This window comes from Bombus affinis, chromosome 5 (assembly GCF_024516045.1).
Source record: "Bombus affinis isolate iyBomAffi1 chromosome 5, iyBomAffi1.2, whole genome shotgun sequence".
In the NCBI taxonomy this organism is placed as follows: Eukaryota; Metazoa; Arthropoda; class Insecta; order Hymenoptera; family Apidae; genus Bombus; species Bombus affinis.
The window spans coordinates 5,371,996-5,506,787 of record NC_066348.1 but is presented as its reverse complement, the minus strand read 5'-3'; the positions used below and the strand labels follow the sequence as shown (position 1 = coordinate 5,506,787).

Below are 134,792 nucleotides of genomic sequence, written 5' to 3'. Positions count from 1 at the left end.
TGTACAATATTCTTTAAATATATTTAGTGACGAACTTTTGAATTCTTGCAGATATTTTCCAATATTTATAATACGCGACTACAGTGTATTAGTAGAATGTATATTTCGTATTCTAATAACGAAAATTCACAGTATATATTCTAATAGCGAACAGTATAATTCTTGCAAACGATTGCATTGCATTCATGGTATTCGTAAGCATTTGTTCCCTATCGAGAAATATCTCACAATTTTCAACTAATATTTTTCATATTTGTTCCAATTTCTTAATAACAATTTTTAAGTGTAAAGAAATAGCAGTATTTTCTAAATAAACGTTCAATAGGAAGGAGAAGAAAATTATCGAAACGACGTTTCGCTTCTTTTCCACCCCCCACCCCCGCCCCTAAACTGCTTCATTTTCAGGGAATATTTGTGACCGCGCGCAATGCGGTTGTAGAATCAGTGTTTGTTACGCAATAGTTTCTTTTCAATATTTTAAAATCACGATAGTTTTGATCAAATTCGATCGAATAATCACACGCGAAAATAATAAAATTTTATCAATCAAATTTGTACGCGATATTAGAGTTCTTGTTCGCCGATCATAATTTAAGCGGTCGCGGTAACGTAGTCTTTTATTTTTCTTTTTTTATATATTTATTTTTTTGAATATTCGTTTCCGGTATTAGAGTCAGTGCCTCCCTCAAGAGGATAAAGCCTCTCCAGGAGCTCAAGAATGTAAGTAGTTTTATATATAATAAAATAAGTGTTAAAGTCCTAATACCGAATTATGAAACAAATGACTAACATATTTAAGGAATCATTAGATTCGTAATTTTTAGACGTTAAACTTTCACATTAGAGTTTTAGTTTTTATGCTTATCAGATTTTATTAGAATTTCAATCTTTATTATTATTAAAGTTACTAAAGTTAATAAACCTTCACTTTTCATTATCTCTAACTTTTTAAATAATCAGCAATCACTCATCGTGTTTTGTTCTGTAACAGATTTTTCGTAACCTTCATTTCCACCACTGGACCTTACACGGTTCCTGCCTGATGTCAGTCTCCCTGATGATATTCGGTGGGGTAACGCAGCATCTATGGTACATCCTTTATTTCTCCGCTTCGAACGGTGAGTCGCATGCATTTCTGTTCCTCCGGTCACCCAATCATGTCGTAGGATGAAAGGTCCGAATCGGCACGGGTGACCGGTTGTATTACGTAGAATTCTTTTGCGAGCATAGTGACCGCGGGTATTTCTTATACCCGTGAGTAGTAACACTCATTTTTTCAAATTTATTAGTTTAGGATAGGTCTTCTTGCACATCGCGACTATAATAATTAGTTTAAACATATATACTTGAGAATATATTCGTGTTTTTTTTATAAATATGCATGTTAATATTCCGTATGAATATTTGCAAATGGCAAATATCTACACGAATATACCTATTTGACATAAATATACTTGAATTTAAGCAATGAATGGATCGGGACAATATTAAGTCACGTTCGTTTATTTCATTTCGGTTAGAATTTAAAATATAAGTCAAAATACATTTTTTCCCGTATAAGAATGTGTGAAATTTTACGTGCAAGAGGACATTTCGCGACAGGCAGATTTTTTAATCAAAGCAATAATTTTGAACATTGTTTTTGCATTTTCGAGTTGTGCTTTGATAAAGAGATCGTCTGAGATTATTTCTTTCTTAGTAATATATTTAGAGTCAATTATTTCATTTGATCGAGTCTCAGTCTTTTTCAATTAACGCTACCTTTTTTGCAATATTAAAATTTTGTTTTAATTTATTAAATTAATAAGTAGATTTAATCAGATACAAAGTAGTAAAATATAAAATCAAAGAACGTTAGTCCGTTAAATAAAAGTTACACAAACTAATCCTCTTTTTAGATCAGGATTTTCGGGTTTAACCCTTTCCGTGCCCATTGTCAGGATCTCATTCACGTGCCCAGGTGTTACTTGAATGGGAGAAAGACATTGGGCACGATGATCTAGAATTAAGTAATGTAATAATTTCTCAGCGACTGACGATGTGTTAGTGTATCGTGCACGACGTATTTTCCACATAATGTGTGTGTGTGTTGTTAGGCCGTGGAATTGCGTCGCTTTCTCTTATTCGTTAAAACTTTAAATATTAAAAATGTCGAGACACATATCGACTCAATTTAAGTCTCGATACAATTACAATTCTGATAATATCATCTACGTGATTAAGTGTAACCACGTTTTTAATATTGCCGTCAATTACAATTATAATTCCAAGTTTACTTACATTTATTTTAACGATATCATTTCCTCAGACGTGTTGTATCACGTTTCACGCAATGGTCACTAGCCTTCGTCAGTCGATTTCAGGAAAAAGGTACGTACCTTAGAGTGTGCACGTTATGTTAAGCTCGGGTGTCGGAGGCGTCCCGGGACGTCCTCTCTAGTGTAGGACCTTTGCGCCCGGGCGTTTGTGTGAGAACCGTGGAGTGGGTGTGTTGGTGTGCCTGTTTTGCCATTTTTTAAATATAGCGCTAGGTAGGATAGGTAGTATACTTTCTGGTGTGTCTGTTAATTATAAGTAGGTAGGGCCGGGCAGGTTGGCACAGTCTCAGGTCGGGTAGGCGCGTTTTCGTGTGACCAACCTGTTTCTGGAAATATATTTGAAAAATCGACGATGAAACTGGCACGAGTAGAGCATGCTCTCGTCTCTGGTTTTGCCTTTCGATTTTTCGAATTTCGCGGTCGTGGCCGCGAGTAGGCTCGAAACGAACGTTTATTGCTCGAGCATGCACATGCGAGTGGGCAACGATCACCGCTGTGATCGTTGGTCAGTCCACGTGCACTTCAATCAGTTTCCGCGATTTATATTTTTATTTTACCTTTATAAGTTTTTCTTCTGTTTGCGATTTAGAAGTCTCGAGCTTAGATTTAAGTTTCAGCGGGCATTGCGCCCGAAGAAAGAAGAGGCTATAAGCCGAAGAGGCCCGGCAAACTGCCACTCAAGAGGGCAACTACTAATGGCTCCCCATCCTCTGGGTCATCCAGAGCATGGGAAGTCATTATTGTTACTACTTTGTCACTATGCTCGCTTTTAGTATTTGTAGTAGTAGTAGTAGTAGTAGTAGTAATAGTAGTAGTAGTTTTTATTTTTTTGGCCGATGTATATATTGGTCCATCGTCCCATTGGGCAAATCGCGATTTTTTTTATTAGTGTTGCGATGAATTAATTACGGGTTGTATTAGAGTTGCGAAATAACTTCGCGGCTTTTTATTATTGTGGCGAGAGAATGATTACGGTTTGAATTAGAGTTGCGATAAAATGATAATCGCGTTTGCTTTAGAGTTGCGAATTACAATATCGCGATTGTCTTTTGCAAATTTTTTTATGAATTTTTAGAATTTCTTATAGAACTATACGTATCAGAATTTATCCTGTTTTCTATTGTTTAAAATTAGATTTTAAAAATGTTAATTTTCAATTAATTTTATAGTATTGCAAGTAGCAATACCAGAATATCTAAAGTAGCTTTTTCATATAGTATATAGCAATTTTCATAAAATTCACTTTAAGAGTTAGTATTGCGATATTGTTCCATTGCGAGTTCTACTTATTTTTCCTGTTAGCGTTGTGATAATGAATGATCGCGTTTTGTTAAGTAGAGTTGCGTTCACAAACTGCCCAAACCTTCCGACTGCATTTGTCGGACACAGCTCCTGGATCACACGTACAGCCTAAAGAGCTGTACAAGTGTGATCGTGCATCGGCAACCGCCTAAATGGTTGCACTGTGATCTCTCGCTATTAGCGTTGCGTATTTTTTAAATATGAGTGCATCGATTTATATTTATTAGCGTTGCGTATCAAATTTCGGGAATTTTCAGACATTTTTTTTTTTAATGGTAGATTAATTAATATTGCAGATATAACGAAGCACTCTTCGCGTTTGATTTTAAGTATTTTCTGCTTCATAAATATTAGTAGTAAATTAGCGTTGCGAAAGAAGAATTTTCAGTTCCACTCTCGGCGTGTTGATCGGGTTTATGTAGAGTGGAAGCCTATCGAATTTTAGTAGCCCTTCTGGCTACTGTTTTGTTTCCTTTTCAGCGCCCTTTATTAATGTGCCCCTTATTACTATGTTTATTACTGAAAATACTGCTATAAGACATTTTTCTTTGTCAGCGGTAACGTTACCATGACTGCTAAAATACAGAATTTTATTACGAATGTATAATATATATATATATATATATATATATATATATATATATATATTTACATGTATGAAATTGTGAGCGATTTCATGCACAACAAAGTATTATAACGAAATATCTTAATGTTGCTATGAAGGCTTGAAATATTTGTTAAAATTTAATTCATTGCCATTGGAATTAGTGCTGGTGATTGTTCGTTCTTAGAACCATAACTTTTAGAATTTTTTCGACCGCGATATTTTCACTTCAATCTTTTAACAGTAATGTAGAATTTTATAAATATTCGAATTTCATTTGCATGAAACAAAAGTTTCGTCACGAAACAAAGACATCGTCACGTTTGTAGCAAAAATTCTGCAAAAAATGACTTATGCACATACCTTTCGGTTTATTATGTTGCAAATCACTATGTTGTTGTAGAAAATAACAGATACTGTTAAAAGTTAAAAGATAAAGCAAGTGATTTTATAATAACCGGGGTTTCTCTCATCTTAGTTATTCCAAATGAACTTTTCAATTTTTAATTCAGTTTAAATTCAATTACTTAAAATTCTTGTTTTCAACGTAACCCTAGTTTCGATTAAAAGATACACACGATTCTCTATATTTGCTAAAATTTAATCAATAGTAATTTGATCTATAATTGACCATTATTAATAGTTTATTTTTCATAAAATGTTTCATAAAATATTCTCGTTTTAAAGATGTCTGTTTCTTCCATATACCAAATCCAGTAAATGAGTTTGTTTCAGATTTATCAATTTACAGAAAATACGTTTCAGTTACATATATGAACATTTTATAGCATATTAAATATGTATGCTAGATGCCCAAATGATTTTTCTTCCATCGTCTGATTGTTCAGGCTTCTTCCCGTTTTGCCATTTTTAAAAGAAGCATATCGCGGTCACATTGGAGTATATAACTTTCCGATATCTTCATAAGTTTAGTACAACGAGTCGTATGTCTCTTTTGCAAGACTCTAAATTGTATATACAGTGTCAGTACTTTCATTTCCTTTCTGTGGTTCCAAGTTAGACATATGTATCATCGATACCGAATGTTGCCAGTAGGGTTGCGAATTATGGTACAATGTTTGTACCGATCGATGTAATTGTTTTCGCAGATTAATCAGTTGATTAATTTTTAGAAAACGACTACATCGATAAGTACAAACATAGCACAATAATTCGATACCAAGCTCAGAATCACGCTAATACAGTCCACTTTGGATTACGAAAAGCCACGAAGAGAATTTTGGATAATCTAAACTGGACTGCAACGTGGAACGACATTGGACACCGTGGGACGCCGTTGGACACCGTGGGACGCCACTGGAAACCGTAGAACACCGTTGGTCCAGTGTAGATCACCAAAAAACGCGAAAAGAATTTTGGATGATCTAGACTGGACTGCAACGTGGGACACCGTGGGATACCATTGGTCCAGTGTGGATCTCCAAAAGCCGCGAAAAGAATTTTGGATGATCTACAGTGGACTGCAACGTGGGACACCATTGGTTCAGTGTGGATCTCCAAATGCCGCCGAAAGAATTTTGGATGATCTACACTGGACTGCAACGTGGGACACCATTGGTTCAGTGTGGATCTCCAAATGCCGCGAAAAGAATTTTGGATGATCTACACTGGACTGCAACGTGGGACACCATTGGTTCAGTGTGGATCTCCAAATGCCGCGAAAAGAATTTTGGATGATCTATACTGGACTGCAAGGCGGGCGACCGCTGGTTCAGTGTGGATCTCCAAATGCCGCGAAAAGAATTTTGGATGATCTACATTGGACTGCAACGTGGGACACCATTGGTTCAGTGTGGATCTCCAAATGCCGCGAAAAGAATTTTGGATGATCTACACTGGACTGCAACGTGCGACATCGTGGGACACCGTTGGACATCGTTGGACATCGTTGGACACCGTTGGACACCGTTGGACACCATTGGACATCGTTGGACATCGTTGGACACCGTTGGACATCGTTGGACACCGTTGGACGACGTTGGACACCGTTGGACACCGTTGGACATCGTTGGACATCGTTGGACACCGTTGGACATCGTTGGACACCGTTGGACGACGTTGGACACCGTTGGACACCGTTGGACAACGTTGGACGACGTTGGACGACGTTGGACGACGTTGGACGACGTTGGATACCTTGGAATGCGTGCGTTTTAGCCTTAATTAATCGTAAGATAGATATCTATGTTAAATGCATTGTTAGCTCATTCTGTACAACGATACTTATCCATCTTGGAACGAAAAATTGTATCCGCGATTTGTCGGTTCGCGATCGCTCAGTTGTTTCAAACTGTCGCGTGACGTACTCGCTCGTGCGTATTCCGGGTACGTGCGGGTCAACGTGCACTGGACAACTCTTCGGATTCGTAAGGCGGCCCAAGCACACCTTAGTCTTGGTGACTGTTCGACGACTGCTCGACGTTCGCACCGAATCGCGGGAGTTGTCGTCGCGCCGCTGATGCTTGCGAATCTGTTGGCGATTCAGTCGTGGATCTGCACTCCTGTCCGATTGGTACTTCGGTACTCGGGCAGGGACCTGTAATTTCACGTCCTCCGTAATCCTGTTCGGGCCCGCGGGGGTGGGCCCCACTGTTCAGTTGAAGATCATGCCTTCGTAATCCTGTTCAGCGGCCCCTCCACAGGGGTGGGCCCCACTGTTCAGTTGAGGCCTCTGCCTTCGTAATCCTGTTCAGCGGCCCCTCCCTGGGTTCCACATGTTCAGTTGGAGTGTGTTAAGTTGCCGGCCTATGTGCTGGATCCACGGCTGGATCACCAGCGGATCACTGGCTTCATCGGTCCCGGCATCGACCGCGACTCGTATAAGTTTCGAACGGCGAAACAGGAATCGAGTTATGGTCAATACTTGGGCTTTCCGCTAATCCTTCGGGTTATCCGGTGCACGGGGGTACGTCGCGTAAGTTTGTTAGTTCGTTCGTTAGCTTCATTTTCTGTCATTCGTTCCGAGTTAGATAAATGTGTCTTTGATACCGAATGCTGCCAATAGGGATGCCAATTATTGTACAATATTTGTACGGATCTATGTAATCGTTGTGTGGGAGATCGATGTCGCGTTATGTATGTTTCGTTCTACGTTTGTAATGATTCATGTAAGTGCTGCGTTGGAGATATGTGTTTCGCAATTAGGGTACGAAACAACTATTTCTTTACGCAGGCCCATGGTCAAGTAGAGTCAGAACTCAACATTCTGCCAAAGGGTTGAATGTCGAGATGGATGTATAAAGTTAAATAACCCATGGGCGGGTCTCTTGCGTAGTCACCTCCACGTGGTGAGACCTGGTAATTGGCATCGTTTTCCAAAAAATTAATCCGTTGATTAATCTTTGGAAAACGATACCAAGCTAAGAACTACGCAGCAGTCCGGTTTGTATCTCCAAATGCCGCGAACAGAATTTTGGATGATCCAGACTGGGCTGCACCGTAGGTCACCGTTGGACACCGTTGGACACCGTTGGACACCGTTGGACACCGTTGGACACCGTTGGACACCGTTGGACACCGTTGGACACCGTGGGACACCGTTGGACACCGTTGGACACCGTTGGACACCGTTGGACACCGTTGGACACCGTTGGACACCGTGGGACACCGTGGGACACCGTGGGACACCGTTGGACACCGCTGGACACCGTTGGACACCGTTGGACACCGTTGGACACCGTTGGACACCGTTGGACACCGTTGGACACCGTTGGACACCGTTGGACACCGTTGGACACCGTTGGACACCGTTGGACACCGTTGGACACCGTTGGACACCGTTGGACACCGTTGGACACCGTTGGACACCGTTGGACACCGTTGGACACCGTTGGACACCGTTGGACACCGTTGGACACCGTTGGACACCGTTGGACACCGTTGGACACCGTTGGACACCGTTGGACACCGTTGGACACCGTTGGACACCGTTGGACACCGTTGGACACCGTTGGACACCGTGGGACACCGTGGGACACCGTGGGACACCGTGGGACACCATCGGATATGTCTTGCCTATGTCGAATCGATTCCGAGCTCATTCTGTACAATGATACTTATCTGACTTGGAACGAGATATAAAAATCTATTCTTCTTTTCCACTGAATCTTGCGGTTATTTTGTGCACAGGAGTGCATTGCTAGAATCCGTTGATATTTTTGAAAGATCCCGATGTATGAAATCATTCTCTTATTTCAAACGAATTTTTAAAGAATTATCTTATTGTTTTAAATTGAGTTATAACGTCATAAACTTGCAACTTAGTAACAGTTAGATTGAAATACCTCGAAACAAGGTTCCGCGCGCATTTGTGCAGTATTCTTTAAGTATTTTTAGTGACGAACTTTTGAATTCTTGCAAATATCTTCCAATATTTATAACACGCGACTACAGTGTATTAGTGGAATGTACATTTCGTATTCTAATAACGAAAATTCACAGTATATATTCTAATTGCGAACAGTATAATTCTTGCAAACGATTGCATTCCATTCACGGTATTCGTAAGCATTTGTTTCCTATCGAGAAATATCTCATAATTTCAATAATTTTTCATATTTGTTTCAATTTCTTAATAATAATTTTTAAGTATAAATAAAATAGCAGTATTTTCTAAATAAACGTTCGATAGGGAAAAGAAGAAAATTATCGAAACGACGTTTCGCTTCTTTTTCAACCCCCCCCCCCCCCGCCCCTAAACAGCTTTATTTTCAGGGGATATTTGTGACCGCGCGCAATGCGGTTGTAGAGTCAGTGTTTGCTACGCGATAGTTTCATTTCAATACTTTAAAATCACGATATTTTTGATTAAATTCGATCGAATAATCACGCGCGAAAATTAATAAAATTTTATCAATTAAATTTGTACGCGATATTAGAGTTCTTGTTCGGTGATTATCACTTAAGCGGTCGCGGTAACGTAGTCTTTTATTTTTCTTTTTTTTTTTTTTTGAATATTCGTTTTCGGTATTAGAGTCAGTGCCTCCCTCAAGAGGATAAGGCCTCTCCAGGAGATCAAAAATGTAAGTAATTTTATGTATTGTATTTCAATTTGTTCTATTTATTACATTTTGTTTGAAATATTGTTAATTATAAAATAAAAATGATTGATAATTTAGAAAGTTGTAAATGTCCTTTTTAATTGAAAAGTCTTAACATTAAAGTACAATAAAACTGTCTGATATGTATCAAAAATCACTAAATGTTTTATTCTCAAACTTTTATATTAGAGTTTCAGTTTTTACTCTTAACAAAGTTTATTAGAATTTCAATCTTTATTATTACTAAAGTTACTGAAGTTAATAAACCGTCATTTCTCATTATCTCCAACCTTTTAAATAACCAGCAATCACTCATCATGTTTTGTTCTGTAACAGATTTTTCGCAACCTCCATTTCCACCACTGGACCTTACACGGTTCCTGCCTGATGTTAGTCTCCCTGATGATATTCCCTGGGATGGCGCAGCATCCATGGTACGTCCTCTGTTTCTCCGCTTCGAACGGTGAGTCGCATGCATTTCTGTTCCTCCGGTCACCCAATCATGTCGTAGGATGAAAGGTCCGAATCGGCACGGGTGACTGGTTGTATTACGTAGAATTTTTTGCGAGCATAGTGACCGCGGGTATTTTTTATACCCGTGAGTAGTAACAGCCTTTTTAAAATTTATTAGTTTAGGATAGGTCTTCTTGCACATCGCGATTATAATAATTGGTTTTTTAATAGTTAGGCTTAACATATACACTTGAGAATATATTCGTGTTATTCATAAATATGCATGTTAATATTCCATATGAATATTTGCAAATGGCAAATATCTACACGAATATACCTATATGACATAAATATATTTGATTTTAAGCAATGAATTGATCGTGACAATATTAAGTCACGTTAGTTTATTTCACTTCGGCTAGAATTTAAAATATGAGTAAAAATTCATTTTTCCCGTACAAGAATGTGTGAAATTTTACGTGCAAGAAGACACTTCGCGACAGGTAGATTTTTTAATCAAAGCAATAATTTTGAACACAGCTTCTGCATTTTCGAGTATGTGCTTTGATAAAGAGATCGCCTGAGATTATTTCTTTCTTAGTAATATATTTAGAGTCAATTATTCCATTTGATCGAGTCTCAGTCTTTTTCAATTAACGCTATCTTTTTTGCAATATTAAAATTTTTTTCTGATTTATTAAATTAATAAAGTAGAGTTACTTAGTTAATTAATAAAAATTAAATTAATAAAATAGATTTAATCAGATACAAAGTAGTAAAATATAAAATCAAAGAACGTTAGTCCGTTAAATAAAAATTACACAAACTAATCATCTTTTTAGATCAGGATTTTCAGGTTTAACCCTTTCCGTGCCCATTGTCAGGATCTCATTCACGTGCCCAGGTGCTACTTGAATGGGAGAAAGACATTGGGCACGATGACCTAGAGTTAAGTAATGTAATAATTTCTCAGCGACTGACCATGTGTTAGTGTATCGTGCACGACGTATTTTCCACATTACGTGTGTGTGTTGTTAGGTCGTGGAATTGCGTCGCTTTTTCTCATTCCTTAAAACTTCAAATATTAAAAATGTCGAGACATATATCGATTCAATTTACGTCTCGATAGAATTAGAATTTCTGATAATATCATCCACGTGACTAAGTGTACTCATACTCTTAATATTGCTATCAATTGCAATTATAATTCCAAGTTTACTTATATCTATTTTAAAAATATAATTTCCTCAGACGTGTTTTATCACGTATTACGCAATGGTCACTAGCCTTCGTCAGTCGATTTCAGGAAAAAGGTACGTACCTTAGAGTATGCATGTTATGTTAAGCTCGGGTGTCGGAGGCGTCCCGGGACGTCCTCTCTAGTGTAGGACCTTTGCGCCCGGGCGTTTGTGTGAGAACCGTGGAGCGAGTGTGTTGGTGTGCCTGTTTTGCCATTTTTTAAATATAGCGCTAGGTAGGATAGGTAGTATACTTTCTGGTGTGTCTGTTAATTATAAGTAGGTAGGGCCGGGCAGGTTGGCACAGTCTCAGGTCGGGTAGGCGCGTTTTCGTGTGACCAACCTGTTTCTGGAAATTTATTTGAAAAATCGACGGTGAAAGTGGCACGAGTAGGGCATGCTCTCGTCTCTGGTTTTGCCTTTCGATTTTTCGAATTTCGCGGTCGCGGTCGCGAATGGGCTCGAAACGAACGTTTATTGCTCGAGCACGCACGTGCGAGTGGGCAACGATCATTGCTGTGATCGTTGGTCAGTCCATGTGCACTTCAATCAGCTTCCGCGGTTTATATTTTTATTTTACCTTTATAAGTTTTTTTTTTGTTTGCGATTTAGAAGTCTCGAGCTTAGATTTAAGTTACAGCGGGCATTGCGCCCGAAGAAGGAAGAGGCTATAAGCCGAAGAGGCCCGACAAACTGTCACTCAAGAGGGCAACTACCAATGGCTCCCCATCCTCTGGGTCATCCGGAGCATGGGAAGTCATTATCGTTACTACTTTGTCACTATGCTCGCTTTTAGTATTTGTAGCAGTAGTAGTAGTAGTAGTAGTAGTAGTAGTCTTTGTTTTTTTGGCCGATGTATATATCGGTCCATCGTCCCATTGGGCAAATCGCGATTTTTCTTATTAGTGTTGCGACAAGTTAATTACGGGTTGTATTAGAGTTACGAAATGATTACGGTTTGAATTAGAGTTGCGATAAAATGATAATCGCGTTTGTTTTAGAGTTGCGAATTACGATATCGCGATTGTCTTTTGCAATTTTTAGAATTTTTTCTGTTTTTCTGTTTAAGTAGCAATACTAGGATATTTAAAGTAGATTTTTCAAATAGTAAATAGTAATTTTCATTAAATTCACTTTAAGAATTAGCGTTGCGACATTGTTCCATCGCGAGTTCTACTTATTTTTCCTGTTAGCGTTGCGATAATGAATGCTCGCGTTTTGTTAAGTAGAGTTGCGTTCACAAACTGCCCAAACCCTCCGACTGCATTTGTCGGACACTGCTCCTGGATCACACGTACAGCCTAAAGAGCTGTACAAGTGTGATCGTCCATCTGCAACCTCCTAAATGGTTGCACTGCGATCTCTCGCTATTAGTGTTGCGTATTGCTTAAATACGAGTGCGTAGATTTATACTTATTAGCGTTGCGTATCAGATATCGGGAATTTTCAGATTTTTCTTTCTTTTTTTAAATGGTAGATTAATTGATATTGCAGATATAACGAAGCACTCGTTGCGTTTGATTTTGAGAATTTTCTGCTTCATAAATATTAGTAGTAAATTAGCGTTGCGAAACAAGAATATTCAGTTCCACTCTCGGCGTGTTGATCGGGTTTATATAGAGTGGAAGACGATTGAATTTTAGTAGCCCTTCTGGCTACTGCTTTGTTTCTTTTTCAGCGCCCCTTATTAATGCGCCCCTTATTACTACGTTTATTACTGAAAATACTGCTATAAGACATATTCCTTTGTCAGCGGTAACGTTACCATGACTGCTAAAATACAGAACTTTATTACGAATGTATAATATATATTTACTTGTATGAAATTGTGAGCGATTTCATGCGTAACAAAGTATTATAATGAAATATCTTAACGTTCCTATGAAGGCTTGAAATATTTTTTAAAATTTAATTCATTGCTATTGGAATTAATGCTGGTGATTATTTGTTCTTAGAATCATAACTTTTAGAATTTTTTTGACTGCGATATTTTTAATTTTTTAACAGTAATGTAGAATTTTATAAATATTCGAATTTCATTTGCATGAAACAAAAGTTCATTCGATCGTCGTTCGTTTGCAACAAAAATTCTGAACAAAATGATTTATGTGCATATCTTTCGGTTCACTGTGTTATAAGTCACTATGTTGTTGTAGGAAATAACAGATACTGTTAAAAGTTAAAAGACGAAGCAAGTGATTTTATAATAATCGGGTTTTCTCTCATCTTAGTTATTTCAAATGAAATTTTAAAGTTTTAATTCAGTTTAAATTCAATTACTTAAAATTCGTGTCTTCAACGTAACCCTAGTTTCGATTAAAAAGATAAAAATGATTCTCAAATTTTGCTAAAATTTAATCAATAGTAATTTGATCTATAATTGACCATTAGTAGTAGTATATTTTTCACGAATAAAATGTTCTCGTTTTAAAGATGCCTGTTTTTTTCATATACCAAGTCCAGTAAATGAGTCTGTTTCAGATTTATCAATTTACAGAAAAAACATTTCAGTTACATATATGAACATTTCATAGCATATTAAATATGTATTCTAGATACACAAATGATTTTTCTTTCATTGTCTGATTGTTCAGGCCTCTTTCTGTTTTGCCATTTTTAAAAGAAGCATATTGCTTCACGTTGGAGTATATAACTTTTCGGTATCTTTATAAGTTTAGTACAACGAGTCGTACGTCTCTTTTGCAAGACTCTAAACTGTATATGCAGTGACAATAGCTTCATTTCCCATTTCTCGTTCCAAGTTAAACAAATGTATCTTTGATATCGAATGTTACTAGTACGGATGCGAATTATTGTACAATGTTTGTGCTGATAGATGTAATCGTTTTCAGCTTAATCAGTTGATTAATTTTTGGAAGAAGACTATATCAATCAGTACAAACATTGTACAATAATTCAATACTAAGCTAAGAACCACACTAATACAGTACAGTTTGAATTACGAAAAGCTACGAAGAGAATTTTGGATAATCTAAACTGGACTACAACGTGGGACACCCTGGGACACCGTACGACACCATGGAACACCGTGGGACACCACTCGTCCAGTGTGGATCTCCAAAATCCGCGAAAAGAATTTTGGATGATCTAGACTGGACTGCAACGGGGGAACCGTTGGACCAGTTTGGGTCTCCAAAAGCCGCGGAAAGAATTTTGGATGATCTAGATTGGACTGCAACGTGGGACATCGTGGGACACCGTGGGACTCCGTGGGACACCGTGGGACTCCGTGGGACACCGTGGGACTCCGTGGGACACCGTGGGACACCGTGGGACACCGTGGGACACCACTGGTCCAGTTTGGGTCTCCAAAAGCCGCGAAAAGAATTTTGGATGATCTAGACTGGACTGCAACGTGGGACTCCGTGGGACACCGTGGGACACCGTGGGACACCACTGGTCCAGTTTGGGTCTCCAAAAGCCGCGAAAAGAATTTTGGATGATCTAGACTGGACTGCAACGTGGGACACCGTGGGACACCGTGGGACACCGTGGGACACCGTGGGACACCGTGGGACACCGTGGGACACCGTGGGACACCGTGGGACACCGTGGGACACCGTGGGACACCGTGGGACACCGTGGGACACCGTGGGACACCGTGGGACACCGTGGGACACCGTGGGACACCGTGGGACACCGTGGGACACCGTGGGACACCGTGGGACACCGTGGGACACCGTGGGACACCGTGGGACACCGTGGGACACCGTGGGACACCGTGGGACACCGTGGGACACCGTGGGACACCGTGGGACACCGTGGGACACCGTGGGACACCGTGGGACACCGTGGGACACCGTGGGACACCGTGGGACACCGTGGGACACCGTGGGACACCGTTGTACAACGTGGAACACCACTGGTCCAGTGTGGATCTCCAAAAGCCGCGAAAAGAATTTTGGTTGATCTAGACTGGACTGCAACGTGGGCATCGTGGGACATCGTGGGACACCGTGGGATAACGTGGGACAACGTGGGACAACGTGGGACAACGTGGGACAACGTGGGACACCGTTGGAAACCGTTGGACACCGTTGAACACCGGGGGACAACGTGGGACACCGTTGGACATCGCGGGACTCCGTTTATTGCGTGCGTTTTAGGTTTAATTAATCGTAAGATAGATCCTATGTTACGTGCATTGTGAGCTCATTCTGTACAATGACACTTATCTAAGTTGGTACGAAAAATAGAGATCTCGTTTCCCTTGATTTCCTTGTTTACCATACTTGAATAATTGTACCCACGATTTATCGGTTCGCGATCGCTCAGTTCTTTCAAACTGTGGCGTGACGTACTCGCCTGCGCCTATTCCGGGTGCGTGCGGGTCAACGTGCATTAGATAACTCTTTGGATTCGTAAGACGGTCCAACGAACACCTCAGTCTTGGTGATTACTCGATGACTACTCGACGTTTGCATCGCGTCACGAGAGATGTCGTCGCGCGGTGATGTTTGCGAATCTGTTGGGGATTCATTCGCGGATCTGCTGCCTTGTCCGATTGGTACTTCGGTACTTGGTCAGGGACCTGCAATTTCACGTCCTCCGTAATCCTGTTCGGCCCCGTGGGAATGGGCCCCACTGTTCAGTTGAGGCCATGCCTTTGTAATTCTGTTCAGCGGCCCCTCCCCGGGTTCCACTTGTCAGTTGGAGTGTGTTAATTTGCCGGCCTATGTGCTTGGATCTCCAGCGGATCACTGACATCATCGGTCGGCGCCATCGACCACGACTCGTGTAAGTTTCGAACGGCGAAACGGGAATCTACTTACGGTTAATTCTTGGGCTATCCGCTGAACCTTCGGGTTATCTCGTGTACGGGGGTACGTCACGTAGGTTTGTTAGTTCTTTCGAGAGATCGCGATTTCGTTTCTTCCGGACGCACCGCGGTTTTTATTTCACCGTCGGATTGTTCGGGCTTCTTTTCGATAGTGTCAGTAACTTCATCTTTTTTCCTTCGTTCCAAGTTAGACAAATGTATCTTTGATACGGAATGTTGCCGATAGGGTTGCGAATTATTGTACGATGGTTGTACTGATCGATGTAATCGTTGTGTGTGAGATATATGTTGCGTTGTGTAGGAGATAGATATTGCGTTATGTAAGCTTTGTTTCATGTTTGTAAATATTTATGTAAGCGCTGCGTTGGAGATATATGTTTCGAAGTAAGGCTACGAAACAACTATTTCTTTACGCAGGCCCATGGTCAAGTAGAGTCGGAACCCGACCTTCTACCAATTGGTTGAATGTCGAGATCGATGTGTAATGTTAAATAACCCATGGGCGGGTCTCTTGCGTAGTCACCTCCTCGTGGTGAGACCTGGTAATTGGCATCGTTTTCTAAAAATTAATCAGTTGATTAATCTTTGGAAAACGATACCAAGCTAAGAACTACGCACCAGTCCAGTTTGGGTCACCAAAAGCCGCGAAAAGAATTTTGGATGATCTAGACGCGTCAGGCAGCAAACGCAACAAATCACAGTCATGCTACAACTGCTTACAAACATGCTAAGCAAAAAATAAAGACGGACACGTTGTAAATAGTAGCCTGGAACTCAAACGACCTACAACAACGGACCCTTGAAACTAAAACATTCCTGTACAACAATATTGACATATTACTTGTTTCAGAAACACACTTCAATCCAAAAAGCTACATGAAAATACCATACTACACCATATATGATACCAAACACCCCTCAGGAAAAGCGCACGGAGGAACTGCAGTGATAATAAGAAACGATATCAAACACCATTTACACAGCCAAGTTAATAAGGAATATATACAAGCAACCACCGTTACAGTTCAAACTAGCAGCAACTACTTCCAGTTGTCAGCAGTATATGTACCTCCGCGACACAAAATAACATCACAAATGTGGGAAGAGTACTTCCAACACTTAGGGGACAAGTACATCGGGAGACTACAACTCAAAGCACACGCTATGGGGATCAAGAATTACTACACCTCGGGGTAGAAGCCTGGAAAAATACATTAGAAGCAATAACCTCAATATATTATCCACAGGTAGACCGACATACTGGCCGACAGACCTGAACAAAAAACCTGACCTACTTGATTTTGCAGTTACAAGGGGACTAAACACAAACAAACTAAAAATAACACCCAACCTCGAGCTTAGCTCCGATCATACACCCATAATAATTGAATACAAAAACAAACCAATACTTTATAGCAATCCAAACCACCAAATGGCAAACTTTGAAAGAAATAAGAAATAATATTTGAGAGCAAAATAAACTGCAACATCCGATTGAAAACTCCCGAACACATCGAACAGGCAGTAGCAACATTGACAGGAACTATCCGAGAAGCAGCAAAGACAACCACTACACCTGAACCAACCAGCAGACAAACAAAAACAATTCCGTAAGAAATATTCGAAAAAATTAGAGAAAAAAGAAAAGCAAAAGCAAAATGGCAAAAACATAGAACACGAGAAAACAAAAAACACCTAAACAAACTTGCAAAGGAAATACAAAACAAAATAAAAGAGCACAACAATAACGAATTCACAAACTTCATAGAGACACTCTCTGCACACGAGAACTCCAACTACTCCCTATGGAAACCGACGAAAAAAAAATAAAGAAACCAATAAAACCAGTCCTAGCATCTAGAAAAGCAGATAACACATGGGCAAGAAGCAACGAAGAACAAGCTGAAGAATTCTCCAACCACCTTTGCAACACATTTATACCACACAATATCAGCAACAGCAACCTCAAATGTCATACGGATGAGGATGCACTAGTACCTCAACTGACAAGGAATACGCCATACCTAAAACAACAGCACAAGAAATTAAAAACATAATCGATAAAACAAAAAACAATAAAGCACCAGGAATCGACCTAATCAATGGCAAAATCTTGAAAAACCTTCCGCCAAAAGCGATAAAACTAATGACAATAATATTCAATGCAATACTAAGAATCCAATACTTTCCCAAACCATGGAAACAAACACAGATCAAAATGTTACCTAAACTAGCTCGAGGGCCCGTTATAAATCTTAAGATTTAGTTAACTAAAGTCCTTCAAATAGACAAACAGTCTTTGTTCCAATTACGGGAAGTTAGGGGAAATCTATTTTCTCACGAACGGCGCCTCGAAATTGACCAATTAGCAGCAACGCCAATTTCCCTCATCTTCCAAACGAAGGCTTTCCTCGACGAATCCGAGGATCTCGTGTCCTTAGACACACCATATATTTTTTCTCCTGTGGCATCATCGGGACGGAAAGTCATTCTCTTGTGCGATTTCATCAACGAAAAGAGTAACGTCTTTACGATCAGTGAATATTTCACGTTTTGTTAACAGAGAGTCAGACTTAGACTTTGTGAGAACGTACATCTATCATCCCGTTGACCGCGGATTCGTTATCGAACCTGAGGTCATTGTCATTAGTGTCGCGAGCGCCTAACCGCCGGGGTTAATTGTTAAGACTGTAACATCTTCATTATTGTAATAAACTTCACCTGTGTTGTACCGCACCAATGGCTAGTTTCCGTGAAGATTCATTTGACGCCCCTAACTCCAACCCTAATCATAACGTGAACCCGACATATATTAATATATATATACAATTTCATACACGATATATATACGCGAGCGATTTCGTGCCTAACAAAATATTATAATGAAATATCTTAATGTTGCTATGAAGGCTTGAAATATTTTTTTAAATTTAATTCATTACTATTAGAATTAATGCTGGTGATTGTTCGTTCTTAAAACCATAACTTTTAGAATTTTTTCGACCGCGATATTTTCAATCTTTTAACAGTAATGTAGAATTTTACAAATATTTGAATTTCATTTGCATGAAGCAAAAGTTCATTCACGATCATCGTCACGTTTCTAATCAAAAAATAATTTATGCGCATATCTTTTGGTTCACTATGTTGCGAATTACTATCTTGTAGGAAATAACAGATTCTGCTAAAAATTAAGAGACAAAGCAAGTGATTTTATAATAATCGGGTTTTCTCTCATCTTAATTATTTCAAATGAAATTTTCAAGTTTTAATTCAGTTTAAATTCAATTACTTAAAATTCTTGTCTTCAACGCAACACTAGTTTCGATTAAAAAGATATAAATGATTCTCTAATTTTGCTAAAATTAGATAGTAATTATGTATAATTGTATATACAATAGTAATTTGATCTATAATTGACCATTAGTAGTAGTATATTTTTCATGTATAAAATGTTCTCGTTTTAGAAATACCTGTTTCTTTTATATACAAATCCATCAGTAAATGAGTTTGTTTCAAATTTATTTTTTAAATATACTAAAACATATTTGAATATTCCATAGCATCTTAAATATGTGGTATGCTTAAGGCTCAAAAGAATGAGAGAAATAAAGGAAGCGAACAAAGGAAAGAAAGAAACTAATATTATGAAATTATTATTATATAACTAATAATATAATAATAATAACTAATTATATCCTTATATCAATCAGGGAATAATTATATATATTTTATAGAATTTTACTAACCTTTCGCAGATTGAGTTTGTTTCAGGATCTTTTGTGGTCATCTCTCATCATACTCTATTACAATATCCCTTCCCTTTTCCTTTATTACATTTAAATTATTACTTACATAGAGAGTAAGCAAATATTTAGATTTTTATGTAAATGTAATTTATGGTTAGGTAGACTGAGGTTGAGGTTGTAATCTAAGTAAATGGGTTAAGATGCAGGTAGTAAATAGGTAGAAGTATAGGTAGTAAGAAGTATGGTATGATAGTGTAAAAGCATGGCATTGTAGAATGTACATATTGTGTATTAGTTAATTATATATGGCGCATATTTCATCTTATTCTCCTGTTCTTTTCGTTTAACTCTTAAGATTTAATTTAATTTTTAGATTTCATGTTTTCATGAATCCTAGTCAGGTTTCTAGTTCTTGCGTCGGTTTTTCTTCTTAAAGCTCCTTTTGCTGTTTGTTTTGAACATTATGCAAACACACACCAAAACGAGCATTTATTTGATGATGGATTATTAAGATTTTGTTTTGCAAAAGGAGGGTGGATGGGTTGCGGATAGGGTGGGTCTCCATTCGCAGCACCTCCTCGTGGTGAGACCTGGAAATCATTATTATTTGATATATAATTACTAATTGTATCACTATACAGCAAAACAATTAGCTGTATAATTGGTATAATTATTAATTATATGGCAACTAATATGAGCTAATTGGCTCCGACTCTGACTAGGTGTCATATCAATGCATCTATGGTATATTACATTAGTGAAATATAATTCAGATATAATTGGGAAGTGTAATTAATAATAAGTACTTTTGGTATTGAGTAAAGTATAAATAAGACTGGAGTATTCTAGAATTAAATAACTTCATCCAAACCATCGTAGGTGTAGATATCAATTGAGGATTAAAATCTTAAACCTAAGGAAGATTTATCAGTGATCTGAGCAACTTTTAAGAACGATTCTGATGATTAGATTTTTAAAGAGAACTTTTAAAGAGAAGCATGTTTACACAGAATTTTAAAGCGTGATTTTAAAATATGATTTCAAAATAAAATAAGCAAATTTTCTTGCTAAATGATTCGTTATAAAATTAGAAAAAAATTAGTCTAGGTTGCTTCATTTTTCTGTTGAATTGAATTCAGATATAGAGGCACCAACATGTTTTTCAAATGTATCTACTTGACAAATTCTTTTAAAAATACTAGATCTTCTAAAATTTTTCGTTACAGTAATGAATGATTATAGTAATAAAATAAAATTTCAAGTTCTTCTTAGAATCAATCAATCTGTAGTTAGGGATTGTAACAATTCAAATGAATCGCGAAAAAACTACGATAAAATTCATTAACTCCAAACATATTCTATACATATTTATTTATTATACCCCTTTACAATTAAAAATACTCGAAGAAAAATGCTTCTACGATTTTCCATTAGGTCATAGCGATAAAACAGAAATAGAGTAAGAGTTATAAAATAGCACCCATTACACAATTTCAAATTCTTCTACACTCGCTTTGTTGTTGTTTGGCAAACCCCAAATTTTATAGTGATAGTTTTTCACCAGTGAAAGAATATCATCCTGAAAAAAGACAAAAAAGAACCGGAAGAGAAAAGTGAACGATTCAAGTGAATCGCGAAAAATTTTAACAATATACAGAATGTGTATATCTATTTTATAATTAGTTAGAACTAAAATTTTCCTTAGCATACATATGCTTCACTCTTCAAAACGTGAAGTTTCCTATCTTAAAAAAAAAAAAAAAAAAAAAAAAAGACAGATATTTACGTCCGACATAACGTTTTTGCAGCTGTTTTAACAGTTGATTAACGAACACGAGATTAAGAATATTTATATTACACATTTGCGCGTATATTCACATTCAGCTGAAAAATCGTGAGAAATGCTATAAAAGACGGATATTCGTATTACTTGTGTATAACATAAAAATGAGCACAATAAAGTTATCAGTGATATTTCTCCTCCTCGAATTTACGAATCTCTCGTTACAACACGAACAAATTCCAAAAGCCAAAACAGTTTTAGGAAGCGTCAGTGGTTATTATAAAAAGTCTCGATCTGGGAAAACCTACGAGGCTTACGAAGGTATCCCCTATGCAGAAATTCCTGTTGGAGAACTTCGGTTCGAAGTACGTACAACGATAACGTTCATATAAATTAATATCAAAATACATACTACACTTTCAACTATCACTTTATATAATATAGTATATACGTATATAGCATAATAAAATATATGTATATCATAATAGAATATTTGTCAATATTTTAAGTACTTCGTGAATTTACAGCCACCCAAACCAGTGCAGAAATGGGAACACGAATTACCTGCAAAGAAAAAGGGTTCCATTTGTATACAGCATCGTACTAAGCCTGGTGCAGACGGAGATACAGTTTCAGGCTGTGAAGATTGCTTGTACATGAACATTTATGTATCAGTTAGAAATAATAGTAAGACTTTATTGCCAGTAATGTTTTGGATTCATGGAGGAGCCTACCAATTTGGTACTGGAAATGATCTAAATGAGAGTCATTTAATGGATAAGAGTATTGTATTGGTTACGTTTAATTTTCGTGTAGGACCTTTCGGTAAGAATAGTAAATTATGAAAGATATTTTTTGCGGTTCAAATTACATTCAGTATTCCGTCCTAAGGTTTCCTTAGTACGGGAGATAATGTAGTATCTGGAAATATGGGATTAAAGGATCAAAGCATGGCACTGCGCTGGGTATCCGACAATATTGAGAACTTTGGAGGTAATCCGAAAGATGTAACTTTAATCGGTTTCAGTTCGGGAGGCATGAGCGTTCATTATCACTGTCTGTCACCTTTGAGTGCTGGTCTATTCCAAAGTAAGTTTATTAAGTATATATGTATGTATACAATATGTTCAACTTAAACGTATACAGACTATTATTTTTTGAATTATTGGCAAAAATTTTCATAAGGAGGTTGTTTGATTTGATAGAGTAACTTTAATTTGAACAGCTGAATTTTTAAATTTTTGGCGCGATAGCTCAATAAATAACAGCGCGCTATTCATTCAGACCAAAGATGCTTTATAATTGTACTAGTCTTTAATTTTCATATCACTGTATGATACTTATCTTTTCTTGCAATTTCTAGGAGGTATATCTATAAGTGGTACAGCACTTAATCCTAGGGCACAAACAAAACGAGCTCCAGAGAAAGCTAAAAAATTGGCAGCGGCAGTGGGATGCCCAACAGATAGTAGCAGTAAAATGATTGCTTGTTTAAAAAAGCGTCCATCACGACTCATATCACAAAACGTCGACAAGCTTCTGGTAAATTGTATAGTTTCAAGATTGAAATTTTATCTGTTTAACGTGTTTACGACTGAACTTTTTGTTGATACTATGTATTTATATTATACTAAGTACATGTATTATAGAAATTATTGTGATGTTCTTTCTCTGTAGTTTTTAATTTGCGTTTTGCAATCGAAATAGATTATACGTATCATAGATGTGATATTATTATCACAAAATCCGTTACATAGGTTTGGTTGAACAATCCTGCTAGTCCTTTCGGACCAGTTGTGGAGAAGCAAGGATCGAGTCCTTTCATTAGTCGTTCTCCAATTGAAATTATCACTTCAGGTGAGGTTCAAGATGTTCCCTGGATTACTGGAGTCGTTGGCGAAGATGGAATATTTCAAGCTGCAGGTCTGATTTCGTGTAACAGTAATATTATTGAAATTATTAATATTATTAAAATATTATCCAAATAAGAGTTTTACTTGCACAGATTTTGTTGAAGACGATGAATTATTGAAAGAACTAAATGATAATTGGGACGATATCGCGCCATACCTGCTTAATTATAACGATACTGTTCCGCTTTGCGAGCATAAACAACTGGCGGAAAAAATCAGAAAGTATTATTTGGGATCAAAAAAAATTGACCGTAATACAGTGACGCCACTGATACAAATGCTCAGCGACCGATCATATGGTGTTGGCATGGCGACAGCTGTTAAGTTACATGCGAAAGTTAACAAAAATCCAGTGTGGAGTTATTACTATACATACAAAATTAAAGAAGACCTTAGCTTCACGAATAAACTCGGTAATTTTGTTGCGCTATTTACTATAATTACAATAGAACTTCATTTATTGGAACACCTTTTTATATTAATAAATAGAGTATATTATTCTATGAAAACTAGCAGTAGACTTATAGTGAACAAAAATTAATAAATTAATAAAGAAGAAGTTTGTGAATAAATATCTCCGAAATGAACTCTTATTATATGAGATCTACATCTTTAATGAGTTCAAATAAGTAAAGTTCTATTATAACAGCGGAGAAAAAATGTGTGGAGTAATATATATATGTAGAATACATGAATAACAGGGGTAGGCCATGGAGATGATATTCATCTTGTGATTAATAAAGACGCTTCGAATATAACAAATTCAGAAGACCTAGCAATGCAGCAACTTTTACTTGATTTTTACACTTCTTTTGCTATTGAAGGGTATGTATGAGTTTGGAAATACAATTTATGTATGATTAATTTTTATTGTTTGAATATCACGTTGACAAAGACTTTGTAATTATATTAGAAAACCACGTGTCGGTGATGCTAAATGGCACTCATTAAAATCTGGCGAGGATAATCTTCATTACTTACACATAGCTGATGCAAAAAATGTGAAAATGGAATCTAATGGAAATTTTGCGCAAAAGAGCTTTTGGGATACAATAAATGCTCAGGAAAATTAATGGTTGCCTGAATAATTTTAGTAAAGGAAGAAGTAAAGTAAATATACATATGTATAATGTCTTATCTTTTAGTCATAAAGAACATATTTTACATTAATACATTATTAATAAATTTGATTTTATAAACAAACATGGTGATACAAATATATTTATAACTCTAAATAACGAAGTAGTCCTATAGATATTTACATTGAATCATTCAGAAAAATATGCATATTTTCATAATAACATAGATTAGTTCTTCCAATATTCATATGTATATTACCGTTTAATTTGTTAAATCTTCTTATTTATAATTTAAAAAGTCAAAGATAATTACAAGGAGAAAAAACTACATTTGACATTGGTCCGTATCAATATGAAATAAAACAAGATGTTTTGAAACTAATGGATATTTTATAGATACTTCTTCGATATTCCATGTACGTTATCTTGGATTTCTGGATATTTCCGATTACAGTAATGTGCAATTATACTAATCTTTCCTGATAATATGTTGTCTTTCAATGTTTATTCGCATTTAAATTCTAACATTTAGAGTTCGTATTTTTTAAACTTTTGCATTTGAAGATGTAAAAAGAAAAACACGCCTGTCACGTAATATCAGTTATGGAGATAGGTTGAGAAAGATATAGGTTCAATTGAAATTGAAGCTTTATTTTTATGTTGAATGCACGAATTATTCAGCTCTTACATCTATCGCTTTATCCACTTTAATTATTTGTTCGATTTTCTCCTATAGTATTACCAATCTGCAATGTAAGTAGGTTTGTCTTTTGATTTAAATTTCAGTCGAACTCGTAATGGATTTATTATAATTAATTTATACTAATAATGTTTCAGTTCTGCAACCATATATTTTTTCTCATATAAGAGAGACCTTTAGATATGTTTACGTTGTAAAGGTTTGAGAAAATAAATGGTACATAAGTTATTTATAAATGTCTGTTCAATGATTTTTCAGTGAATCTATACGCAGTACGTTGAAATCTAACAAGATTTTATTGTAAAATATTATCTACAGCAAAGATATATTTTTTTAATGCCTACTTCTTTTTAATAACCGATACAGAAAATACAGTACTGATTTGAAAAAACATTCACACATGCTTATCGAAAGTTATGGCAAAGCTAATAAAAGGTTGACCGTCGCACCGAGCGTTTTAAAACAGTTTTAAAATGGACACGATGAAACTACCGACCGTTTCACTTTTCTTAGCGTTTGTGAATTTTTCATATCAAGATGACCAGACTCCAATAGTCAATACGTCTCTGGGGAAAATTCGAGGTTGCTATAAGGAATCTCGCCATGGCAGAAAATATGAAGCTTACGAAGGCGTCCCCTATGCGCAACCTCCAGTTAAAAAGTTTAGGTTCCAGGTATGTTGAACAATGTCTGTAAGAAAATAAAATCTTATTCACTATGACGCAATAAAATAATAATAATGTACTACGAACTTTTAGCCACCTCAACCTGTAAAACCGTGGGAAGGCGAACTACCCGCTATAAAGAAAAGTTCAGTTTGCACACAGTACGTTATGGCTTTTGAATCACACGATGACAAAGTTAAGGGTTGCGAGGATTGTTTGTATATTAACATTTACGCGTCTATTAGGAATGGCAGCCGTACTTTGTTACCGGTAATGTTTTGGATTCACGGAGGCGCCTTCCAGTTTGGTAGCGGAAACGAAGCAGACGAAACACTCTTAATGGACCGTGATATTGTGTTTGTCGCGGTTAATTATCGTTTAGGACCATTCGGTACGGTGGCTAGTAATTAAAGCAATTAGCAAGTAATTAGAAAAAAATTAAAACTAATTATTGTATTTGTTTAAGGTTTCCTTAGTACAGGAGACAGTGTAGTACCTGGAAATATGGGACTAAAAGATCAGAGCCAGGCTTTGCGTTGGGTGCATGATCATATCAGTAATTTTGGTGGCGATCCTCAGAAGATAACTATCTTTGGCATGAGTGCGGGTGGTGCCAGCGTTCATTATCATTATTTATCACGCTTAAGTGCTGGTCTTTTCCAAAGTATGTAATTACCTTTCTTTGTATTATCGTCGAATTAATATGAGGGACATTTTATTTTATAATTTACATAGATGGAATATCGATAAGTGGAGTGGCACTCAGTCCTTGGCCACAAACGAAACATGCCCTGGAGAAGGCTAGAAGATTGGCAGCTCTTGTAGGATGTTCATCAAACAAAGTGAAGAAAATGATCAATTGTTTACAAAGCCGTCCTGCGCGAATTATATCGCAGGCTGTTGGCGACTTTATGGTGAATTCTTTACCATTCTTTGTTCTTGATGTCGTACAATTACTTGCAATTATATCCATTTTTTTGTATTCTTTCTTCCTATCTTGCTTTTTTATTTTTTGTATAAAGCTCGAATCTTTAATCACAGTATTGGCTGTATAATCCCTTCACGCCTTTCGGGCCAGTTGTTGACAAATATGGACTCAATCCTTTTATCACTCGTTCGCCAATCGATATTATCGTTAGTGGCGAAGTATACGATGTTCCCTGGATATCTGGAGTAGTTAGCGCAGAAGGATTATACACTACTGCAGGTCTCATTTCATTTTCATAAAAATATTAACACTATTTTGATTCATTGTATTGCATTTGTACAGAATTTATTACTAAGGACAATCTGCTGAAGCAATTAAATGATTATTGGGATGATATTGCGCCATATTTACTTGATTTCTATGACACTGTACCTATTGATCAGCAAAAACAAGTAGAAGAAAGAATTAAAAGTTATTATCTGGGGTCAAGAGCAATTAACAAAAACACAATTTGGGAAATAATAAGAATGATGGGTGATCGATTGTTCGACGTTGATTTTGAGAAAGCTGTCAGGTTGCAAGCAAATATTAACAAAAGCCCAGTGTGGACCTACTATTACAGCTACAGAGCAACACACAGTGTTAGTGAAATCTTGAGTGAAGGTTCGACAGCAAATTTCGGTAAGTTTTGTATTTTATAGTTAAATTGGCAAAGAAATGTAATATTTGAAATGGTTTAAATTAATTGAGTAGTCATTTTGTAGGAGTAAGCCATGGCGATGACATATTTCTTGTACTTGAGTCTTTTATCTCAAATGTTACTAAACCAGAAGATTTAAATATGCAGCAACTATTAGTCAACTTCTATACATCTTTTGCTGCACAAGGGTAAATAAATCTGAAATATTTCTCAAATTAATGCATACTTTTTCTTTAAAAAATCTACATTCTAACGATGAATTTTTCAACATTTCAGAATGCCACGCGTCGATCATGTTGCATGGCCACCATTAAACCCTAATAATACTAATTTTCGTTACCTACATATAGCTAGCCCAAGAAACATAAAGATGGAAAGTAGTACGGATTTTGCGCGTAAAAACTTCTGGGATTCGATTCATTTTAACGAAAACAAAATAGATTCATGAACGTAATCAAGAGGGAGTGGATGGATTAATCTGAAACTGTTTTCTTCTAATTATATCATTAATATTTAACGAAATTATTTACAATCTACTAAATGTCTGTATATTAAAATTCAAGTTTTAAGCTCTCATTATCTATTAATGTATATAAATATCATCATATTTCACTCAGAAAAAGAAATTCAAAATATTGAAAATTATTTATAATTATTGAGCTATAACATAAATAAGTTTGGCCAAATAAAGATAAATATTGAATTTAACTGAACTTACTGAAGTCACAACCCAATATTTAGTTCAAAACTTTCATAATTCGTTGATGGAGTCAATGTATTCGACGCACAGATTTATATGCAAGTATTGGCAAAATTATGCCGCTCCAATCAATCAGAAAATAGCGATGCTTGTTATTGCAGGCAATTAAAAGACAGCGATCCTAAGTTTTGACACGAAATGTCATTGTTTCGTCGTAGTGAAGTATTAGCATCTAAGCAGGTTTTATTTACGTATATTTCATTTGCGTAGTATTGCTATTTTCTTACTACTTTGTTACTATGCTCGCTTTTAGTATTTGTATTTGTAGTATTTTTTAAATATTTTTAGTATAGTAGTTTGTGTTTTAGTTAATGTACCTGTTAGCCCACCACTATATTGGGCAAATTGCGGTTTGTTATTAATGTTGTGATTGGTTAATATCGGTCTAAGTTAGAATGGCGAAAAAATGCTGACTTTGACTTGAATTAACGTTGTAAAAAGGTGCCGACTTCGGTTTGAATTAGTATTGCGATGAAATGATGATCGCGTTTGATGCAGTGTTGTGAATTATAGGATTATATAACTGTTCTTAAAATTTGTTTATTGTAAATTATTGTAAGTTCTTAAAATATTTTGTTGGAATTTATTGTATTTCTTTGTATGTAAAGTTTAATTAGAAAGAATTCAATTTTTAATTAACTTTGTAGTGTTATAATTTGTATATATCTATATCATTTTTCTGCTGTGATATTCTCTCATCGTGATTTTTTTAATTAACTGATAGTCAGATTATTCAGAAATAGTCAGTAATAGTCATACATCAGCACAGCAGTTATCAACACAATTGCACCTGATATCTTATCATTAGTGTTGTGCATTTTTAAATATGAGTGTATGTTAGTATTTATTAGTGTTACGTAAATAATTAACATACTTTATTGTGATTTGTCATTTCGGGAGTATCTATTTTTCTATATTTTATCATGTTTTTTTTTTATGAATGCTATATTAATTAATATTTATTAATTGTAAATATGACAAGTACTTTTCGCAATTTATTATGGAAATTTTTCATGTCACAGATAAAAGTAAAGTGGTGTTGCAAAATAGATGAATAGTAATTAGAAAGTTATCTAGTAAATCCAACGTGCAAAACTGTGACGATTAAATTAATAACATATTATTGAATATTATTCTATATGAAATGCAAAAAGTTTTCGTATTTACTGTTGAATATGCTACATATAAATTATTTAAATAACCTATTTTTAAATATATTAATATAAAACATATGCTTAAAGCTACCTTGAATGTACTATTGACTTTGAACGATAATATGAATCATGTACGATAATTTTTTGGCTTTCAATGCTTATTCATACTAGTATTAACATCGAAAAAAACGAATACAAAGAAAGATAACAAAAAGTAATACGTTTCCAAATTGTGAAAAATACTAATTATAGAATAACATTAGTTATGTCTGAAATTACATTTGATGCATGTTTCATGTAGGAATGAGTCAGATCTTACGATTAATGTTCGATTTTCTGCTACGATATTGTCAATCTAAATTACGTATCTGATTTAAGATCCCTCGCACAAAATAATAGATTGCAATTAGTTTATTCTAACGACGATTAAATTGTGAAGATCTGCTCTTCAACCATATCTTTTCGCATACAAAACAAATTTTTAGATATTTCGTACGAAGTCAGTTTTCAGAAAAGTGAGAAAGACTAACGTACATTTGTCATAAAAGTTTAAGTAATAGTGGGATCTCTTCATGTGTATAATCTTTAATAGTATGATGTTAATTTCTTAGTTAGAATTTAATTGCGCAGTTGTAATGGAACTATTATATGAATAACTCATTAAAAATTAGGAAGTTATCTTGAAAATATGCTATCTACAGAATGCACGCATTGAATAATGTAAATGATAATAAAACCAATCAACGCAATTTATTTAAATTAATATATATTTTCTAGCAGTGAGTAGTTGGATCATTTTCTTCATATTTCGTTTTTTTAGTGCAAGTATTTAAGATTTAAAAATGTTACGCTATTCGTGTTTTAATTTCATATATATATATGAAGTGTATATTAAGAAATTTTTTAATTTTTCTCAATAATTTCGCTATGCCTTTTTTCCAATTTTCTACTAGAATAGAATGTTCGTTTACTCAACTTCAAATACAGAGAGCGAAAATTCTTATATTTCCGATGTATTTATATCATCATCAGAATGCGAGCGCTAAATATTTACCTTGCACTAATAGCATTGTGCGGTACTTAGCCGAATTCCGGTGAAAGTTTCACATCAAAATTGCGACTTGACTCCAATGAATGCATTGCCAGCCGGAAAAATGCTGATAGTAGGAGAAAATGCTCGCTTTAGGAAAGATTATGTATCCGCGGTATTTATTTCTTGGCTTGTGCATCACGGCAGAACAATGTTTCAATCATTTATCGGTAATTGCTCAATCATTGTTCAATTTATGTATAATATATTTTGATACTATATTTTGATAAAAAATATACTATATATTAGAGATATACTACTATACTATACTATTTATATATGTATTCATGTACATGCTTTACATATTGATAAATCGATAAAAGTATATCGTTAATTTAAAAAGTGCATTTTCATATGCTTATCAGCAGTTGTGTGGAGGTTATAAAACGCTTGCTACCGACCAGATATGTACGTAATTTCAAAAGGAACACAATGGAACTATCAGTTATCGCTTTGCTCCTGCTGGGATTTGTGAACTTTTCGTGGCAGAATGAGCAGGCACCCAGAGTCAAGACGTCTCTTGGGGACATACGTGGATATTATAAGATTTCTCGACATGGTAGGAAATACGAGGCGTACGAAGGTATTCCCTATGCGCAACCGCCTGTTGGGAACCTTAGGTTCAAAGTACGTAGAACAATCGTGGAAAATTATGTCAAGAAACTAAAATTCTTTTGATTAACGAAACGTGATACTTAAATAGAATATTGTGAAATTACAGCCACCGCAGCCCGTGCAAGAATGGATAAATGAGTTACCCGCTGTGGAGAAAGGTCCTGTTTGCACCCAACATGTTGTATTATCTACCCCTCAAAATGGAGACAAAGTTACGGGATGTGAGGATTGCTTATATATGAATATTTATGTACCATTCAGGAATGGCAATGAATCCTTGTTACCAGTGATGTTTTGGATTCACGGAGGAGCTTATCAGTTTGGTAGCGGAAACAAAGTTAACGAAACGCTTGTAATGGACCGTGATGTTATCCTGGTCACGTTTAATTATCGTCTAGCATCCTTCGGTAAGGACAATAATGGAAAGGTTTTATTCCAAAAATTTAGTATTAATAGTACCAGCTGACTACTAATTTAAAAGATTTAACTAATGTAATAAATTTAAAAGCCGCTTGATTTTTCATTGATTTTGTTGGTTTACTCAAATTGGTAGAACTTTTTGATCACGAAAAGCTAAAAGTATTTACATGTTATACTTATAACAAGATCCAGAAAATATGTTTGTTTAAGGTTTCCTTAGTACCGGCGACAGTGTAGTACCTGGAAATATGGGATTGAAAGATCAGAACGTCGCTTTGCGTTGGGTGCATAATCATATTAGAAGTTTCGGTGGCGATCCGAACCAAATAACTATTTTTGGTTTGAGTGCAGGTGCAAGCAGCGTCCATTATCATTATTTGTCACGCTTAAGTGCTGGTCTTTTCCAAAGTACGTGGTTATTTTTCTTTATATTATTGTTGAGTTAATATGAGAGAAATTCTATATTTTATATTATATATTTTATATCTTATATTTTATATAGGAGGAATATCGATAAGTGGCGTGGCACTCGATCCTTGGGCACAGACAAAATATGCTCCTGAAAAGGCTAGAAGATTCGCAGCTACTTTAGGATGTCCAACACGTAATACAAAAGAAATGATCGATTGTCTCCAAACTCGCCCTGCGCGAATATTATCGCAAGCTACTGGCGAAGTGGTGAATTGTTACTATTTTTTCATCTTGATATTGTACAATTACAATTATATTTATTTTCATATAAGTTTCGAATCTTTAATCACAGCCTGATATTTATGCACCTTTTGGACCAGTTGTTGACAAATATGGACCCGATCCTTTTATCACTCGTTCGCCAATCGATATTATCGTTAGTGGCGAAGCATACGATGTTCCCTGGATTTCTGGAGTAGTTAGTGAGGAAGGATTATACATCTCTGCCGGTCTGATTTTATGCAATAGTAGTATTAATTCTATGTGTACTGCCACGTAAAATACATAGTTCTTTTCGAGTAGCATTCGTTGGTAATGATCAACTGTTGAAGCAGTTGAACGATGACTGGGATAATATTGCGCCATATTTGCTTGACTATAACGATACTCTTCCTCTTAATCAACATAAAGAGGTTGCGGAAAAAATTAGGAAGTATTATTTGGGATCTAATCCTATTGACAGTAACACATCATTGTCGGTGACACATATGATAGGTGATCGGATGTTCAGCGTTGACTTTCAGAAAGCTGCCATTTTGAAAGCGAAAATTAACAAAAGTCCGGTGTGGACTTATTACTACAGTTACAGATCTATGCATAGTTGTAGTGAAATTGTGAGTGGTGGTTCTACCAAGAACTTTGGTAAGTTACTTTATAATCTCGTGATTATGGTATTAATAAATTTTAATATTATTATTATTTCATATTATTATACTATATATTTCTGAACTTAAACCTTACTAGAATTTATTAAGTTAATATTTTTCTCTTAAATTCACCGGATGGATTAGGGGTAAGCCATGGAGATGATGCATTTCTTGTGCTTGATACTAGAATTTCAAACGTTTCGAGGCCGAATGATTTGGAAATGCAACAAATATTGCTCGATTTTTACACGTCATTTGCTATAGAGGGGTATTTTACTTTAAATTTTTACTTTTTCTTTAATTATCTCGATTTGCTGTTTAAATATATTCTTAATAAAAATTTCAAAATACAGTAAACCACGTACCGGCGATGTTCAATGGCAAACATTAGATCCCAATGAAAAAGAATTTCAATATCTTCATATAGCTAATCCGCAAAACATAAAGATGGAAACTAGTAGCGACTTCGCGAACATAAACTTCTGGAATACGATCGATTTTAATGAAAACAAAATAAGTGGGCAGGAGTAACAAAGAAGAAGTAAATGAACTTAGCTGCTATTTCCTGGCTATTTATTTTTAGCAAAACTATTAACCATGTATGTGAAATAAATCAGCAAATTTTTTAATAATTACTGCATGCAACCAATTATGTTGTATTATTTTTGAATAATGTTTTATTCAAATATTCCTTAACTCGAGCCATTAATATCCCCTTGTAAGGGAAGGTAGTGAGAATCAGAGAGTAGATCGAAATTAGACATACAAAATCGTTTATTCTATATAAAAGGACACTTTATACTAGCACGTACTGTCAAATCTAACCTACTTCCATACAGTCAGAACCACCGAGATACCCTCGGCTCGCTCGTTTCTTTATGTATCACATATTATTACACATGGCGAATAACTGATAATTATGCTGATAATAATGGGGATAACTGTCATCGTGGTTCTTCGTAATTGATTACAAAAATGAAACAAATAAAGGGTGGAGGAGGAAAACTAAATGAACGAACGAAATGAAAGAAGAGAAGACAGAAAGAAGAACTACCCGAGAAATTTATCACGAGCATTTTGAGTATATTCGCGTACTGTGCATAGTTAATATTCGTCTCGCTATTTACAGCATGATCAATTCTAATCTACAATTCGGCTTCCATTGAAAATCGATTTCTATAATTGAAGAACTATCGCGACGCGGTAAACGTTCGCGCTAGAAGACTATTGGCACCAGATAAAAATTGGTCATTCTGTGTATAAATATCATGTATTTATATTTATATATATCTATATTTATATATATAATATGTATAAAGGTGCGTGGTTCATTTGCGTTGTCAAAGAACACGTTCGTCAGCCGCGACGGATTGATCAATTGTGACACGACGGGGAAGATTTTTACCAACGCTGAGCACGCAGATGTTAATTACATGCATCCTATGTGTTCACCATAATTAATATATCTTACGTTACAGTTACACATCTATATCATATAAACGTACCGTCGTAACAACTCGATACTCGTTTTACCTTCGGTATAGTACGAGCCACGATATAACGAGATTGTAAAACTTGTTAGTAGTCGACAGTACTCATTAGTCAGTAATCATGGTGCTGAGACGAAGGAATTGATAGAAATACGACCACATAAGGACCCACTGTCATGGCCATGTATGTATATGTATGTAATACATGGGATAAAAATTTATATTTACATATATTAAAATCCCTCTTTCTGTTTTTCAATATATTAAAGTACTAATTTATATTTTTAGCTTTTTATTTAATAATATTAGATGATGATTAATAATGATCTAATTTCTAATTATTAAAAAGTCATTTAATTTTCTACTTAATAAATGAAATAGATTAGTCATAGTTCGCCATTTGTTTTTATTGTGTAATTTTGAATTTAGTATAGGGTTCTATGTGGTTCTACCTACAGTCCCAAAACATTAGTCGATAAAACTATTCGACGATTCAAATTACGACCTTGTTGCATCTTAGCCCGTATAATATACTATCGCTATGAGTGGATATTAAGATAAATACTAGGCTCGACTAATTACTAAAATCGTTAGTTTAAAAAAGAGCCGATTCGATTGCGCGTAAGTACTGAAATTATGATTGGTTCGTACGCGAGAAACGTGTTCACGTTTAATCGCAGGGGAAATTATATTTGAAGATTGTCGAGCTCTGTTAGCTTCAACGTTTTTATAGAAAGATATTGTGTTATCGTACTTTTCTAATAGACTGCATTTATGAATAGCAATAAAAACTTTCATTCCTCGAATAGATAGCGCAAGGTGGCCACCCGACCGTGTTTTAATTATAAAAAATATATCATTAATACGTTCATTGTTGATTCGATTTCCACTACCTGTAATGCCATATGCTAATGAATCATTTTCATTTGAGTCCTATTTCGGCATCATAAAACTTTACGCATGCGTTCTTCACGAGACTATCCCAAAAGCTTTTTTCCAAATTTTGAGACTTTTAACATGATTTCTTTTTTCATGTCATTATCATACACAAATAATTATTTTAGAAAATCTATTTCTATATCGTAAAATTCAAGTATTTGCTTGATATGAATTGTTAGGAAAATATCTTAAAAAACGTACAATCCCCTTATGTATATACTGTAAAGGTAGGTCAATTCAGATATGCATTGAACGTCTCAATCGACTAACCTAGATTCTAGATCACCAACCAAATCGTTCATTTTGAATGTTTAATCTCATTAGTCATGCATTGGTTCATGTACAAAGATTCTACTTTATTTTAAATGCTCCTTAAATATTGGTCTTTGGACTAAATCAACGTATAGACAGTTTAGATATAAAGAAGGTTTTCGTGAATTCTATGTATTTTAACTTTATTATCGGATGTGTTTACGTATGTAAAGATAATCTTCGAGACAGTGACAGTAATAATATGGCCATTTATATCACGATCGAGTTGCCATTGGAAGCACTATGGTTACACTACGTTCTCCTAATTCTTTCCGGCAGAAATTTTTTCCCTATTCATACTCGTGTTTTTCAGACCGCGTTTACTCGCGAATGTTTCACGTTCGATTGTTTGTCCGCGAAAATTACGAGCTAAATTAACGAACGCATATACAGAAAAGCATTCGACGGGATTCGCTTGAAGACAGAATTTTTTCAGGAAGACAGAACTTTAATACGTGTGGTCTATCGTTTGTATTATAAATTACAGGGACAGCTATCTTGCGCGGTACTTTCTGCGATAATAATAGCGTTCGTTTTATTACACCTAAACGGCCCCAAGTTCCGGAGTCTCAAAGCGTTTCTGACAATGTGTTCCACATTCGACTCCTTGTATACGTGAACGAACACTTTCCGCTTGTTCCTCGGGTGTTTTCCACGCGGTATGGCTTAGTAAAATGGGTATCAAATTCTAATTGACTGTTTACGGATAAATCGCAGGAGTGAAGTGGTGGACACGTTATATCGTAGAACCACAATCCCCGCGACACTTTGAGACTAGAGAACGAAGAACGATCATCGTATAGATATAATTAATATGCTTTCATACAAACGTATAGAACATCGTTAAGTGTTATTATTTTAGGGGGTACAGTGTGTATAAAGAATCGTATAAATGTATATATTTATATTTATATATATATTTATATATATATGTATAATGACGCCAGCTCGCCGGAGAAGCAAATTCGCGTTCGGTCCTCCGCGCGAGCCGCTGTTTGAGCTTTGAGATACGCGTACCTTTCGTCTTGTCTTTGTGGCTTTTTCTTTCTTTTCATTTTATCTTTAAAACATATAAATGTACCATGCACACAGACGCACGCACACATACAGGCGCGCGTGCTTGAATACGATCTTAGCTTATTACACGGATCTATCGCGATAAAGAAAGGAATTTACTCGTATGTGCAATTGGTGGAATCGACATATTAAACGACGACTGACGTCGCCTTGAATCTCAAACTCTAAACATTATAAAATGATATTTCAAATTTATGTATCAAAAGAATAACAAGTTATGTATGTCTGGAATCTACATTCTAAATTATATGCATATTGTAGAAACTTTTTCAAATATATCGCAAGAAATAATTTTCAGTTGACATGGTGCGTTTAAATTTTAATGCTTAGTAATTCTTATATTTTTAATACGTCTTTTCCACCAACTCTATACATTCGGTGTATTATCGCGTTCGTGATTTATAGGAAGACGAAGGATATTATAAAAATTCTATAGAGGAATGTTGTTGCGTAAAAAATAGTTGGAAGAAATTATTGACTGGGAAGTTTGTCATGGATCTGCGGCGTTGATATTTCTAGTATCTTATCGATCGCATTCGAACACGCGTGAACGTCAGCAGACGTGAGTAGATGTGGACTGATCGTTAGCGCACGACGCGTGTCAGCCATGAAACGATTTGGATCTATCGCGATCGTACGGCAGATTGCCTTGGATCATCGTTGTTCAAGTTTCTACAGTGGTATTACAAGAGCAATCTGCTACGTGGCGCTTACATTTCTTGTCGCGTGAATCAAATTCTCACGCATTCGATCGTACGCGGGAAATCAACAAGGCTTTATGCTAAGAAAAGGATCTCGTGGTTATCCCTCGTACAATCTCTGATATTGCTGTTACAATGTCACTGTATAGGAAATCGTTTCGTATGTACCAAGGTTCGTATATTTTCTTCGCTTTTTTATCTATTTATTTCTTTTTTTGGTCGCGTTCGACTGAAACGCATTTATCGTTTGTATCCCATCACCACATTTAATTCCTAACGACGATTCCTTGAGAATATTAAGCTTCAACGACGATGATCGTGGCTAAAATTAGCGCCGTGTTTGGCTGTCACGGAACGAAAGTTTAGTGCCGCTGTTGTCGGCACTGACGAAGGCACAGTCATAAGTCTCGTACGTTCAGCAACTTTTTTTTCATTAATCGCTTTTTCTCTTCCTTTATAACCATCGTTTTTACGTGTAAAAAAAAAAAGAAAAAAGATAATGGCGTAAGACATGGAACTATCACGAAATATTTCTCCACTAATATCCCTTTTCGTTCCACTGGTTTGCTTGTTTCTGTTTCACGTTTGGCACTAAAAACGAGCCTTGTTTTACATAGCTAAATTCTTCGTTTCTTTCTTTTTTGTTCCTTTAGTCCCTTCCATTACACGTGCTCATCGATCTCTCCCTCTCTCGCGCTCTCTCTCACTCTCTCTCTCGTTCTCTATTCCTATCTCTATCTCATTCTTCCTCTCTTTTTTTTCTCTTTATATAACATAATATAATATTATAATATAAACGTTTACGGTTTTGGCCACTCAGTTCGTGATCGCCGAAGCACATTACAGTCTGTGTTTCCGCGATATTTAGATAGTTTAGAATATTTTTAATTCACTTTTATACAACACTGATCCTGCTCTAGACTTCCTTGTGCGTATGTTTGTTCGACGGATCCCCGGGATCGTGTTGGTCGGCTCATCTCCTCCTCCTGGCCGTAGCTGCTGCGATCATTTGCCTCAACATCGGCTCCGGACTACACACTCGTGGATCACATTTCATGTTGCCATCACCACCGCAACTGAAATTCAAAATCGTTCGTTTCATTAATATTATTGTCGCAGGTATTGCAAAATTCCCATTATCCATGGGTTATAAAACAATTAGACTTTCATTAGGTTACTCTTCGTGATACGATTATATTGAAAATCGGGGATTGTGAATATGCTCGAGATAAACTACTGGTTTGAGGACAATTTTTTATAAGGCAATGAGTGTTTCGCTTGTGGCTATTTTACTTTTGATAGTGAGTGGTAGTTGGGCCATTTGATGCCATATATTGCTATAGTTAGAATGTAGAGTTTTCGAATGCAATTATTTTTAAATAGAAAGTATAATTTAATATCATGTCAGTATGTCACTTGATTTCTAAAGAATGGAGCCGCAAATATACGATTTAGAATATGACATAGAATTTGATTAAAATATAAAATTTTTGGGATATATATAATTCATATTGAGTATAACTTACACTCAGTAGCTTCAAATGATAATGATTACTTAAAAAGAGACTTTAAACTTACGTGCACTGAAGGCAAGGTCCTGACGCGGACCTAATAACTTCTCCAACACGATACGCTTGTCCGCGAATTTGACAGCCGCTTCGTTTCGCAGCTCCCTTATATGCATGAGCGTGGAAGTGTGGCGGCAACGTGGTTGTTGTCGTGGTCGTCGTCGTGGTGATATTAAGCGACGTGGCCATTGACACAGGACACTCGTATCTTGGACAACAGAATCCACTGATCGGTTCCTCGTGACAACCTGGGATCGGCGGTGGACAGCTTTGTTGCAGACAAATGATGTCGCTTCTGAAGCAGAAGCAGAAGTCGCATGGATCATCTCTTGGAATTTGTTGCGCCGATACATAAACTTTTCCGCCATATCGGCAAGTTCCTGGTCCGTAAATAGCTTGATCATCTTCGTCGTAATCTTCGTCGGGACTCAAGTAACTGCCACCATGTGGAGGGAAGTGTGGATTGTCTTCTCCAGTTACCGATTGATCAGGATATTCAGGAACTTGCGGAGCTAGAGTACTCGTAGGTCGTTCGTATAGACTTGGTTGTACAGGTCGTTCAGTGGTTTCAAATGTGTGATTCACTGGTGGAAGATGCTCGCCAAATCCACTTGGCAGTTGACCTTCAGATGGCTCTTCTTTCTCGGTTGTCGAAGGTGCTTCCGGCAATGCAGCTTCTTCTACCTCTTCTTCTTCTTCCTCGGCTGATTCAACCGATGGTTCTGTTGGCAGCTCGTGAGTTTCTCCTTCTTTGTGCTCTTCAGGAAGCGCTGGTTCAATTGTACTCTTTTCTTGAGGCTGTTCCGTTGATACTGAAACTGCTTGCTCTTCCTCAGGAGTCTTTTCAGTTCCTGGGTGTTCTTCTGCACCTTGTGTTGAAGTTTCGATTGCTGGTTTGGTAGAAGGTTGCGCTTCTGGAATGCCAGGCTGTGTTTCCGTTACTGCTGGTTGTGCTTCTGTTACAGCAGGCTGTGTTTCTGTTACAGCAGGCTGTGCTTCTGTTACAGCAGGCTGTGCTTCTGTTACAGCAGACTGTGCTTCTGTTACCGCAGGCTGTGCTTCTGTTACCGCAGGCTGTGCTTCCGTTACAGCAGGTTGTGCTTCCGTTACAGCAGGTTGCGCTTCCGTTACAGCAGGTTGTGCTTCTGTTACCGCAGGTTGAGCTTCTGTTACGGCAGATTGTGCTTCTGTTACCGCAGGCAGTCCTTCCGTTACGGCAGGCTGTGTTTCCTCTGAAGGTTGACTTGGTTCAGCTTCCTTTGTTGTAGCTTCCGTAGCTTCAGCTGGAGACACTGGAACTTCTCCTTCTTGAGGAGACGTTGCTTCGGCTTCAGCTACTGGTGTAGTTGATTGTGATAATTCAGGGAATTGCTCTTTGAATGAAATACTTTCAGTAGTTTGAGGAACTTCTTTTTCGGGTTCAATTGTTTGCTGTTCGGCTTCGACTGGCTTTCCTTCTTCAGGAATCTCCTCAGTTACTTCAGCGGGTTTCTTTTCTTCAAAAAGAGTCTTTTCAGTTACCTCGCCAGGCTTCTCTTCTTCAGGAAGAGCACTTCCTGTTGTCTCGGTCGGTTTCTCCTTTTCTGGAAGAACTTCTTCTGGTGCTTTGGTAGGTTGAGCTTCCTCTGGAACTTCACTAGGAAGTTCCTTCTCTATTGCCTCCGTAGTAATTGCTTCTTCTGGTGCTGCAGTTGGAATCTCTTTCTCTGGAACTTCTGGCGTTGGGATCTCTCCTGCAGGAGTTACGTTTTCGGGAGCTTCGGTTGAATGTTCTTCCTCATGTGCTTGAAGAGGAACTTGCGGACTTTCAGTAGCTTGTATTGGTCCTTCGGTAGGAAGTGCTTTCTCTGGTATCTCAGATGGTCCTTGTTCTGTTGCTTCTTCAGTCGCTATCTTCACTGGTATTTCAGTAGAACTAGCCTCGGCAGGTACCTTAGAAACAGCTTCAGTTACCTTTACGCTTTCCTCTACTGGAGTTGTTTGCTCTTCAACCGGCGTCTGTTCTTCTTCCATTGGTTTTCCCGTTGCTACTTCTTCCGCTGGTTTGCCTGTTGCTTCTTCTTCGACTGGTTTGCTTGTTGCTGCTTCTTCGACTGGTTTGCTCGTTGCTGCCTCTTCCACTGGTTTGCCTGTTGCTTCTTCTACAGATGGTACTTCAGTCTTCTGCGTCATTTCTTCTTCCGGTTTTTCTTCCGTCACAGAAGGTTGTTCTTCAGGAGTTGAACCCATTTCACTTGGCATAGTCGTAGCCTTCTCTTCTGTTACACCTTCATCCTCTGTTAAAGGTTTCTGCCTTTCCGTCGTCTGTTCTGGCGAAATTGGAATTTCTTCTGGTGCTACTGTGGAACTGATTTCCACAACTGGAGGTAGTGTTGCACTAGGTTGTTCTTTTCTGGTAGCTGTAATTCCTTCATCTATCATATCAGGCATTTTGGTCGTCTCTGCAACTGCCACACCTTCTGTTACAATTGGTTCCTCAGTTCCCTCTTCAGGTTTCTGTTCTCCCACAACAACTGGCATTGTAGTTTCCTCAGATGGTACCACAGATTCTGTCACCTGCTCTTCTTTCTTTGTTACCTCTTCTGGAATTTCAGTTGGTGCTGTAATTTCAGGCACTTTATCTTCAACGGGAGCTATATTTGTTTTCTCAGTATCCGGTTGCTCCTCTGGTTCAATAGGATGTTCCTTAATTCCTTCTGTAGCCACTTCTTCAGTAGCAGGTGCCCCAGTTTCCTTCTCCATTGAAGGTTGTTCGGTTGGTGTTTGAGGAGAAGTCAATTCAGGAGCTGTTCTCACTGTACTAATTTCAGGTGTTGCTTCTGTAATAGTTTCCTGAGATACAGGAGATGGCGTAGCTTCAGACGATGGTGTAGTTTCCTCTGCAACAGGTGAAACAGATTCTGTTGTTCCTTTCACTGTTGGTATTACTTCAGGTTGTTGCTCCTCAGGTGGTGGTGTAGTTTCCTGTTCAGGTTTCATTTTAACGATATTTAGTTGTTCTTCAGTGACCTCTTCTTTTTCTGCCGTTTCCTCCGTTTTAGTAGATGTTGAGGGTTGCTCAGTGCTTGCCTCAGCAGCTTCGGTAGAACTTGGTAACTGTTCTTCGGGTACCTTCGCAGGTTGTTCTTCGGGTGTTATCGTAGTCATCTTAACTGCGGTTTCCTTAATTCCGTCTTCTGCTAAAGTAGTAGGTATCAAAGGTTGTTCAGTTCTTTCAGGGACGGCATGTTCTTCTTCCGGAGTAGTTTCTGAAACAGTTTCTGGTTCCTTTGTAGTTTCTGCACCTATGATTGACGGCGTGGTTATTCCTACTTCTAGTGCTTCTGTGCTACTTGGTCCTTCTTTAGTCACACTATGTGCAGTCATTTCCATTTCTGCCGTTACGGGTGTTTCACCTTCAGCTGGTTTAACAGTTCCTTGTTCCACATGAGTCACCTCATGTTCTTCGCCTGCTGTTACACCTTCTTGTGAAGTAGACACTTCAACTGGTGGTATGGATGTTTTTTCAGATTCTGCTTCACCAGGTTGGACTGTCTGTAATCCACCTTCTGTAGTAGATTGTTCAGGTTGAGCAGGTTTTTCCTCTTCAGCTGGCTTAGTTTCCTTTACTCCTTCTTCTTCGGGTTGTGTTACCGATTCTGGGCCCACAGTAGAGCCTTCTTCTAGTGGTCCTTGGGTTTCAACATTCACTGAAGGTTGACCTTCCGTCACTGCAACCTCTGGCAATATGGAAGAGCTTGGAAGTTCAGGTTCCTTCGTTATACCTTCTTCTGAAACTGCAGGTGAAACAGTTATTTGTTCTTCGCCTTCTACAGATTTTTCTCCTTCTTCAGCAGATGGAATAGATGGTTGTTCAGCCGTTGGCGTTATTGTGGTAGAAGCTTCCTTTTCAATTCCAACAGAAGTTTGTTCTTCTTGGATTCCTTCTGTGGTTACAACTGTCTGTTCCCCACTCACAGCAGTACTTGAAGGTTGCTCTTCAGGAGCCTGCCCTTCGATCGGCTGTTCCGTAGATGGAATCTTGGTTACCTGTTCCTCTGGGGTTTTCATAGGAGTGCTTAATACTTCTGGTGAAGTTTCTTTCGCTTCCCCTGGAGGTATTTGACTAGAAGATTCTATCTGTGGAGATACTGGACTAAGGGTTTGTTCCTCAGGTTCTTTGGCAGCTTCTCCAACGGTAGTCGTTTGTACGTGTTCAGGTTCCGCAGATTTCGGTGTCGTTTGCTTTTCTTCGGAAAAACCAGGTGTATGTGTCTGTTCAGTCGTTTCTTCACCAGATATGTGCATTTCTGGTGCCATAGTCGAATGTTCCTTGGTAGCTTCCGTTGTGCCTTCCTTCACTGGAACTTCAACTGTTGGTGATACAGTTTTCTGTTCCTCTTCGTATTTAGGCGTTTCGTGTTCGATCATATGATTATCGGACTCCAACCCTGCTGTAGGCGTCGAGTCACAGGTGTACATCGGGCAGCAGGCATCTTTGCTAGTATAAATTGGCATGCAGTTTGATAAATGATTGGGAGGCGGTGGGCATTGAACAAGATCGCATTGAATGATGCTACTGATACAACGACATTGAAGTTGGCAAGGGTTGGCTGGAGGAATTATAGAGTTGTTGCTGTAAGATTGTCCTTCGACGAGACAATTGCCTTCTCCTGGAATTGCTGGTGGTATATAAGGAACTTCCGTGGATAGTTCTTTTTCCGGAAGTTTCTCAGCCAGAGTGGATTGTTCGGCTATTTGTTCAGTTGTGGCCTTTGGCGCTATTTCTGCATAGGGTGTGGTCTCCTGAATTTCTTCTTCTTTGGGTGTTGCAAGTGATACACCTGGAACTTTCTCTTCTGTAATAGGACCCTCTGATTCCTTCTTTAGAGAACCTTGAGTGGTTCCCTCTTCTTTCGATGGAGTTTCAGTTTGAGCTTCTTCGGGAGTAGATGCTTTTTGTTCCCCTTCTGGTAATTTCGTTTCTTCAGTTGGTGCTGCTGTTGTCTTAACAGCTCCAGGTTCAACCGCTGACACTTCAGGAGTTTCAGTCATGATACCAACCTCAGGCACTTTAGCTTCTTGCTCGGTTGTTTCACTTTGAATAGTTGCTGTTGATGCTTCAGAAGGTAATTCTGGTTTCTGAGTGCTTCCTTCTGGTAATTTTTCTTCCTCAGTAGGCTGCTCTGAAGCTTGTATAGTTGGTTCCGTAGAAGGTTCTTCGTGAATAGTGGGAGCTTTTGTTGTTTGCTCTTGTGACATACTACTCTCTGTTTGTGCTTCCTCGGTGTGCGAAACTTCTTCCGTAGCTGTGGTGATGGCAGCTTCTGAACTTTCTTCTGGAAGTTCTGTCAACACTTCAGCTACCTCTTTCGGAGCAGACGAGCTAGCAGTTTCTTCTACACTAGGAACTTCCGTAGGTGCTGTTTCAGGAGTTTCAGAAGGTTTCTCTTCGATTGGACTTTCAGTTGGAATTTCTACAGATACTGGTACAGTTTCCTGAGAAGGAGTGGCTTCACTTGGTTTGTCTTCTACGGTCTTTTCAGTTTGATTTTCCTCTGCAACAGGACCTTCAGTTGGTCTCTCTGCAACAGGTCCTTCAGATGGTTTCTCCTCTGCAACAGGTCCTTCAATTGGTTTTTCCTCTACAGCAGGTCCTTCAGTTGCTTTTTCCTCTGCAACAGGCCCTTCAGTTGCTTTTTCCTCTACAGCAGGCCCTTCGGTTGGTTTTTCCTCTGCAACAGGTCCTTCGGTTTCTTTTTCCACTACAACAGGTCCTTCAGTTGGTTTCAGTTCTGCAACAGGTTCTTCGGTTGGCTTTTCCTCTCCAATAGGCCCTTCGGTTGGTTTTTCCTTTACAACAGGTCCTTCAGTTGGTTTCTCTTCTGCAACAGGTCCTTCAGTTGGTTTCTCCTCTACACCAGGTTCTTCAGTTTGTTTCTCCTGTGCGATAGGCCCTTCGGTTGGTTTTTCCTCTGCAATAGGCACTTCGGTTGGTTTTTCTTCTGCAATAGGCCTTTCGGTAGGTTTTTCCTCTACAGCAGGCCCTTCAATTGGTTTCTCTTCTATACCAGGTCCTTCAGTTGGTTTTTCTTCTAAGACAGGTTCTTCAGTTGGTTTCTCCTCTACAACAGGTGCTTCAGTTGGTTTTTCCTCTGCAACAGGTTCTTCAGTTGGCATTTCCTCCACAACAGGTCCTTCAGTTGTTTTTTCCCCTACAACAGGTCCTTCAGTTGATTTCTGTTCTGCAACAGGTTCTTCGGTTGGCTTTTCCGCTCCAATAGGCCCTTCAGTTGGTTTCTCTTCCGCAACAGGTCCTTCAGTTGGTTTTTCCTCTCCAGCAGCTTCTTCAGTTGGTTTTACTTCTACACCAGGTCCTTCAGTTGGTTTTTCCTCTGCAACAGGTCCTTCAGTTGGTTTCTCCTCTGCAACAGGTCCTTCAGTTGGCTTTTCCTCTACACCAGGTTCTTCAGTTGGTTTCTCCTCTGTAATAGGCCCTTCGGTTGGTTTTTCCTCTGCAACAGGCCCTTCAGTTGGTTTTTCCTCTAGAGTAAGTCCTTCAGTTGGTTTCTCCTCTACAACAGGTCCTTCAGTTGGTTTCTCCTCTGCAACAGGCCGTTCAGTTGGTTTCTCCTCTGTAATAGGCCCTTCAGATGGTTTCTCCTCTGCAACAGGTCCTTCAGTTGGTTTCTCTTCTGCAGCAGGTTCTTCAGTTAGTTTCTCCTCTTCAACAGGCCCCTCGGTTGGTTTCTTCTCTGCAACAGATCCTTGAGTTGGTTCTTCCTCTGCAACAGGACCTTCGGTTGCTTTCTCTTCTGCAACAGGCCCTTCAGTTGGTTTTTCCTCCTCAGCAGATCCTTCAGTTGGTTTCTCCTCTGCTACAGGTCCTTCAGTTGGTTTTTCCTCTCCAGCAGCTGCTTCAGTTGGTTTCTCCTCTGCAACAGGTCCTTCAGTCGTTCTCTCTTCTGCAACAGGTTCCTCAGTTGGTTTTTCTTCTGCAATAGACCCTTCGGCTGGTTTTTCCTCTGCAACAGCCCCTTCAGTTGGTATTTCCTCTACAACAGGACCTTCAGTTGGTTTTTCCTCCACACCAGGTCCTTCAGTTGGTTTCTCCTCTATAACAGATCTTTCAGTTGGTTTCTCTTCTACAACAGGTCCTTCAGTTGGTTTCTCCTCTGCAACAGGTCCTTCAGTAGGTTTTTCCTCTCCAGCAGGTCCTTCAGTTGGTTTCTGTTCTGCAACAGGTTCTTCGGTTGGCTTTTCCTCTCCAATAGGACCTTCGGTTGGTTTTTCCTCTACAATAGGTCCTTCAGTTGGTTTCTCTTCTGCAACAGGTCCTTCAGTTGGTTTCTCTTCTACAACAGGTCCTTCAGTTGGTTTCTCCTCTGCAACAGGTCCTTCAGTTGGTTTTTCCTCTACAACAGGTCCTTCAGTTGGTTTCTCCTCTGCAACAGGCCCTTCAGATGGTTTCTCCTCTGCAACAGGCTCTTCAGTTGGTTTTTCTTCTGCAACAGGCTCTTCGGTTGGTTTTTCCTCTGCAACAGTCTCTTCGGTTGGTTTTTCCTCTGGAACAGGACCTTCACTTGGTTTCTCCTCAACAACAGCCCCTTCAGTTGGTATTTCCTCTGCAAGAGGACCTTCAGTTGGTTTCTCCTCGACAACAGTTCCTTCAGTTGGTTTTTCCTCTGCAACAGGGCCTTCAGTTGGTTTCTCTCCTTTAGCCGGTCCTTCAGTCGATTTTTCCTCTGAAATAGGACCTTCGGTTGGTTTCTCTTCTGCAACAGGCTCTTCAGTTGGTTTTTTCTCTACAGCAGGTTCTTCAGTTGGTTTCTCCTCCTCAATAGGACTTTCTGTTGGTTTCTCTTCTTCCACTGTCTTTCCTTCTTCCTCTGGTTTTTCACTTTCCTTCTCTTCTTCTTCAGGTTTTTGTTCAACAGATTCTTCAGTTGGTTTCTCTTCTTCCGCAGGTTGTTCTCCTTCGGCGGGTCCCTCGATTGGTTGTTTATCAACAGGTTTATGATCTTCAAGGGGTTTTCCAGTTATTTGAGCTTCTCCTGGCATGGCAGTTTCTTCTTCTTCTACAGGCTTTTCAGTTGGCTTCTCTTCTTCAAGAGATGGCTTCTGAACGCCTTTTTCCACCTCAGGCAGCTTTTCTGCACCCAATTCATCTTCTTTACGTTCACTAATAGGAGGTTTAGTTGGCTGATATGCCTCTATAGGAATTTGTGTTCCTTCTTTTACTAATCCTTCAGTCATTGATTCCTCTGTCGATGGAGATGGAGTCACTGGTCCTTCAGTTTGGCCCTCTTCCTTCGTTGGCTCCTCCGTTTTTTGTTCTTCTTGCACTACTTCTTCAGACGATGTTTCTTTGGTTATCGGTGCTTCAGTTTGTTCAAGAGCTGGCTGTTCACTAGCCTCTGAAACTTCTGGTTTCTGTTCTTCTGGCTCCATTGTTGGGTGACCTGTAACTGTTGGAGTACCTTCCGTTGGTTCCTCAGCCTCCGTCGTTTCTTGTGTTACTGGTGAACCTCCGAGTTCTGAAATCGTTGTTTCTTTTGCCATTTCTTCAACGACAGGTTTCTCACTTGCTTCAGGACGCTCACCTTCGCCGGGGGGTATTTGTGTTATACTTATTGTTTCGTCCTCAGCTTCTTTAGTGACTGGAGCTTCCTCTTCAGTAATTGGTTTCTCAGTAGCCTGTTCTTCAGGAGCTTCCGAAATTATACCAGGCTTTTCGCTTGGCAAAGCTTCTTCCGGCGCAACAGTACCTTGTTCTCCTTGTTCTGTAGCAGGTTTCTCCTCCGGAACTGCGTTGATTTCTGTAGGTGTTATTGGCGCACCTTCTGTACTTATTTTCACAGTTTCTTCGGTTTGCTCTTCGATGGCTGGTTGCTCAGTTGGATATTCTTCTGTTATAGGTACCCTAGTTGGAATTGGAACCGATACTTGTTCGTGTTCTTGAGGTGTCCTTTCGGCTTCTTCAGCCGGTTTCACTTTGGAAGCAGTAATTTCTTCGCTTGAATCGTTCACTTCTTCGGAAGAGGTTTCTCCAGATTCTTCGATAGTAAGTCCCTTTGTCGGTAACTCTTGTTCTTCAGAAGACTCTTTTGTCGGGGAAACTTCGGAAGACAATGTCTCCGTACTCTGTTCCTCTGGCAAACTAGGTTGTTCAGTTTCTTGTGGTACTTTCTCTGGAATTTCCGGGGCTGATGTTGAAATCTCTGTTGCAGGGCTAGGTTCAGTGCCCTTCGCAGCAGCTTCTGTTACCTCTTTCTCTTCACCCGGAACCTCACCAGCTTCCGTAACCAGAGGAACACCTTCTGTAGCCTTTTCTGGTGCAATCGAAGTGGACGAAGGCGCTTCTTCGGACAATTGCGCTTCCACCGTAGTTCCTTCTTCTATAGGAACAGCTTCTTGTTTAGGAGCAATTGTTGTTTCGTGAATTGTAGGTACATACATGGACGAACCTTTCTGCTCAGGTGCCTCAGTTACGAGGCTGCTTGGTATATGGAATTCTGGTGGCTTCATGTCAACATAACCTTCCGTAACGTAAATTTCGGTTACTGCATCCTTATCTTCTGCCTTGCTCTCTGGTACACGTTCCGTAATCGAGATACCTGGTGGACCACGTTCTGGAATTACAGGAGTTCCCTCTTCCATGTTGTACTCTTCTGTTACAGCTGGATGTTCACTAGTTTCCGATACTTCAGGAGGAATCATATCTTCCTTCTTGGGAGCCAGACCAGGCACTTCAGGAACCTTGTGTCCAAATACTGGGAGTTCTGTTTTCTGTTCGACTGGAACTTCTGTAGGTATTGCTTCTATACCGTGTTCTACTGGCGCTGCAGGCACTTCTGTAGGTAATTGTTCCGTGCTCACTTCCATTGGTTTCTCCTTTTCTTCTTCGAAAACTTGCTCAGGTTGTTGAGGAACTTGTTCTGTGCTTGGAACCTCTTCAATTGGTTTCTCAGTTGTTATTTCAATCCCAGGTGTTGCGACTTCTTCTGGTTTCTCTTCAATGGGTGCCTCCGTAGACAGTCTCTGTTCTGATTCAGTGGCAGGAGTTTTAGTCGTTTTGACTGTTTCAGTTACTTCCTCTTCGCCCAATATTTTAACTGTTGTCGCTTCTGCTCCATAAACTGGAGATGTTCCCTTTTCTTCGCTGAGAACTTCTGGTGCTTCGCTTGGAAACTCTGGTGCTTGCGTAGGCATCTTAGCTTCCTCCACTGGATGCTCCTCTGTAGGTACTGTCTCTTCAGTAACACTTGGCTCTTTCTCCGAAACAGTCACACTTTCTTTCGTTGGTTTCTCTTCGCTTGGCAATTCAGGTTGTGTTTCTTCAGGCACTTTATGAGTGTGTGTTTCTTCTGGCATTGCTTGTTCAGTAACTACCTCTGGTCTTTCTTCCCCTCTTGCCGTAGTTACTTCTTGGGGCGTAGTCTCCAGTTTTGGTGACGATTCTGGTACTTCTTCTGGAACTGATATTTCGGTGACTTCTTGAGTAGTTTCTTCTGCAGGTGTAGTAGCCATTTCTTCGCCCTTTTCTTCTACGGATGGTGCTTCCGTCGCTGCGGCCTTTGCTCCCTCGGGAGATTCGGTTAATTTTGGTGCTGCGCTAGATGCTTCTGTCACTGCTGCAGTACCTTCAGTTTCTTTTTGAGTTGTTGGAATTTCTGGAGCAGCGGTTTCTTCTAGAGAAGGAACTTCTTCTTTTTTGGGTTCTTCTGTAGACGGCGCGCTTTCAACTGGCTCTTGAGTGGTTACAATTTCGTGATCTTGAGGAATGACATTGTCAGAACCTGGGAAGGTCTCTTCTGTTGTTTCAGGATGCAGTGCTTCTTTCTCAGCTGTTGTCACAGTTGCAACTGTAGTCTCTGGAACACGTTCCTCAGTAGATGATTCCTCGCCTCTAGGTAATGTAACGAGTCCACCATGTCCATCTTCTTCTATGCAATAAAGAATGTTTATATAGAACTAGTTTCGCGAACGTTGGAATGTTGGCTGCGTTTAAGCAGTGTAATAAAGGAAGTTGTTTCTTACCACACTGATACGTGGTCGGACAACACTCTCCTTCCGGCGGTGGTAAGGCTGTACAATTCTTTCCATGAGTTTTCATCGGTGTTCCGCAATCTTGCACAGCGCATGCGATGTCACCGCGGAAACAATAGCAATGCTGACAGGGCTGGGTCGAGTAGATCAAGTCACCGTCCTCGTAAACTTTTCCTTCGTGGTAGCACTGCGGTGTTGCTCCTGGGGCCATCGTGGTAGTCATAATTAGACCGGGCGTTGGTTCAACCGTCGTGGCGAGTTCCTCGTCGTATTCTGTTGAAGATTTACAGTTATAATCCAAATAAAACATATACAGAAATTAATCTTGATGAATGACTAAAATTGCCGAATACGTTGATACAATATAGCATTTTAAACTTATCTTTGCACAACTGATCAATACAATTAGTGAATCTTTACTATACAAATAATCTTATTGTATCACTTAAATAAAAAAAAAAAAAAAAAAAAAAAAATAAAGTGAGAAAATTCTCAAGTAAGCTTAGTTAGAGTTTATAGCTTACATAGTCGACGAAAACGCTTTGGAAGGATTAGTACTTTTCAAAATTTTGTCAATATTTTACGTTTCTTTTATAACGCAAGTAACGTGGTATAACAAAAATTTGCATTTTTGTTATCACAATGTTTCGCTGTTTAATGCCGTTTACAAGAAACTTACCGCAATTATATTTGACAGGACAACAAATTCCCGGTTGATAAACAGGCTTACATCCAGCCACACGTAAAGTACACTCCTGCATGACGCAAGTAGTCCTATTCCTGATACAATAGCAGAGTTCGCAAGGATTCTGAGGATCGGTGGGTAATTGGGCACCATCCGCGTAGAATCGATCGTCAACATTGCATCCATAATTGTCGTGGAAACCGACCGCCGTAGAACCGGAAATTGCTGGCGCGCTAGTAGTCGAGGTCAACAGTTGTACCGGCACTTCTGGGCAGGTGATGACAGGACAACACTGATCCGGGCGTTTTTCAACCGTGCAGTCTTGGCCAATCGCCTTGGTGAAGGGACAAACCCTCAAGTAACACATCAGCATTCGATTGTGACACGTGCAGTTCAGGCATGGTTCGTTCGTTATGATTCTATCGCCTTCCGCATAGTGTTGAAAGTTATAGTAGCACCCAGCTGTGGCTGTAAATTAACAAAATTATTTGGAATACTTATTCGTGTTTTTCTTTTAAGTTTATATAGAGATTAAATTTTTTGAGTTGAACTGGATTCAAAGAGAATAATTGAATTTTTCTAATTAGTTTAAAGAGAATGAAAGATTGCATTCTATTAAAGGATACGCATTACAGAGTTATTTGAATATGTGATATTTAAGGTTAAAGCGGTGCACAACGTTCTTAATATTCATTGAAAGAATTGAATCGTTAAAATGGCACGTGTTGTCTGTTCGACTCAGATAGAAGCTACAATTAACCTCACGTCGTCGGTAACGTGCGTGTACATTGATTAGATTAGGAGTAATGAAAGTCGTCACGGCGTACGTACCTCCATCGTATTCTGCTACTTGTGTGGTATCCTGGTCATATACAGGCGCTGTAACAGAAAAATATATACATTTCATTTCATGTTCTCATTATATGATCCAATGATTTCTTATTCAAACGTGATAATTCACACAAATTATTAGCAGGAGTTTGTATTTGTAGCTCAACTTAGTTCCCACAGTTCTCTGATTTGAGAGCTATATTAAAAATACTCTAAGATTTCAATGGTGATAATAATTGCGGCGCTTAAATTATGAATAGTACGCGTGCCAAACATGTAAATAGGAAATAATTGATTTAGTGGAAAAGTGTGTAAATCCCGTACCAAATATTAATTTCGTTTCTATATTTACATATTTCGTTCAAATTATCGATCAATTTATCAAAATTAACAAAACATATATCTTTTTACTTGTATCGAACTTTTCAATTTTTAAATATTTTAATAACTCCTTAATGATTTTTTCCATAATTTTTCCAGAAGCATGGAAATACTTATAAACAGAGTTGTGCATAGCACGAAAATAACATTCATTTCCTGGAATTCATTATGGAAATTCCAACGTTGAAATAGCGTATGTACGAGGCTAAATAATCTAAGGAACTCTATTTCCCATGAAATTTCATAGGGAGACGAGTCGTGTCTCTGCATGCAGTTTATCATAGTAATTACCGGCGGGATGCGTTTGTCCGGAGGGTGAGCCGGGCTTTAACAACGGAGTGAGTCAAAGCGTCATATGGCGCGAGCGTACGTGGGCGAATTCTCGTTAACACCCTCGCCCCAGTCGAACGAATTGTATGCCGAGTGTGCATGGAATACAGAATTCTTTTATTTTTTCACTCTATCTCTTGCTCTGTCTTTGCCATTCGTTTATCCTTATATCCTTGCTAGTTTTCACCGTCGACGAATCCATAGTAGAAACGCACGTGCACAAGCTTCGTTCTATCTCTATCTTTCGCTTTCGTTTCGTCTTTATCGTTCGCCTTACACGGCGTCGTTTTCGCAATTTCTTCGGAATTGAAGTGCTGCGCGCGCGACTCGAGAGTTCGATTGTTTGTGAAAAGCGACACGCCACCCTTTGCAAGGTACAATCGCTTCTCGCCATTCTTCCTACTCGAACAATAAGCCTCTCTATTCGCCGATAGGATCTTCTCTTTCTAGGATGTTCTCTTTTTCCGGTTTACGTCTTCGACTCGCGTTTATTGCGAATTTCAACGAAGCGAGATTTTCTTAGAATGAAAGTTGGATATTGGTTGCGAAAGAATTTGGAAAGTACGAAACTATTATTGACGGAACAAACTTTAGATAGAACGGAAAGACAGAAGTCTTTTGATACAGGATTTTACTGTTTGATATTGGATAGGTGGTTTTTCTGAAAATTGAATTCCTTAGAATTCGTATCGAGATTAATAAAAATACAATAGATTGAATAGAGGAATAATCGTTTCTTTCTGTGATCGTTTCACATTTCAGAATATTTTCAGAATTTATTGTTATAAATCTTTATTAGAATATTTTTGTACTATGCAGTTTTTGAACTGCGAATGTTTCTAATATTTCGATAATAGTGATTCTATTCTCTATCTATTCTGTGTGTGTACTTTGATTTCGAAATACAGATTTCATAAGCTACCGACGTGAATGTGGAGAATGTACGAATTCGCAAATGACGCGCCGTCCTCTTTTCGAAAGTCTCTGCTTGTACTTTTTTCTTTGAAAACCGTCCAGGAACTCTTTGAAATGCACAAAACGTCTCCGTACGCGGATACGTGCATTGCGAGGCGAAGGATTCGAATGTCCAGCGTGATCCCTTCATTGAACGAACCGTGCTGGCAGATTTATTATATGGCGCTGAAGATGCTTCGTGAACTCTTTTATGGCTTATATTACGATCTCCTTCTTTTCAAATCGACTACCTTGATAAATTTTAATATCATCATCTCTGAGACTGGAGTCGAATAGACCTGATTAATGGGAACTGGAATCTTTCTTCGGCAGACAATATTTCATTGAATATTGATCATATGACGTAGTTTCGAAACGTTGAAATTCAAATTAATTTCAAGCTTACTTTCAAACATTGACATTTATCTTAGAACTTTTTTAGGACATAGTAGACTTAAAAGATGTAATAGTTCTTTAAATATTTACAAATCTTATATTTCTAAAAAAATAGAAAACAATTGCTGAATTGGTATAATTTTTCTAACATGAATGAAATTGTGTGCTTATTCGATCCATTTTTATTAAAATTTCCATGTTTTATAAACTCTATTATTACATTATTCCATTCATCGTAAGAAGAACTCGCTCCGAAAGAACGTAACGAATACAGACGATTTTTTTTATACAAAAATTTTCCTTTGTATTTCACAATGAATCAGATCACATTTCGTTCCAGATTCGACCAAAAAACCTATATCTCAGCTGACGAGCACTACGATGTGGAGACCGCTCGATCGGAAGTCGATCCGCGGCTCGAAGGCGCGAGGTTGAAATGCGCGGCGTGTGCGTTTCCGCACGGTGTTCCCGGCCAGCCACGGTAGAAGATTCGCGTTTCCATCCTACGTGCTTTGCTCGGCAAGCCAAGGCATATTCGAGAATCAGCATTCCAGCGCTGTGCGGAGCGTGCAGCAGGCGTCGGTTTCCAGCGAATTGAATTGTACTGGGAAGCACACCGTGGTCTGTGAATGGAAGGGCCATCCGTGTCTCTGTCGCGAGTCCCACGAACGGATCCCAGCCGCGTGCCTCCACGTTACACGGGCCTAGCACGTACTACGCGTATACATATATATCTACATATACATACTATATATAAGTTGCTCCATCGAGACGATTCTTGTCTTGCACGATGGCCGTGCTAAATTATTACGGCTCGCTCGGCCCTTGCCAGCAAGTAAGGCTTCATCGAGGTGTTGGCGTGTCGCGCGTGATTACAATCTTGGATCACATTGTATTCATTCAACAGAAGCGGACAGCCGATGAACGAGCAAATTTACGGCAACTGTGTCCGGTTTTTTTCTCCGTATTTGCAAGAATCTAGATGAACGTCTGTCGAGGACCCGTTACATTGTCTCTGCTTACTGAGATTATCCGGCCATATAAATGGACGAAGGGACGACAGGTGCCACAAAGAAAGTTTTTGTAATGTTGGGATAAACAATTTGTTCGCTCAGCAGGGCGAAAGATATCGGAGAACCGGTTCTTTTTGTTGCGAATTTCTACTGTATTCAATTTTCGTGCAGAAGATCGAAAAAGTAACCCGTTTGTCCAGTGGTTCGATCCTGATCGATTTAAAGAGTCGATCGAATTAAGTGGAATAAATTGACGGAGTAACGGGATTATTGACTGTCAGAGATATTTCTGTTCCCGGAAAAATGAACTCTAAGAACAATAATATTTCATTTCAATCTGTAATCTATAAAAAAAAAATCGTTGTTGCCTCTCTTTATTAATTTATCATTAATATGTAACAGTTCGATCAAGAAACTAATATAAATTAATTGAGATACTTGCAAAGTACATATGCTTATCGAAGAAGGAAAGTTCCGGTCGTTTCGTTCCACGTACAGGTTCTTCGACCACGGAATTGCATTGCATGTAATTAACCAAGGACTAACAGACGGCCTTTGAATTATCTCTGAACAATAATGGCGATCTCGCCTCGTGCGCCGAGGAAAAAATTCATACGTTCTCGTAGGAACGGTAATCGAGGCCGAGCTCTTATTCATCCTCAGAGACGCGCGATTCATTATATAAGTCAATGTTCTCCGGTTATTTAGCTCTCACTCGCTCCCTCGATCGAGCTTTTTATTATCGAGTCTCATGATTCTCTTTCCCTCTCGGTCGAGCGTGTGTTCAACGGCTCGTACAACGAGCTGTTGCGGTCTCAGAAGAGGAAAAGAGGAAAGAGCTATCGAACTGAGCAGCAATAGGAGAAAGAGAGAGAGAGAGTTTGTGGAGGTTGGTCAGGCGAGCGAGAGCAAAGGCATTGCGCGCGCGTTATGAAATCATCCCGGCGGCCTTGCCTCGCGAAAGTTCATTACCATCAACCGCACACGCTCTGATGAGCACCTGGCTTTCTGCTTCCCGGCGCGTATCGCGTGCACGAAATTCTGCACTACGTGTCTCCCAAGGTCGCGGTTACCCTGCACCGCAACCGCCATGGAAGATTTCTCTTCATGGCAATGGAAGATGAAAAACACAATGAAGTAATTGCAATCCTTGTTGCGTCAGATGAAAAGCTCTATTACGAACAGACTCTTTGACTGGAAGACCGAGAACTTCATAACTTTTTGTCGATAGTATTTGGTTTGTTGGTTGATATTTGGCTGATGTATAGAGTTACGATTCCGGAAAGTTTATTATGATTCATTGCGATTTGGAAGATTTATTGAATTAAGAAAATTTCAAATGGGAAACGAAAGAGTAACGAAATGTTACTGTTTGTACTAAAATAAAAACTGGACATGATTACGCAGTAAAAAAGGAACAAGAAATAGCGAACTATATTCTACAATATATTTTGTGCTTCATATTCTTCCCATAAATCGGAGATGATGAAAGTGAAGCCAAACGTTTTGGCGGTACAATGATGTGCATTTTGTACATAATTATTCCATCCTTCTGATGAGATCTAATATTTTCCTTAAGTAGCTAATCACTTTATTATGGAGGAGTTGATATTTATAGTTAGGTTAGGATAAGTTCTACGATTAGGTTAACTAGCGAGTTTCATTAATCATCAATGTGCTACTCGTTTATCAAATACCCACTAATGCCTGAATAATTAGGTCGTCCATAGAAGGAAGCTCTTCTCTCAACAGAAGCTACAAAAACAGTGAAAAATCATCTAGCAATCTCGCATAAATCAACATGATTAATAATTTTCAATTTCTACCATTTACGTTTACCATTTTTCGCAAACAGGCTCGATTAACTTGTTCATTATCCCATGTTTAGAACGATACTTTCTAACATTAACATACACAAGCTCTTCGCACGCGACGATAAATTGTACGAATGGCAAATGATGACGAATGACTATCGTCGTTAGCGTTTACGTGAGAAATTAAAGCTTGCCTAATGGGTCGGAAAGTATCACTACTTGTGCTCTTCCGACATTCAATGTCAATGTCATTGGTATCGAGCGTGTTGCATTAAGAGAAGTTGACTAACCGGTTCTGGCGTAATATCGCGAACGTTCGCTCGCAGCAACGGGGCTGTTTCGAGGACAATTATAAATTATCTCCTATTTTCAATCGAGTTTATTGCCGCTTACAATATCGCGAAGCTACGGTAAAACGAGAATGAGATTCGAAAACAGGTGGCTAGAGGAATAACTGGTAGCAAGTGCAACTTCTTCTTGCGGTTCTGTTATGAACGATGGCACAGCTGTGGTTACTGAATGCAGATGTTCATCGTCGTTGGTTACTTCAGAAAATAGAGATGAAAACGCATTTTCGAAAGATTCGGAAACTCTTCTGCTTGTAAATCTATCGACTCATCGGTTCCTGTTTTATGCATTATTCTTTATCTTCGAAACATAGTTTAGTTATTAGCAAACAAGTTTTTTTTAGAGATAATAACTTCAAAGGAAATGGTTTATAATGTTTTATTAAGGGAGGCATAAGATTTGCTATAGCGATGGTTTCAATCCATTCAGAACGAAATATTGGTTTCGCTTTATCGTGAATAATATGTGATTGTTTGATTGAGTTGAAACGAAGTGCAAGCTATCATTTGTGATCTGTAAAGGACGATATTTCAAGAAAGCATTTCAACAAAATTGAAAAATCTCGGAAGATTCGATATGATCGACTGCAAAGTACATTTTCCGATAGTGTATTCCAAACTTCACGAATATAATCATCATAATGGAGTCCCAACGTTTCATAACAACGTTGATGAAATTTTCAATTGTTACCTACAGCGCGCATAATATATTCACAAAATGTACTCGTAACTGTTCGAATACTTCAGTGAGCCTGTGCGCGTCACGTTCAACTAGGCAAATTCGCAGAAAGGTCCGGTGTCACGCGTTTAAAGCACGAAGACCGTTTCCCAGGAGAGGAGCCTCGAATTCCAGGACCCGTGCCAGCGGCAGAGAGAAATTAATACGATCATTTAATCCGTGTCACAACGAAGTTGCACCCACGCGTTCCGTTATACCATATCCTTTGTCGAATGACCGCCGCTGACCTCATCACCTCCGGTAAGGTAGCGAAGAAAGGAGCTGAGAAGGATAAAAGGAGAATCGAGCGAAGGAATGAACGAAGATGGAAAACATGGGAACCTCTTACGACGTACCGGTCACAAGGAACCCTTTTCTCAGTCCTGCTAGTTTCCAAGAGGATCCTTCGGACCGGTATAGTAAAACCGGGCTGTTCCATCATTTGTTCTTGTTCCCCGTTTAGGAGTTACTTCCGTCTTGAAATGTGTTTTCACGCCCGTGACGATGATCGTAAACGACAACGATAAGGAGCGGTGGTTCGCAAATAGAGTAGAGGAAAGTAAACGTTTGTTGGGACGATGCTCGGGCGCGATAGAGAGGGTGCATAGGGAACGGTATATAGAAACCTTGGAGCTATGTTGTTACAGGGTTTTCATGGCGGCAATGAAAATAGTAATTGGAATGAAATTATCGCGGTAGGCGGATGTTTTTAACGCCAGAAATACTGAAGTTTGCTTTTTATACCGTCGGAATAATCGTTAAAGAATCACATGCAATTATTTTAAATAAAACATCACTCAGCTTCATGAGAATCACTCAGTTGTTGGCTTTTTAACAGTGTAATAAAATGAAGAATTTACTATGAGCGGTACTTTATCGTCAAGATTCCTCGCACTTTTGCTACCAGATACAACATATAAATGCTTTTAACTTTTTATTTTATGGGAATTGGAATCCTCAAAAACCCACCGTTGTGAATCGACTGAAATTTCTATAATAAAATTATTAATTATTGTGGTTATTCCGAAGAAGTCCAACGTTAATAGGTCGACATACCTTAACTGGTCTTTCTACGGTTAATTCAGATCGATGCCCTTTTCTTTACCGGGGCAATGAATTCTCGACAAGGGTTATGTAATCCTCGTGTACCAAAAGAAAAATAAGGCGTTTGGAAAACCAGCTAATTATGCAGGAGTGTTTGTACAAGCGCAGCGTGCGTGTACCCTTGTTAATGACGGTTGACCGCTACGTTTACTTTACCGCTCTTTTACACGTCCCGAATTTTAAGTGACGTTCGAATTTGCCGTTCGAAACGCGCGAACAACCTGCAGACCTTTTCCTTTTCTCTCGGTATTTCGAATCGCGTTTAAGATTCGAATACTTGCTGCTAGACATTAGGGTAGCAATTAATTACCGCGATAACGGGGAAAGATAGATGTATCCTCAAACAGGCGCCGAGACCCTCCTCAGGAGGCAAATAAACCGAATGTGTTTGCCCGAGCATGTTTGATACCGGCGTGTTATTTATCTGGCAAATGTACACGACCAAGACCACGAGTCTTGAAATTACTCTGATTTTAATTAAAGATATCCGTGTCCAACGGCGAGGATGTAAAATCGATTTTGTTATTATTAACCGGAAAGTTATTACTGTTGGACGTTTGTACAGATGAATCGATGTTAAGTAAATTTTATTTTTATCTCTCGCACTCTGAGACTGAATTATGAGTTTAAGTAACTCAACGGAACGAGAATAATAACTTCGATTATTTATTACAGGAGTGAATAATAAAATTAAAAATAATGTCACTGTGAAAATATAGTTTGTCAATGATGTAGATACATGTATTGCAAACATGAAGTATATTAATTATCTATCTTCACAATGTAGTATTTTTATAAATAGAATGGAAATCTAGCAATGTGTAAAGTTTGGAGATTTTGCATTCGCCTTGTTAATTGTGTAGTCGTTCACAGTTACCTCTTTGTTAGCGTGAGAGTTAAACGAAAGAAACCTTGAGATTTCTTTTAATACTAAATTGTGGTTCAATTCCTTCTATCCTTCTAACTTATCTCATTCGTATTACAACTTAACTACCAAACTTAACCAAATTACATCCAAGGAATTTTCTATTTATCGATAGAACTGACTAAATCTAAAAAATCTAGCAAAAATCTACATCACGATGCGTATGACAACTCTTTCGCGTAAAACATATTCCAAGAATGACGTCGTATTCGCTGAAGCAACTAAATTATTCGATAATATTTTCAGGAAACGTCGGACGAATGGCTCGAGAGCTGTCGAAGAGAAGTCGTGCATGGTCCGACGGTTGAATGATACTCGAAGATAACGACACTTTGGCTGGCATTAAGGCATAAATATGGAACGAGGGTCAGGTGCGGCGACATGGACCGTAAGTGGGCAACGTGGTGAGGTACGCGGTCAGTGACATCCGTGAAGCCATCTCTTCGGGACCTACAGGTTTGACCAGAATTCACAGCATCACGTGAATGCAGGCAAGTACAGGAACCGCTATTCGTGCAGCTGTGTAGCAACGACACGCATTTTTCTCTTCTTCCCTCCTTCTCCACGTTCCGTAGATCGTTTCCGCGAGGATTTCGAAATCTCGTTCCCGGTTACGACACGGATATCACTTTCCTGTCAACTTTTTTTCAAGCTCGCTCGTCCAACGCGTCGTCAATCAGAGACGTCGAATCGATCAGGGATCGATGATCACGGCTTACTCGTGCGGTCGATCGATGAATTACACTGGGAACTGGATTCGGTTCATTGAATTCAAACTTTTTCTTATTTGCTACTCGAGATACGTACAAAATGTCTTTCCACGCGGTCTCGTTTTGAAACGATCGAGGCGAATCCCTCGAGGATGGGGATAATTTCAACGAAATTGTCGTTCGGAATGGAAAGACAAGAAGATTTCTTTGAATATCCGAGGCCAACCAGGAGTTAACGAAACTCGTGGCTTTTTGTCAAAGGAACGTTTCATGGTGATGGCGATACGTCGAGAATATCGATCTTTTTCTCAAATGCAAAAGCCCTGCAAACACCCCTCAAACGCGCCGATTTGATGGAAGAAAACCACGTCGGCTGGTTGGATCGAATTGGATCGAAGAACGCGTCGATCTCGATGGATGCTCGTTCGCTCGAAAGGAAAGCTGCGGCAAAAACGGTGACGATAGGTGCGCACGAGGGACAGGATCACCTAGTGATCTAGTTGAAAAAAGGAAGAATTGCGAGAGGAAAGAGAAACAGAGAGAGAGAGAGAGAGAGAAATGTACGGAGTCGTGGGGAATTCAATCGCTCCCCACGACCATTTGTCCACACCTGCTGTTCGTCGAACCAGCCAATTGTCGGCGGGGTGGAGGAGTGGCAGGTTCGAGGCAAAAACGTTGCATCTCTAATGAGTTCTCATTGACGATGCAACGTTTTTGCACGTCGCTGCGTTCGAGGTAACACGCTGTTCCGAGAATGAGTCCCGATGGCTACGCGTTGCGACGGGAAACAGGATCGATGCTGAATCGTGGCGTTGATGGATCGCGGGAAGGATGACTAAGATCCAGCAAGTGATCGCGGTTGTTCGTATTTTTTTACCATCCGTTTTTACCGTTCGAGCGAAACCGGAAGATGTATCGATTGATCAGATGTTACAACAACCCTTGTGAGAAGGTTAATAGAAATTCTGAATCAAGTGCGATGCGCTTGATTAAAATTCGATACAGGTGTCTATTAAGGTAGTTGAATGCACAGAATGAAAATCGACGTAACAGAGATTCAATTCAGGAAGTGACGAATGTTAATTCTGTGTTCCGATAGTTGTTTTTCAGTGAAATTAAAATTGATCAAACACGGAAGAAATAGAAGATTCTGACACATACAGATATTACAGGTTCGAGTTTATATCTCTCTTTGTAATAGTGTTGGATATAATAGTACAGAACATACACGATTCAATTATGTAATAATTTTGTCCAGGTATAATCTCGAAGATTAATAGCTCTTAGAGTACTCTCTCTACTGAATTTCTCACCACAGATTTTGTGTTTTAGTCGACCAGATTGTGACCTTAGCTGTCTAGTTCTTGGACACAGTGTAATTAACTCGGTTGTATGATCTTAAACTAATTTTTAGAAAGTTAGTACACGCACATGCGTTTACTAACTTGTCTTTCGTAAGAGTCTTGAGTATATCGCTTATCTTATTGATGACTAGGCTAAAGGTAATCACTCAGCAATGACCTCATAAAAAATGTAGTGATTGATCTGGAGTATCAGCGAAACGATTAATCTAGCAAACCAAGAGGTACGAAGATTGTCAAAATTAGGTTGTTAGCATTTGATCGTTCACTGAAACAGGCCTCTATAGATTTAGCATTGAGTATTTGCGAATAACGAAAAAAAGATAGCAAATAAAATCGATTAATTTGTCCAACCATTAATCTGAACTAATTTGAATTCAACATTAGTACAGAGCCAGATGAAGCAGATAAATTTACCGACGTAACACTGTGTCTTTTCCCACGAACTTGACCTTGAGTTTCACGTGACGCAACCCTGATGCAGGTGAAAGTGGTCTCTGCCTGCCTGCCTTTTGGAATGATTTCTGATGCAGCAACGGCATTATGGCCACAGGGCAGAGATGACTAATCGGTCCTCGATCGAATCTGTCAGTCGACCACGTTCGATCTATCATTGACCGTGAATAGCAGGCGCGGTCAGGGATAGTCCGCGTATATACGTAATCCGAAACCGGCTCGACGTAAACGGAAGAGACCGTATAAGATATCCCCGAAGAGAGCGTGGCTCTTGTGATGGAGAAGAGTGGCCGCACTGGGACGACCCGAGTGCCGTCGAAGAGCGAATATGGTGTGCCATGGGAAAGCACCCTGGGGCCCTCGACTTGCCCGATGCCAGAGGTGAGCATTATGAGGTAAGACTATTCTCTTCTCGAAGGGAAAGGAAGGACAAAGATAGGTTCGATGTCCTGGCGGAGCCTGGCTTGCTCATTCAGAGTTTGCCTGGTTGGGTTAGTCATAGCGGTGGTTTGGAAAAAGAAGATTAAGGAGAGATTCGATCGGGCTGATCATCGACGAGGAATTAATTCTATCCCTGCGTGTTTGTGTAAGTTGAATGTCGGGCAAAATTCAACCGTGAGAATCTTTTCTTTTGTATCTTGTTATTTTTTAGATGTGCCTTGAAAATTTATCAGAAAGTGTTTGGTTTGGTTATCTAGATAGATCGTTTTGTCGGATAGTATTTTTTTAATTTTATGTTAACACTACCTTTATTACTATTTTTTATATAAATAATTGTAACGTAAGTAATAAATAAAAATTATTTAGTGAATTGTTTTAACTCATTATGATCCAAATATAGTGCAACTGTAATGTTTCTCTTTAGAAGCTACTATTCTCTGAACTGCCATTTGTACGCTTTTCGTACGATATCTAAAAATTTTTATAGAGACGTTAATACAATTTTTAATCAAAAAATCACTGTAATTGCATAATCGCGTATTACCGATATTATTTTATCTTTTTAAATGAACGCGTGAAGAATGGAAAGTCTGATCGAAGAAAGTCAGCGTTCTTCCTCGTGAAGACTTCCTTTTCGTGTCATCTCACGTACACTTGTTCCCCGCCAAATGAGTTACGTTCCGATGCGTTGAGCGTGTACATGCAGTTGGTTGAAGCAAGACGAAAGGGAAGATAAAAGTCTTGTGGAGCGAGCGGGTTCTTTTGTGAAAAAATTTTCCTAGTGGATTCGCTGGAAAACTTACCAGAATTGGATTGCGATGCCAGTAGAACAGCCAAACAGAGTATAATCCCGGGTCGACAAGGCCCGGCGTTCAAGGCCGACATGTCGGCAGTCTTTTTCCGTTTCCTGAAACCATGAAAGACGTATTGTTAGCTACATCTGTTCTATTCGAATGTCTAACTTCTTGAATAACGTTTCTTATTCTTATTGATATTCTTTATACTACGAAGTTTGAAACTTAAGTTTAATTCGAAAATATATAACGAAAGTTAAATATATTTTTCTATAAAGTTTGATTGTTTAGTTCGAACGAAGACATTTTTCTTTCATTTCTTTTTTATTGCTATTATTGTATATATTATTTTTATTATTTTTATTTCACTGATTTTTTTTATTCTTTAGAATATAAATTTATTACGTTTGAAAGTTTACTATATATCTGATAAAATATACAGCTAAAAATGCCACAGTCTTTATTCTATATATAAGCATAAAATAATTATTTCATAAATTGTATGATTTACATTCAAAATTATACGGGGTTATCACAAAGCACACGTAAATAATATAGAATTAAAAAACAGGAAAAACTATGAATATTAGAAAGTAAAGAATTAGTACATTCATGAATGTCTCAAATTTATGATATTTAAAGACCATTATTTTCTCGCATTACACAATCCCAAAGTGTACGTGTACTACTGTTCGAACCAATGGATTACTCAACATCCTTAAACATTTCTTTTCACGGCATGTCTATAAAGAAGATGCTGTCATCCTTCCAATTTCTTTCAAGCATTCAGTGAAGAGCGATTTCCGTAAACAGACGTCGGTTAGAAGTATTATACCTTGGCACATTGGTCGATCGCGTTTCTTCTTTCTTATGAACTCGACCGTGTACCAACAGCAAAATGTAATAAGCCATTGTTCGTTTTTCTCTGCTGAATGTTAAGGTCATATTTATCCTGTCACGTGGCATTCTAGTGTAACTGTCGCCCAGTGACAGCTGGACGTGCTTGGAAGCGAGCCAATCGCATACCTTCGCACTTCGACCGGCTAGTTCTCGCGATACATCGGCGTGGTATGCAGATCAGGCTGACGGATGAATAAGCACGCGTATTTCGGTGTCAGCCGAGACGTGAAAATTCACGAACACGAGGAACGACTTGTATGTTGCCAGTGAAACCGATTCACATTGCTAAATACCAAGTCCCTTTCACGTGTGTACGTGGGGCGTGAATTTACGAGACGTGGGTGCGTGGGAATGCGTGTTTGGATTCGCGTGATTTCCGGCTGTCTTTTCACGGTGATGTGTGCAGGAATTTCTCGTGAAATTCAAGGGCAAGTTCAAGGATAACCATGAAAAATCGGAAGTGCATTGGAATCAAAATCGATTCAATAAAAGAATAAGAAATTGTATAAGATATGGTATCCGAATCACATAGTACAGTGTTTCGTATGATTCTTAATTGCTTGAATTTCATTAAAGATGACGTAGATAATGGAAAAATTTTACGAGAAAAATATTAAATTCGAAATTAAAAATGAAGACCCGGTGATGTACTAAAGTCGAAGAATTTGTTGTGGAGCCGTTGAGATTCGCATAACATTCAGCAAAAGTCTGGAATTTATGAGTTTGGGTGAAACATAAGTTTTGAACAATTTACATACTGTTAAGTGGTTAATGTTTGCCAAATTCATGGATAAAGATGAGAATTTAATGATATACTGAAATCGAAGAATCTGTCAACGAAATATTGGAATTTGTTTGATGTGTTTGCTGATCTTTGCGCTGCGAAAGATACAAAAATAGAAATACGAAATCGATAATATCGTAGCTGAATAATCTGTAAGAATTTACATTGCGAATTGATTGCGAAGATTTAGCAAGAGGTCAGAGAAGATTCAGTATTTCATCATCCGGAGTCAACGAACGACGAATGTGATAAGAGCCGGCATGAAGAACGAATTACGTATGTTAGGAACGCGTTTCACAGGACTAACCATTTAAAGAGAGAAAAAAGAGGAAAAGAGAGAGGGATTGAAGGGAGAACGAAGCAAGAGAGAAGGAACAAAAGGAAGAATTGACAGGAAGAGAAGGTGGACTTTGGTGAAGCCGGCGCATACCAGTTGCGACAGCGGCTTAATACAAAGGGCCACCGAGATAAAAGAGCGTGGGTAGTTTCTCTTTTTAAGTCTTCGACTTCATCTTTTCTCGTCGTCTACGTACTCCCTCCGCTGGAATTTCATTGTTGATCGAACGAGCGAGACAGAGAAAAATAAAGGATGGAAGCGAGGAAGGAACGCGACTCGTGACACCTAAGCTCGTGCCTGCTCGTTAACGACGCTGTAAATTACATCTTGCAAGTATCGTAATGAATCCTCGTCATTGCTGGATGGATTTCCTCTAATCTTTTTTTTCTTTTGCATATGCAACGAACGACCGAGGGAGTCAACCGTCAGAGGCTAGATGCGAAAATCCTGGTTCCTCACGAGCCGGCAAAAGCTGCGTGTCATTGCGTATTCAGGATACGGCCCATTGAACCAAGGAATTCGGTGAATGGGTATGAACATGTATTGACGAGCGACTCGATCCCTTGCCGAAGTATTCATCGGCGAATAAATGCAGACGCACTGTCGAGTGTTGAAGTGGAAGGGGGTTAGGCTTTTGCGGTTTGTATTGAGTGGTTGTCGATGAAAATTCAACAGTTGGACAAATGTATTGTGACAGAACTTCTTTAACAAGTGCATAGTCCGTTGACCCACATGTGGTTCAGTGTACTCTTTACTCTACCTTTCTCTAAATGAGCATCAACATTTTAATAACGTTATGAGAAATTCAATAATTGATTCTTATGAATGTTATATGCAAATATTTATAGATTTTGTCGAACCGTGAATATGTTAATATTATACAGTTTTGTAGTAGACATAGAAATTCGGTTATCGGATTTTCAAAGAATAATCGATCGATAGAAGCGTGAAAGCAGTGATCATACAAATTATTTCAGTAATGCTTACAACCCTTCGACGTGCGCGTACACAAAGAAAATGAGAAATTGTTTGACACGTCGCAACGTATTCTAGCCACTGAAATTCCGTAAAATTAAAAGGGCCGCCACTTTCTACTCGCGTCTATTTTCTTCGAAATTCAATGAATTCACGTCCCATTGTCCTATTATCGCATTCTTAGCTAAACGTGCTCGTATGTTCGTTAACACAGACGACAAGGTAGACGCCGTTACGCTCTAACAGGCTAGAAACGGCACGCCCACACGATGACACGTCGTGAATGAAAATGCGAGCGCACACCTCGTTTCACCGGCCGATCGTTCTTTCTCTTTCGTGGCATCGTTCCCCTTTTTCCCCACTGTCTTGTCTACTTCCCTTTCGTCGTAAGATCGACATTCGCGTCGATTCACCCTCATTCGTCGCGAGTCGCGTTACTTTCCTTCTTACCAGGACCCGGTTGCAGCCACACTCGCCGAACCGCGACTAATTTCACTTACGCTCTCGATACGGCCGTGCTGCAACCGAAAACCCGATTTCACGAAGCGATACGGATACAGATGAGTACCTGACAACTAAATAAGCGTAATCACGTTCCAATAGTGAGAAGCAAGTGATTTTTTTTAATAGGAACGCTGATGGAATTAGCGAGTCATGGGCAATTATTCGAATTAGGATCACTAGATCAGGTTCTTTAAGAAATCATTCACTATATGTGGAATATTATTGAATAGAGCTGAATAGGGGAGCTCCTCATTAGGAGTTTGAAATTTTCTTTCATTACATTTTTTGTTGTTTCTAAATAACGTATCGTTAGCTGTATAATTAGACTCTTGTGAATGTACCAGATTTTAATGTTAGAATAATTTCTTAAGATTCAAAAATAGAATCTTGAAGTTCGTGCTCCTCGTAAGTAACATATTGTCCGCTATAATTTGTCCCTTTTGAATTACCGCAGCTATACAGCATTTACTGACACAGCAAACAATAAGATCATATCACTTCCGTGTAAAAAGCGTATTTATTACGCTAATTCAAATTCGATGGATACATGCAACGATTTCCTAATATTTAGAAACTAAATTTTGATAGTAAGAGCAATAAATGCCCTTTGAAAGTAGGAGAATTCTCTTATCGAGCTGATAGAAACCATGGTTCAATAAGGCGCCCAAGTACAGATAAATTTGAGGCTAACCAGGAAATTTAGAAGTAGATCGAGAGGCCACGGAGAGGACAGTTAGAAACCGCAGTTAGAAACAACAGGCTGATAACGATCAAGGAATGATCTCCTCTATCCCGGATAACAGCTGTTCGCGCGATAATTGCGACAACATAGGAGTTTGGTTTGAGTATAAGGTGCAGGTAGATGCACCCACAGGTCCGGTGAAATGGGGTGCCTGGTGCCAGAGGTTCCGTTAGAGCCCGGAGGCTGCGTTCGTTCACCATTACCGTGGAACGCGGAATATGATTACCTTCACCTGGGAACAAACTGTTCGTATCCCCTCCGGTGCGGAGACCGTGGGCGAAGTTTCCACCACGGAACCCGTGTCCCGGTTAGCCGTTGATACTCGACGATGTATCGTGATTAGGTAAAGACTGGACCTCCGCACGATTTCCGACGTTCCAGGCCGTGAGATTGAGATCATGCGGTCTGACTCGAAGTCTGCGTTATATTAGGTTCGTGCATAGGAAATATCATCTCTGAAGTTTGATTTTATAGCACGCGTATCACTTATTAAATTTAATCGAGTGTTAATTAAGGTATTGCACATTGATCCATACGTTGTGTAAAATTTCATCAATTATTTTTTAATAGTTTTAATTTTGGAAGCAAAAGTGATCTTCTTGGTTCTGGAAAGGTATCGTTCTCCGACAGAAGTTCCGAAACCGTGAACAATAGAGCGGAATATGTTGCCGAAAGTTGTCTTTTTGTAACTCGAAGATCGTCACAGTCTTAACACGCGGATATTGTAACTTTGCGCAGAATCGTTATGTTAGATGCGTTGTATGTTATGCAAATGGACTCGCATGCGTGCACAAGCGAGATCGCGACATTGGAACTGGTCCCAGTTCGAGAAGCGCGCGATAAAATGTTCCTTACCGTTCTTATCTATTAATTGAAACGTTTTCGATGATTTACGTTCGATAATTTTTCGAGAGCCAGAAGAACTTCTCTTCACTTTTGTCCATTCTTGTTTTATGGTTACCGAAGTCTTTTTTAATCGCGGTGATTTGGATGGAATGGGTTATTTTTGTCAACTTGTTATCGGTAGCGTGCGAATAACGGTGATATTTTGTATAAAGTTCTGGAAGGAGTGGACGTGGCACGGTGACACGATGCGAGGTTCTTACTTCCGACATGGTAATACCCTGAATGAGTATCGGGCCGATCGAGCAATGACTAACGGACCTGTCCGCCTCTCCTAAAAGGCAGACTGGCCCGTTGAAGCGATGCTTCATCTTCTTAGCGGGACGACACGATGATTCGACGTCCAAAAGCTCGATAATTGACAGGCCAGGCTCGTCGGTTATCTCGAATCCTACGCGGTAACTGGTCGCCCTGCTTTGGCTATAAAGTGTCCTTGGGAACCTGTTCGAATCATGTGTGCTTCCCACATTAATCAAACCACAGTCGAGATTGTTATGTCTCTTGACAAATGGTTATTTGCAAGGTACAAGAGTTTGGAGCCAGTTCTAGTATTCTCAGTTTATGAAAGAAAATAAAGTAGGAAATTACATAGTATGCTATTTCTGGGTTTCAATAGGTTTCTTAGGTTTCTAATTTGAAATTCTCTCAATTTTTTAGCTGTAGAGGATTAAATGTGAATTCTGAATCGAATCGTCTAAACGACAGCATCAAATACAAGTTAATAATCTATCTATTCGCTGTCGTACGTTGTTAATTTAAAATGCGTAAAAGCTCAAACATCCATTAAAAGATCTTAGAATAACGGTAGTGTATATATAGACAAAATAATCTGTGGACATACGCAGCTCGAAAATATTATAATTCTAAACCATACAAGAGTACCGTACAAGACAAAGCTAACATTACAAATTAATTTTTCGAGGTTCACTGCACATCGCGGCCAAAGGTTAAAGAGACGCCAGGTTTAACGTGGTCGCTAGGAAAAAGTAATTTTATGGCTAATACCGGAGGAAGTTTCAAAGAAGCAGGCAACAAGCTCCGTGCCGTTGTATCTGATACAAGAATCCTGGTCGAGCCGGTAACCGGGAGTGGACCGAATGCAAAAGCGGCTGCGTCGTGATCTGCACGTTTCAGTTTATGGGCGCAAACGGGTTCAAAGATCAGGGATCTGTCTTTCTCTATTTCTCTTTGAGGGCGCGAAGGTGAACACTCGGTCAAGTCGAAGCTAGTAAATGACGTTATGTAAATTGTCAGGTATACTGTAAACTTCCGTGACTCTGCTACCATTAGCAGGGACTCTGCACCAGGCATTAGCACTGGACTCTTCCAATAGACGCCTCTAATCTTCCCTATTTGCGGGTGTTATTTGCGCTATTAATTATGAAAATTCCCTTTTTGCAGCGATCTCCGTTCATTTCGTTCTTGTTACTTGTCGCGTGTTTGGTCCGGAGAAAATTCCCTGTCTCGTCTCACCCCTGCAAGCTATCTCGTTTCCGCATGCCGCGAGTACTGAACAGTTGCAGACTGGTCCCGGAGGCTTCTCGACAGGTTGACGGCGAGCGGCTCGTTACGCGATCATCGGCGGACAATCTGAACTCGAAAGGAGCCGTACACCACGGGGAGCTGCGTACGGCCCTTGCTGTTCGATACAAACGAGGATTCGTAGCTAGCAGTGGCTTCTGCGTACCACTGATCGTCCGATCCCCACGTAAAGGATATTACGTTGGCTATGTGCCTCTCAAAGTTCGCGTAACATTCAATTTTCCATCATCGATGAATATACGACTGGTCTCTCCGACACAAAGAAGCATCGAGCGACGAGACCGTCCGTCCGATTCATCAACATTATTGTAAAACGTAGAATCATCCGACTGCTGGCATGAAACGGCACAAATTGCACGCAACGAAGAAAAGTCAGTCTGAGAACGCGGGTTCCTCGCAGAAAGGTTCAGCAAAGCACGATATCCGTACGGCGGATATTACGCCGGAGAAATCATTAGCACGGGGCTAAGCTGTGGCTAAGAGCGGAGGCAAGCTTCGGCTTGGCCGTGTTTAGAGCTCCGCGAGGCGATTATATTGCGGGTTAAGGGGCTATCGGGTATTCATTACGCCTAATGACCTCTCGAAGCGGCGAGTGCTTTTGGGCACGATGAAACGATGGAACGTGAGGCGGCAGCGGCATGGTCGGAGAAGGCACTCTCGGAACAACGGGGTTCGATTACTCAGGGCCTCGACGTTCACACGAGGGTGCTCGAGCAACAGGTCGGCATCATGTACACGGGCCTCTATTTATAGATCTACCTGAGCTAGAATTACGTGGGGTCGAGGATAAGCCTGCCGACTCCTCGTCTTCACCTGAATCCACGACGAGGTTGTTGCGAGGCTCTCGTCGCTACCCTTCTTCGGCCATATTTGGTTCGTTCGCACCGGCAAATCGCGTTTCACTCGGTGATTCTTAGGAATTCGCCCCGACCGATCGACCGGTTCTACTCCTTTTTCGCATTTTTTTTATTCCACCCTCCCGGGTTTTTCCCCATCTTCTATCTCGCCAAGAACTTCCAGAAATTTATCGGTTCCAATGGATCGGTTCGTTGTACGAATTTCGCAGAATTTTGGCTACGTAACCGTCTAGTAATGCGGGACCCTATAAACCACGGCGAAGAAAAGATTACCTGGTCCATTAGCGTTCCTTACCCTTAGGATTCTTGATAATTATACGTTTTGGATGTAAATTTTTAAGGCAAATAGCATCGTCTATTTTTATCGATGTTAATAATACATTTTCAGATAAGTATTTTCGTTTCTAGGAATATTTCCAATGTCTAATTTAAAATCGATATATGCACAAGAATTTTTCTACTTTAACTACGTAAGTCCCAAAAAACATACTTTGAACAAATTATACGAATCAATTAATTTTGGATACCGTGTAATATCAATTCAGTAGTCTTTCGGATAACATCGTTTAAATAGAAAAAAGATATTTCATCGCTAGATTACTAATCGATATTAACGTGTTGCAATTCATACATTCATCGTAAAATTATTTATTAGAAGTAGCGATACGTAATATCGAATACGAAACGAGTAGAACGGATCGTCGCATGATACGCGAATCGAGGTACGGGGAGATTCTTTCACTGGCCGGACAGTCTAATCGTTTTCGACGTAATAACCTCGAACTACTATCATTCTGTTTTTCGAAGACGACGCGAAACCATTGGAGCATGTCGTAAGAGAGTCTTGGAGGAGCGCATCAGGCTATTCAAAGTCCCCCTTCCCCATTTATCTTGCCCATCCTATAGAGTTGTGCGTCGCGATTGAAACGTCCCCTCTGTGTCGATCGATCGTTCGATCGCTCAGCAGCACGTAATAACGAGTATTACCGCAAGATGCGGCGATTCCCCTGGTATTATAATATCTCGTCGAAAGATCGCATCGGGGCTGGGTGCCTGCAACCTCGATAGGTATCTCTCTTTTTCTCTCCTCTCCCATCTCTCGATTCATCCCCTGTGATGCTTCGTCACGGAACACGCGGCTACGCTCACGTTTAACGCGATGCATCGGAATACTTCTTTTCGTACTGTAATGTTACTGTTATTATTTAAGCCGCGGTGTACATTCATTACTGTGATTATTAAATTTGAGCAATTTGCCGGTGGTACACGCCGCGCATCGTAAAATGGATATGCGTTAAGAGGCGCGCGCAGATACGCTCGCTCGCCGCGCGTTCATTTTCGTTAAACGAAAGGGAAATTATTTCGGCGTACGTGTTCTTGTATTACGCTAGACCGGAGTTGCTCGAGCGGAACGCTGTCTGCGCGAAGAGGAAGATTACGAAAATTGAACCGAATTGATGAGGAATTTCGACTTAACTAGCGGATATGTTTCTAGTGAAGCGCACGAGGTAACGAGATGAACAAATCGATTGACATTTATGTTCCATGTCGGAGAAGATTGAGCGTAACGAAGGATCATGGAGATAAAGAGTGTTTGAAAATTAAAGTTTTACAGATACGTTTTTGTTGAGTAGGGAACAACTCCAATAATAGAGGTCAGTGAATAGCTTAATAAAGAAGATATTGATCAGTATCACGATCAATATATGATCAATGAATATTGTATAAGAAACATACTATTCTGTCGTATGTTGTTACTGAAATGTGTACTAAATTAGTCACTAATTGCGAGAAAATATTTCAGTTTAAAGGCTACACATTAAGATGAATTGATCATAGCGTTATAATTCTCACTGTTCTGTATGCTTAATTAATTATTCATATATGAACGTTATATCATAGAAAAAAAAATATCGAAAGAATTTAACATGGTGTAGCTGAAAGATCTAGGAAGTCACTGTTCCTGTAAGGATCGCAAAGTTTTATCGTTATACACGAACGCAGCACGAAGTTGCTATGCGAAACAACTTTACGCCAGCGTACAATTAAGTTGATATTATTACCGCGCACACATAACTCGGCCGTAAGTTACTCGCATTCTTCGCATCCTGCCTCCGTATATCTCCCTTATATATCTGGAAAAAGTAATAAAGGCCTAATCCCATCTTCAACGCCAGACGTTATTCTTCTTCCTCGTTTACGATTCCATCTTCTTGAAAGTCGTGTTTTCCCTCGGCAGAGATCGTGGTAAAATTCATGCAAAACGACGAAACAATTTCCGTTTCGTCTATCGCGATGTTCTCTCGAGACTCGTGTTATTTTCTTTTTCCGTTCGCAGCTCGTCTTTTTTTTATAGCGGAAGTCGCTCCTTATCTAATTTCTCCTTCGTAGTCTCTGTCTTCCCCTTTCGGCAAAGACTTCCTGCTTTTTGGTCTGGCGTTTGTACAATCCGTTAACGTCTCTGCCACGAACACGCTTTTCATCCTTTTCCCTTGCCCGAGCTTCGTTATCGACAGAGTTCCTTTGACTCAGCTTCCTCTTCCCCGTCATTCGTCGTTAGTCACCCTGTCAGCTTTCCACTTCTCTATCTGTGTATCGTTCGACGTAGCGTATATAACGAAGAACACAGAGAGGCGAAACCACCGAAGAGAGAGAGGGAATTTAGAAGCCACGATAAAAGCGAGGGTCCCTTCTTTGTTTGACGAGAGCCTTTTTCCACAGGCGTCTTTCACGTTCCCATGCGAGATGCCTCTCCATCCTTCGTGGTGGCAGCCTGGCCGGGGCAAACTCACCGAGCTGTCTGAGTTTCCGGCGCGAGAAGTGCCCAGAGCTCGTGTAAACACGAACAACGCCTGTTCGTATACGGCCCCGGCTAGGGAATGCAACGACTTCTTCACGGATAATCCATAAGTGGCTGCGGCCCCTTGTCCATGTGCTGTTGTTGTTGTTGTTGTTGTTGCTGCTGTTACGCCAGTGTCTATTGCGTTGCAGTTCTCCCGGGATCTCGTGGCACGCATCCGCGAACGCGCTCCGCTTTATTCGCGCAACGTCTTGTCGTAATTTCAGAGGATTCTTCCCCGGTCGGTCGATCGCGCCTCTCCCTGTAATTTTAGCTTTCCCCCTCGAGCCGTTTCCCGGATGACTGCGATCCGAGACGCTGGTAATTGTAAAATTAATTTTACCACAAAGTGAAGCAAAGCCGTGGAAAAACAGGTTCCCGCGACTCTCTGGTTGACGTCTCCTCTCCATCCTGTCTTCCCTTTTCCTTCGGTTACCACTTTTTACGATATATTTCTCTACCGGCTCCTCCCTCCTAAACGACTGGTAATCCAATTATGGACATTTTTTTATCAAGTTGCGCGTGGTCCGCATAATACGAGGCGCGATATTAGAGCTACGTAAGTAAATAGCATTGAAATACTGATCGGGAGAACCGATCAACGAGGCAATTTGCACGAAATTAAAGTTGCCGCGATCCACGTATAGAGGTATCGAGCGAGGGAGGGCTAATCGGGGCTAGGTAATCGACGAGGAAGATGATTGGTGGCAGATGTGTAGCCCTGTGTCGCGATCGCGATCATGGACAGGAATGCTCATCCAAGTCTCTACCTACGTTCTCTTTCTCTTCCTTCCTTTTTTATGATTTCTCTTGCTCTGTTTGATCTGGACGCGCGCCCTTCCTCATTATTTCTCTGTTCCTCTTTAGCCCTGTGATCGGAAAGATCAGGGCGTTTCGAACGCGCCGCAGCCTATCAGATCGCGTAATAACAGGAAGGCACACTGTGATCGCGGTAATTAAAACACACCACGTTGTAATCTCCAGTCCATTAGAGCCCATCAATTACAACCTCCCTTCCCTTAACCAGGCGCATCTTGAAGCGAATCCACTGACCGGTATCTGTAGTGCATAATTCAGGACGTGTTTCGTGATAATGGTCCCTTGGATGGCCAATGAATCGATAGGTTCCTGGAAAGGCACGTGATTTAGAGGAGCAGCTCGCGAATCCTTCTCCTCTGGCCCGTTCTCGATTAAAATTTTTTGTTGCTACGTGGTCTGTGTCCTGCCCCTAATGATCCAATCGCGGTAGCACCGCTCTCATAATGGATTCTGATCGTAGCTGGATTTCGAGGAAATTAGTTGACAGAGGCAAGGTCTATTCCCGTGGGTGATATAACATGGTAGAGACGATAGTCCAGTTTTTATCTGCGAACAGCTTTTCTGCCACCGAGAGCAATTTTTCACGAGGTCGTTTCTTTCATTCCTAAGGGACCTCTTGGACGAATGTAAAATATTTGTGGAAGCGATTTCATGGCAATAGATTCGCGGCGCTATAATGGACGTAGCGATTTACGCGTTTGTTCACGTCGATGCGAGGGATTTTTCTCAAGTTCCGGTGCAAACAAACGATACGATATTATCTTAATTTTGCAACTGTGACCAATTCCATTGCTAAAGATAGAAAGCAATTAAACTGTACAGCGTCAACGAAAAGTTAAAAAGTGACAACGATCTCATATCGTTGATTGAGAATTGGTAATGTTTGCTTTTCATGGCAAATTTATTTCGCCTCTCAAAGCATTTATTGCCACTATAAATTCATAACAGACGAATATTTGATATTCCAAAGCTGAATACGAAATGTCTATGGCGGAAAATAAAGTGATGCGATGGATACTAAAATTTCGCATTTAAATGTAAACGTTCAAGTATATCTCGCTCCCCCTGTGAATATTTTCGTGTTAGTCCGAAATATATCGGAAGGAGGGGAAAGCGTCGTTGTTCTACAATCTACAACGATGGAAGATTATTCCACGATCTCTATAAAAGGTAGCCGCGAAATCCTTAAGGAATTCAGTTTGGATGGAAAAATATGCAGGGGATCGGCCCTCGTCTCTCCTGGTTTTCAATGTCATTATATCTCCCCTGAGTATCGTCGTATGGATTTAGATATAACGCCATTTAAGCCATTCCTTACGTTCAGCGAGTGTAATGCGAACGCAATACCATCACTAGGCTAATCTCGTTCCGCGTTACGTAATGTTTCACGTCCTTTCTCCGCTATCTTAACTTTCTTTGAAGATAATGCTCCAACCTAAAGCCCTAATCGAACGACAGGGTAACGTCGTCCATGCAAATGGGATCTGATCCTCGTTTGAATAATCGACGCGGTAAAGTAATGGGACTAAGAGTTGGATCGTTCGTTGAAAAATCCTCGTGAGTTATCTAGGCTCTTTCCTCGCTCTTCGACAACTTGAACCGCGTTCTTCCGTTATCAAGTATTCCCTCTCTTCCTTTGCTATTATTGGCAGATGCGGCCAGTTACGATCCAGGGAGCGCCGGAAATTGTCCGTTATGAGGAGCTCCGGTGATTAATTATTATGCAAACTAGCGGTATCCGTGTTTCTCATCCTTTAAGCGTCTCTAAGATGCCGCTGATCCTCTTGCGGCAGCGTGTGTAATGGCGTGTCTTTAGACCTGCACGGCTGGGCCGCAACGTTTGACAGAAATAGCATATAGCCGATGTTCACGGCGAGAAGAATGTGGAATGCCATTCTGACAGGCTTTTCTACGTGGCTCAATTGCAGCCTGTCGTCTCTGATCCTCAAAGACTGTAGAACGTTACTTGATGGGCAATATGTTACGGTTATTCAGAGGCAAATGGTATCGCGAAGGAGATGTCTTGTCAATTAATCCTGCCGGCGTTATGCTCGCGATTACAGTTTGTTGCGACTATTATCCTCATAGGTAACTCGTGTTTCAGGCGAACGTTAATATCCGTGTTCTATGTTCGTGGCAACAGAAAAAGATTTCTAACGACTGAATATAGCGGATAGTGGTCTGTGATATTGGCGAGTGATGATTTAATATACGGAAGAGATTATACGATCGACAGGTATATTAAGCAAACTTTTTACTCGACCGTGACAAAAAAGCTAATAGTTTGACACCTTGCATCGTTCAGCCTCGACTCTGATTAATTTTTTTTCTAACTGCTATGCACGGTGTAACTACCAAAGCGTAACACAATATTTCTTTACCCCGTTCCGTGCGGTAAAAAGTTGCTTAATGCGACGACCGACAAGAACGTAGCGATATAACGATCAGAAGCAATCTTTCTCCATGACATGCTACTTCGTTCCAAAACAAACTCGACAACTGCAATGGTTGTATTCCGAGGATCGTTTCTGTATCTTCTCTGGCTCGATTGGATTCGCGTCGACGTTGATTCGTTGCGTAACATCCTCGATTGCTCTCTCGCTGTTAAATCGATGCGTCTCAGAGGGCCGACGCAAGATTTACGTTAGGATGGCTGACTACGTTGGCACAGCCTCGAAGAGGATGACAAATCCGAGCTCTCGGGACTTATCCGTCGAGAAAAGCATACCATCCTTCTATTCTGGAATGTCGATTGGTCGTTGCTTGCGCTAGGTAGTAAGTACAACAGCGGGGCGTCGAGAGTCTCTTGACGCCTTTGGCTTCACCTCCGAGTCAGGGAGATACGAAAGAGGGTGCGCGAAGCGAAATAAACGGATAATTGAAAATATCTGCTGACGCAACACGGAAACTAGCGAACAACTCGTGGACTGTTTGACTTGGATTCTTTTGGATAACGTGAAACATAACGCTCGAAATAATTAGAGGACAGCTACTAAAATGACTTTGATCTTCTTCTAGAACAAAGATACGCAAATGAAAGTTTGCTACGTTTCCTTATAAAATAAGTTTGAGTAACGCGAGCTTTACGATAAAGAGATTGAAGGATATCGAGTGTATTGTGATGGAATAAGATAATTCTGTTTCGCATAAGCATTTAGTCGTACACAGTTTGTTGTAGAAATTTTTATGATATTTATCACAAGGATTGATTTTACGCTATGTTGACTAGGTATTTTCTACCCCCGTTGACGAGTACTGTATGCGCAAATTGCTGGAAAACGAAGCTGACTTCCTACAGCCACAATTCCTTCCAATCTCCCCGCCAGATAAACCCTGCAATGTTCATCGAGCTCGGAAGAACATTGTAATATTCTCATCCGTAATACCACGTTCAACATGCAGGCTGCTTGGATAGAGATATCGATGGCAAAGCTCGGAGAATGGTCGGCAACCGACTTGGAAGGACCGTCCTCGCATTTTTCGAGAGATTACAGAGTGCAGGGCTGACATTACGAGGACCTCGATACTGTTTCAAAGTACCGTTCCCCCCAAAGTACCGATGCCTCGGTCTCGGATGCGGCGGTTGTATGTCGAGCTACTCTCTAATTAGAGGCGTACTCGATACGCGAACGTATGTCCAGGGGCGAGACGGGATTCGATGCAAATAACAGCGGGCGTAGGCATCGCGTATCCAAACAGGGAATAATTAGAATAATAATGGAGGCGTGCCCCCACGGGTTCCTCCGATGAACGAAGAGAGGATCGAACGTGACTTTGACTTCGTTCTTCAACCCGTGTTTGCACATCGGGAAACCCTCGAACTTGCTGCATCGCCGCACTGTTTGCCCTGCGTTTACGTGGAAAGCCTGAAATACCGAGTTTGCTTTGGGCGCGGCGTTCCATGCGTTTCGTCGCCGACGTGACTGCCTTCGAGACGAACATATCCAAGTTCAAGACACCGTGCCACTTAGCGAGACAATGTTGAGAGTAAACAAGGCTTTACGCATCTTTTGCCCGATGCTTTCGACACGGCGTTTGTCTTCGCCGTGGGAATGCACGCGACACAACGGCCACGAAACTTCACTTTGGAGGTTGCTGTATGCAGATTGCTATGACGAAGTTACTAAGGTATGCATGCATGTATTGTGTAGAGATATACCGTTTGCATATAGGATTTGCTTAATCTGGATTAGCGTGGACACGGAAGCTAATATTGGGATTGTCTCGCTCGGCTGGCACAATTAATCCCCGTGTTTCAATTATCTAACTCTGCAAACAACGGGAATCAATGGCCGCGACACCTGATGCTCTGGTATTTTGATGGCGAACGCGCGAATATCTTGTGGAATTTTGAATATCGCAATGAGCTTCTATGTATATCGTTTTCTTCAATTTTGGAGATTCGTTATACAATTTAATAGATTGTTAACTTCCTATGAGATATTTCCAACCCCTTCGTGTTCTATGATCGTTGAAGCATTTCTCGAATTTGAGAAACATATGAAGAATTTGAGAAACATTGCTGATTTCTTTTCTCAATTTTATAGCACAGTTCTTCTTAAAACATTGAAACTTTTGTTTGTTGAAACGAAAACGAAATATGGACAAAGGGTCGGAGATTCTAGCAGGTATAAAATTTCATCTATAAATTGTTTTGCCACACCTACGTGCTGTAGTCATGGAATCTTACCAGAAACTATAAACTTGATTAATCAATACCGTTTGGTCGTTAGGTAGGTCTGTTAGTCTTTTATTCCTTCTTTCCGGGGTTACCTTCTAAAAGAAATCTACTGGGTCTTCAGAACAATGTATTTCAATTTCGTTGCTAAAGTTACCGTGTTTTAAGGTAAAATCACGCCCGATATGATCATCACGTAGGAAACGAACGTGGAAATGACAGAAAGTCTGATCCAGCCACGCGTTCGGACAGACAGACCATCACCTTCGTCTAGCGATTCCTCGTAAGGTCGGGGTGAAGGAACCTTAATGACTGGATAGAAAGGGGACGGGATAAGAGTGAAAGAAACGGTGATCCTGTCCTCCCTGGAACAGGCATGCGCACCTGTGTCGAGCTTTACCGATGTAACGTGCCCGATCCCTTAGCGAGTCACGATGGCCGGACCTTCTTGTACAAGGTTTTCAGATCGACGCGACATCCCGACTAGGAAACCAGTACAAGGAAGTATAGAACGATCGTTGGAAGAGCTTGCACTCCTAGGAAGTGGCTACGTCGAATGTACATGAGATTTCGCGGAATCGAACGTGACTAGCCGAGTTTTGCCGTCATCTAGAACGCCAACTACTATTTTTCTTTCCTTTCTTTCCATAATATATATGATAAATGCATCGGAAAGTCGAAGGTGATAAGAATTCTCGAAGCTAAATCAATTTCTATTCTATACATTCTAAATATGGTAACCTGTACACGAAAAGTTCCATATTTCAAATAGAATCATTTCACCTTCGTTTCGAAATTCTAACAAGGCTTCGCTTCGAACGAACTTCATTAAAAATTTTCGAATATTGTTACAAGTAGCCATAGATAGATTCCGCGTATGTAAAACATGTAAACTAGGGGAGTATGTAAATCAGAGGTAACGAGGCATGTGCCAAGGGAAATGATTCACTTATCCCCGGGTGATTGGCAGGGAATGGAAAATGGGGTTTAACTAACTCGATAAACGATTTTCTGATCTGTGTGGGACCAGTCGGCGATGTACAAAGGAGGAAGACGAGGAAAAGGTACATGTGTATGGGATTGGAGCACGAGCCACAACCGCGTTTGCTCGCCATTGTCCTCGTGGTCCAGGTGTGAGCTCTCTCCCCCTTGTTGAAAGGCACGACGGGCTCAGCGTTGTGATTAATATACGCGCATCCGGCCGACTGGAATAATTTTCACCGGCGCGCGTTCTGTAACGAAGCTTATGCCGGCGCGATGCGTTGTCAGTGACACGCAAAGAAAACGAGAAGATCGACGAGCTCTCGTGTACGAACTGGCCAACGGGAACGTTGTTCCGGTGGCCCTCTATAAATAGAATGGCGGAGTGCTTGATGATCAATATTCGTACATCCGGTTGGTTGGAACGATCCGACGGATATTCCTACTTGTATTTCATAAGAAGTAAATATTTTTTATGGCGACATGGAATGAAAGAGTCTGCGGTGAATATACTCTGCGTATCACGAACTAAGAAATTTATTTTAGAGATTTTTAGACTTTTGTTAGAATTTTTAAAATTAGCGATAAACACAAAAGTAAACAAATCTAGGATAAGATATTGTTACGACAATTAATATTTTGAAATTATTCAAAAGAGCGACAAAAGGACATCTGTAACGTGAATATCGAGTATAGAAATATACTTTTCATAATGTGAGCTTGGTTCTTCAACATTGCTAAGCTATAGAAGATAAGAAATATAATCTATCGCGCTCTTTCCCGGCGATTTTTATATTCGAATTCTATATTCAATTCCACAAAATCATCTACCAAATCCTACATAAATCTTACTATCCCTTAACACTTCGTCAAATCTTAAAACGAAAGAATCAATGATAATGCACACGATACAACGATCGAATTCGAAAACGGTAGCAGAATCATCAGCTGACGTATAACAGTGTCTCTGTGATTTCCAGGAGTCGTAGCAAGGAATTCCTGTCGTGAGGAGTATGTAAACGCGCCAGACGCCTCATTGTTACGGCGAGAAGAAGGCTGACTAGGGAACGGCATATATATATACCGTCAGAGAGAAGATAGGCCGCGCACGATCAGAATAATGCCTGTCGGTGTACTTGAACGAGGCAACCGGAGGTGTTAGTGGACTATAAAGAGAGAAGCACAGAACGGTCGGCTCGTGCACGAGCCACACAGCGGGACACTGTTGTGTCCCCGTGGCCCAGGTGCAGGGCCACCCTCGCGTCCCCTCCTCTCCGTTTACCGAGCAACCAACACCACGGAATGAAAGGTTACTCGCTCGTCGTGAAGAGCGCAGGCAACACCGTGTACCGGACCGGTGAAGATCGACTTCTCTGCAGGGCCTGGGGACAAGACTCACGGGAAATAATGTTGGAGACGGTGAACCGGATACGAATCGCGCGAACCACGAACAGCCACCCAACGTTATAGGTCCGTAGCGTGGTTGTCTTACCCCGTGTAAGAGAACCAGATACGATCTTCGTCGTCGATTCGTGTCCCCCTTGATCGGAGCCCACCTTCGGGGACAGGTTCAACGCGAAGACAAAACCTGTCGACTGTCGACGCGTCAGCCTTGAAAGAATGATAATCGTCGCTTCACGGGGACACCCACGAAACGGGTCGCGGTCGTTAGACAATCGAGCCTGGTAATCGATACGTTTATAAATGGTATCGTGGTACGATACCCTGTATTTTCTCTTCCACTCCTTTATTTCTTGACCCTAGAGAGAGGGTACGCCTGTTCCGGGGCGATAGTAATTAAGTTTTACGGCGAACCTTCGACCCGATTTAAGATACCGGCAGAGGTAATGCTTTAAGCGACGCCGGGCTGTAATAATATCTTCCTCGCCGCGTGATTTCTTCCTTTGAAATTTCTACCAGCCGGATATCGTGGTATTGTATGAATGAGAAAATTATTTCTAACAAGCGCCTACCAAATCCTATAGTTTCCTATCCGATTCTTTGCTCCCGAATTCTTATCAATTCTACTCAATCGGGGCTTTACGAGGCCGGCGAGAAGTTTCATCTCGATATTTCATCGAAACCATACGAATTTACGCTTTAATATCGGTTTCTCCCTCGTCGTCCATGGTTGATCTACGACGAGAGCATAAGAAAGCCAGATAGGGCGAGAGAAGCAAAGGTGTGCAGTGAATCGAAAGGAAAGCTTACGAAGAAAAGCCGGGGGAAAAGAAAGAACCACTGTGTAATAGATTCAAAGGGAGGAAAGGAAACGTGGCACTAGCTGGTTCGAATAAAACGACCAAGACGGAGCATACTTTGTTACTATCTTATTACGAATCTCCACAAATGGTCTTCATCAAGGTAAAGCCGTGTTCTACCAGCTTAATGCTTCCTCCGCCTTCTTTCGCACATTCCCTTCGACCTTTTTTCATCCATCGTTTCTCTACTATACTCAGCGCGTGTTCTCTTGGTGAGAAGAGAACGAAGGTGGATGGACTTCGGCTCCTAGTGGCCCACGAAAAACAGCATCGAGAAGGAGAGTTGTCGAAGACGCGAACGAAAGGGAGTCGATTCGACGTTATTAATCTCAGAATGGCGGTCAGGCGCGGCCATGACCGTGATAGTTCGGTCATCAAGATGTGTAGATACCGAAGTGGCCTACGGGTTCCACAGTTCATTCTTCATGGGTGACTTTTGCGTATATGCGAATGCCGGACGATTAACGATCGTACCTCGCGTTGCGCTCGTTAAGCGACAGTTTCTTCTCCCTTCGAGATGAACCAGCATAGCGGCCAGGTAACCATTCCAATGGAGGGAGAAGAAGAAGAAGAAGAGGAATGAGAAGAAGGAGAAGAAGATGAAACTGGTACACTGAGATCATCCCTTCGGTCGAAGACGAATGATCCGGACTCTGGGCTGGATACATTATCGCCATGTGTACGAGGCAAAGGAGCTGCACGAGCATCGGACGACACTTTCGTAGAATCGTGGATCGAGTACGTGACGACGATGGCGATCTGAAAGAGGTCCTCGAGAGCCAAGGTCGTACGACTAATAATAAGTCGGTAGGTAGGAATCGATTTCCCCATGGATCACGACCGGTTGCTTTCGAACCGGGACGAAGATGTGGGTTGATTGTCCGCCACGATACGAGTCCTGCGCGACAGTTTCTCTCTCTCTCCCTTCATTACTTACACATCGATATTTCGTGAATTCGTCGAACGATATATATGGTTACTCAAGTTGATCTATATTTCAGAGTGACAACCGGTGAAAGCGATGACGCGAGATCGACGTTGCTTCATATTAATCATTTATAACTGCAAATCGTTATTCGTTTACGAAACTTGTTGTAGCAATTCCACCTATCTTTTACCTTGCATGAAACTAGCAATTGGAATTTTAACCTTCTATAAAGGAGCGAAATTTCACTCTTATGAGAAAAATGTCGTACGGATTAGTTTATATAGCTTGCATCGAGAGTTGCCTCTTTTTGCAGCATAAAAGGAATATCGTCCCATCGGATAACGGTTTCATTGGATTTATAGAAAATAGAACGTGGTCGGGCAAGCGTGTACCGACAGTTACATAATTTCCAATTAGCCCATTGCCAGCGAGTTTTTCTCGTTTCTCCCGCGCAAATAATCGTGCGAAAATTCTGACAACAATCGTAGGAAGTAATGGGTAGGGTATAGACGAGCATACGAAGATCGGCTAACGTGTACCAATCACCTACGTGTACTGATCATGGGGATTTCCTATGTGTCACGGTTCCGCTCCATTTTCTCCTTTTCTCGTGACGAAATAGGATGAATACGGGATGCAACAGCAGAATAAATAAATAGTTAAAGATAAACAATAAAAATATCCGCGAAGAAATCACATTGACCATGAAAAGTGTAAAGAACAAAAGACAAGATTAAAGAACGATGACGATGGAAACCAAACTTACTCCAAAGGTACTTGGAAAGAGAAGATAAAGAGAAAATAATAAGAATAAAATGAAATTAAATAGCAGAATGATTTTGAAATGATTCATTAAAAATGGATAATAAGAAATCAGCGAAGAAATTACAAACGTCGAAATGATGAAAAGGGAAAGCAAGTATTAAGTAAATTTGAAGCCTTATTTTGTCTACTTAATTCCCATTCACTTGACTTCCAGGCTTCAAAATAATTAGGCTTTAAATTAAAATAAAAAGACAGTGAACAATACCGTAATTATCTTTTTCCAGTAAAAATGAAACTTGGATCGATCTTTTTCAGCGATAGACACGTTAATTTAAAATATTTCGATATCTATCGATCGTCTCAATCTCACTCGTCCGTACGAAATGATAAAAATGTCAGTTAGCAATTCGAAGAAGGAAGTACATAATGTCGGCGAAATACGGTCGAGCGTGTTCAGAAAAGTCTCTTAAGGCCTCCATACTTCGAAATCAGTCTCTTGGATCGCTCTACGAGATCAGCTAATAGCGTTAAAGCAGAAACTAAGCACCGGTTAGAAAATTTACCGTTAGCACCGGCCGATTACCATTGGAGATTAGTTCTCGCCCGAGATCGCGTTTATATCTGCTTCAGCTTCGAGATGTTAGGGGCTGCCTTGCCATTTTTTCCCATTCCTCTTTTCCTTTTTTCTTTTCATTCTAAACTCGATTAAATCGGCCGACGCTCTTTCTCCTCGCGTGCGTTTCATCAACGGTAAAGTTCCATCGATTCACGGGGAATTTGTATCTGCTGCATGCCACGATATCGTATCACGAAAGCCCCGACTAGTTTATAAATCGTTGCTCCACGTTCTCATCGATCTTTCTCGAGCCTCGAATTAACCATAAATTCTGTAATCGAGTCAGAGTTCGAGTTGCACGCCGGGCATTTTATTTTTTTCTCTTCTTTCTCTTTCCGCCGGATGATTCTTCGGCGTTGGTTACAGGAAGAACGAGCTACTACAAAGTTACATTACACTTATTTCTCTTCCTCTTTCCCCTTTTTCTCTTCGGTTTATTTTCACTTCCTCTTCTGCTTTTCTTTTTTTAATTTATATCACTCGGTTAAACCGGTTTCGTGGCATACCTACATTCGATAGAGGATGACGTCATAAAAAATTCCCAGGATCGCGATGACTTGCGTCAAGCTGCGCATGTTGTGTGGCGAGAAAAAGCCACGAGGACGAAATCACGATTTCGTTTCTCATTAACTGAACACCGTTCGACCTCGAAGCGAGCCCACGATGAATCGATGAGGCGAAGAACGAATGATATACAGGGTGTTTCACCTAACTTGAACTTATATAACCTTTTGGAGACCAGTATGTTGGAACGATATTTTTATTTTACTGAAAAGATTTTGTTATTGCCACCCGGAAGATAAATCTTCGGCAAAATTATACAGACAAATAAGATATTGACCTTTTCGTCTCATTAAAAATTTTATTATAATTTTATTAAATTTTTATTATAGAATATAATTATTTTTTTCTCATATATTAGCTTCTATAAAACAACTGTGTACGAAAAATTCTGCAACTTGTGTGCGAAAAATTGTTCTGAAATTTTTATTTTCATACAAGGGATATTTTAAATGATACAGTTAGACTAAACACCCTGTACATAAACGGAGCCTGGTCGATCTGATTGCGTACGCGTGCTCCTTTGATTCGTTGTATAATGTTACGTGCTATTGTACTTAATTCCAACGCTCTTACGGTACCCTGTTCGCCAGAACCGCGTGCACCGGCATCGTCCCTTCGCGAACGTCGCTCTTTCATTGCCAACTCTAATAAATAACCCTAGCAGCCTTCGAGGATGCTCCGAATATGGAAGATTCGCTGGAATTGAATTGCACTCTCTCGCTGATAGCGAAGCCAGTCGATTCTTCCCTTTCGGTGCTGCCTGTGCTTTCGCGTGCGGTTTGTCAGTTTTCGCGTCAGTTTTCTGCTTGGAAAATAACAGGACTAGTTCGAGCTGCTTTGGTCATGGTTCGTTTTGCAAAACGACTTTCTTAAATTTCATATATTTCAGAGAATGGTAATTTGCTATAAAATTTCTGATAATGTGCAGGAAAGAGTAGTTCTATGCAAGAAAGTCGAGAAGATGTGTGAGAGCAATGAAGTAGATTAATTTATTGAATTTTAATCCTTTGAGTGCTTAGAATAAGTACAATATTAAAGAACCAAGCTATGTACAATGTACATGCACAATATTAAAATATAGGTATAAGTAAATAACAGATCGAGTTCCATATTACGAGCAGTTGAAGACCCCAGAAGATGGATATTTTCTCGTTTATATTCGTTTATTCTACGCAGCACTTAAAAAGATAATCCAACATTCTACTTTATCACTTGTATCAAGTTAATCCGATATAATCTAGAACAGCATTAAACAGTAACATGTTACAGCCCGTGTTACAGGTTAGCCAACGAGTGCCATCGTTTTATGCGCGAAAGTTAACACCGGTTATATGTGACAAATCGAGAACGATTTGATAAGGCCTGTTGGAACTAATGACACCGATAGGATAAGTAAAAGACGCGGAAAATTCCATATAGAAGCGTGAAAGGCATTGCGTCTTATCTACGATCGAACCACCTGTTAACGATTCACGAAGAGTGACGGTCGACGGTGTTATAAAACGGAACGATCTATAAAGGCCATTACACAGCTCAATAAAATGGCCCCTGGTAACCTGTTACCGGTTACCGGATTATTTCGTGAATAAAATGACGTGTGTCGCGTGCATGTTCGTGCCTCGCCTTTATACCACACCGGAGACAGAAAGAATACGTCGAAGAGGAAACAAGCTGAAAGAGAAGGGAACAAGAGGTGAAACAAAGATGGATAGGTCACCGACCGGTTGTCAGTGACAATTCCAACGCGCGATACACAACCGCTGTCCAGATATATCTACATTGTTGGAGGAAGTAGGCCAATAGTGCAGGTTCACTAAACCACCGCGAACTGGATTATACACCTTTATTTTCGTTTGCCCTGGAACAACAAGGGGTCTGTAGTGTTTTAGGTCAACTGTCGCTCAACCGAATTTCGTAAAACCCGACGACAGCTGATTTGCATCGTGTTAGTCATCCAAGAGGACACGTTTTGTGCACGAATCACGATTCACGAATTTCGATGTTTTTCTTTTTCTTGTTTTTCTTGGCAGAGGTTTTTCGAGGCGAGTGAATCAGTTGAATGATTCAGCGAAGGACAATTCGGAAAGAACGTTCGATTGTGACTTTTATTTAATGAGGAACCAACACGGCGATCGAATGGTAATCGGTTTCAGAGTCGTGTTACGTATTGAGGATGACGTAAACTGTGTTATGAGAATTTTCAGAGAATCGCGTATTTCGTGAATTATTCTGAAATGCGAATTTTGCATAAATTTCTAAAAACGACTAATGTATTCTTAAAGGAAGAAATTCATGTTTTTGTAATTATATAAAGTCAGGTTTATTGACTTCTCGATGTTCATTGAACTCTGCATAAAAAAAGCATGGCATCAACATACGAAAGCAGATTCTACAGAATTTGGAAGAACTATCAAAGTAATATATGTAAACCACACGTGGATAAAAAATGTCCATTTTTGTTCATTTTCTAAATTTTATATCATTTAACTAATTTAACATAACACTGCCGATAAGAGGAATAAATTTATTGCTAAAGAAACGATATAAGCCCAGCACGTTTCGTGTAACATAATTAATTAGCATTTTCTAAATGCTCAAGAAGTGTGAGGAAAATACATGCATATTTAATTTCAAAATCAGCTAAAGGAACAGTTTTAATAACTCATAGAATTTTATACAATTATTCTCCGATTTTCAATTTTACTCGAATTAATTACGCATTTGCTTTATTTCTATATAAAAGAGTTTGCCTCTGCATCACATTGAAACGCATCTAACGAATTGAACATTTATATTGCCTGAAAAATCAAACTACTTTATACTACACTAATTTTAATATAACCCCTCATTACAATCACTCCAAACTTTAACCAACCCTCGATTATGCTTCAGCTTCAAACAATTCTATATATAACTCATACAAAAGTTACAAAACCAATATCCGATTGATTACCATCATTATTATTCATGTATTTTGAAACGCAAGAATTTATTAACCAATTTAATTATTTAAAAGAGATTTCAATTATTTCGATAATATTTCAAACGTGCTTGATTGCGCGGGTTCATAAGAGATTTCTCAGCTATTGAAAATATTGACAGCCACCATGGGAGAATTCAGAGCGAACGAAATCGAGTCGGCTCTCGTCGATTAACGTTCTAAAAACCGTTCGTGCGCTCGTGCAATACGTGCGACGAGTCCAAAGCTCGGAGTCGATTCGTGCGCGCATTGAAATTCTCTCGGATCTCGTTGGACAGAGTAGCCGATTTTTATCGAGTACACGACCGGTTACCGGGCAGACCTCATAAACCGCATTCGACATCGAGGCACGAGTAACCACGTAAGGAATACGAAGTATCACAAGGTAAATTCATTCGTGGTATTTCAATCGGCCAGACAGAAACCGTTCGAAACCCGTTCAGACCGCGAATCCACGAACGCGCCGACACGCCGACCGTGAAACCGTGCCGCGTGAATTCCAGCACGATAGTAGCGTGTCACCGATAACCCAACGATAATCATGCTATTAATCGTGAATATCATGGTTGTATCGGATTTTAATCACGAGCATTATCGATAGGTGGTCTGGGCTATTAATACGCTCGGGTTGACGATCGTTTGTTGAGGGCTGCGAAAAGTCGTGTAACGTTTGGAGTAACGTAATCTCGAAGCAAGTTCCGTTGTGTTCTTTTTACATTCTTCACGAAAGAATTGTATACTGGGTGTTGAGAAATAAAAGCGTAGGACTGTAAGACGGTATAGTAGAAGATGTAAGAATTGGTTCATTTAGGATCTGTTTTTTTTTTCAGAAAAAGATGTAATTCTGTAACTGTGTTTTAGGAAACGTCCAATAACTTAAGTGCACAAATAAATCTCCGAAATGAAGAAACATAACTAAAAATAAAGTTATTAAAGAAGTCTAACAGAAATATTCTATCACGATTATTCTTTATGGTTTAAAAATTATGTTGATAAAGTATCTCTTCGAGAAAATTAAAAATTACATTCTACACTGAAAAGGATTTACGTTAGATTAAACATTTCCTGTTACCCTCAGTGCACATTATAGGTCCTTACAGTAAGTATTCTTCTTTTTCTTCTTCTAACATCGTGTATATCAAGGACTAAAAAAAAATCGTATTTATATCATGATGTAAAAACTATAAATGTTGTATAGTATTTAAATACATAGGGAAAAATGTCAATTGTAGACTATCGCTGCATACACAGCACAATTTAGGTACAACAATCGATAGATCGTATCATCTCGTGTAACCCCAGGACGATAACATCAAAATGAAAACTCTTTGACAGGAACGTTCGCAAAACGGACAATTCTGTAATTGAATTTCTTTGTCCTCCCCTTGATAGAACGTTCATTTCCGCGATACTAGAAATTCTTCTTCGGGAATGGAACACGATGCGAACAATCCACGATTCCGACAGAAAGTCGATATATCCAGTCTTTCGTTTTATTTTTATTTCTCGTTCTTTCGTATGTGACGGCTCGGCAGAGCGTTGGAACCGATTCTATCCACGAAAAGAACCAGGGCCGTCAAAATGAAAATCGTTGAACTTCCTACTCCCTTGTACGAGTCATTGGCCTGTCCGGCGGATTTTTCGACGGCCTGGTTCATTCGCATTCACGTGTGCGGACCCGAGCGTATCCAAATTCCGCGATAATCGTAGGAGGAAACCGTATGTTGACGGAGGAACGTATCGTGGTTGGTCTCTCTTTGAAAGATTCGGCTACGGGGAACAAGGCGTGACGTTGAATTAGCACTTCGTGTACGAGGCACGCGTGCCTGGAATACGAGGTGGTCGCATTGTCGGTACCGCAAGCTCCGTGCGAATAGAATTCGAACGTGATCGATGTCGATTCCTCGTTTGAAAGAACTTTTTGAACTCTATTGTCGCTCAGTTTTACGATTGCAAGTCGTTGACATGTAGTGTTTCCAACTTTGAGTCTCGAATCATCGGTAACTGTACACTAACATCACTTCGTTGTAAATTTATTTTTTGTATGCATATAGTGATTTTTTTAGGAATTGCAAAAATGTTTGTAAAGGAACTTGTTAACGATAGAATTGGTAAATCTGCCAATATTGGAAACTTTGGATCTTCCTATTTCTATGATCGATAAAAATATTTACGAGGGTTAGGTGAGTTTTAATGTAAATGTTTTAGCCGACAGGAAAGATATTCACAATAGAATGTGAAAGATTCAAAGAATTTGCGGCAATTTGGGGGAATTCCCGGCGGATCGGTTGAATTTTCGAAGTTTGCTGGACGTTTAGGGAGAAAGAATAATTGGTCGTGTCTTTTGAGCAGCCTTAGCACACGTTGAATACAGGATTTCACAGGCCGATAGGTCGAGTCTTCGTGTTCGATATTTTTAATAGCCCTTTTTGGATAGCGACCGAAGGCCAGTGGCCGACGAGCCGGCCGTTCGCGGGTGTTCGTCTTCTTTTTTTTTTTTTAACCACTATATAGCGTTGTAGCCCGGTCGATAGGAAGCGCTGCCTCTTTTAATGCTCCATCGCTTCTAAATAGTTTGACGTTCAAAAGATGTAGCCTGACTACGTTCGTCAAACGGTATATAACCTGGCTGTCGGTTATACCACCTAGGTATACAGCGTTCAGTGACACTTTCGACTTGCTGAAAATGATCGATCGAACGTGCTCTGAGATTCCATAAATGGAGTCTAAATTTAACGAACTATATTTTAGTCTATCGGATAATACGTTTATCGAATAATGGATAAAATTAGAAGTGTCGAGTCGGAAGACAAATACAGCCTCGATTTATATTTAGTTTTATTATAATCGTCGAACCTTCGATTGCATATCCTTGAATAAAGATTCGAAGTATTTAAAATTCCCGACATGTAGAATTGAATATCTGGAAGCTGCATCACGAAGCCAGTAGCCTCGATAAAAATTCGATAATTAAATTTCAGGATATCCATTAGAGGATATTTATGAAGATCAATTAAAACGAGGACTTTTGAATGTTATACAAAGGCGGTCGATCGAAGAGAATCGCCTTTTTCTGGACAAAGGCGGCCTGTCGGTCGCACGACCCAAATTCGTGGCGCGGCACTAACCGCATCTCTGAGTTTTTACCGTTTCGTGTGGGTCTGGTACGTGATTCAAATGGTCGGTCAAGCGAGGAGCCGAATAGAAGAGGCCCAATGACGGCGCAAGCACATAACAGAGCACGAATTCTTGCTCAACGATCTCTGTCTTACTTTGGATACTTTCACTGCGATAATGTCGAGTAGTTTTGACTCGTTTAATGCGCCAAGATTATCTCTCTCCTTAATGGTAGTGGTGCGATTCATGCACGCACCGTTTGCCCGGGAATCAGCGGTTAATTATTTAACAGTAACAACAAGAACAGCAACAACAGCAGCAGCAAGAAATGGCGAAGCGGGTGTAAAAGTGATCGTGTCGTACCAAGAAGTTGTGCGACATCGGTTCATCGCGTTGCCCACTGTTTGAAAAGCTAGACGGCGCTAACGACAATGAAAGAAAGCTTGTGTGCGTCTGGTCGAGCAAAAACGTCTACCTATGCGAAAGGGGGACTACGAAGCAGACGAGAAGAAAAGAAAAACTCACAGCCAACTATAGTCCAGCCAGCTATTACCGTCCATAATTAATTCGTGGCACACCTAACTCAAAACCTGCCACGGTTGGCTTTTCTCTCTAAAACAAAGTACCATTCCATTTTCCTATTACCTTTTTCTCAGTTTTTATTCTTCCTTTGCAATTATGTTTAATTCGTCTTGCAATTCGTTCACGACGACGAGAGCAATCACGTGAAGTAATAATTCAGCTTATACATTCTGACTTTTAATAGATTCGATTATTCACTGAGCACTTTAGCACTTCAATCATGACCGACATTGTCATAAATTTGCGTCAGCTGATTTTTCACAGGTTTCTTTTTAAGATTAATGGTTTCTATGTCAATTTTTCGATGCAAATTTCGTAGAAAGTGTTTGCTTTATTACGAAGCATACACTTCGAAGAAAATGTTCTTCAATATGAAGCTTTAATATGAATATCGTATTCGATAAATATGGAAGCAATTATTTTCATACGTCAAAAAGTTGATAAAAGTAAATTATATAGCGCAAAATTATCAATAGTATATCGATCATTTTATCGACACTTTTCATTATAGAAATCTATTAATAATCAAATTAACTTAGCCTAAACTGCAGAAGACTATTAATTAAGATCGTATCCGTCATTTAGATGTAATTTTAAATGATTTATTTACGATATTTTACAGAAATAATTCTAATGTCCATGGCGATGTCGCGAGTACTCGATTTTGTGTTACACGCTATACCTAAGTACGAAAACGGCTTACGTAAAAAGGATTTTTCTCCTTTTCTTCTTCCGCGATCGATCGCAATTAAGCTCTCCCTTGTAGAATCGATTCTCCACGGTTATTGCACGCGGATCGCGTGCCTGAGATAGCTCCTTACTTACACTCCATTACTCTATTTCATTTTCGTCGCTGTGTCTAACAAGGTAGCCAGAACCGTGGCTGCCCTCTCGTGCAATACACGACTAGAAGATGGTCTTGGTAATTAGCGTTTAGTAATTAGCAATTAGCTGGTCGAGCCGTAAGTAAGAAACCGGGTAATCAACGTATTGTACGACGAATATGCTGATCTTTCTTCCGTCGCGAAGAAAATACGCATGCAAATGGTACGATGTAATCGAGGTCTCACGTAGTTTAACTATTCATTTTTCTTGGAAGGAATATTTTTTCTTTCTCTTCATCGATTAAAACCGTTATGAGTCTCGAAGAGGTAGAGGACCTCGGTGAACGATGAACGATGAAACGTTTATGCAATTTAGAATTACAATTGTGGCGTTTTATAATTATATTTTTCCATGTACATTCCTAACGAGCATGCAATATTGGAATTATATAGGAATGGGAAATTTGGAGATGAAATTCGTAAATATTGTAAATTATCGAAATTGATGTTTCAAGCATTTAGTTTTGAAATCAGTGCGAACGAGCAATTGTTGGAGATGTTACGATTTCGCGTTGGTGATGTTTCTTGATTATATTTTTGCGTGTATACTTTTAACGAAGCAATGCACAGAAACATGTAACGTTTCAGTACACTAGCGATGCGACGTTGTTGCTATTTCGCATCGGTGATATTTTGAAATTCAATTGGTTCAAATTTCTAAAGATTCATGCATACGAGAAATAAGAAATTTGACAATGCGGTTAAAGCTTTTGGATTGCAAAATCATGGATTCATGTCTCATTTCGTATCAATGAATCTCTGCAATTCAGTGGGCGCACCTAAGTATATGATGCCATTATTATAAATATAATCTACACAGTATATCAGTGATACTGTACAATTCGGTAGCTTTGTACATATTTCTAGTATATTTAACACGATCATGCGCTATTGCATTATCAGAAATATAAAGCTGTCTAATCATACACTAGCATCGCTCATTTGCATTAGACTTAACAAATCATCATGCATAAACTGAAAGGCAAAATTTGAAAATCTTGAAATCCTTAAGAGTTATAAATTCAAGATTTCGAAATTTTTAATAAAAAATTCAAAGTCATGAAAAATAATATCATAAGCCATCGTTCATTAAGTACACGAAGCACTATCGGTTATCGAACTCTCCCAAGAAGAAGGAGTTCACGAAGACTCGTAGCACAGCGTGAAGTAGAAATACCGAGATGGCTTCCACGGTCGGCGATAATTAACGGATAACACACGGTCGCATAATTAATTTGGTTGTTGTTATTATATAGTACGCAGGAACAAAGTAAATCGTTGATTAAAAAGCCCGCGTTTCCTGGCAAAGGTGATTCATGGATGCCACGGATCGGCTACGCGCACGCTCGCTGAACGTAATGATCACGGATCATAATGCAATCGTAACTTCTCCGACTACTTCGACCGTGACAAATTCATTCTCTTTATCCTCGATGAAGAAACAAGATCGTTTCTTCTAGAACGATTTTTCGTTCAATTCGCGAACCATTCATCGCAAATGTTTACATTTTCGAGACTGAAATCAAAGCTTTACGCGAGACTTCGACTTTAATCTTTGCTCTCAGCAACGGTACAATATCATGCTAATTTTCGTCTTCATTTCATCGTCGTCGTCGTCGTCGTTGCATATAACATTGAGAATTCGATTTAACGGAGGCATTTGAGGCTCATTCACGCGCGTTACACCGTGTCGCGCTCTCGAGGAAAGGAAACCCGAGGTCTGTTTTACGCCGACGGGATACAAAGGAGCCCGTGCGCCTCTATAGATTCTCCTAGTTTACATTTTTCGTCTCTGCTGGCGTGTCGCTCACAGGAACGATCCATTATTCCGATTCTTGGAATTCCTTCTAACTCATTATGCTGACGCGCGTTCTACCTTTGCGGACCCTATTTTATATTCCGTAACCGGCGGACCCGCCAAGGGAAAATCGATACCGTTTCGACTATTCTCCCCTTTGTTCATAGGCGAAGGGAACGATCAGATCTCTCAACTATATAGATTCTGAAGATCCCTTGTTCTAAGCAAACTTTTCGTGAACAGTTGGCAGAATCAGGAAAGAACTTTCTATCTTTATTTCTTTCCTGTTTCGTTGTTCGTTTTGTTATTCGTTTTCTTTCGATCGATTTCGAGGTTTCGTAATGTTAATCAACGGCGGTTATACGGATGTTACAGGTTGTCGAGATTCGCCGCGTTGCTTCTTGGTATTCACGTATCGACGGTGTTTGCCTCGGTATTCAGACACGGTTTCTTAATTGTACGAGGTGTTCGTGCACGACAGACTAGCCTTCACGGCTGCAAGTCGACACGCATACCTATTATACCGCTGCGTTGAATTATTTAGGCCCGGACCTCTTTGACTCCGTTCCGGAGTCGAACCGGTCCATCCTCGCGTGACTTGTTGCGAGCGACTCACCCGCGCCGGAAAGACGCCTTTAGTCACCCGTTTTCCCGTAGCGAAATTGGAATTTCCCTTTTTATACGTTTTCCCTTCCCCTTCTCTCTTTTTTTTTATTACTATTATTAAAGAACGAAGGCGATCGTTTGACGTAAGATAATGTTTAACCGTAACCGGTGTATTTCGTTGTTACGTTGCTACTTATTCGTAATTATCGAGTTTAACCGATACATAACAAGTGTATTTCGATCGGCCACGATGTTACAAGGTGATTTTACATTCGACGCGGATTTATCGATCTCTTTCCGATGACTCAACGTGACTCGTGCGATCGCATTCGAAAGTTAATCGGATCACTTTGCACGTTCGTGTTCGTATCATTGCTCGACAACAGCAAACGAGAGCCTTACTCTTCCCTTATCCCTTATCCCTTGTACATAGCAATACATACTTCCATTGAAAGAGCACTTTGAGATCAACGTATTCCTGCGTCGAGGCACATATTACTTTTTGGTCACAGTTTATAAAATCCACGGTCGAACAACGACGACGAAGACGGCGATGAAGACGAGAACAGGAGAACAGCGAGAAGCATGGTCCGTTTGATCGCGAGTGAGAGCACAGTGCAACAGAATCACTGATCTTGATCACTTGGTATCACCATCGAGGATCGAGGAGAGGCCGTTTCGCGAGCGCGCGCGGTACCGAACGTATCGAGCTCACAGAATTATATTCCACCCTTTTTCGCCGGCTTTTTCATCGCACTAACGAATAAACCACACTGTTTTTAAGACTTACCTATCCAGGACGGTCGTCAACGGCAGACGACCCTGACGATGCTGTCCGGCGACGTGTTCTTCCGGATGGACGCGTGGCCGGTTTCGATTCGATTCGAAAATTCTTTGTGTCGCGGTTGTAATCGTGCTTCGAGATCTTCCCGTGGAACTGTTATTAGAGTCGATGAACCTTCGGTCTCACTCTTCGAAAGAATAGCGTAACGTCTCTCGACGGGGACGTCCCGTGGTGAACACGGGTTCGGCAGATCGCGATCTAAAAACTACCGATCGACAAACTATCGTTAACTATCGTTTTTTTTTCTTTTTTATTTTTTTTTTTTTTTCTTAACAAGGATCCAAGTTGCACACCGAAATTCTTATTTCTCTGGCTGGTCTCTCGCACCCTCGAAGATCGAGCGATGTGCGAGTCCCGAGCACCGTTCTTTTCTCCCGTTTTTCCCTGGTCCCCTGTTTCTTCTTTCTCCCTTTCTTTCTCTTCTGTCCCCTCAAAATCACCGCGACACCGCACCGAACAGAAGTGAACTACTCGTGCGCCGCCGGTTCACGGTACCTTAAATACCTTGGCAGCCGCGCCGCCGCCACCGCCGCCGCCACCGCCGCAGCACGCCACCGCCACCACCGCTGTGCGTCGTGCGGCCCCCTACCTCAAACTCGCCCCACGCCGCGCGCGCCGATTGGCGAGGGAGAGGAGCCGATGTGTGCCCGCCGGCTACATCAGAGCATCCTCTCTTCTTCTCTCGCGCCATCCTGTCTCTCAGTCTCTCTTTCACTTCTTTCTCCCTCCCCTCTCTCTTTCGTCTCATCGTTGTAAACGTTTCTCTCCCTCTTTCTCTGTCCCCCCGGATTTCTGCTTTCGTTTCTCTCATCTCGTTCGTCTTCTTCTTTCGCCTCCCTGCGACTAACTCTCCCTCTCTCACGATTCTCTTTCTCTTTCTATTTCCCTTCGCGGTAATTCAACCGCCGAGTTAGCGTACCCGTAGGACTTTAACACGCGTACGTGCGAGGAACTCGAATTTCTTTTTATTCTTCTTCTGCTTTCGCTCGTTTTAAAATCTCTCCGAAATGGGGAGGAACATTGCGTCTAAGAGGGTAGCGTTCTTATAGACGGGGTTTTATTTTAAAGCTTATCGAGAAATGTGGTTGTGAGTTGGCGTGGATTTGGATGCACGCGATGCAGCTTGTAGCTGGACTCGGTCGCGCGAATCCTCGAGGGTCGGTGTCGCGGCGCGCCGCCAAGGAAGAGGACGAGGAAGAGCTACGTAGAGCCGGTACAAGTGCGGTGCGCGAAAGCCGCTGCGCAGAGGCGCAGGAGTCGCGGTGCGCGCCTCCCGTCGCGCATTCGCGCTTCGCACGTCTTTGAGAGCGCATCTACTTTTTGGGTGGAGTTGTCCCTTTTCTTTATCCTTCCAACGATGCTCGAACTGTTGGTTGCAATCATCAGGTACGCAGTTGAAGTAACTATTCGAAGATTCATGTAGATATAACAATAATGCGAGAATGTTAGGAAGGGTATTTTCCTAGAAGAGTAATGAAATGATATGCTGAATTTAGAAATTCATTCCTACGGTGTAACGTGTGATGGAGAAGGAGATATCGTAAGTGATTTTGTTTTAGGATATACGCGTAGTGAATTGTTTTAGTGAATATGATAAGAGTTTATCTTCACGATGCAGATTTTACTCTGCTGCGTTCTTTGAATTATTTTCTTTTTTTATTCATTCATATTATCGAAAGATTCTTGAAGTTTGAGAAAAATACAGAAGATATGTGAAATTTCTCGTTTCAATTTTGTGCGAAATTTTTTCTTAAAAAAAAACCAGGTTGAATGAACATATTCTTGAAATGTGGTAATTTTAGAGACAATAGAAGATTCTTTAATTCTTGATTCTTCTTTATGCTGCTAACATTTAACACAACTTCATTTAGATATCTGAACACTTTGAGCGGGAGAGGTTCATGTAATAGATTCTTCTCACGATTTTTTATTTAGATAATACCAGCTTATGTCCATATAAGTGGATTCGATCGACATGGAATTTTTTTCTCAATAATATATTCATCGATCGTTGCTGCAAAGAAAGAAACAATTTTTCGTGATACATAAGTAGACTAGAGAGACAATTATATATATATATATTTTTTTATATATAGGAATTTTATATATAGGACTAATATGTAGCAATATATGACTATAATAAAATGCCACAGTATGAAGCTTATGATTCACAAATTATGACATATTATGATGAACGAAGAAATGAATGTTAATACAATTTTATGACATACTGTGTGCATACACTCAAACTAGTGTTTCATTGCGTCTCAAGCGAGGTCCATGACCGATATTCAGAATGCAGAAAGGTAAGCAAGAGACCGGATTTACGATGAAATTAGATCGAAATACGTCACTCTCGAATATTTGAATGTTTAATTGCACCATTACGGTATATCGTCAAATGATTCATAGATCGCGTATCCGGCACATAAGGACGATGTTGAAATTATGTTAAGGTCTATCCGACAATTCGTTTCGAGATATTTGTTCGATGGAGTGGTCAATGCCGCATTGGATCCACAATCTGCTGATTCATTATCGGTCAGCGCGTGAACGCGAAAGAACACGTAGCTTCGCCAGATGATTCGAAATTCAGTTTGTCGTAAAACCGTTCCAAGAAAACCTCGACGTGTCTAGGAAGACCGGCTTCCAGAGAATTCGTCCCCGTCACGAGTCACAAGCTTTCCTGTTTATTTGCTCTACCGCCCAACTTTCGGTACTTCTTTCTACTTTACGATTGCCGCAGATTTCCCTCTGGGTCCACGAAGTCATAAAATTTTGCAAGTTCTGTTCCCACGTCACTTTCAGTCTTTTCAGCGTCGGTCGTCGTCCGCATGTATAAATAGAATTTTCATTAAATGGAAACGATTCCTATCGTATCAAAGCTTCGTTTTTTAGTGGAATTTATATAAAGTTTATACTAAAGCGGCCTTTCATAAGTAAGTAATTTTGATGACGAAACAAAACAATAAATACATTATTTTACGCACCATACTAACAGGACGAGATTTTATTATAAACTTTTTAATTAAACAACATAAGATCGACATACTGATTATAATTAATCAGACAGAGATATTTGGCTATTTTATACTTGCGTAAAGTGATCCAATCGCTTCCGAAGACATAAGTTTGATTTCGAAGATCAGTCACATTCTACACATCCATCTCAGATAGATGAAGGTAGAATTCGTAATTTGCTGGATGAAGTAAGAAACTTATCAATTCAAAAGACATCCAAATTCTTGGATATTTAGAAAGCAACCACCCATTGACGTTTAGAAAAAATAGGAATAGTAACGAAGTTGGAAGCTTTCAAATAATGCAATAGCACGAATTTATATAGATAAATTGATAGGACGAAGAAGTTAATATAAATGTGGCTTTATCAGTCGTTTTTACGTTGTTGAAGAAGGCATTCGACACCTAATGTCGCGCTTTCTCGATTGGACGCAGCGTGACGCAGTGCCACGTCCGAAAGTACTGGATACGTGCGTGTCCGTCCCCTAATGTATTCGCGACGCGAGGAAGTTCATCCCGGCCAGTGTATAGAAGCTGTCGTAAAGCAGTCGTTGGTCCCCTCTGGAGCACGCCGGGGACACCCGAGACACGGCGTTTCCAGTTGGGTTCACCTCGCTTCGCGTTTCTTCGCCAACCAGGGGGGAATTCGGTTCAGCGAACCGCGGACACGACGCGACTCTTACCTGTGCTCACGAGTCTCCAACTCTGTCGTGCTTCCGCGGATCCCAGTGCCATTGACACTGACGTAATAAACGCGGCCGTCAGTTACGACTGGCTGGTGTAACCGGTGAAATTGGCGCTTTCGTGTTAGATTCAACACGGCATGTAACATTTCCATTTATTTAAAGAATTTTGTTATGACTTTTCAAAGATTTATAAGTTCGTACGGCGGTGTATAAAGATTTCCAGGCAGATATATATTTTTGCTGAAAGCTTGAAAGTGATTTTTAATGAATTTTGAACGATATTATATAACCATACAGCAGTGTTTGTGTGTTATATTATCTTCCTTTACTTATCATACCATACTATTACATAATATTTTTTTCTTTATATCTTTCTATCATTTCATATCTTTATTTTACTTATCATAGCATTATGTCCCACATTACGTAATATTCTTTTATTGCTTTTCGAATGTAAAATTAAAAATTCATTGTGCTCGAAAATATTTGCACGTCACTGTATAGTAATGTGTTTTAATGTTCAGAGATGTACAGATATCTCTGTCAAAATTTAACTTTGCAAATTTCTCTGATTGATGATTTTGTAATTCCTACCACTATTCTTGCGAATTTCTCATTTTTTATGATAAACTACATACAGTCGCGTGAACCAAACTCGAAAGCTATTGTGGTTAACTCTATAAATTAGAAAAGGCACAGAAATAATGATGTTATAAATATTATATACATATTACTGTCTTAAGAAATATGATACAACGCATTAAAAAATAGGAGATCTATAAATAAAAAAAATTATTACATTGGAGAGATCAGAAAATTGAGCGATGACTTAACATATCTGCCCCGGCTAGTAGCTCAAGCCAATGATCCAAAAGTCTGGTACTTCTTCTATCGATCATATCAAGTAGAAAGCAGGAGAAAAAGAGAGAATCGTGACGATATCGGAGGAAAACGTTCTGGAGAAAGTGAGACGAGAGAAAGAGAGGAGAGGACAGGCAGTCGGGACAGACAGTCGGTGAACTTGACCTGAATCTACAGGCTGGGAGAAAGAATCATCGTCGTGGGCACCGTGGAACTGGAGAAAGGAGAGAAAGAGCGGGATGGAGGAAATTACTTTCGATTTCGAACTCTTGGGATCGGTTACACTTTCTCCCTCGTGTCTGCCTCGGCGAGGTCGTCGTCGCCGCTTCCTTCCTCCTCTGCCATGGTCAGCCTGTCGTTACGTGACTCTTCCGCAGGTCAAGGCCGCACCTTCGATGACCCCGGCCTTGCGGCAAGTTTACAATCGATTGATTTTCTGGGTGACTTTCAATCGGATCGGTTCTATTTCGTCTCTCTGATTCAACTTTAATTTGACTTTCGGAAAAGAGAATCTTCGCTGAGAATGTTGATCGAGTCTTAAGGAACCCGCACACGAGAATAATATTGACAATATTGCAAGGTATTGGTGATATTATCGATCGTTTTCAGTCTTAAAAAAATTGAAGCTAATTGACGATATTGTTTAATCGTGTGTATGTCCCTTTAAACGGAGAGGCAAAATTTTCGATGGAACACAAGCGTAGGTTGGGAAGCTCCAGGCATTTAATTCGTTGATTTTTATATTGGCTCGTATGAGTTCACGTGGAGCTTGTATGATGTTTCATAAAGTTTGCGATGCAATGTTCCATTGTTCCCTATTGTTTTATCGAATGATATTGCGGAAAGGAAGAGCCCTGCCTTCGTAATCTCAGTAGGAAATAATAAGATGAAGACCGTACTGAGAAGCGGTTCGTAATATTAATCGAAGAATTAGTGGTATAAGAATCGAGGAAGTTCGAGAATGTAGGAAAACATTTTTCATAGTAATTGAATACTAATACCGATTATTCATTGGAATTAATATTGGAATTTTTATCTAAGATCTTGATACAAAGCATTATTATCACATTATCGTTTCATGGAACTGTTCGACAGACATTGAAGAAATTCAAAATGGAAGAAAATATTTTTCGAACTAAGATAATTCAATGTAATTTTCTTTTAATATAAATTGCCTGTCTTCCGGTTGTTTATTGGAAATAATATCTGCTGTAATCTTTACAGCTTTAGCTTTATAGCTTTATTTGCCACATGATTTTCTGAAATTTACCAGAGGAACCAAATTGCGCGATAAAATAATAAATAATAAAACTAAATTAACGAGGCTAATGTAGACAAGAAAATAAATTAATCTAATGTAATTACATATAACATGTTCTTAAGCAATATCACTAACAAGCTTATTAATGATGCAACATAAAACGAAAGAGATCTCATTATAAAGTATTATTATATAGACATTTAGGTAAATAGGTGATTAAAGCAGTTCTATTTTCTATTCTCACATTCTCCTCATCAAATTCTACAATTTTATTAGACGATATCTAATTGTGTAATAACTATCACACTCTTAGACTTAACTTTATAAATATCCTTTATGGATAGAATTGACAATTTTTAGAAATATGTCAGTCTTCTACCAAACCAACAACTCTCATATACACGCAATATACAATTTTACAAGATCTAATCTCGAGTTTTATCGGCCAGTGTAAACATAACGTGGCTGCAATGTAACGATATAACCGAAACGCATGGGCGGTTAAGCAACTGTGAACGTAATCGAAACAAGTGCAAGTGGCGGCCCTCGTGTACGTCACTTTTCTCCACCGTACTCTCTGCACAGACGTAACAGCGATCGGGCATGTCGACGACCGACCTTGCGACGTTTCCACCGCTTCCCGGCTGCATTCCATCGCGACGAAACATCGTTTACTGTTATTCGATGAAATATCGATCCGACATCGCGGCAACGAACTCGAGGAAGCATGCTGCGAGCATCGCGGAAACCATCTTTCCAGCCGCCCTACAAAAGAACATTACGTTCAGAGAGTGTAATTATCCTGCATCGATTTTATTATAGATTAAGACGAATTTACACTCTTACACTTTGGACGTCCATCGCGGATGATTCATCCACCGTGAATGCGAAAGACGAAAACTGTAGAAAATAGAAAACTTTATTATACTCAGTTCAACAATTGAATTCATTTTACTATACTATTTTACTATACTAATTTTGTAAATGTTCTTTCGTTGTACATTTTGGATAAAATGTAGATGAGGACTATAGAAATAGTAGATAACTTACATTTTGTATTTTTTATAGGAAAGCAGGTTTATTGAAGTTGTTGATGGATCTAATATTACCAAAATTTTCTATATTTAGCTTTTGAGTTAAAAATTTGTTCTTTCACTCCTTTCAAATTTTTTACTAATATTGTTCATCGTAATATAAAATTAAAACCTTGCTTGTATTAATAATTATACCTTCTGCATTCATAAAGATTTCTCAATCGATCAGTTAGATATCTTCAAAAGGCTTCTTCCAAGACGGTATCTTGCAAGATATCTTTGAACCTAACACGCTATCTTCATTTTCAAATATGTCATATTACAATTCTACTGTTTAATAACAAAGTGACATTAAAATCAGAAAATCGTCGAAGAAATGTACTTGTCATGTGCTTCTCCTGTTATCTTCAAATGAAAACAGTCTTTATACCCTTAAATCCAAATTTGGTCTTTAATTAAGTTTCGTTGGGTTGGTTGTTGCTCGAACGATCGAAAGTTTCACCCGAGAAAGATCAATCTTTTCCTTTCAGTAGATACCAACTTACGTGAGAATTATTGCAATATTGTCGCACAATTTATCCTTAAGGATTATATCTAATACGATATCGGTTCGATGGTTGCATTGTTGCATGGAGAAATTATTGTTCCGAACAAGTTGTTTATATTTCGCGCTGTTTCGAATGGAAATGCGCAGCAGCAGCAGTCTTCCGATCCGAAGGTTATTATACCACATCGCGGAACGTGTAAACTAGAGAAAATATGATCTGCCTGTGCTGTGCTGGAAGGTATACGCGTCCATATCTAACCGGAAATGCCATTGACATTTGCTCCGACAACTAGAGTTCAAGGCTGCGCGTCCAATCGATACAATACGACTACGATCTCGTTCAATTCCCGTGATCTCAATGTAAACGGTATCTTGATTAATAGAGGATGAATCGTTAAATTGGATACAATCTCGTTCGTAATGTGACATCAAGCGAGTTGATATTAGAAAATCATGGTAAGATTTAATTTGTACGATAGAGAGGAGAGTTGCCTAATTGTACCATTTGTCATTTATTTGCCATTAACATGTTTATAAATTAACGTTGTATGTCATAATAGTTAATATTTAAGAAACCTATTATTATATAGTCAATCATCTGCCAAAATCAAATTAGTTTCTTATAGATCGTATTTTTATATCGTGTTATCTTTTATACATCTTTGTCTCGCTATAAAATTTTATTTATACCAGTTAACGACAATCTGGAAATATAGATACATATCTTGTCTTCATCTTTTACTATTCATTTATTTAATATTTTTGGCACAAGGTTTCATTTATATTCATTAGTGACAATTAAGGAAATAAATGAGTTACGGTTTAGAAGACTAATAAATTTCCCAATTACAGAAAACTTAAACGTACGTAAGCAGATATCACCATTACGGAGAGTGGCCCGAGACTATAATTAGCACGCTTATTGTTGAATAAATCGTAAATACCAGAGTTCATATTGGGAGAGATCTTCCTTAATTCCATTGAATCGTTTATTTATGCCGGGTCAAACGAACGAAGCCACGGCGTTCCCCAATCTCTATGCTGATTAAATCAATAACTCCGCTAAATTCTGAGAACTTTCTCACTTGCCAAGGCGAGATAATTAAGTTCATCGTCGCGATCTAATAATAACCATAACTGTACTTTAGCTGTTACACCGCAAATTGCGAATAAATGAGATATAGAAAAAGGAAAAGAAAGAAGATAAAGAACTATTCGGGCAAAAAAATCTTCTAATGAAGTACAAAATTGGAAATTATTATCCGGACGTTATTTCTTTATTTTTAGTTTGCTTCAATGAGTTTGCATTAAAGAGCTCCATTTACGATTTAGATGGGGAAACACAGAGGGGAAAAAGAAAGAGAGAAGGACAGAGTAGAGCTTGGAATTGCTAATTCCTCTGATTATCGGATATTACTTCGGGTTCTAATGCCCGTGAGGACCTAATACGTCGTAGATAACTCATTGTAAGGCGTCCTATCGCAGAGAAACCGCGATTTAGTGCATAGAGATTAAAGTAGTGTTCGTTAATCGTACAACGTGTATCCGTTTGTGCGCATTTCGAGTGCAAACTACGTGTTTAGTTTGCCTTCCACTTAACAGGGGTATGGGGTGTATAATAGAAATGTTTCCAGTTTCTGTCACTTTCCGCAGATACGAAAGCAATTTATAATGAACATAATGTTCACTGTGTAGTTAGACGATTTTTGTTTGTGAACTTTTAATAGAATGATAATTATAGCAGCGTATTTTAATATCTGGAAGCATCCAGATTTTTGCATTAAGGTTCATATTTACCTGTATTTTCTCTAATTACATATTTTGTAAGATTTCAAAAAAACCTCGATTATAATCTCTCCCTTCTCTAAATAAACAAAACTCTCTATATACATGTAACTAAAAAAAGTTAAAAGAATATGTCGCTTTTCATCCAGAAACCATTATTTGCAAAAATTGGTAACCTGAAAATTACTCCAAAATTCTGAGAATAACCCGAGGAGAGCTTCCAATGATAAATACAAGGCTTTCGTAAGCCTCTCGTAATGTGGTCGCGAGAGAAGAAATTATCGTTCGAACTTTTCGCACCGACGCGACGCGACCATGTTAAAAACATAATGGACAGCGCGCAATCTGCGGAATACCAATTTTCTACAGTTCATATTTTCAAGTATTCATCACGCCGGCCCCCGGTACGGTTGTAAATCGTGAGCAATTCTTAATCCCATTCGTAACAAGATAAATGACACGCAGTTACAACGTTTGCCTCGGTAAATCTTAAGTGATTCTTAATTTCATTTGCGTGAAATAAATGCATGTCCTGCCGGCAATGTCCGCCTTCATCTTCGGCTACGAATATTTTACCCTTATTTTTTCCTTTCTTTCGTTTTCTCGCTTTATTACTTTTCGCTTTTTTTCCATTCCATTCGTATTATTCCCCCTTAACCTCTGTCAGTTTTCTCCAGGCTGAAGGGTGGCGCACGGCGAATGTCTTGTCCCCTGACATGACGGAGTTTCATGGACTTTCAGGACGCTTTTCCACGAAAGAGGGTAAATTCTGCGAGATAGTTCTCGCAAGGGGGACGAAGGAAATCAATAGCGTTGCTAGGGCTGGTCGGAGAGTATGGGACGATGATGCTTTTAAAGCCCAAGCATCCGGAGCCCTGTGTACGCAGAATGCTCTTAACACACGCTCTCGTCGGATGTCTCCTTTCAAATATTCCATTTAGGAAATGTAACTCCATAAAATCGGCCTTAATCAGCGACCTCGCGTTTCGCCGTTGAATTTTTCCGTTCCGTCGGATTACTGTCCCCCCACCCCCTCCTCCCCTCCCCCATCTGGGGATTTCGAGAATTACCGCGTTCATTTTCTTTTTATGTCTTTTTCCCCTTTTTGGGGAAAATATATGAATTCTAAAATTCTAACTGAATATATCAAAAAGCGTATGTAGTCTTGATACGTGTAATAAAACGAAATGCCCGAAATTAGTGTCGTTATGGTTGCTTTATTCGATACTATTTAAACAAATAGTTTTATTGGTTAGTAAGGGAAATATCGCGGTACATTTACTATTTGATATTTAATATTTGAAAGAAGCGAAGAAGAGAATGATTAATATTGTCCAATAATGGTTTGAGAGATTCATACCTATATTATTAGATTGTCCAAAAAGTTTCTTTTGTTTTATGAGGAAATAATAGACGCACAACGTTTTTTGTTTTATATTATTTTGTCGAATTACATACAGTCCGTTTTATCCTGTTGAGATAAACACCATGACATTTTACAGACTTGGTTTCACGTTTGTGTGAAGGTACACTGTTGTAAAACACACGTTTGCGAAAGAAAGACACCTTTCGGACAACCTAATACTCTAAGACGAAAGAGAAATAAATAGATAAGTTTATGTTTACACAAAAAGTTATTTAAATTAATAAATGTATGTATATATAAATACGAATCATTCTGGTGTATTTAAATACCGTCATGTACCTGATTCCATGCAGATTTGATTAGATTAGCAGACTGAAAGAAACAAGTTGAGCCCTTTACGATAGGATTTCCAACAATTTATGGTAATTAGCCACGCACAATTCCGCGCCATAATTATCATTGTAATTGGGAAATCGTCCCCACTAGTTTTTTCCGCGTGCACCCTCGATGACATCGCTCATTTTTGAAGTGTCACCAACCAAAACAACACCCTCGAAATGAAAAACGACTTTAATCTCAAGCTGAGCCGTCGATTTAAGGGGTGGCTCGTGTGTCATGTGCGCGAGGGTGAACGAAAGGGAAGGGAATCGAGACTCGAACGCGCGATGACAATAAAACTACGAGATTTTCGATAATTTACGATCCGTCGGAAAATAACTCGACCCCTGGACCAGACACCTATTTCCTCCCTTTAGTCTTTCAAAATTTAACAAGAAATATCCCCGCTGCTATATTCTTCCCTGTGAATCTGAATCTCTGCGTATATTCCATACACATCTTCTTTGAACTAATGAATCCCTTTAAAAACACAACTTTTCCAAACAATGAGCATTTTCTGAAATTTGTATATCGACAAATTTTCATAAACCATCCTGCACCTGCCAAACAGTTTATTCTACCAACAATAACATTCCATACGATATATTAATTACACACATCGAGTTCTCACGAAATAATTCCGTAAGCTTCCCACGTACCATTCCAACGTAACATTGTACCAAAATACGGGATCTATATCGTAACAGTGAATCAACATTGCAAGACAACAAAGCTTCCACAACTACACTCGTATCGTCCATTCAATTTCCACAAAACCATAGCTACATCAAAATCCCCGAAAATTACAAAACAGACATCAAACAAACGTCGCGTCAGCGGCGAGTTGGATCCCAGGATCGTGTTCTCTGTGCACGATTATTAGAGGCTGCTGATGTGTGCGATGCCGGAAGCTCGGTCCTTTGCAAAAATCTCGTTTCGAACAGCTGCGTGGCCGTTCCGTCGATAATTCCCGGGAAATGTTTGCCGTATTCGTTCGCGAATGCCACGTGCACTCGTGCTCAAATTCTGATTCCGACCGCGACGTTCGATCCCATTTAGCCTCACAGCTGTCTCATCAGCTCATTGATCCCGATTAATCTGCGAACGAATCGAGATCACAAAGGATCCTGGAAGCCCCTTCGCGGGGGTGGTTAGGACATGTGTGCACGAAATAAGATGACGTCAGGCTGCTGCATTCATTTTGAGAGGTCGAGGGGATGACAGGAACCTTCAGATTACCGGGGTCGTATGAACGTTCGATTCATCATTGGCAGTGATCGATGAATAGTGCTTGAATGACATTTCCATGTTTTTCCTGTGAAAATAGCGTTGGTTGGTTGCTTTTTTCGGTACTCTATTATTTGGGTTTAATAAATGTTTTAGCGTTAGTTGTGTTAGACGGTGTGTTTGCAATTTGAGGCTCTAAAGGGCAGAAAAGAGAGAATATCAAGCTTTAGCATTCCCCAAAGAATGACAATTTATGTTTCAATATATGTATAACGTGAAATATCACAACTTCACATTTTCTCATATAACAAGATAAGACATCATTTTATATTTCATTTTATTCTGCATTATTTTTAACTTTAGCGAGCTACGAAAGATTTCCCTTTCTTGCGTTGTTTTTCTTTGACGTTTTTCACTTTTCCATTGTATACGTTCATTTCTTTTAGTTATTATAAAACTAAAAAAATTTCAATTTGCTATGCGACATAGCTAGGGATAGAGTGCACACATAGGAGCACGGAAAAATGTTAAAATCAAAATTGGTTAAAATTGACATTCCCCCTTTTTCTCGTGGAACCTTCAACCGATATCGACAGTCTATGGATAAGTAAAAGGTTAAAAGGTACTTTGTACGTACAGAGATATGCGTATTTTGTGTATATTAATGGATTGACACTTTAAATCTCCATGAAAGACACAATAAAAAAATACGTATCTAGAAGGAAGTAGCATCTGTAGCAACAAAGGTAGTTTTGCTAGGAAACAATATCTTTTTGGTGCCATAATATTTTCTTGAATTTATCATAATAAAAGGGACATAGAATATAATCAAGGAAATCGACTTGTTCCTGTCGTGTAATAACAATAATCAGATTTCAACAATTCCCATTATTTTCCATTATTTCTTCACAACTGATTGCAACATCTGGGTAACTTCCCTTGTCATACAGTTGATTCAATACGATTTCGCGATTGAATGACTGTACGACTCGCGATCGTGCGGCTAGGTTTTCCCAGCAGACAATGCGTCAGATTTTAGGGGAAGACCGGGTATTCGTTACGCATTAATTGCGCGTTGTACTCATTAATTCTATCGTTCGGGATGGATTAATTCCATCTGTCTGCGTGTACCGGCCCGTGATATGTACCTTCGTTCATGCGAATTGGATGAAAGCGTTTCACATTGCAAAGATAGATTTACGTATGTTGGATTCACGTGATTTGCGTGGTTTCCATTGCAGAATCAAGGGATTTGCATATTTCAGGAAATAAATTCTCTCTTTTTTTCTGATAGCTGGAGGGCTATTCGGATTTGATTGCTATACATATGTTACTGGGTTGATGGAATAAACGATGCACTTATATAGGTAGTTGTGAACGGAAGGGGATTGCAACAATTGGTTTTTTAAAACTAATAGAGATTTCTCCTGAAATAATACAGGACTTATTAGTAGTAATTTATATAGTAGTATTTTAAATTGATAAAAATATTAATAAATCGCAAATTTAATATCAGTTTATTATGAGTAGGTTATGATTATTTGAGTTTATAATTTGTTAACGTAGGATAGAGACCTAGCTAACGTGTAACTGTTATCCCCCATCTTCGTCCGTCTACATTTTACGAATTTTTCACTATAAACATTTTCTATAATTTTAAGTATTATAATTACATCAACCATGTCTAATAACCATGTTTAGGAAAATGAATGTAGCTTAATTTGATGCTCCAATGTAGAATTCCTCTATCTTAATCTTTTTCATCTCTTTTAGTATATTCTACAATAGTAACAAAGCTTTCGTAGAATCTTGGAATGTAGAAATTCAACCCCATTGACTATACATACGTACTCGACTGGACAGAATGCTAAAAAATTTACTGTTTTACTTTTCAACGCCTTCTGGAGCGTAGCCCTGAACCCGACTCGTAAATTACCAGGAACGATCGTCATAGTTATCCCGAATGGTGAACGTTTGGAATTAGGTGTATTTACCTGGTCTCAAGGCTCGAGTTTAGATGCTCCACCAAGTGTAACTATTTCATTTCGACGTTTACGAGGAAATTACTCCAGGTAACGCCAGACTCCTGGTAATTTCGCGTCATTTTACAATCTTACCATAAAAGAGGAGCTCTATGGGAATCGCATGATGAGCTAACCCTCGCTTGGCCACCGGCTGATTTATCGTACCACGAGTTTGTTCGCCCTTAACTCCTTCGCCGCTGTTTGCCGTTTATCGATTCGGATTTGTTGGCGTTCGTGTCTACCGAAGGTTAGAGCAAAACCGGCGGGATGATATACGCGCGTCGTGGACAGGATCTAAAACGCCACGGTTTGAAAATACGAGAGTTATTTAAACGGGGTGGCGAAAGTTAATGTTGTCGAAAACATGCAAAAAGTTTCTCAAGTAAAATGTTAATTTCGCGACGACACGTACGTGTCACAATGAATTTATGAAGAATTTACGGTTGTTAGTTTATATCTCTACTGATATAGGTGCATTATGGTCGGTTTAACGATGTGCATCCGAATGCATATAATTTCACCTACTAAAATTTAAGTCATATCCTCCACTGAAGGATAATTTACATTTTTATACTTGATTGATAAACTGTAGATTTTTATGCATATTCATATTTTTGAGAACATAATTAAAAAAGATAGAATCTCGGTAGAAAATTGTTTCATCCAGTGCAGGTTTATTAGCGGTTTTATTCAACAAGTGTTATAGAAACCACTTTGTCTTGAATATTTTACATATTTCTTCATATCAAGTACATTCTATGAAGTTTTTCACTTTCAAATTTCCTAAAAATGTATGTAGCGGAACATGCGTCACAGGACGTTTCGAATCGAAGGTGCCTCACGTAGTTGTTCTGCCATAGAGGATTAATACTGTACGACATACATAATGTAATATACAAACTCCGGACAGAGCAATATCGCGGCTACGTGCAATTGTCAACCGGAACCAAGTTCAAAGTACTTCCGGTACCCCCCTCCCCTCGACCATTATAAATAGACGACCATGTTCTCGAGATATAATCAGTCGCACGAATCAATATCAGTATCGAGTCATCGAGATCATCAGTCGAGTGAATAAGTATAAGGAATCAGCATAACAATTAGTATCGGTACCGCAGTATCGCGCAATCTTATAACGAATATCATCGAGCGAGCAACGCTTGCGATTAACTTGTATTCTACATTTTAGTACATCTGTAAATACAGTTAACGAAATTAACTCGTCTCGTTATGAATTTAACCAACAACACGTCTCACCGTCCACCACATGTATAAATATCCATTAATGGTCTATTAATTAACCTCATACGAGAACGAAATGATTTCATATGTGATAGATAGAACTAGCGATATCTAAAAATGCGGAATTTTATTACAAAATAACAAATTAAACGTTTGCACAGTCTCAAGGAAAGGGAATCGACCGTTAATGAAGTCCATGATGCATGCGTTACATCCCTTAAAGCATCAAGCACCTTTTCACGTAATAAACTCCTCCAAGATCAAGCGAATTCCTTAATTACTTCAAGCAGAGCATTACCCATCGACCCACATGCTTCACCCCTTCCATCGTCACGCAGACAGACTTATATTCACTCTATCCTAATCTACCCACGTCTGTCGACGACTCATCGTGCTTCACGTGTATTTCATATATACCGCGAAGCAGACGTCGAGTCCAATTCAGAGTGGCTACCACCCCGATTTTCTTACCGCTGTTTCACCGTCGAGAAATTGATTCGTCTTTCAGAGAGGGTGATTCTGTTTACAAGGACGGTACGGATTGGAAGGAGGAGGCAAAGGTTGATTACGGAATAGAGGGAGTGGAGATTCGCAGAAGCGAAGAAAAGCAGGCCCTTTGACGTGAAGTGGATCCTCGAGGAGGCGTCCGAAGTCCACGTGGCTTGCCTGCTCGTTTTTCCAATTGCTCGCGTCACCCTCTTCTCCTCGGTGCAGGTTGCCGTTTGATTTCGACGCGTTTCCGCTCTGTTACCGTTTAAGCCTTTGTGCATGTCGACCGTGACGAGGGAAAGGACTCTCTCTCTCTCTCTCCCTCCCTCTGGCTTCTTGCTGTTTCGCTTTATCCTTCTGTCTCTCTGTCTCCTTTTCTCCGTTACCCTCTCGAACTCGCCGTTTAACAATCACCATTGGGACATTACGAAGGTAGTTGGTCGCCTGGATCTCTAAAGTTCTGTGTGTGCGAGTGACGTTTCGAGTGGAGCCCTTTCCAGCAAGATCTGCGCGTGACCTTTGCTCTCGAGAGAAAGTACCGAGGTTACGTCGACGGATTTAATTAAAATTTGACTGGAACTCGAGCCTGTTCAGAGCTCGCCGGCTCGACAACCTTCGCCAGGAAGTTTTTCGGCAGTTTTATGAACGTTCTATTTACGAGGGTGAGGGAAATATTTTACCACGATACGAGGTTATTGATACGAGGAGGTATTAAATTGCGAAAGAGGGAGCACCGAGTTTCCGCTCGACTTAGGCCAATGGACTCGAATGTCCTCCCTTACACGGATACTCACCCCTATTCAAAGCGAGTTTATTGTGCGGCCGTGGTTCGCCGGGGGTCGAGGGATGTTCCGCCTTACTATTTTTTGAGTCATATTTCATTCGGTCCATAGTAAAAGTATTATATTCTGTATGAAACTTCTTGATGATAGGAGAATTTTAAACTCGTTTGGTAGCAGTTTGCAGTTATTTATGTACTCTAGACGTCTTTGAAGCGATATCTTAGTAACAATGAAACCTATACCTTTTTATCCTTCTGAGAATATTGCGTTATATCTTGACTTGTATACACGATACCCGAAAATGAGCAAGAATTTGGTCCATATTTTATAGAAGGAGGGATGGAGCTGATATTTACAGTGAAATCACTTAGAAAAAGATGATCTTCATTAAAACATTTTCCTACAGATTTATAGATCTGTAGAAAGAAAAGAAGTAATAACTTTCGCTGGTTATTTTACTGTTTGGTTCGCAATGGGTTAATATTATTTACTAAAATCAAAGTTACGTGAGCTCTATATGTATGAACTAAACTTGAAAAAATATTCGTCAATGTTGAATCGTAAAACAATATCCTCACGTTCGACGTACAGAAACCACGCATCTCTCATCACCTGGAACAACTGACAATTATTAATAGTAGTTAGCATAACGTTTGAAAGAAACACACGAAAAACAAAAAGAAGAATACAGATCGAAATAAACGATCGGTGTAAGCAGCTGTTCGAAAAAGTTTGTGGCATTGTTGTGCATCAACGTGTACAAAAAGTTGAAGGTGTAAAATACCATTCGGCGTCAGCTTTCGTAAAAAGCGACGAACGAGTCGGCGTACCCTGTAATTATTCATTTAATATCGGTGAGCTACGGAAGTGGAGCAACCAGCAGTAATAAAAAGAAACGCGGCAAAAAAGTAGATAGATGTTCGTGAGGTACCGTTGCCTCGAACGAAACTGTATTACCAACAGTTTCATTCATTGCCAAGGAGATTTACGAGACGTTCTAACGGCCGACGAGGCAATAGACTTCTCGTAATTAGCCGCTGTTTCTTTGCCAGAGCGTTAACTTTTTATTTATTTAGTTCAATCGGATCAGAAATTGATCTTGGACGAGTTTCGACATATTATGTTGCGTGTATACATGGAGGATATGCTCGCGGGACAATACTCGTGGGTACCGTTTGATCGTTATAAATAATCCTCCTCCATCTCTGGATTCCTATCTTTTTCTTTTTGCTCGAATCGTTCAATCTCGGAAATTTCTCTGGGTTATAAAATAAATCAACCAAAACTAGCGGTGATGAGAATTTAACGTGCTTAGTCCCGTTTGTTATGTCGTGGCTAGAGAACGATGAATCTGTAGTTTGATACTGCATATCGATCGTGAAAATTTATGATAGTTAAAGATTGTTGAATGAAGGGTCATTGTTGTGAGATGCAAAATAATTGGGATAAACATGTTTCTTTTTAACGTGTTAACCAGGGAAGACGGGTTCTGTGTAACTGAAGACTTGAGAATTGTGCCATTGGTGCATATCTCTATAATGAGCGTAGGACTATGATGTGATCGTACGATCTGGAAACGATCTACAATCTGCCTCATGTCTTGTGCAGTTCGATATTCCAATTCCTTGCAATAAATTATGGTTCATCTTACATCTTTGAATGATACACTTTGCAGTTCCATCACTCAGAGTCCGTGCTGATCCCACGACTCTGACTTCATGAAGTTCAGTATCTCACGACCTCACAATTATAGGTTGATGGGACTCAAAAGAAAATTCTACTGCCTTGAGATTGTTCTATTGTATATAATTTACGGCTTCGAAGAGCTACAACGCAGATTTGTTAATAGCTAATTTTTTTAAACTTAACCAATCGTAATTTTGCAAACCGATTTTCTTATAACTCGCAAAAATTTTTGGATTAAAAACATATCCAATATTTATCACTTTCCTTTATGAAATTCCTTTATTTATTTTACAATAATTTTATTTCTATATATTTATTTGGTTGTGTCTATTTTCGAGATCAGATATCATTGAGCTTACAAATTATTGTTGTCAGATCTTTGTTCCAGGAAATAATTCAGACTAATTTCCAGTCATCACGATGCAATGGTCGATAGTTTCCATTGTGCACGATTCATTATCGCAAATTGTCTGAGCAATTTGATTGTCAACGATAAGAAGACCTGCGAAGGCACGGGAACAGAACATCCTGGGGTGTTTACAGGTGCAAATTGCAAGTCGACGATAAATACAATTTACAAGGTTAATGACCGTTAAACTGCCGGGTTTCGCCTCTGACAATTATACCAAACAACATAATTTAGCCTTATTATGTACGCCTGGGTGAATCAGACTCCCTGCGAATAAACCACACTCCACTTATCTCTCGTGTCAAATCAAATATTTGTTTTACTTCGAAAAGATTGAAAATCTACCGATCACGATAAAAAGGTGTTTCATCCGTTCACGTACTTAATTAAATTAAATTGGCATGTAATATACATAAATACACTATCGCATTCAAATGTGCGAAAAATTGTAATTCTAATAATTGAAAGCTTTAAAGCAAAACCTATACTTGTGGTTTTTTATCATTCTTCAAAATGATATTCATTTCTGATTCCAATCTTTTCTAAGAAAATATCGATCGTATTTATTAATTATATAATTACTGTTAGGATTACGTAATGAGCTGCATCTAATTAAACCACGAAGATGTGCAGATAATCATCGAAACAAGAAAAATATATAACGACTCGATTTTCAATGGAGCATCCTGTTTGATTGGCCAAGCAAAAAGAGAAGGAATACTCGAGGTGTACGTGCGTCGTGAAATTTCCGAAGTGTAGAAACGAGCTCCTCGATCGCGTTTACCGGCACTTTTCACACCGCGCACGACGCTCAAACTGTTATTCAAACAGTTAATGTTTGAGAGGTGTGCGAAGCGAATGCGCGTGTTTCACTGTTTTTCTTGTTTACGCGCCTCCGGCGAAAAGAAGATTAAATACCGCATATTCATTTTCGCGTCCGACCACCATTAACCATAACATCCTGTCTTCGTACATACGTACATGTGTGCAGACGATCGAAAACACTGGCGTTCGTTTTATCGCGGTTCACAGTAGCGCTCATTGTTCCGTTCCTCGAAGCGACTAACTAATCTTCGCCTGTTATTTCTCAAAATTAATATAATTTCGCCTAATTGGCTTCCCTTTGTCCCCTTCCTCCAATGATTGGGTATGAACTGTTAAATTGCCCCTGGGAAAAATGATCGATCGTGATTTCATCGAGTATCTTTGATTAACTAATTAACTTTATCTTTGTACGGTGAAAAAGTTCGTTAAGCTAGCTAGTTAGTGCTTTGTAAACTCGAATTATACTTTGAAGCGTGTGCAATGTGCAAAAAACCTTTAATATTATAGATTATATTTAATTAGATGATTATCTAAACATGGAAATGATTATATTCTTTAGATGCGTTCGAACAGCCTTATTGGAAATACATGTTAGATTACTATTCTATATTTACATAATTGAAGTTTATATACATATTGTTGCTTTCGAACAACTTCATCCGTTGTTTTATGCATTGTCGGAATTTTAACAATCGATCATATCATCGAATGGAATATTCAATATCATTAGATGTATATGCAGATAAGCAGTAGTTTTCATTTACAAGATTACGATGAATTGATTTGTATTAATCATTATGATACATACCAAACAAAACTATCGATCCCTTCCTTTACAAAACTACATAAAAAAATATATATAAAACATACATACAAAATATACATATAATGTATTATATAAATATATAAAATATAAATATAAAATATACATATAAAAATACATAAAACATATATAAGAAATTGAATTCTACATTATTTACTTGAATTATCGTGTCTTTCACAAAAGCACACAATTTGCATTAACGTTGAAAAGAATTTTTCCTTATCAAGAAATATGATACCCAGAAGTAATATGCTTAGTTGAAGTGTTATACATGTAGTCGTGTCAAAAAAAGAAAAAAAATGTATTACAGAACATATCGTGGAAGTATAACAAAATTTGGCAAGATATTACTGATAACCAAATCCATTACAAGTACAAAATGATTAATAGAAGACAATTTTCGATTCTTCGACATATCAAATCGCAGTTGTAGTGGTGACCCGGCGCGGATGTCTGAAAATTCGCACGGTTCATGCAAATCGCGGCTTCACCGTCCAGGATAATGATCCTGAATCACGCAGGCGCCAAGGGGGCCATCACAAGCGATCGTACCAGAGGCGGCTGGTATCATCGACGAGAAGAGATCGCGGATCCCGTGAAACGAATGGTGGAGATGAATTCGCGGTTTCTGTCCCGAGGAACCTTGACGCTCTCTCACCTCGTCCCTCCATGCTCGAAGGATAATTCTACATTTCTAGGAAACGTTTCGGTTACCGAGCGCAACGATTAGAACGAGCAAGGGTTTCCTATGACGAGCGTTAATGAGAGGTACTTGAATTTTATGCGAATTCGCGTATGCGTGGTAGTCTCGGGGACACAAAACGATAAAAGAAGGCGAAGAAAAATAAAGAAGAAGATAAAGGAATAGAGTTGTCATGGACATAGTCAATAAGGACAAACTAGTATTAATTTGTTAATTGTTACGTAAAATATTTGATTCAAAGAAAGTAATAAAGGTAATATATAAACAAATAGAACTAAAGGAGTTTTATAAGTTTGATAAATTGGCATGTTATTCAGATAATATTGTAATAAAAATTGGTTTTAAGATAATTATCTATTACAAGAGATATAGAGAGACAAGTAATGGGTATAAAAATCACAAAGGCAGAAAAGGATCCTCTCATTCTCTCGAGCAATGTATAATCTCGAAGAACTGAACAGTTTGAATCGATAACACTTTTGAATAAAATTGATTTCTTATCGAAGGAAATGCATATGCTTGATGAAATTTTGTAGAGACAGAATAATTTGGTAATGATAAGACAGGATAAATGTGATGAGAACACACTTGCAATATACAACAGAATACATTGAACAGTCTTGTAATTTAACTTTGGTTATTGAATATTGGGCAGATGACCATCAAATGTGTCAAAGGACCATCGGCCACCCTAGTAATTATCGTTTATTACCGATGGGTCCAATTTTGTGGTATCGCAGGTACTTAGAGACTAAAAGTCTCATTACCTCTTTCCTCTACCATGTACACAATTTATACAACCAATGAGATGTAATAATTCCTTTCCACTCATTAAATATTCATATTTACTTGAGAAAATTCATAGACTCTCGTTCTCTCTCTGTTTCTCTTTTTCTCTAATAGAGGATGAATACTATATGATAAAATAGAAGGAAATAAAAATAGAATAAAATTCAAGGAAAGGGAGGAGTTCTCGCGAATCGTGAGACCCATTGGTTTCATCGCTTCCTGTTGTGGTTTGAATCGCTGACAGCCATGTTCCGGCGTTCCTTGCGGGTGCGGGCGGCGCGGTGCGCTGATAAATGAGAAATTCCCGGGGCCGATTTTCCTCGGTCGTATCGATCGCAAGGAAAGAGTTCAGGGACCCCGGCATGGCTGTAACATCATTACGAGAAACACGATCCCGGCCCGAGCGAAATTGCCAGTAGTTTTTCCAGCGCGCGCGCTCCAGGCGCACGGAAACACCCTGGAAACACACGATTCTTGCACGACCGATTCGTGTGCATCGAGGCCCTCTCGCCTCGGTGGCACTGTGTGCGCAAACCTGCCGCAAACACCGACGAATCTCAATGCGCACGCTTCCAGCCGCGTATTTATGGACATCTGCGGTTATGTTTGAGATGCTCGCTTCGAGAAAGGATCGCAGATACGAATCTTCTGTTGGCTAGCAGAGACACGAGAAAGACGGAGAGGAAGCTTGAGAGAACGCCCCGAGCGTATACGATGAACAGAAGCGATTTGTTTCTCGATGTGCCGCTCATGCGAGTTTTCAGTGGCCGTCCTTTGGTGCTACCCTCCAGGCCAAATATGATGGAAAAACCGGAAACTCGTTCAGGATGACCTGTACCTTCGAGTGAAGTTTCTTTCGATTGTGAGTTAAGTTCTGAGATAGAATTGAGGATTCTTTCACTTTTTTTTTTATTTTGTTGATTGGTTGGCGAAGAATGGGGAAGCAAATATGGAAGAGATGAAAGGTTTCGTTACACTGAGAGGTCTCTCTTCTGATAGAACTGGGGATTCCTTCTTATTGTGTTTGGGCTTGTAGAAGAATCCATGCTGAAATATGGTAGGAATGGAGCAATATGTTCTCTTGATCGAATTTCTTGAATAGTTAGTTGGAGGTTGTTTAGAGATATTAGCATTCCGCACTAAAAATTGGTTGCATATCTAAACTGTAATAATGTTAGGTAGAAAGTTATTACTTGCAAATATATTTACAGAATTTTATTATATGAAACATTAGGTTGCAAGTATTTGCTGAAACAACCAAGCATAAATATCGAAATTACTTTCGATTTTCTACGTATTACAAATCATGTGAAACGCATAAAACGAATAAAAGTTAAAATAAAGTATCTATAAAATTAAGTTAGTAACCACTGAAATTCACAAGACAATAATAAATATCGTTTGAAGTTTAGAATTGAAATAAAATTGTATTTTCGAACAAATTTTTACCAGAATCCTACTTTCAGTTTTCGTGGAAAAACTTTTTATCGCTCTTTCAAAAATAAATTAGAAATACTTCTCGGTAACGAACATTAAATCGTCCATAAAATACGAAAGAGGATTTGAAAATATGTCAGACTCCAAGCATTTGCACGAATCTTCTTAACAGCAGCGTTTTGCTAAAGCGCGTTGAAACGGTGTGCCATTGAAAGCGAGTATTTTTTTCTAAATACTCTTTTTCTCGGTAACGATAGATTATCATTAACAGGCATAGTCTCATAGTACACGGAACGGCGCAAAAATAATCGCCTGTCTTTTTCCAATCACGCCGTTTAAACGCAGCGCGATTTGAATAATATACACGTACCACGCGTCTCTACTTACATGACGATTCCTATCTCTGTTGAAATTCCACGTGCCTTGACCACACTCTTTCACACATTCAAACCTCATTTCCTTCGATCAATCCTCGATGACTCATTTTACCGCATCTAACTCGATCCTCTCGTTAGAGGATCGCACCTGCACGATAAAACTATGGAACGTGCACCGTCGTGATACCAAGTCCTTGGATGGTCAGATTTTCGATCCTGGTGTCAGATTTCTTTAAAAAATAAAGATTAACATCCCACGTGATTTTGAAAATGCTGCATGACCGTGTACGTAAGTTTCAGCGTGAAATGTGAATTGCGAATATCCCAAACGCGGAGATATATCTAATCTTCCATTAGATTTTTTCGTTAATCGCGTAACGAGCTTTCTAAGTTTAAAATTTTAAACTCATCCGTAAGTTGGTATTCTAGGTTTCTTCTCGAAAAAAAGGACAAAGATTAGGTAGAAAAAGATCAGGTTGAAAGAGTTAAGAACAGAAAAGAAAAAAGAAAGAAGAACGGTATTAATCAATTGTCATTATTGTTAACTTTAACGAAGAAGAACTACGAATAGTAAAATCAATATATCGGACAATTCTATTTTTAATCGACGGCAGATTAATTGTAGCAGAAACATTTTATCACGGCGGATCCAATTATATGTTATTCAAAACATCAAGCGGATAAATTTGACAATTGTTACAAACAGAACGACTTCTAACGGTATCGTTTTGGCAAGATACTACTCTACTTTATTATCCCGGATAGTGGGATTCAATACCGGTACCAGATCGCTCCAGCATCCGTTACATGAATTAAGCCATTATATTTGGTGCCCCATGGGGTCTCCATAGATTATCAATCCAATCACACAGCCCGTTCGTTTTAAGAAGTTCACGGAACGGTTTCTCACTATCTTCGAAGGTATACGACCTTGCACAGAGATTCGAATAAGGAGTTACGTACCCTCGAGGATCATATTTTCGCGATCTGCTATTTTCCGAGTCGCTGCCTGGATTTGATAACGTTGCTTCTTACGCTCCAAACGATCCATGGATAAACGATTGCATATTTCAGACGATATTGCGCCGTTCATGGATCCAGATATTGCTTTTAAACAGAGATTTTCCGGAAATGACGGTCTCCAACTGTATGGATATTTATTTCGTAAAAAATATTAAATAATTCAAATTGTAATATGTATATGAAATGTATAAAATGATTGCTGCACATAGTCGAAGTTTGTTGTTCGTTTTATTCTGGAATGTTTTCCGATGTACCAATTTATTTTTCGCTTGTTGATAACTGAAAGATTTATGTAATAAACATCCACAGTCTTACAGAGATTCTACGTGCAACTTTCTTTTGATTTTAAAAAGAAATTATTATTAGAAGATTTATGATCTGATGAAAGTGAAATTTATTATTATGTAATATATTTATTCGCGAGAAAGAAAATTTATCAGAATGGAAATTGTTAATGCGAGAAACAGTTAGTTTCTCGCGATATGTAGAATGACTATGTCATTATAGTTTATCGTACGAATTTACGAAGCCAGGTCAGCTGTATCTTAAAGTATAGTTGTAGCGAGGCAGAACGAGGCAAAAGGCGACTTAACAAGCCTGTTATTGTTGCGATTACGTTAATTTATCGCTATCGAGGGCGACCGGTCGTGATGGTAATGAATAACCAAAGCGTGATTATATGTACTTCGATGTCCCTGTAGTATACTAAGTAGCTTTACTAGCTGTTTTCAATAATGCAAAGCAATTTAGTACTTCGTTTTTACATCGTATTTTATGTAATTGCTTCTCGTAATTAGAACGTGTTGAGAAGATGATGTAGTCTTTAAAGTGATACATTTTAGGAGTTTAATATATAGAATTTGACATCAAAATTGTATCAGATAACAAGTATTATGTTCCCGTTCTTCGTGTTGGAGGATTAATTGAAAAGTAACGACAGCAACTCATGGCAGGTTAGTAGGTACGCGATAGCTTATTAGGGGAACAAAGTATTCTTCATTATACTGGTCGGGCAAAATGCTAGATATAAAAGAAAATCAACGTATAGAAAACGTAGCACAAGTGCTATTTTTAGTATTCTAATGTTTAATTAGAATATTAAATTAATTGTATCAATAACTTTAATATGTGAATGAGTTGGGCATATCGTAACTTATTTTTTCTTGAATTTGAGTTTTGTCTGAAACATTTGCGTTTCTTTACGTGGATGAATCGTAGATGAAATTAACGGTACTTGTTAGTCAAAATAAAAGTAAGAACCAAAAACATCGTAACATCGAAATTTCAAACTTAGAGAATTCAGAGAAAATAGAGAGATTATATTAGAGAGATTAAAGATTAATATTGAGTATATACATATAATTGTTATTATATTTTTATTTTATTATTAAACATAGTTTTCATCGCTTTGTTTAACACTGCACAAGATAAATTCTGTCCGCGACTCAATATTCCAGTTTAATTTATGTAATCCATTTCAATCCACGTCTGAATTCTTATTTAGTAGCAGAACTAACGGGTATTCCGCAAGGATATGCTTTAACCACTTAAGATATATCATTTGATAACAGGCTTACGAGGTCCATCAACCTAACCCAATGGGTTTCCAGAGATGATGTAATGGTGGATTGGTTCGTCGATGATTTTCTTAACAGTCCACCGTATTCCATTTCTGTCACAAAATGGTTTATAGAATGTATATATTATCAGTCTATTAAGTTAAGAGCCTAAACTTGTTCGTTATCGGTTTGTGTCGCTCACTCAATGTTTTTATTGGCTCACATTGTTGTATAGTAAGCGATAAGAAAGCAGTATACTTGCAGTATGTTTGCATACAAACAGTTTCGAACATTCATGCAACCGTAGCGGGGAAGCTGAGCTATAAAACCCGGGAAAAACTTAAAGAAATACGTTATGACTAGGACATCTACGATCAGTTGCGACGTGGACACCTGTAGTTTGAACGTGGAGTGTACCAGACAATTTCAAAAACCTTCAAATCCTTCACATAACGCAATATTTGCGATATTATGAAGATATTCTTATAACCGAAATATACGCTTTATTTCATCTTTGATTCATTAACTTTTCTTACATTAACTAATAAGAATAGTATAGTGGTTTCTAGCGATTATTGGTTGGTCTATGTTCATTTATTCATCAAATACAGCTACCAAAGTTACCAAAGATTTGAAGATTAATTACCATTAATCATGTGCTATTGAAACGTTTATATTTACCTATCTTTTGGCTCCTAATATTAATCACACATCTATCAGATTCCTCTATCAAAGCTTGTTTCCTAGTCTCCATTGATCGCACGCAATCAACGCCTCATTCTTCGATTTTTGAAATTATCCTACACTAATTTGCTTATGGAACTTATAACTTCCATTGACGATGAAACGTCAGTTCGTCAACATTTACCTATTCTTTCATACTTCTCTTCCATACTTATGGTAATAGTACTTGAAGGTTACAGTTTATAGGAGAGTACATTACGTCTGTATTCTCAAAGTACACTATTCAAAACTTTCCTAATCACGGAATTCATTTCCACATTTAAACATTTCACGCATTTTCTTTCTAATTTTCATCGAACGTCTGTCAATTTGCGACTCCCGTCGCCCCCAAAAATGACAATGACACAATCGTGGCTACGATAATTGACAAACGCATAAGACGATGGTAACAGTAGTGCCATCGCGGATTATTATTATTCATCGCGCGGCTCGTGTACCGCGTTCATTGGGACATAGATATGCGATAACGCGGTGAAATAATTAGCTATTGAATTATTCGTTCCGCGCGGAATATTCATTCGCGCGGCAGCGTAACGCGCGGTCGGATTATTTCAGGTGCAATGAATTCCTCGACTGGCTGCGGACTCTCGCGGAAAACGCGAGGCAAAGCCTCCGAGGGAGAACTCGAACGCTAAAGCTCGTGAAAGATTCGATCGTCTCCCAGTGACGTGTACTGGAACGGAACGAAGGACGTGGTCGGCAGGCCGTGAAAATATGGATAGCAAAGCCGCTCCGCGCCTGCCACGGATGCTGAAGGTGGCGTAATTAAACTCAGGTTGCACGGTCTCTGTGCTGGATTCCTTTATGCTGCTCTGTCAGCTACCGTCTCATGGAGAAATTAACGAACATAAAGCCTATCGTGTTTCATGGAGTCTCGCCTCCTCTCGTGGTGTTCCTTCGACGCTCCTTTTGACGGTCTTTAGAGAGAAGATGGAGCGTCGCTGTTGAATCTCGAGATTCTTATGTTCAGTAGATATATAACTGGCTGACTGGATTTTGGTATTAAATTAGAGCTAAATGTATTAAACTGGCACTGAATATATTGAAGAATATATGTCTAGTAGTCTAGTAGTCTAGGATGGTACATATTGGGTTACTTGAAAAAATGCTTTTGATATACCATATATTTTATTGAATTGAGAAGGTTGCGACATTTTTGATAATTTATGTATTCGATGAGATTGGAAGAGGATTATTTATTACAAACTTTTGGTAAATAAGGTGTTAAAATCGGACGAATAATATTCCTAGTTGATCTTCCATTGATGTGTTTTCATCTTCTTAGGTTCGGCTTATCTGTTGATATCGACAGTGAATAAAATCCCTAAGAATTGAATTGGAATAGAATATTAAAAGGGAGGGTTATTTGGTAGGTTTGTCATTAAAGGTTTTGATTATTCCTACTTGTGACTTCAATAAATGACACTTGTTGAACCTTGTCTATTTATGTGAAATTTCTATCTTTATGTTTCTAATAATTTTGTGAATTTTGTTACCATAGTATAATGAAATCATTAAATTAGGAACACAAGTGTCATGATGCTGAGTAGATAGGTGAATATGTATTTTCATTTGGAATAAATAGCTTCGAAAAATTTTCCTCGGAAAAAATATACATTTTCTCAAGTATCACCTCTAAATAATTGCAATTTAATTAAGTATCGAAATAATCATAAGTATGGCAATTGCCAAGGTTCTCATCTTCGTTATTCTTCTCATTCATCCATTTCCTTTTTTAAAAAAAACACACACAATTTCTATAAAATTTCTTACAAGAAGTAATTACCAACCGTAACAATGTGCAAGAATTCTTCAAGAAAAAAATGTGGAAAACAAAGACATGAATAGCTCGAATGCGGTTTGCGTTACGGGTTAAACTATTTGAAAAGACTTCAAATTCATAATTATCATTTATGAAGCAAATTATAAATTAATGGTAAATAGAAACTTATGTATTGAATAATACATAAGTGATTCTAACACAGTTTACGTTACCGTTTCTGTATAATTTTAATGTAGGAATTTATATTTATATAAAACGTTGTATTGTTAATTTGAAGAAATATTGAATCTACAAATTCAAAAACTTCGGAGATGTCTCGCAGAGAACATTACGTATTCAATCCTTTCACGCATTTTTATCACTTAGAACTTACTAAAAGAGTATGAGATCTGTGCATTATCAATTTATTTGAAACTTAAATAAATTGATAAAAATTAAAACGCATAGTCGAGCTAATAACTAATAATATACTATAATAAATAATCAGAACAAGGAATTCCTAAAATTATTTAAAGTAAATTAGCGAACATTCCACAATCCACTCGCCAAATATCCGATGGAATAAAATTATCGTAGCAACGACTCATCGATGAGGCGGAATTAAGTGGAATCTCGAAAATATTTAACGAACGTTAATTTCCCGCCTAATAAATGTTCGGCTCCTGTTTAATCCCTGAACAAAAGGACTGGTCCGTTATTTTGTCGAGCCACGTTAAATACCGAAATAAACGATAATCCTAGTCTGGACCTATGACAACGAGGGTGAGGGTATGCGAGTATTGATTTTAGCAGGGGTTCCGCTCTCTCCAGTAACCACCGAAATTCTCCACCCCTGTTCAGATGGGACCAGCGGCGACGGTGTCGCATCGAGGACATTCGTCACCAGTCGGGTCGATTTTAAGGCAAGTCGTGCAACATCCGGCAAAGAAATGCCGCTGACACGAATGGTAATCGAATTCGAGACGCAGCCGGCGGTATTTGTATTTATGGACGTGAGAGGTAATACTCCCGAGAAATTCAACTCTCAATTTATAGAAATCCATATCTTTGAAACTGTAAAATATCTGCGATACGCATGGAAATTTTATGCGAATGTCGTCGATTTCATTCGAGTGTTTGTAGCGGCGAATGTTGCAGGGACGGTTCTAGAAAATTTGTTGCCAGTCGTCACGACAGCCACAGGTTCCTATGTTGGATAAAGGTGTCTTATTATAGGTACGTCGTATCTAATGTACGATATTAAAGGCACAATATAAAATTATTACAATATAAGAAAGAATGAAACGACTTATAGTTTACAAATTATTGCAATAATATTTAATCAACTTTCGTCGAAAGTGAATAACTATCAATGAATGCCAGTATCTGTTAAGTAACGAAGAAAGTTTGTGTCACGTTAATCGATGGAGATGAACATAGAAACGGTACGACGAACTTACTTGGTTATCAGAATGTTTTAGACAAATAATTAAATGTTTGGTGTAATTAAATTTAATGAATAAAATAAAGTATACAATTTCGAACAAGGGTGGACGAAATAGTAACTTATGCTATCTTACATAATCACGTACGTAATATTCTTATATCTGTTTTCAAATCTCAAGCAGAAAGGTTCAGAGAGCTCTTCCTCCAACGATATTTTCATATTTATTTCATCTTCGCATTTCTCTAAACACACTCACACGTCTAAAACCGTAGAATTCCAATTACTCTGTCTCCCTCACTAAACTTCGTATTTCTAAGAATAAGCAAGATAAACACAAATAGAATTAACGAAACCGTTTCCACGAAAAGTCAGGTGATCATTACAGTCACGAAGTAACATCAAGTAGTACCACATAGCAGTAGCGATTGCCAGAAAGCATCGCGATCCGCGATCGACGATCATCCAGATCACGGGGCGACGGTTGATCGACGTGCTCACGGAATCGTGCCAGCGATATAAAGATCTTTCGCATTCTTCCTGCTTTGCTATTTTTATCGTTCGCGCCATGATCCATCGAGACTTTGTTTCAACAATTCAACCGCGTTCGCCGCTCCGCGACTTGGCACGTACAAAAGAAAAATTGCCAAGTGGCGCCCCACAACGCATTTTCGAGGGGAGCCTCGCTGGAATTTTGCATTATTGTCCCAGCAGTTCGGTTGACCCCGACATTTGGCAAACGCCACGCGGCGTGTAATCGTGTACCCGGCAATGTCCGACGTCGTCATCCATTGCGTCCACCCGGGAGAATTCATTGCGTCCGTAATAAGAAAAAAGATCGCGTCGCCTCGAGCACGGCAAAGCACTTCCTTCGGCTTCAACACACCGCGTTGTAATCGCGTTCGGATGGGCTTCCGTGTTTCAGGACGAAGCGCGCCGAGAACACCGCCTGTTTTGTGCCCGCATTAACGGTATGTGCTGTTTGGTAGATCCTTTTTGTCCGGTGTTTTATTGATTTTATGGGCCACCTTTAATTTAAGGGTGACCACTTTTTACAGCTCTTTTTCCGTGCATGTCGGTAAGTTTGCAAGTGAAAAAGGGAAGGCAGACATGTTTCATTAACTTTTATGGTGGAGTATGTCACATATTGTGTATGAAAGATAAGTCGGTGAAATAAAATGTAGTCTTTTATACTGTGACTTTTTAGATAATATCTGACTTCTTAAGTTTTCTATGTACAGCGATTCGATTCCATTAAATCCTTTGTTTCATAATATTTATATCTTATCTATAAGTTTCACTTTGATTTCGAGTTTACGTAGTTTAATCATTTATCATCTTTCAAGAGATATCGACTATTTTAAGTTACTCGATATTTCTTAATATTTTATACATAATATATACAGTCTGTAATATAGTGATATATTATGCAGCCTGTGACGTAGCAACTAAATTTTGTAAATCGAAAGAAGAAAATCAAACACAGCGTAAAGAAAATAATTTCAATTCGATACTCTCAGATTTCGTTAATTTTTCTTCCGACTTCAATATTTTTAGATATCTTGAAATTGTAGATAAGATATTTTGACTGACGAGGACAACATGGCCCTCGCGCGTAATTCAACAGAAAGAAAAATTTGCTTGTATTATAAAGTAAATAAAACATCTATTTTTATCGTATCATCTATAGGTGTACAAAATATAAACTTCACCTATATTCGATGCAACTCTCCAAAAATAAAGTTCGTATCACGTAGCGAACTCAAGGAGATCGTGCGTGTTTCATCGGCAGGAAAGCACCTCTGGTGGAACGGTCGTAAAGTTGGCCCGAATCGGCGGAACGCTTTTGCATGGCCTCACACGTTCCACGGCAATCCCGATCGGATTAGACGCACCGTTGGCGAGCGCAATGTGTCTCGCATATTTCCGTCACGCTCGGCCGATCCTGTGCCTCTGTGGCGCCAGCCGGTGTTCTCCGTCTTCCTCTGTTCTTCTTGTCCATTTGAACCATTCCCTCAGCCCTTTTCGTCTTTTTGTCGCCCTGCCCCGGTGGTAGGATCTGGTTCGATAACAATTTTTTCGATTAAGCAAGAAAAAGGATACAAAAGTTGAATCCGCTGATAACGAACCATGGGAATTCAAACGAACCGCCGCGCCACTCTTCTGTTGTTAATTCTCCGATAACGAACTCGGTCGAAATATGTGGACCAGTGAAAATTTTGTTACGCTATACTGAAAGATCACTTCCGCTATTGATTTGTTCGGCAAAAATTGGTCATCGTTGAAGAGAGTGCAACGATTGAAATGTGGCGGCATTCGACACAGTACAAATACCACCACTTGACACAAACTAGTACCAGACAACGGCAGCGCAGTGGTTAGCGCCTTAGGTTACGATTGTTTTTCGATTTTTCTTCATGGTTATTAATACTCCTATTTGCTGAGATGTGGAGAACCACCGGATGAAAATGCTATCTGTAAGAAGAAGAAGAGGTGGTCCGTTTTTCCTTATATGCTTTAAGAGATTTTATCAGCTGATTGGTTGATTGTCGCTCGGTTACAGCCAGCAGCTACAATTATCACGGATAACACTTACACCTCAGAAATACAGTGACAGACAGAAGAAAGTATAAAATTCAGTAAAATTTTAAGTGAGATTTGTATTAAACATTTACTCTGCATTAAATACTTGCCTATTCCATAACATAATATGTCCTATAATTACATTATAATTATATTGTAAATTCATTTCTTTTGTCAATTGTAATTCAGTTTTATCGAATTATTATTATATATAGTGTTTCTCCGTTTTACTTTCAAAAATTTGTTTGGCCGTCACTATACAGTGACTCTTATATTATGTGTTCCACAATAATATGGTGAAAAAATTGTGGTAGTAGTTATATCAAGTACTAAACGTAACACGTTGGATAAATTTAACACTCATCGACAACTAGAATATAAAGACTGTATCAAAGAAATCAGAATGAAAGGTATATGAAGAAGTTTGTGATCGAGTGAATATAAAGTTCCTCAGCATTGCTTGAAAATGCGAGGGAAAGTTTGGCGCAAGTGCGCCGCATGGCTTTGTGTATTGCGTGTGAGATGGGGTAATTTGTCTGGCTGGAATATTCTTGATGGTCTAGAAGTTGAGAAAATATGGCTTTTATAGTGGTTGTTTGGTACCTGGGGAGACGTTGCACGCGGTGACGGTAGCTTCTTTAAGGATGAATTATAGTAGCTTTTTACTTGCTTGCAGGTTATTGGATTTTTTACACCTTGTCTAATATCGATTTTCTAGGTTATTTCATGATGATATAAGTAATTTTCGTGAGAATCTTATGAACCAAAATCGATTTCTTGAAAGTTTATCTAAAGTTACACTGGCATCCGATATTCGATATTCTTTGTTTATTTCATAATTTTATAGTAATATCTTCGTTTACATTTCTACTACTTTATTTGTATACAGGATATCTCTACTAATTTAGAAATTAGTCTATCCACACAGTTATCTCGCGAACATCACTTTATTTTTATTCTGATAATAGGCATGAAATTTGTCTAAGCAGATGTGTTTTTGAAATTTCAAGATGATCTTTGATTTAAGTGGCGTTCAGTTATACATTATACATTTTATAATGAATATTGTTTTAATTAACATTTCATCTTCAAAATTCTGTATACTTATCGAATATTCTTTCCTACGTTTTACCGTTTCCACTCATTTCTGTCAAATCAAAATCTTCTAATATTTCAGTACTCCAAATCTTCTAATAAGGAACGTTTATCAAATATTAATCAAATAGGAACCTAATACGCTACTTACTAATCACATATGTGCATACGTATGTATAAACATCAATTGTTTTATTTCATCGTTTAATTGATAACTAGCCTGTAAAAGTTATAGATATGCCAAGTACAATGCTGATGAGAAAAGTCCAAACAAGAACATCCAAACGTAAAATTACTTTCGTCGTCGAAGCCGGAGACAAAGGGGTCCCCGTGGATTCTCCCGTTTCCAGGTTCCATTGGAGTCGTCTTGGAAAGCAGCCGCTACATTGTATCGAAACATTCCATACCGCTAGCGGAAGGGCAAAAAACGAAAGACACTCAGCATCCTGGGTACCATACGTCTACGTGAGGCAATTTGATCCTACGTTTTTGTAGAAGCACGAGCGTTCCAGGTAATGAGTGACGCTTCGCTTTTTCCAACAGTCGGCCGCTTTTTTCCCTTTTTCTTTCTCTCTTTAAGAAGCACCGTTATGATTCTACACGGGGACTGAGAGTACCGGTATTCACGAAATGACCGTGCTCGATTTCGTCGCTGAACATCACGGAGGGATCGAGAGTCGTCGCGAACCAACAACACGATAACGCTTCTCCCGATCGACTTTGAATAAATGGCTATACAGCTCACCATTAAGGTGATTTATTTCCATCAAGAATGAATAATAATCGTTAACTGCTATAAAGTCAATCAACGATAGTACATGATATATACATATTGATTCGTAGTAACTATCTTACAGGGTAGACTATTTTATATGATACCCGGTTTGTTAAAATCGGGGACTATAACTGTTATAATCCAAATTTGCACAGTATAAGAATTCATATCTTAGCTTAAATGATTTTAGTGAGATTTTATCGTTGTAAATAACTGCTATATTTTTGGTCCCTGGATAGAATATCCTATCTACTGTCTTGGAATATCAGAGAAAATTGAAATTCTTTCCTACGTTGTCATTGCCTTTCTTCATTCAATTAAAAGTATTTGATCATTAGTTCGTAAGAGCTTCCGTAATTTAATTTTTCTGAAGAGGTAAAAGCACGGAGAACTTTAAATATTTCAATGTATCCAGAAGAATAACAAGGAAAACGCTTTGATTTTTAAGGCTATGATGAATCACGCCGAAGAACAGCTATGTACGTTTTTCGAGGAAAAAATTTCGGGCATATATTATAGTAACTGTATCATAGCATATTTAGTAACTGGAATATTTCGAGAACGTATTAACATTTTTGAGCAATTTTCATATGAATATACATATCGTGATCTACATCTATGATACCTGTAATATTGTACGACTATTTAGAATGAAAATAGTAGCGACTAAATGATCTAAATTGATATATAAAAGGTTATATCGATACGAAGAATATCAATGTTGAAGTATTATTAAGTTTTGAGTCCATTTTACAAAAACGAGTATTTTAGTTACTACTAATTGAAACTTTTTATTAAAAAATCCTACTTCGGCTAGGTTAATCGTAATCCTCTTCTTGATATGCTTCTAAAACATATTTAAACTTTATATTTCATTCGAAAGTCTTTCTATTTCATCAATTTTTTTTCAAATCACTCAAATTATCACTAAGAGGAGTCACTCTCCTCAACAAAGGAAATTTTATGGAAAATATCTCCACGTACGGTCTCCTCTAGAAAAACTGTTCGATCACGTTTATCAGAACGAGATTAGCTATCGATCTATACAAATCGCCTCTCCATTACAAGACCTTGATAGAAAAAGGAGGAATTCCATAGAATATAATGTCAGGGTTCCGTGAATTGGACGATCTCTCTCGATGCCCTAGTGAAGGCCGAAGTTGAAACGTCGATTGTCGATTGTCGATCGTCACGGTCGAGGAGTCTCTTTCCTCCAATTCCGTTTTTGTCGTTCGGTGCCGTTCGTTTACGGACGAACAGGTGTTGGACGAATGATACCGAAACGTTACGTGCACCGGATAACGTCACGGAAGATTTAGTTACAGCGACTGGTTTTACGGCTGCCGATTGCACGTTGTTCAGCCCTCGAGGACTTTGGCATTTATACCCTACGAATTGTCGGCCGTTTAAATGTTCGCCTCTATAATTTAATCTCGATGTCGAACGAGAGGTTTCGACTACATCTTCTTCAAGAAATTGCTCGCGAACCATTCGATCGATGAACCATCTACATTCTATAGTCGATTAACAGTTTATCTTCTATCTTCTGTAGTCGTGTATTCCGTAGTTTTCGAGTTTCTGGGACATCCCATTTAATTTGCTTGTTGGCTTGATTCTGGATCGGGATCTGTCTGATCCGAACTAGAAACGAGTCGTAAAGCTGAAAAATGATATAAGCGTATTTAGGTTCTTTTGAATCTTAATAATTTCATTTGAGCGGTATTTATATTTATTTCCCACAAAAAGTTGAAACTAGATATCTTTTGCATCCGATACGAAAAATGCAAGGAATTTTGGCGATAGCGATATTCTATAAATCGTGTTATTATAAACACTGCCATAAAATCAAACACTCGTTTCGTTTATTCCCCAAAATTTGTCGATAATCCTAGACTGTTCTCCGTATAACCAGACCAACTTCCCTTCTTCCCCATCTGCTCCACGATACGTACAACTTTGTCGCAGTCAGTTCCAAAGTTTACTGCTTATCGTTACTTTCAAATCATCCTACCCCGAAGCATAATTCTCCGTACAACAGCGTTTCGAGAATAACTCTGACATAGCCTACCGCAAGATAGGCTAAACCGCAGGACATTAATAAAGATTACCCTATCTCTTCGCTTCCTATCTAATACTACTGGGTCCGAAGAATCGGCCATAAGAGCGCATGCCTCGTCATCAGCGACAAAATGAAATTAGTCACGTCAGGGGAAACACGACTACGTTCTAATGGGTCAGCATCCTCCCGCAGCCTTCGAGGAACAAAATCACAACAAAAAATCCCTCGTACCGGTTGAATCACCCACGTAGATCCTGCATATTCGGATGATTCACGAAACCAGAGATCGGAGAGAAGGGATCATGGATCGAGGAAAAATTGGTTTTACCGATCGTTGTGTGTCCTCGTGTAGTTAGACCTGGTCGAGTTTCCGATAACGTAACGACATCGCGATGCGCGACGCGTTCGAGGGCGGTACCAATGGGTCGCCATTAAACAGGCAAGGACCTCGCGGCGGTGCTCCAGCAGGAAGAAAAAGGAAGGACGTAAGGACAGGTCTGCCGCGATTATAATAAAATCGCAGTTTGTTCCTGGTCGGGGCCTGCGTGTTCCCACAGGGCCCACTACTGGCACAGTCCACCTACCGTATCCGCCACGGTAACTCGTTGTACACTTTGCATATGCGCCGTTTCGGTCAACGGACTCGTGCAAGTGAATCGAGCGCGGAAGGTGGTCGATCCAAATGCCCGGATACGGTTTCGAGGCCCCTAGGCCATTCGATTCTCCGTCTCCCGAGTATTTCTGCGGTGTTCTTCCATTTCTTCGTGTTTCTGTTGGCTGGGGTGGTCGAACGAGCGTTTAGATTTCAATGGTTTGTTCGCGAGCTGTGATGGGAAATGAGGAAATTCGTTTATGTATGATGTGATGGTTTATATCGAAATTATGATGAAACTTTTAATTTCTGGTTATGTTTAAACCTCTCAGGTCAGTTAAATATTTTGTACGATATATTCATCTTCTTCTCCAGTTTCATCTACAACATCGACCGTTTTAGTCATTTGCCGATGGTGTCTTGCTTATTTCATTTCTTTTTATGTTAATTTTGTTATATTATTTCGTATTTTATTTATATGCTCATATTTATGATATTATCTTTGCTACAGATCTTTGTTATTGGACTTCTCATGCTTATGAAAGGAGTTTTATATCTTGGAATATCAAAATAATTATACTTTATGTTTGACGATAATTTAAGTATCGCAAGTAATATTTATCTTCTTAGAATACGATGATACGATCTTCATGCAAATTTCTGTAACAATCGTTTAAAAATTTAATATGCCTTCTTCATTGATGTTATATTTATGATGGCAATTTTTAGAGCTTAAGACCATCGAAGTAGATATGCAGTAAGTATGAATAGTTCGTCGATGCTAATTTCGGATTCTTGAGCTGTTTGTGATGCACTGCTCACGTACAGGAAGAACTTGTTCTCTTGGTTGATCATATATGCGATGCAAGATCATAACGACAGATTCTAATTAAGGAAAAACCAGTCCGCTAATCCAGGAACCCATTACACTCGGCCTTGTGCTCGTATATATGCATGTACTTACTTCGATCTCGAAGACGAAGTTACGATGCGTTTAGAAGGATCAAGCTTCAGAAACTTTAATTGCTCTTCAGATCTTTTCTGAACGAACAGTTTAGTAGCAAGGAGGACAATCTTGCCAGAAGAAATTAAGTTTCATTCAACGTATCAAGTGCAATTCATTCTCCTGTTCTCTTTCTGCGACATTCATTTAACAAAGGTACATTATAAATGAGAAGGGCGGGAACTCTAACGTTTTCTACGATATTTACATTCTTGTATTATCGTATGGATCGTTTAAAGATATACGAGGCAGTATTCGATAAAAATGATTTCAAAATGGAACTTTAGAATAAATTCGTGTATTCTAAAGTAACAATTGTATCGTTACGTTTTCATTGATATTAGAAGTTCTTCGCTTCCTTTGAATCGGAAACATTTCTTCCAATCGATATTTTACTTAAACAATCTTCTATGGTAGAAAGTAAAAAGTTTTGTTTAATGTAATGTCGTAGGGGCCTGGGGAGTGTCGTGCGAATTATAAACAAGCGGTTGCTGAGTATGTGTGTGGTGGGACTAAGACAAAAAATATGAAGTTAAGACAAAAGACGAGGG

General features: G+C 39.2%; 4 protein-coding genes and 1 long non-coding RNA gene across 12 annotated transcripts; 4 read left to right on the top strand and 1 right to left on the bottom strand.

Annotated features, from left to right (window-relative positions):
- The first annotated feature begins 14,107 nt into the window (after window positions 1-14,107).
- Window positions 14,108-18,512, top strand: LOC126916702 (uncharacterized). Its single transcript, XR_007710711.1, has 2 exons — window positions 14,108-17,023; window positions 17,084-18,512. It is a non-coding gene; the product is annotated as an uncharacterized LOC126916702 (long non-coding RNA).
- A 708-nt stretch (window positions 18,513-19,220) lies between these two features.
- LOC126916696 (venom carboxylesterase-6-like) lies at window positions 19,221-24,500 on the top strand. Its single transcript, XM_050722746.1, has 8 exons — window positions 19,221-21,673; window positions 21,836-22,133; window positions 22,200-22,397; window positions 22,672-22,850; window positions 23,066-23,231; window positions 23,314-23,634; window positions 23,923-24,046; window positions 24,135-24,500. The coding sequence occupies exons 1-8, from the start codon at window positions 21,473-21,475 to the stop codon at window positions 24,292-24,294; spliced, it is 1,647 nt and encodes a 548-aa protein (XP_050578703.1). The 5' UTR covers window positions 19,221-21,472; the 3' UTR covers window positions 24,295-24,500.
- An 837-nt stretch (window positions 24,501-25,337) lies between these two features.
- On the top strand, window positions 25,338-28,001 carry LOC126916695 (venom carboxylesterase-6-like). 3 transcript variants are annotated; one of them, XM_050722743.1, is made up of 9 exons: window positions 25,359-25,674; window positions 25,759-25,826; window positions 25,911-26,056; window positions 26,132-26,329; window positions 26,401-26,579; window positions 26,707-26,872; window positions 26,936-27,274; window positions 27,358-27,481; window positions 27,570-28,001. In XM_050722743.1, the coding sequence occupies exons 1-9, from the start codon at window positions 25,474-25,476 to the stop codon at window positions 27,739-27,741; spliced, it is 1,593 nt and encodes a 530-aa protein (XP_050578700.1). In that variant the 5' UTR covers window positions 25,359-25,473; the 3' UTR covers window positions 27,742-28,001. The 3 variants fall into 3 exon arrangements, with proteins under 3 accessions (XP_050578701.1, XP_050578699.1, XP_050578700.1); XM_050722742.1 differs by having other exon boundaries at window positions 25,358-25,674; window positions 25,759-26,056; XM_050722744.1 differs by lacking the exon at window positions 27,570-28,001 and having other exon boundaries at window positions 25,338-25,674; window positions 25,759-26,056; window positions 27,347-27,481.
- A 2,702-nt stretch (window positions 28,002-30,703) lies between these two features.
- LOC126916694 (venom carboxylesterase-6-like) lies at window positions 30,704-33,318 on the top strand. Its single transcript, XM_050722741.1, has 8 exons — window positions 30,704-30,924; window positions 31,019-31,319; window positions 31,543-31,740; window positions 31,835-32,010; window positions 32,096-32,252; window positions 32,326-32,664; window positions 32,814-32,937; window positions 33,023-33,318. Exons 1-8 carry the CDS (start codon window positions 30,730-30,732, stop codon window positions 33,198-33,200), a joined length of 1,668 nt encoding a protein of 555 aa, XP_050578698.1. The 5' UTR covers window positions 30,704-30,729; the 3' UTR covers window positions 33,201-33,318.
- Window positions 33,319-35,536: 2,218 nt separating this feature from the next.
- LOC126916688 (titin-like) lies at window positions 35,537-96,347 on the bottom strand. 6 transcript variants are annotated; one of them, XM_050722721.1, is made up of 8 exons: window positions 95,797-96,347; window positions 63,054-63,157; window positions 51,301-51,348; window positions 50,464-50,937; window positions 49,776-50,057; window positions 45,533-49,681; window positions 38,767-45,262; window positions 35,537-38,264 (listed from the first exon to the last, which is right to left on the bottom strand). In XM_050722721.1, exons 2-8 carry the CDS (start codon window positions 63,133-63,135, stop codon window positions 38,162-38,164), a joined length of 11,634 nt encoding a protein of 3,877 aa, XP_050578678.1. In that variant the 5' UTR covers window positions 63,136-63,157; window positions 95,797-96,347; the 3' UTR covers window positions 35,537-38,161. The 6 variants fall into 6 exon arrangements, with proteins under 6 accessions (XP_050578678.1, XP_050578679.1, XP_050578677.1 ...); XM_050722722.1 differs by having other exon boundaries at window positions 38,767-44,572; window positions 46,013-49,681; XM_050722720.1 differs by having other exon boundaries at window positions 38,767-46,372; window positions 46,493-49,681.
- Window positions 96,348-134,792: the final 38,445 nt, after the last annotated feature.

Coding starts and splice junctions, on each gene's coding strand:
- LOC126916695 (XM_050722742.1), top strand. CDS start 25,474: ATGGACACGATGAAACTACCGACCGTTTCACTTTTCTTAGCGTTTGTG. Junction 26,580..26,706: donor AGGCTGTTGGCGACTTTATG/GTGAATTCTTTA, acceptor CTTTAATCACAG/TATTGGCTGTATAATCCCTT. Junction 27,482..27,569: donor ACATCTTTTGCTGCACAAGG/GTAAATAAATCT, acceptor TCAACATTTCAG/AATGCCACGCGTCGATCATG.
- LOC126916688 (XM_050722717.1), bottom strand. CDS start 63,135: ATGTCGGCCTTGAACGCCGGGCCTTGTCGACCCGGGATTATACTCTGT. Junction 51,349..63,053: donor GGCATCGCAATCCAATTCTG/GTAAGTTTTCCA, acceptor TTTCTGTTACAG/CGCCTGTATATGACCAGGAT. Junction 50,058..50,463: donor TCCTGTCAAATATAATTGCG/GTAAGTTTCTTG, acceptor AATCTTCAACAG/AATACGACGAGGAACTCGCC.
- LOC126916696 (XM_050722746.1), top strand. CDS start 21,473: ATGAGCACAATAAAGTTATCAGTGATATTTCTCCTCCTCGAATTTACG. Junction 22,851..23,065: donor AAAACGTCGACAAGCTTCTG/GTAAATTGTATA, acceptor TCCGTTACATAG/GTTTGGTTGAACAATCCTGC. Junction 23,232..23,313: donor TGGAATATTTCAAGCTGCAG/GTCTGATTTCGT, acceptor TTACTTGCACAG/ATTTTGTTGAAGACGATGAA.
- LOC126916694 (XM_050722741.1), top strand. CDS start 30,730: ATGGAACTATCAGTTATCGCTTTGCTCCTGCTGGGATTTGTGAACTTT. Junction 32,011..32,095: donor CGCAAGCTACTGGCGAAGTG/GTGAATTGTTAC, acceptor CTTTAATCACAG/CCTGATATTTATGCACCTTT. Junction 32,938..33,022: donor ACGTCATTTGCTATAGAGGG/GTATTTTACTTT, acceptor TTCAAAATACAG/TAAACCACGTACCGGCGATG.